This window comes from Dermacentor andersoni, chromosome 10 (assembly GCF_023375885.2).
Source record: "Dermacentor andersoni chromosome 10, qqDerAnde1_hic_scaffold, whole genome shotgun sequence".
Taxonomy (NCBI): Eukaryota; Metazoa; Arthropoda; class Arachnida; order Ixodida; family Ixodidae; genus Dermacentor; species Dermacentor andersoni.
In genome coordinates, this window is record NC_092823.1 from 109,376,859 (window position 1) to 109,519,389 (window position 142,531).

At 46.4% G+C, this 142,531-nt stretch overlaps 2 protein-coding genes, 1 long non-coding RNA gene and 22 other non-coding genes across 27 annotated transcripts; 2 read left to right on the forward strand and 23 right to left on the reverse strand.

The window, feature by feature from the left end:
- Nucleotides 1-10,611: 10,611 nt before the first annotated feature.
- Nucleotides 10,612-25,202, reverse strand: LOC140212777 (uncharacterized). Its single transcript, XM_072284825.1, has 3 exons — nt 23,557-25,202; nt 21,205-21,271; nt 10,612-12,275 (listed from the first exon to the last, which is right to left on the reverse strand). The coding sequence occupies exons 1-3, from the start codon at nt 23,764-23,766 to the stop codon at nt 11,089-11,091; spliced, it is 1,464 nt and encodes a 487-aa protein (XP_072140926.1). The 5' UTR covers nt 23,767-25,202; the 3' UTR covers nt 10,612-11,088.
- On the reverse strand, nt 15,873-15,945 carry TRNAA-AGC (transfer RNA alanine (anticodon AGC)). The gene has a single exon. It is a non-coding gene; the product is annotated as a tRNA-Ala (tRNA).
- Nucleotides 20,487-20,559, reverse strand: TRNAA-AGC (transfer RNA alanine (anticodon AGC)). The gene has a single exon. It is a non-coding gene; the product is annotated as a tRNA-Ala (tRNA).
- Nucleotides 25,067-25,159, reverse strand: TRNAY-GUA (transfer RNA tyrosine (anticodon GUA)). The gene is made up of 2 exons: nt 25,123-25,159; nt 25,067-25,102 (listed from the first exon to the last, which is right to left on the reverse strand). It is a non-coding gene; the product is annotated as a tRNA-Tyr (tRNA).
- Nucleotides 25,203-25,291: 89 nt separating the features above from the next.
- LOC129387940 (uncharacterized) lies at nt 25,292-67,930 on the reverse strand. 3 transcript variants are annotated; one of them, XR_011890626.1, is made up of 4 exons: nt 67,045-67,305; nt 65,534-65,600; nt 64,623-64,698; nt 25,292-26,765 (listed from the first exon to the last, which is right to left on the reverse strand). It is a non-coding gene; the product is annotated as an uncharacterized lncRNA (long non-coding RNA). The 3 variants fall into 3 exon arrangements; XR_011890627.1 differs by lacking the exons at nt 25,292-26,765; nt 67,045-67,305 and adding exons at nt 64,267-64,310; nt 67,864-67,930; XR_011890625.1 differs by lacking the exon at nt 25,292-26,765 and adding an exon at nt 64,267-64,310.
- Nucleotides 27,526-27,598, reverse strand: TRNAA-AGC (transfer RNA alanine (anticodon AGC)). The gene has a single exon. It is a non-coding gene; the product is annotated as a tRNA-Ala (tRNA).
- On the reverse strand, nt 30,134-30,206 carry TRNAA-AGC (transfer RNA alanine (anticodon AGC)). Its single transcript has one exon. It is a non-coding gene; the product is annotated as a tRNA-Ala (tRNA).
- Nucleotides 34,489-34,581, reverse strand: TRNAY-GUA (transfer RNA tyrosine (anticodon GUA)). The gene is made up of 2 exons: nt 34,545-34,581; nt 34,489-34,524 (listed from the first exon to the last, which is right to left on the reverse strand). It is a non-coding gene; the product is annotated as a tRNA-Tyr (tRNA).
- On the reverse strand, nt 50,735-53,832 carry LOC129387941 (uncharacterized). The gene is made up of 2 exons (XM_055077787.1): nt 52,867-53,832; nt 50,735-51,517 (listed from the first exon to the last, which is right to left on the reverse strand). The coding sequence occupies exons 1-2, from the start codon at nt 52,949-52,951 to the stop codon at nt 50,799-50,801; spliced, it is 804 nt and encodes a 267-aa protein (XP_054933762.1). The 5' UTR covers nt 52,952-53,832; the 3' UTR covers nt 50,735-50,798.
- TRNAA-AGC (transfer RNA alanine (anticodon AGC)) lies at nt 54,660-54,732 on the reverse strand. The gene has a single exon. It is a non-coding gene; the product is annotated as a tRNA-Ala (tRNA).
- On the reverse strand, nt 62,606-62,698 carry TRNAY-GUA (transfer RNA tyrosine (anticodon GUA)). The gene is made up of 2 exons: nt 62,662-62,698; nt 62,606-62,641 (listed from the first exon to the last, which is right to left on the reverse strand). It is a non-coding gene; the product is annotated as a tRNA-Tyr (tRNA).
- Nucleotides 67,931-74,573: 6,643 nt separating the features above from the next.
- Nucleotides 74,574-74,646, reverse strand: TRNAA-AGC (transfer RNA alanine (anticodon AGC)). Its single transcript has one exon. It is a non-coding gene; the product is annotated as a tRNA-Ala (tRNA).
- A 3,005-nt stretch (nt 74,647-77,651) lies between these two features.
- TRNAY-GUA (transfer RNA tyrosine (anticodon GUA)) lies at nt 77,652-77,743 on the reverse strand. The gene is given in 2 exon segments: nt 77,652-77,687; nt 77,707-77,743. It is a non-coding gene; the product is annotated as a tRNA-Tyr (tRNA).
- A 3,625-nt stretch (nt 77,744-81,368) lies between these two features.
- Nucleotides 81,369-81,441, reverse strand: TRNAA-AGC (transfer RNA alanine (anticodon AGC)). Its single transcript has one exon. It is a non-coding gene; the product is annotated as a tRNA-Ala (tRNA).
- A 2,648-nt stretch (nt 81,442-84,089) lies between these two features.
- On the reverse strand, nt 84,090-84,182 carry TRNAY-GUA (transfer RNA tyrosine (anticodon GUA)). The gene is made up of 2 exons: nt 84,146-84,182; nt 84,090-84,125 (listed from the first exon to the last, which is right to left on the reverse strand). It is a non-coding gene; the product is annotated as a tRNA-Tyr (tRNA).
- A 580-nt stretch (nt 84,183-84,762) lies between these two features.
- TRNAY-GUA (transfer RNA tyrosine (anticodon GUA)) lies at nt 84,763-84,854 on the reverse strand. Its single transcript is given in 2 exon segments — nt 84,763-84,798; nt 84,818-84,854. It is a non-coding gene; the product is annotated as a tRNA-Tyr (tRNA).
- Nucleotides 84,855-100,016: 15,162 nt separating this feature from the next.
- TRNAA-AGC (transfer RNA alanine (anticodon AGC)) lies at nt 100,017-100,089 on the reverse strand. The gene has a single exon. It is a non-coding gene; the product is annotated as a tRNA-Ala (tRNA).
- Nucleotides 100,090-102,736: 2,647 nt separating this feature from the next.
- TRNAY-GUA (transfer RNA tyrosine (anticodon GUA)) lies at nt 102,737-102,829 on the reverse strand. The gene is made up of 2 exons: nt 102,793-102,829; nt 102,737-102,772 (listed from the first exon to the last, which is right to left on the reverse strand). It is a non-coding gene; the product is annotated as a tRNA-Tyr (tRNA).
- Nucleotides 102,830-110,900: 8,071 nt separating this feature from the next.
- On the forward strand, nt 110,901-110,993 carry TRNAY-GUA (transfer RNA tyrosine (anticodon GUA)). Its single transcript has 2 exons — nt 110,901-110,937; nt 110,958-110,993. It is a non-coding gene; the product is annotated as a tRNA-Tyr (tRNA).
- A 4,696-nt stretch (nt 110,994-115,689) lies between these two features.
- TRNAA-AGC (transfer RNA alanine (anticodon AGC)) lies at nt 115,690-115,762 on the reverse strand. The gene has a single exon. It is a non-coding gene; the product is annotated as a tRNA-Ala (tRNA).
- Nucleotides 115,763-118,271: 2,509 nt separating this feature from the next.
- On the reverse strand, nt 118,272-118,364 carry TRNAY-GUA (transfer RNA tyrosine (anticodon GUA)). Its single transcript has 2 exons — nt 118,328-118,364; nt 118,272-118,307 (listed from the first exon to the last, which is right to left on the reverse strand). It is a non-coding gene; the product is annotated as a tRNA-Tyr (tRNA).
- Nucleotides 118,365-119,947: 1,583 nt separating this feature from the next.
- TRNAY-GUA (transfer RNA tyrosine (anticodon GUA)) lies at nt 119,948-120,040 on the reverse strand. Its single transcript has 2 exons — nt 120,004-120,040; nt 119,948-119,983 (listed from the first exon to the last, which is right to left on the reverse strand). It is a non-coding gene; the product is annotated as a tRNA-Tyr (tRNA).
- Nucleotides 120,041-120,659: 619 nt separating this feature from the next.
- TRNAY-GUA (transfer RNA tyrosine (anticodon GUA)) lies at nt 120,660-120,750 on the reverse strand. The gene is given in 2 exon segments: nt 120,660-120,694; nt 120,714-120,750. It is a non-coding gene; the product is annotated as a tRNA-Tyr (tRNA).
- Nucleotides 120,751-128,623: 7,873 nt separating this feature from the next.
- On the reverse strand, nt 128,624-128,715 carry TRNAY-GUA (transfer RNA tyrosine (anticodon GUA)). The gene is given in 2 exon segments: nt 128,624-128,659; nt 128,679-128,715. It is a non-coding gene; the product is annotated as a tRNA-Tyr (tRNA).
- Nucleotides 128,716-137,998: 9,283 nt separating this feature from the next.
- On the forward strand, nt 137,999-138,091 carry TRNAY-GUA (transfer RNA tyrosine (anticodon GUA)). The gene is made up of 2 exons: nt 137,999-138,035; nt 138,056-138,091. It is a non-coding gene; the product is annotated as a tRNA-Tyr (tRNA).
- Nucleotides 138,092-142,531: the final 4,440 nt, after the last annotated feature.

A 142,531-nucleotide genomic window follows, 5' to 3' on the forward strand; every position in this document is an offset into this window, starting at 1 on the left:
ACGGACTTCCAGAGCCAAAAGCCGCAGTAAGGAAATGAATGTTCAAGTCGATAACGGTTTCCACAGACCAAGCGATACTGCCGAAAAAGACTTCCAGTCACCACACCATGAGTGTTCTTCAAGGTCAAGTCTGCACACCTCCTCGCGCCAGCATCACGATTTTCGTCGGTGAAGAACCAAACGAAGACGTGGAAGTCATCGTCGAGAACGACCAACACCTGCTGCTCAACAGAAAAATCGACGTCGCAAGGAGAATCATTCAATTACGCCAAAGAAGAATCTGATGTCATGGCGGCGAACCTCAGCCAGGAATGCAAGCGCCTGAACAAGGGCACGAAAATCACAACCATGTAAGAATTTATTGCTGTCATCATCACACTTGTCCTCTTCCGCAGGCTTCTGTGAGCGCCTTTGACTCTGTAGTGCTGTCCATGCACGTCTCTCTACACCTCTCTCTCTTCTTTCTATTCCTCTTCCCCCTTCCCCCAGCGTCAGGTAGCCAATCTGACTGGTTAACATAGCTGTCTTCCTTTTGTCTCTCTTGCTCTAGCATAAAGTTCGATGTCGAGTTCAAAGGCGTGGGGAACCACCTCTCGGGCTTGGTGAAAAAACGCATTCAGCGTATAGCATACTTTCCTGTGGCAATTCAGTCAAATATCTGCAGCCGTATGGGGCGCGCGCAGCTCGGAAGCGGAGCGCGAAATCCCAGACACTCTCTTTAAAAAAAAAAAAAGGTTTCTCCTCATACTTCTCGGGCTCTATATTTCGTCATGTAGTATATTTGCATACGCGGCTGCAATTGGCCAATAGCTCACATCAGTTAAGAAGGGTGTTTGCATCAGTGCACGTCTTCCTGCTGTCACTGCTTACGTTAGTGCGCTCCTTCCTGATGTGACTGCGCATATGTATTCAAGTAGCTTATTCAGCAGGCCCAAGAAATCGAAAATCTGCTCTTGGATTCACGTTTAGATCAGTGCTCTTCTTCCTGCTGTTGCTGCTTAAGTCAGTGCGCTTTTTCCCTGATGTTACTGCGTGTATGTTATAACGCAGCTTATTAAACAGGCTGAAGTGATCGAAAATCTGCTTTCGAATTCCCGTTTAGATCAGTGCGCTTCTTCCTGCTGTTACTGTTTCAATCAGTGCACTTTTTTCCTGATGTTACTGCGTATATGTATTGACGTTGCTTATTGAACAGGCTGAAGTACTCGAAAATCTGCTTTCGAATTCCAGTTTACATCAGTGCGCTTCTTCCTACTGTTACTGCTCAAGTAAGTACGCTTCTTCCTGACGTTACTGTGCATATGTATTGACGCAGTTGTTAAACAGGTTGAAGTAATGGAAAATCGGCTTTCGTATTTCCATAAGACTTGCGTACTTCCGGAAGAAGCCGACTAACGTCTGCTGGCTCTCTGCGACGGCCGCACGCGTAGGAACTAAACTTTGGACAGACTGGTTATCAATGCCCTTACCGTCTGCAGTGGCGAAATTCGACTAGTTTCCAACACTCAACTAGCCTCCGACTGCGCGAAACATAAGATCAGACCACACACGCTCGCTTGCCAGCGCGCTCTCGCCTGACCACTCCCATCTGTTCGCCTTGGCAGACTTTGCTTCGTATAGGGCTTTTAAAAGTGCTTCAAAAAGCGCAAGTTGGATGCGGCTACTATCCTTCGGTGAAGGTGGTGCAGGACAAAGCCAGTCCACACCGCTTAGCAAGGCCAGAAAGGAGCACATGAGCGGGAGCGCGCGCTCAAGCCCTCTCGTGCATGAACAAAGCAAACGCTATGCGTAGGCACTACAGTTGCGTGTAGCTAGTCTGCTATTTAGCGTAGATGCCGCCGTCTGCGCGGTGTGCCGCGATGAGCCCGTTCGCTGATGCACTGCAGCTCGCTCAGGGCAACCGGTTTGGCTGTTTCGAAGACATCAAAATTGGAAACGGTGGCGTCTACGTCAATATAAGAAATCAAATATGAACTGAGCGCCACGATAACGCTCTGTAGGCGGAGCGTTGTTGGCACGACCCGCTCCGTCATAGCCGTCGAAGTGCAAGGCATTATTGAAGAAGGAGCTAGAGTACCGCGAAGGGAATCATAAGTCACCTTTGATTGCCTATAACTCCACTTCTGCAAAACACATTGAAGTACTTCTTACGACGAATTATTTCTGAAATAGTATCTGTTAACTTAAAAGGCAATTCTCCACTTCCGTAAAAAGTGATGTGGGCCCCTTAAGTGCGAGATATCGTAGGTCGAGGCATTTAAATAAGTGTAAATATGCTTCCAGTCGCACTCGGTTCTTCAACACTTTGATAAAGGCACTAATTACTACCAAAATCAATACCGACGCAAGCAGCATAGAGCTCTGCGCAGTGTTTGCGCAGAGACAAAGCGCAGTAGAAAGGGTTATTGCTTACTCTAGCAGGCTGCAATGGAAATCGGGAGCCTATTAGTCTACGATGCAAAAGGAGTGCCTTCCCATTATTTGAGCTACTTCAAAATTCGGTCCTTGCTTATACGGCAGGCCTTTCGAAGCGGTAAGCGACCAGCATGCATTGTGTGCTGGCTGGCCAACTGAAAGGATCCGCCGGGTTGCCTTGCATGGTGAAACCTGACTGCAAGGATCCGACCTCAGACGTGTTTTACAAGTCCGGCCGGAAACACTGTGATAACGACTGCCTGTTCCGGGTAACCATCCACCCACCGCCGCAAGACGAACAAGACGGCGACCCGTCGCTTGAAACAACAGGCGCAGATGACTTCACCGAAAAGCAATGAGTGGATACGAAACCAAAAAGCCTTCCAGTGCGCTTGAAAGACAAGTCCGACGTTGTTACGAGGGTCTTAAAGCGTGAATTGCCGTTGTTTTCGATACAAAATGAAGTCGTTGGAAAAAAGAACTCTCTAGTCCGCGGAAACCAACTCCTAGTTGTGCCTTCAAGGATGCGGCAAGATGTACTTCATGCCCTTCAGGATCATGCAACAGGAGGACACCACGACTTCTCTCGAAAGCTCGCAAGGACTCAGAATGTTATTCGCCATGCCTGAGCGCCGACGTTGTCCGTTACGTCCAGACATGCCAAGAATGTCAGCGACGTAAGAAACCACCAACAGGCCCAGCGGGATTGCTACAGCCAATTGAGCCCCCCTTGACGACCTTTGCGAGAAATCCGTAAGGGTTCATTGCGGCTATTTCTGACGTCCACACAAAGCACACAAGTGCACAAGAATAAGTGCATTGTCATGGCTACGGAATACCTTACCCGGTAGGGCAAAGTATTCGGCAATAAAAGGTGACTTGTGCTTCTCTTCGCGGCACTCCAGCTCCTTCTTCAATAATGCCTTGCACTTCGACGGCTACGACGGAGTGAGTCATGCTAGCAACGCTCCGCCAACTGGGTGTCACAAAAGCCCCACTCAAAGGTAGTGGTGCCGAAAGGGCAAAATGTTTCGTCGAAAATGTCCTCCTACGACAGGGTGCCCTGGATGACCTGATCAACGAGAGAGAAACGGATTTTACAGTGAAGCTTACCCAAGCGATTCTGCAGTACAGCCAGACAAGCCATAGTAAAACAACGGCCTATCACCTGAAAATGAATGGCTTCGCGAAAGGGCTAAAAAGACAATCGCCGGCATGTTAGCAATATATGTCGCACTCGAGCAAAAGACGTTGGATGCCGTCCTTCCGTACGCAACATTCGCTAGCAACATGGCAGTGCAAGAAACCACGCAGATACCGCCGTTCAAACTGGTTTCCCCAAGGAACCCGACGACGATGTTTGAAGGCAACCTCGACGTCGTCACCTATCCCCAGGGCAGCGAAGAAACCCAACATCTGGCATGAGTGTGCAGTAAAGATCAGCAAACGACCGATCACTGACGCTACTATTTACGAAGTGTTTACTGGGATGCCTGCCCGGCGGCCATGTTTGTGTTTCGTCCCCATATGCCAAAAAATACTCCAACATGTTAATGCACTGGGCTATTTGAGGTGACGCCCGAAATGAATACGCAATCACAGCGGCGCCGCCCATGACCGGAAGTCGTACATGTAGTGCGGTTTAAGCCGTTCTACGTGCGTTAATGTAGTGAGAAAACTTTTGTTCTTAATTTATTTGTTTCGATTATCATGTTTTTTTTTTTCGTTTACAACATAGGCACTATGCCTTTTCATAGGGGGGCGTCGACACGTATACTTTGTTTGTCTTGTTCCGGTGACCTCCTTTGATCAGCTTACAAATGGTACTCACCGTCACTCGGCGAAGTACGCTCCTGCATGTATCAGAGCAATCTAAATTATTGTCGCCGATTCTGCCTGTTGTCTTTGCTGCCGCTGAACCTTGTAATCAGATTGCATGTCCGGAGCGAACACAAGGAAGTTGAAGAAAAACTGCAGTTTTTCTTTACCTTCGTTGAGCGCATACTTGTGCACATTCTGGAAAGTAATGCTGATATCAAAGATTACGCAGGAGAATTATTGAAGAGTCATGTATAATTAGCTAATCCGTCAGACTCGTTGATTAGATTTTCGACGATCAGCCATCGTGCTCGCCGTTTCGCTGGGCTTTGAGTATCAAGCACAACGTGTTCTTTTGTGCACGGGTTCGCCGAATAAAGAATCAAATTCATCACTCCCCATTTTGGCGCTTTCGTTTTCTTCAGCGTCACGACCACGGGACACTAGTGATTGATGCGAGTTCAAAATAACTATTTGTTTACAGAGACCTGTGTGAACGTCATAGATTTTGTTGGCGTGGCTTTGGTTACGGACAACTATATGTTTGAGTACCACATATTTCTTAGATGTATTTGTTTTAATATACGCGCATAAGCATTTATGTGCCTGCACAACGGTGGAGCCCATCAGTTCGTGTGTCACGCAAAGGCTCATCAACACTATGTCAACACGACACCGATTTCTGTCTGCAGACTGTCGGCGAAACAGTTTTTTCCTTCATGTCGGTGCCTCTGTCCCACTCTGCCGACGACGACCGTCTGCGGATGGTCGGCGTTGAGCTGGACGTCGATACAGTCTGACAGAGGCACCGACACGAAGGCAAAAATGCTATCGCCGACAGTAGGCAGGCCGAAATTGGTGTCGTGTTGGCCTGGTGTGAATGAGACCTAAGACGAATCCCTATAAAGAGATAATGTAGAAGAAAGACAGAATAAATTCGACATGAAGAATGTTGGGTGCGGCGAGTCAGACACTAGAATTAGAAGCCGAGTGATTACTCACTGTGGTAAGCAACCAGGCTTGCAGAATGTTAACATATCTGAACCATATGAATCACTTCTAACGCGTGATCAAAACAAATGTCCATAGACTGTGGTGAGTTACACACTTGTCTGAGAAGCCCAGTGTCTTACTCAAAGGGCTAAACACCCACGCTTGCAGAATATAAGTATATCTGAACCACCTGAATGTCTTGTACCGGTGGTACAAAACAAATGTCTACGGAAAACACTTTCTATGAAGGCTGTCTTGAAAGATCTGGTGATGGTGGAATAAATGTCATCACTAGGACCACACGTAGAGCCAAGTTGGAGGATTGGAAACATGTCTAAAGTAAAGAATATATAAAATGAAGTGTAAGGCATATCAGTATGAGACATAGTACACGTTTTGGTCGGTGTACGGTCAGAGTGGTAGCTATAAGGGGGGTCAATGCTGTTTGTTGTGCTACTGCGCAATAAAAATGACCAAGCAGTTTTGGGACAGAAATAATCCCAGAGCCATCAATTATATGCTTTTTTGTCTAGCTTCCGTTTATTTGCCTAGCGACTCTTGAGCAATTGAGCAAGAACTATTACGGCTGCGCGAATGTTCTAAACTTAGAATACGAATTGAATAGTCTCTGCTACGCGATTCATACACGATTCGGGCATGTGTTATTCGAACTTGTCGAGTAATCGTTTCTTTGTAATATTAAGCCTCGAATGAGAGAGAACAATGACAATGAACACCGTTCTTAAGGATTCCACTATGGAATAGCTATTGTTGCTGCGCATTTACTACACGTTCAGGAACGAAAATATGAGGAAGATTACTTCAGGTCTACAATTTCGAATCGTTCAATAAGAATGCCTCATTTCTAGGCAAATTATACAGGAATTTGTTGTTTCGATGCATCATTTGACGAGTCTTAGCATACTTGCATTCCGTCACAGCCAGTAGCGTCGTAGTATATCTATTTCTGATATTTATTTATTTATTTACTTATTTATTCAATTATTTATTTATTTATTTATTTATTTATTTATTTATCAATACTGTCAGCCCTCTTCCGAGGGTCCTTACAGAGAGGGTTATGAAATATAAAAGAAAGGAACACGTGGAATAATCACAAACACAGAATACACCGGAATCAAGCGGCGCACTCGCACAGATAGTCATCCAGAGTTTGTTTGAATTGAGACAGATCAGTATGTTCCACTACATACATCGGTAACTTGTTCCACATTACAAGTACGTTGGGGAAGAAGGAATACCTGAACGTATCAGTGTGAGCGGTATAGGGTTGGATAAATCAATTATGGTTGGTTCTGGAGCGCCGTTTGCCAGGTGCCAGTATGCATGTTTCCGTCCTAATATTTGTTTGGCCTTGGAGTATTTGGAACAATAATTTCAATCGATTTTTTTGTCTCCGCGTTTCTAGCAGGTCCAGCTTAGAAAAACAGAGCATTTCTGGCAAATACTATGTACAACATGGTAAGCGCATCTTGTGAAATGTTGTTCCCGTAATTTATTCTTGTGGAGCTGCGAATAATTCAATGCCGTTTTTACTCAATTACAACCTCATTAGTGGTTCTGACGTCCATTTTCCAGTGATATTACTTAATGCAGTCAAATCACATAAATAAGCCTCATTTTATCAACAAACGGGCTACGCGAAAGTATTGTATCTCCCTTTGCTTAGAAAAAAAATATTCGGTATTCGGTTCGATTTGCGGAGGTCGTTTACGTCGAATATTCTATTCAATTAAAAATTTTATTTATTGCAACACGCCTGAAAAATATACTGTATACGCACACTGACAGCACTAATTCAATAATAAATTTAATGTGTTTTTGAAGTAACAGCTCCGGTAACAGCTGTGTGATTTTACACTTTCCATGCCACCGTACATAACATACGCGTCTAGAAACCAGCTTGAAGCCGAGTTTTCTAAAAACCGCTAATGCACAAAACAGACCGGCTAGAGTGAGCAGCTCATTGCAAGACCCGCATTTTGACTCTGTGTTTTTCAGGGCAGCCGAGCCTGAACTCTAACATGGATACAACTCATGGATACCCTTACCATTTTTTCTTCAAGAAGCTCTCCACCCAGAAAACACACATCTCCACCGTCAGCTCCAAGGACACAGCTACGGCACCTGTGCAAACGAACTGACCAGCTTGCTTGCTACAGATAGTTTTTCGCAGTTTATGAGGCCGTTCAGTATTTTGGCGATAGCCTGGAAGCACAGCGCTGCATAATGCATACCGACCACAAACCTCTCCCCTGCGCCTTCTCCCAGCACCACGATGAACTCCGCCAGTCCAACAGTGCAAATTACACTTCATTACACTGCTAACGACTAACATTTATCATGTGAGCGCGAGAGATAGTGTGGTTGCTGACACAGTCTCCGGTGTCCCTGCCATCGACACTTCGCGCGTGACTTACGATGTTACCGAACTCCATCAACTACACAAGGGTGGTTCTTCGCTCGAGCTCTAGCAAATTCTCCTGTCTGGTTCACGAACCAATGCCTACTGCTACATACACAACGGAAAACCCCTAATTGCCCTAATCGCACCCTTGTGTTCTCTTTAACTAGGTGCACGACCTCAACCATGTGGATATCCGCGCCTCCTAGCACGCTTCGTGGCTTACCTTCCATACAGCGCTACTGTCCCACCTGGGCGAACACCTGCATTCAGTGACAACGTGCCAGAAAAACCGGACATGTCATTTCGCCACTCGAATCATTCTCGCAACATTCAGGATGCTTCCAACGCGTCCATCTAGACATCATTTAGTCCTTTCCACCAGCCGAAACTTACTCTAGTCTCAACACGCATGGTAGCTGCGCGACCGCCATTACACACCATGTTGGCTCTACAATTGGCTGTCGAGAGGTCTCGTGTTTTGAAGTTTCTATGGGGAAAAGAAAGCTTTTCAAAACGCAGTTTTGCGCCTTCGTCGATATTGAAAATGTGATGCACAGCTGCAGACTATTTAAATAAAATGTTTTTTTTTTCCTTCGCAGCAATATAGCGATTTAGAATGAACGGTAGCGTGCACAAGCCCGAGCAATGCAACTGCGATTTCGCGAATACGTAGCCGCGGTCCAAAATATCCGCAATGTTAGCTTGTTGAACGGCTGAAGGAGTATCACGTGAGCAGCGTCACAAGAATGACCGATTCATTAACATCGATTTGTCTATGCATGACTTTACGATACGCCATGTATGCAGAGTGTTCCGCCATAATTTGTGGTGCGACGAGCCCCGGCTGTCATACCGGGGCTTCTGGTTGGCTTTGGAGAGCAGGCGATCAGGCGATCTGCCTGACATTGTCGGCACAAGCGATGGCATTGCATGCGTACTCGCTGGGCGGTGCTCTAGCAGCAGGACGAATGGTGTCGCGTGGTAAGAGGGGTTCATGACCGAAAAGCATGTAGAAGGGCGAATATCTTGCAGTGTCATCGCAGGATGAATTGTGAAAAAACGTCACGTAGGGTAGCACAAGGTGCCAGTCACTTTGTGTTATGAAACATATATAGAGAGAGCATATTCGTGGGGGTGAGATTTATGCGCTCTGTGATACCGCTTCTCTCAGCATGACAGGAAGTGGTCAACTTGTGCTGCATTCAGAAGGAGCGGAAGATGTCATTCATGACTCTGGACATAAAAGTGCGGCCGCGTTCCGTGAGCAGGTGGCGCCAGGCCCCATGGTGTAAAATGACATTGTGCAGGAGAAAATCGGTAATATCCGTATAGAGCTTGTGGGAAGCGCTCAAGTTCTCGCGTATCTGTGAGCATAATCTGTAGTGGTAGCGGCCCACTTGCTTCCGGACGCTGATTAGGAAAAAGACCCAGAAGGTCAAGGCCAACCCGAAAGAAATGCCCGGCCTGTATTCCCATCGCCTGAATGGGTCCAGAAGGTAGCGCGGCCGGTCGTATAGATTACATGCATGGTTCACGTCCCGAAATGAGTGCGCTCGGAAGCGTGTAGCAGCATGCCAGGACTTTTCTAACCCCGAAGCTATCAAAGGAGCGGCAGGGTTACACGAACCTAACCGAATTGTTATCGCCGTCGTCGCCCACTCGGTCTTCCGCGCCTCATCTTCAACACGGGTGCGCCGCTCGTAGCTTCGTAGCACGCTGCACGGAACTTCAAATTCTTTAGTGTGTTGGCCTCGCACGCCACAGGAGTGGGCACGCATCTGGGCGGCGTTCCTTGCTCGCACACGCGAGATTGAACCACGTTCGTTGGATTGGCGGCGGCGACAGTGACGGCGGAAATGCGCCAGGAGTGTACATATAATTAATATCGCAATAAACATACAGAAAGCAGGAAGTGTAAGCGCTGGTCAGGTATCGAACCCAGTACATCTCGCCTCTTAAGAGAGCGCTCGAGCTGCACACCGGAAGAGTGCAACTTTCGTAACAAGACTCCTGCAAGTGCGCGCCGCTCCTGGCGTGAAACGAGGGCGAACGAAGGAAAGCAAAGAAACAACCAGCTTTCGCGGGAATACTGAGTTGCACTGTATTGAAATTTCATCGGATGACGGAGACTTTCGAGCACAATTACAGCCCTGTCATCAGTCTCTTTCAAAAGAGAAATGCCAATTCTCGGAACACAAATTTTCAGACATATACTATAGAATAGTTGACAATGCACAACCGAGGAAGTAACTCGGCTCGGGCTGTGTATTCTCACTGTTCTGGGTCAGTCTATGTACAGTTTTTGCTACTACTGAAGTTTGCTGTTCCAAATCAATATCTAACCCCTGCCAAGCTTACAATAATTACCCGTTGAAGTCGCTAGCATCGTTTGTAGGTATACTAGGAATCAAGCTATTATCACACAAGGCTTGTTGAAGGCTCAACAAATCAGATGGTAATAACTAAGCATTTGCTTCGCATTCCTATTTATCCGAATGATCAGTAACTAATGCTCTGCATATACTGCCTTCGGTCGGCATGCAAGAACATCTTTATGTCTAGCCATGATATAAGCGGCGATCATGACTGCCGCAGTTACAGGAACATTCGGAACTGGTCGCTCTTGTTCAACGCATGGTTTCCGTTTTCCATCAACACATCCCTGGTTCGGAAGTGCCTTGTCTGACGGAAACATCTGTATTTGAAACCTTGGCAGGTGCAAAGGTTTCCTTGGCACCTGCTGAAAAAACGCCTATTGTATTAAAAACGATCCACAAAAGAATATTCGATGGTGCATTTCAACTGTCCTTCTCCCGGAGATTTGATTCTCCACGAAAATATTCCGCATACACCACAATCAAAAATACGAGTACACGTTTGCAGCAATGCGTCTCCCGTCTAAGAAAGTTCGGGGGCTTTTTGCATGGCTGAAGAGATAGTTTCCTTACCACATCAAATTCAATTTTTCCAAGTACACAATCATATTGATGGAGAACACCAAAAGAGAAAAGGACAATGTTGCTGATTACAGTAAGGTATGCGTTCGTTATATGTGTGACGCTTGGCCAGCGTCACGACGCGTTAAACAGTCGTTTGCCGGCACATTATTAATGTTGTCCCTATCCTATCCTATATGTCAAGCGTTCGGTGAGCCGTAATAACCGGAGCCCTGCTGCTTGTGCTTGGAGTACTCGTCCGTGACCCAGGCAATGGTTGAGTCGAAACGCCTACCGGGGCCGTGCTGCTTGTGCTTGGAGTACTCGTCCGTGACCCAGACGATGGTTGAGTTGAAACGCCTACCGGGGCCGTGCTGCTTGTGCTTGGAGTACTCGTCCGTGACCCAGACGATGGTTGAGTTGAAACGCCTACCGGGGCCCTGCTGCTTGTGCTTGGAGTACTCGTCCGTGACCCAGGCAATGGTTGAGTCGAAACGCCTACCGGGGCTTGCTGCTTGTGCTTGGAGTACTCGTCCATGACCCAGGCCATGGTTGAGTCGAAACGCCTACCGGGGCTTGCTGCTTGTGCTTGGAGTACTCGTCCATGACCCAGGCCATGGTTGAGTCGAAACGCCTACCGGGGCCCTGCTGCTTGTGCTTGGAGTACTCGTCCGTGACCCAGGCCATGATTGAGTCGAAACGCCTGCCGGGGCCCTGCTGCTTGTGCTTGGAGTACTCGTCCGTGAACCAGGCAATGGTTGAGTCGAAACGCCTACCGGGGTCCTGCTGCTTGTGCTTGGAGTACTCGTCCGTGACCCAGGCCATGGTTGAGTCGAAACGCCTACCGGGGCCCTGCTGCTTGTGCTTGGAGTACTCGTCCGTGACCCAGGCCATGGTTGAGTCGAAACGCCTGCCGGGGCCCTGCTGCTTGTGCTTAGAGTACTCGTCCGTGACCCAGGCAATGGTTGAGTCGAAACGCCTACCGGGGCCCTGCTGCTTGTGCTTGGAGTACTCGTCCGTGGCCCAGACGATGGTTGAGTCGAAACGCCTGAACATATTAGTGGCTCCGGGCCTGTTTCGAGTACCCTGTGATGAATAGGCGCCGTGGGGCGGAATGAAAAGTCCCTCGCAGTGCGTCACTTGGTTCACAAATTCTCCTTCAGACTGTCTGCACTCGCGCACCGCCTGGTGGGGTGCCGGCGAGACGGGGGAACTGAGTCGGTCCTGCTTGTCTTCCCGGCCAAGCGGCGGCGATGGCCAGGCAGAGCGCCGGGGACTCGCATGAACAGACCTGCCGTAAAGCGGGACCGACCCGTCGGAAGCCTGACTGTCGGCGGCTTCGTAGATCCCGCGGACGTCACGTGGTACGTCGTCGCGGATCCGTGGGCTCTGCGAGGCTCTGCGGTAGTCCTCCGGTGACGAGTTCCACGCTGGCGCTTTGTAACGGGAACCATTCTTGAATTCGCGCTGGGCGCTTCGATGGTTTCGCCTCCCGCATAGGTTCGCCGGTGTTTTGGCCGGTGGCGACGTGACTGGGGTTAGGGATCCTATTTTTCGAGTTTCGCGCTGCGCCGATCGGTTTTGGGAGCGCCAAGGTGAGAATTCATCGGATGGTTTACGAGCGGCGAGTGGTGACTTCTGCATCGTGCCATGGCTGCCGCCCACAGCGTTCAGCTTCATGAGACCTGCAATGTATAATAACACACAAGAAAGTTATGCAGATACAACGAACACACTCGAACTAATGTTTTGAAACGAACCGTTCGTAAAGCAGGTATTTAAATGCTGCAGAACTGTTAATACTCTCCAACAAATACTTCAGCATAGTGGATAAAAGCTTGCCTGGACAGAAAATGCCCAAAACGTGGCTGCTGCCACAACGCGATCCACGTGAATGCGTACTACGCAGTCTCAGGGTCGGCCCTCTTTGATTACACTATCTCCAGGATCATCCTGGTTTAGTTTCACTATCTTTAAGATCGGCGCGTTTTTTTTTTTTTCTTTTCTTTAGCGAGATGCAGACGGAGCAGATGGACCAAACCGTGAGTCAGGAAGTGTGCATAGAAAGCAAACCTTTATTGTAGAAATTATGTGCTTGAATGTGATTATTTGTTGCTGTGAGGATATTAGATACCGTTTGTTGTTTCAATGCCTTTTATGTTGTTTCAAAGCAAGTCAGTGTTACTTCTGTAAGGATATCGTGCAGGCAGCTAGCTACACAGGGTGTTTCACCTAACATGGGCCATAATTTTAATAAATACTGGGTTGACCACCTGGCAAGAGAAAAGGTCCACGGAACTCGCAGTGGTATAATTCGTCATTGAGAAAATTGTGGGTCTATTGAGTTTAAATCTTTGAAGGTATCCAGGCGCTCTGGTTGCGGTCAGTTGCAATTCTTTACGTAGTCAGTAAATTCTTCTGAAACATTGTGTCCTTTGCTGTTGAAAAATTCAAATTGGTTTTCAGACGGCACGCTATTAGCTTCCACAAAGCTTGTCATTGCAGAATATGAATGTGTTTAAAAGCAAGGTGGTGGAATTTCTGCAGAGGACATCTACGTATATTATCTCACGTACTTTCACCTCTTTCCTTCAGAACGGTATCCTCTGCGTGTCCTGCACTGAATACTCACGCAAAACAAAAAATCCAAATCCGGAAGGTCATTAGCAATTACCTTGCGGAGCTTAGGCACGCTATTGAATGTTCAAGTAAAGAACGGGCTAAACCTAATCTTCTAGCGTGATTGACGGCGCACCAAAATTACCTGCGATGGTATCATACATTTCAGTGATAAGACTCAAAGCCAACATGCAATTTTGTGTTGATCTTGCGTTCCATGTAGAGCATACACAAGAGAACGACACAGTAAACGACGTGCACACGCAATGTAGCCATTTCCTACCCCACGTGCAATTTCTTGCAACGTCCGCTTGCTACGTGTTATAGTATAATACAACTTAAAAGAACAGCAGTTGCTATCCAAGGCACACGGACCGCGCGGGGTTGTGTTACTCCGCTTGCCAATAACAGAATCAAACGAAGTCGCCGTCATGCGACGTTTACATAGTGGCGTCGTACTCGATTCCTCCGGAGCGCCTGCTGTTGTTGAAGAGTCTTTTCATCGAAGAATGCGATAAGGCGTGCAAAATACATGGACAAAGTGTATGGAGTCTGAACATTTCACTCTTCAACCTCTTCAAAAGTACAGGGTACAGTTCATTTCACTACTGAGTCCGTTTTACTCACGAAACTTCAATGCCAACACAAATAGAGCTTGAAAGTAAACACTTGCAGCGACGCAAGCGTTTTATTTCAGTTCAATAAAGAATTAGGCTTTCACCGTTCCACCATAATAGACAAGTGAAAAGTATAAAATTACGTGTTAATAATTTCATTCTTGTGGTTACCGCCTTATTTAGATGACAGTGAAAGTTGAAGTACGAACTATTTGCAACCTCGTGGAGGAACAGTGACTGGCAGTTATGAGGGCGTGGGCGGAGCTTCACCGCAGACTTAAGTCGAATCCGACTGTAGGCCTCGCAAACGCGCATTTGGGGCATGAACCCTCCGAAGTGCATCGGCTGCGGCGTGTTCTTGAGTCGGTCGAGCCGCCTGCCGTTCCACGCAGTCCTGGCGAGGAGCTCCTTGAACATGGTCTCTTGGTCACACGGTGCTGCATCCTTGGCCTTCGAGGAAGCCACGACGCGCTGCTGTGTATTTATTTATTTATTTATTTATTTATTTATTTATTTATTTATTTATTTGTAGGACCCGAATGCTTTACCGAATGAAGTGGTCACCGAAACAGGCGCACTAAGTGTATCGCCCTATTTTTGTACATCCGGAGACTCCACAAGGAAGTTATCTTTTGACAGCTCCTTCCTTCCTTCACATAAGAAAGTGTCTCGCCTAGCCCTTTTACATAAAACACGTCGTAACGAACGCCCCAAACACCGACTCCTCTCTTATCCACCGCAGTCATCCCTTACTCTCGAAGAGAGTTGCTGATGACTCATTCAGTTCAAAAGCATCGCAGTAATGGAGTCGCTTGCAACTCTTGATTGGCACAACTAATAATTTATTGCGCTGTCCCTAGCCGTTAACTATTCGCGTGAGTTTCTACAGTGCAACTTTATCTCTATTTATTCATTGTTCAATTGTACATTTATTGCTACTATGTTGGGCGTCGCACAGATAGCAGCGCCAGGTACACATCCCTCTTTTTCCTAAACCGCTGTCTGATCTCCGCTCAGATTTGGCAACATTGTGCATGATGTCCAGTATAATGCAAAGCTTTCGGACGCCGCTTACCAGTCTTGTGCACAATAAGTCAGAAGCGGGTGTCGTCTCAGGCGGCGCCATTAAAAAATTTTCGACGCCGCTGCAACGAAAAGGCTGTCCTGTCTATCACTGCATTGTCGCAGTTACGGCGGAAACACTGTGTTCACCGTAGCCCCTAACAGATGGCACCACTGTTCCGTTGCAGTGGAACCGACTTGTTTTGAGAGGGATTTGAAACGTTGGTGTTTTGAGACGTTCAATATGGGAAAGTTATGAAATGGGGCTGGACTGGACACCTTCCTGCATGAAGAGAGAAACTGCGAGATGCGGTAACTGCGAGGTTATCTTGCCTACACTGTGTAGGTTACCCCAGGTTTTCTGAACTACATCACATTTCCTTTTACGTCTTCCACCGTAGCTCAGCAAGACTTTTTTTCTTTGTTGGGTACCTAATGTTTGGGGCAGGCGTTTAAAAAAATACTTGCGTCAAGCGCACGCCTCTTGTGGGATACAAACGCACTTTGTTAACGATCATTTGACTTCATATGGTACGCACAAACAGTTAAAACCGCAAAGAACGACAGGCTGCATGGTGAAGCTTTTTCAGTGGGTTTGTTTCTGTCTAATTTCAGTTGCTTTAAGTATCTGTGTTGACACATTTTTTCGAAGCAAGTGCTCATTTAGCATAAGATATCTTGCGCTACAACAAGAGGGTGGCCAGAGTTGCATCGAAATTTCTTTGCTCTATCTATTTTTGCAGTTTTGCCCTGCTCCAGTTTTAAGTAACTCTTAAACTTTTGCGAGAACATCATTGGTCAACCTCGATGCAAAATTCGAAAAATCATAGAACGAGCGCTAATTCGCAAGCTTTACGAAAAACATCCGGAGAGTTGGTAAGGATGGTCTACAGTGTCGCGTTACTCTCATCTTTACATCAACAATCGTTCCTGTACAACAATATCTTGAAAAAAATATGTCTACTAAAAAAAAAAAATAGCCAGTGGAGGTGCTGGGTATCGATCCCAGTACCTCTCGCATGCTAAGCGAGCGCTCTACCATCTGAGCTACACCCCCGATGAACAACGGTTGGAACGCAACACCGTTTTACCCATGGGATATTCTACGCGAATCTGGGTCGTACGACGGCGACCGAAGAAGCCGCCGGCAACCGGATTTTCCCGACAACCTCGCCTCGCATTCTAATGAGCCTTCATTTGTGTGTGTACAGCGTATAGAGGCAGCGTAGGGCAGTTCTCGTTTCGGTTAAATCGACGCGGTCGCCTACCTTCGCGTTACTAACGGCGGAATTTGTCCGGTAATTCTATGGGCGTTGCCTCTGGACCGTCTGTGTTACATAGTTTCCCACAATTAATTATACAGACGGCGAGAGCCCCTAAAAATGCCGTTGGGTATGAGCGGCTCTCCAACTCAAAGAGAATGTTTGTACAGCAGTGAACAAAAAGACATACTGGCACGGGATCCGACAGGGCATCCGCACGGACCCCGAAACGCAATTTCGTTCGTAGTAAAAGCGCAGGAACGAGGCAGGCAGTGGAAGCCTTAGGAGGAAGCTTTAGCTAGGGTGCTCTTATCTAAATAGATGTAAAAGGAGAATTCGTTTGTCTCGGGAACCACTGCACCAAATTTGACGAGGTTTGTAGCATTTAAAAGTAAAACTTAAAATCCAGTGACCGTTGGTTTCGAATTTTCGATTTTTGTTGTCAAATGTTTATTAAAAATTGGCAAAACTCTAAAATTTTCAAAAAACGAAACTATTATGTTTACAACTCTGTAACTCAGCAACGAAAAATGATAATACAATTCTGTGAGCCGCAGTTAATAGTACCTCTAAAGCGGACAAAATTGTTATGTTACACATGAATCTCAATAAATTTAGCACTATGAAAATACCGCTTTTGCAGAACCCTAGGAAACCACGTAACAAATTGACGTAAAATATAAATTGACATATCAAATTTGTCTTTCAATGATCTAATGGGTGCCGTTTACACAACCGCGATATGTGTTATTGATCCAGCGCTATAAATTTGCAAACTTCCTGCTGCTACTGTTTTCAAACTTCCGAATTCTTGAAAATCGTTTTAACAAAATTCAGGACGTAAATCGAAATTCCGCTTCGAAAAGTCCCTAGAATTTACATTCTCTCTCAAATGCAACAAATTTCATTAAAATGGGTCCAGGGGTTATCTCAGAAAAACGTTCTTGCGTTTTACATGCTTTAAATAGGCCGCGTCGGAGTTGGTCCCGAGCTAAAGCATCAGATCGGGGCATCCTATCTAAGTGCGTGCGAAAGGACATTCTGCTTTCTGCGGTCCCTACTTCAATATTCTGATTCCTACAGTCCCTAGAATATAACTTTTCCTCTTAGCTGAACAACATTTCATTCATATCGGTCAAGGGGTTGAGTGATAAGAACGCTTATTGCGCTTTACATGTAATTGAGTAGGCGTGATTGGAGTTGGCCGCCTATTCTTTCTATATTTCTAATTTCATTGTGTAGTGCTATCTCTACCTACCCGTTTAAGAGTGTTCCATGCTGTACATGTATTTTTCTGCGAAATTGAAGTTGGCTTGTCATCCGGGCCTCACCTGACTTTTTATACATCATGTATTTGAATTCTCTATTGGTTATGAACACGTGTACTGGTCGAATGCCACCTCTTCTCTCTTCCCTCTCCCCGGTGTCCAGCAACGGAATGTAGACGAATCGACGTCAAGTTGACTTCACTGCAGTATTTACCAAAGGACTTTCACTTTCGGGGGGGATTTCTTGAAAAAAGACGTTCCGTTCGCTTTTAGTTCTGTGCTGTTCAATGGCGCCCCGATATCGCTATGCTTCCGTATATCACTTGCGTGGTTTCAGTTCGCAAAAAAAGTATTTTCTTTATGCAAGTTCCGGTGAATAAACTATTAAGAAAGCTTTGACTATGCATGTCGCTTCACACAGACAATGTCATGTAACACTTACTCTACGTAAATGTTTTTATATTCACAACTACTTTTATTTCTATCGACCTGAAAATCATAATTGGCACAAATCGTGCGCTAAACAAGCCCAATTCCTTGCTATACAATTAATACTCGGTGAAAAATAAGATACGAATCCACAAGACCATTCAAGGCCCGAGCGACAACATTTAGGCAACCCTTTATACTCGCCATCATCGCCGTACTGTCTGAACAGACACAGCTTCGACGCACGCAAACAATCTAGCGCTGGATATCCCTTTAATGTAATGTTATAGCTCTACTTCACCGTGGTATAAAAGTAACATAAACAGGGATAAAGTGCCCCAGAAAGGCTGGCCTATGTTTTGAAATGAGGGGCAATCCTTGTCAGAGGCAGCCTTGTCGTCCTCGGCAGGTTAGATTTAACGGGTTAGTATAGGTTAGCGACGCGTGCGGTCGTTGTCGGCAGCGGTCTGCTGTAAACAAAGGGACTGAAGAAAAAAATGCGCGCATTCATGTGTCATTTCCAGACCTCGTTGCGGGGAGGACGGATTTGGAAGATGAGGTGAAGAGATCGGGGAGAGGCGAGGTGGCAGGAAATGAAAAAGGACAGAGACAGCGGCCCGGTGAGGTTGCTGAGAGGAGCGAAGCGGGAGGGAGGAGATGGGAAGTCGTCAGGGAGTAGTTTCCACACAGCTGCAGAGAAAATATATACCGTATTTATTCGCGTATAACCCGCACCAAAATGTGAAAAAACGCGGTTAGAAAGTGGGGGTGCGGGTTATCTGCGAATTTTTTCCTTGGGAGGGGGGGGGGGGGGGTCGGCTTCACCGCAATGTGCGGCGGCCTCCCCGTGTAGTCCGCCATCCCCATCGTCATCGACGCTTGTCAAGCCGATGAAGGGCCAACGAAAGGCCAGCATTGTTGAGCCTCGCGTTAGGCGCTGTTTAGTGTACTTACCCCAGTTTGCACTGTTTGCCTGCTTTGTTTTGGCATCATGAGTGCGACTCGACGGCAGCGTTTCACAGCGAAAGAGAAGCTAAAGATTATAGCCGCTGCCGAAGAAATCGGCAACAGAGCTGCTGCAAGACAGCATGACGTCGACGAGTCGTGCATTCGCGACTGGAGGAAGAAAAAAGAGAGTCTCGAAGCAACGAACCGGGACAGGCGAGCGTTTCGGGGTCCGAAGACTGGCGCGTACCCCCACCTCGAGACGCAGCTTGCGAAGTTCATTGAGGAGCAGAGAAGTCGTGGCCACGCTGTTTCGACTGAGATGGCGCAAATGGAAGCCCTGAAGTTGGCCCGGGAATTGAACATTCCACGTGAGTTTCGTGCAAGCCGTGGATGGCTTCAGCGCTTCATGCGAAGACATGGATTTTCTATGCGGCGGCAAACAACCATGTGCCAGCGGCTTCCTGAAGCCTACGAGGAAAAGTTGTTGAACTTTCAACGATATGTGATCGCACTTCGCAAGACGCTACCTAGCATTCCACTGCCCCCAGGAATCGTTGTGCGTGCGGAAGAAAATTCGTGGATGAACAGTGGCCTAGTCGGTGACTGGCTTCGAGTAATCTGGGAGCGAAGACCAGTTGCCTTGCTGGCACGCCGGTCGATGCTCGTACTAGATTCCTTCAGAGGCCACTGCACTGATGCGGTGAAGGCTCGCCTTGCCGAGACCAGCACCGACCTCGTCATAATACCTGGCGGCATGACGTCCATGCTACAGCCACTCGACGTGTGCCTGAACAAGCCGTTCAAGGCACACGTGAAGCGGCTGTATGCCCAGTGGATGGCCGACGGCATTTACGCCCTCACACCGACGGGACGCGTGCGAAGGCCTGATATTCCATTGCTGTGCCAGTGGATCGTGGATGCGTGGAAAGCGATACCGGCCGATTTGGTGCGCAAAAGCTTTAAAAAATGTGCGATCAGTAATAGTTTGGATGGTGCCGAGGACGACTACGTCTTTGAGAGTGGCGATGAAGCCTCGGATGGCAGTAGTGAGAGCGGCGACGATTAAGAATCGGATAACCAGTGACGTGGTGGCGGTCGTTTGAATAAATGTTCTGAAAACGAAATGATCACTGAGTGTGAGTTGCATCTTTCAGTTGCATCTTTCTAGCGCTCATTTTTTTTTTTTCAGGTAAACGTGCGGGTTATACGCGAGTTTTTTTTTTTTTTTTCCGCCGAGTTCAAAGTTAGGGGTGCGGGTTATACGCAGGGGCGGGTTATACGCGGGTAAATACGGTATAGAAAGAGAGTTTTTTTGAACAGCGTACCGTGTTTTCAGTCTGTAACTGACAGTGGTCCCCCAATGACCTAGAAGTACAAAGCTGCAGCTTTATTTTTATTTTATTTTTCCACACTGTCACGGCACTTGCCCGAATACTCTAAGATCATGGTTTGAATTCCTGGCCAAGTCGGCCCCATTGTGTTTGGGGTTAAATACAAGAACACTCGTGGTCATAGAAAACTCAGTTATCGGAAATAATCGGGCATCATACTATGGCGTCTTTCAACGCCAATCGTCATTTTCTGAGAAACAGAACTCCGACATTTAAAATTTCGTATAGTCTGAAGAACAACCCAAGCGTTAAAAGCTTATTTAAAAAAAAAGACGGCTTCGAAAAAAAGGAAAAAATACGTGGAGGTGCTGGGTATCGATCCCAGTACCTCTCGCATGCTGAGCGAGCGCTCTACCATCTGAGCTACACCCCCGACGGGTGCACCTGGTAACAAGCCTCCTTCCTATGCGCACCGCTTCTACCGTGAGTCGAGGGGGCATGGAGGAAAGCTAAGAGGCAACCGACCGGCTGTCGTGGTGATCGGGCGTTGCACAATCAGGAAGGTCTGCTGTTGTGGCTGTCTGAAATCCCCATTTTACATTGTGTGTGCACAGAGTGCTTGGGTGAGAAACTTATAGAGCTTAGAGAACTTACATACTGTGCGTAACACAATAATAGGAAGCAAACAAAAGCAACATAAAAAAATGTCACGAGTGTAAAGACAGCACCACAAAATGATCTGCAAAGACAGGCATAAACAATCACAGCCTCATTCCGGGCAAGTCGGTAATTCATTACTGAAGTATAATTTGCGCAACAGTGCCCTTCTCATACGTCCGCGTCTTTTCTGTTGCGCAATAATACTTGAGTAATAATCAACGATGCCACGACAACAACAACAATCTACTTAGGAACTCTTACCCATAAAGAAAAAGACATATCATACCTTACGTATTTAGTAATGCAGTGATGTATTAGCAATTATGCATATGGTAATGGTGAGAGCTGAGTGAATGCATGCGTTCAAAGTTTACATGAGATGCGTGCTCTTTATAAATGGACGTTTGCACGGAAGTACCTGGAGGCTTTGGCTCGCAGGGCTCCGTTCGGACCCCGCGGTGCGCCGAGTTTACGTGGATGTGGTCCTGCGAATAAAGCGCGAAAAGATAATGCTCGTGGCATTCGCGAATGACACGGGCTGGCGCATGTTTGTCGTAGAGTGCTTCATTCTTCCTAAATACGTCGCTCTGGCCGCGTACTCGGGGCGAATCGTCAAAAACGCTTCCGCGGCTTTTACTGCGGAGCTCGAACATTAAAGAAGCGTACAAATAATTGCAAAATGTCACTGGTGACGCATGCTCGGCGAATTAGTCATTATATCGTGTCGTTTTGACCTCTTGTATCAGCATGCCTTCAGCACGGGGTTACGACCATTGCAACACGATAAATATCCGTGTGGCCCACAGTACAGCCAATCTAGGCCTTGCGCCCTCCTCAAAAACCACTCTTGAATGTAGTAACAAAAGGCTTGTTAACATAGCTGCCTGTAGCCTCTAATTAGTGTCTTATTAATGCCGTTCTTTATGCTGAGACCCCTTGAACGAATAAACTTCATTAAAAAATATAGACGGGACGGTTATTAAACGAATTCTGGAGTGGTTCGCTGCGGGGAATGCCTGGTGTGATGCACTCCAGATGCCAATTATGATAAATGAAATTATACAGTGTACGTTAGAGACGCAAATTATACACAAACTGTGCCAATACATGCAGCAAACAAATTAGGGTGTCTTATCGTGATCAGCGTCTCTCATTGATCTTAAACATGTGGTGGATTAGTGACTTAGTGGCTCAGTGGTTTCATCATTTTGCTACTGGGCCGAAAATTCGATTCACATCCTCGGTCGTTGCATTAGAATGGTGTAAGGGCAATCATGCATGTACGCTAGCTTACTAGTCATTGGGTTTACTTAGACTACCGGCGGTACGAGAATGATTTGAAAACTCTCGGCTCCGACGTCTATCGCATCCACTGTGTTGCTATGGTATGTAAATAAACCCCATCACACGACACGTTTCTTAATTCTTCAGTCCAAGTTTGGACGGAAGCCTCTACGGTCCGGATGAAACGGGGTAAAGGATAAACGCAACGATGCGGACAACGATAAGTAAAACGATAACTGAAACGGCGTATCAGCTGCCACGCCGAAGCCACGTGAGCACAAATGTGTTACGGCAAAGTGTTTGTGGCTTGGGCTTCGGGAATTCTTCCTGTCCATCAACAAATCTGTTTGAGCACGAACTATCCTCATGAGCAATGGCTCGTGCCAGTGCTCCCGCGTTCGACGAAGTCTTCCACAGCTGGCTCCGTTGCCGCTCATCATGCCAGCATTTCCGATACTGCCCCTCCCTCTGCGAAGGCGCTGACAGCACTGGCCCACTGCCAGCCGGTGCGGCGATTTCGGTCTCAAATGCTTTGCCTCAATATATCGCGAAACGAAAACACGAATCTATATAACGAATGCATAACACGAATGAAAGTGGATGTACAAAAACAGTGTGCGCACCCCTTTCGTCACGATGACAACCAATGAAGACACTAAATGTGTTCGTATACTTTCGTTCAAAATGCTGTGTCACCTCTGTGCATATATATATATATATATATATATAATATCGTGTTAACTTTCGTTGCCGGCATAACTGCATTTATATTTGATACCAAGGTTCACTTTTCAGCGAGACCATAGCAACTCTATATACTTCCATCGAAGTTAGGTTCAGCTTCCCTCTAAAATATGGCGCATGCGCAGTTTGGGAGTCAGCTATAAATTGGATAGAATTGTGAAATAGTATAGTTTTGTGTAGCCCCCCCAATGGAAGCATCAGTAAAGAAAAACAAAGAAAAAGGAAAACGGCGCAATTTACAATTTTAACAAGGAACTCGCATGGAGATTCCGCAAGTATACTGCGCTAACGTTCATGTGGTCACCATCACACCTCTTTGTTCTTAAGGACTCAAATTTGCCGTGCCCAGATGTCAAATGCCGTAACGTGGCCATTTTCAGCCAACAATAGAAATCACAGCCACCCCGTGAGCTAATCAGAGATGATAAATTGCTGACTGCGACAATACGGTCGAATATACATCTCTAGAGAGGCGATTTATGGGCGCTGTCCACTTGCAGCATGGTGTCATTCTCCGCAATGGCGGCACTTTTGAGCCGATAAGTGATGCACTAGGAGTCGTCGGGACCCATCGAAGCAGTCAAGACGGTGAATTCGACAGCATGGCGGAATATTAAAAGGTGCAGGCTGGCACGCCAGGCTACAGAATAGCATTCAATGTGAATCATCGCGTGGCCTTCGAGGCCTCAGCGGCGCCCTTTGCCAGGGTACAATCTTGGAGGCCACAATTATTGACACTCACGTCGGTCTGCATGCCTACAGCTTGCCGCGAAGCAGCAGTCGTGGCCGGCAAGAGCGGGTGCTGCTCTTCTTCCAACGATGCTGACTTTCGGGAATCATTCGTCATCACAGCTGCAAAACAAGGTGGAACACAGTTAGTATTGGACTCAAGAATGCGCTGGCGATAACACCGCGTTGTGTCGATAGCTGCATGCAAATTTTCCAGCCACATCTCGTGGTGTCACCGCCGCTGTTGCAGAGTTGCGGAAACCAAACGCAGTCAGGAAGTTACAGTGGGCATATTGGTAAACCTACGTATGATAGTTTTCGGGCGTTTCTATGGGGAATTCCTCGCAATGTTTAGTAAACGTGTATGCGTTTACAAAAAATACGGAAGCTTGTATTTCAACGTTGACGTCAAACAAAAATATGCTTCTAAGGCTCTGTTGTTGACTACAAGAGTATAAGACACGCCTTATCCCATGTACACCTTGGCGACTCCAGGAAAAAGCCCAGACGTCGGGCATGTCACCCGTCGGCTTCAACACGGCACTGCCGAGAACGGCGTCCCGGATTGGATACCCGCTGTGGGGGTCACATTCGGAAAGGAGCGGAACGAAAAACAAAAGATTTATGACATTAGCAAACTAACCCCGGGGCACAAAAATAATCCGGATCCCCGCCCCCGTAACGGCGTTTCCTGTAGCTCACTGTACAGTTTCTGCATGCGAAACCTGACGATTAACTACTAATCACCATGCAGAGCAGTATTGCAGTTGTGCACGGAGAAAAGAAACAAGATTGGAGAGGCCCTGACGTCACGTTTTTCGAAACCGGAAATGCGGCCATGTTGGTGCGCCATCTCTCTTTGCGCCTCCAATCAGCTCGCCGGAGCAGATAGTCGCGAACTTCGAACTTGCATTGCTGCGGGCCACCGGAAGTGCGTGCTGCTCACGCGCGTCAAAACAAGTCCTGCGAAACTTCTGTAACAGTTTAGGGAAGCAGCCGCGCTCCTGCAGTTTTCCGTGGCACGTTGAAGAGGACGACGAAGACCCGCGCCATCGTTGCTTGATTGTGTCGTTTGCCGGCTGACACACAAACGCACAGACTCAACACACAACTTTCAAGCTTACGCACCATGCTCCAAAGTCAGCTTTTCTCGTGAACATAATGTGCTACGGGAAAGACACCGGCCGAAAAAGAAAAACATATCTCACTTTCTAGGGCCTTAGAGCAGCAGCGAGAGCTTCAAGAGCGCGGTTGCCATGTCAACGTTGACGTTTGGGATACCATTCCCCGTGCTCCATTGCGAAAAGGAGCACGTGGCTTCCGCCGCACTTTCTCCAACACGTCCGTGCTGGCCCCGGCGGCGTCTCCTTTGCTTTCCTTCCTCCGTGCAGATGCGTTATTTTTGTTTCAGCAATGCAAAACCAACGCGAACTAAAGGAGGAATTGATTAAATCTTTATAATAAGCCAACAACGACTTGGAAAACAATATAATCTCGAAACAGCAAAAAGGAAAATAGAGTAGTCCGTCGAGCCGGATTCGAACCAGCGACCTATGGATGTCCGCTTTGGGTGCAACCTCTACAGTCCACCGCTCTACCAACTGAGCTATCGACGGCACGGGATACGCTGCCCCACCGGTTCGTCTTGAAAGTGGCCATGCACCGTGTGACCTAGTTAAGATATATCCAGGCCAGTCTCGTACGCCTTATGCCGAGCCCCTTGGGCTTCGCACCTGTTTCGTTCGAGGCAAAGAATGATCGCGCTTTGTCCGTGTCGTTGTTCATTTCTTGTCGCTGCTATTGTAGCGTCATTTACCAGCATGCGTGCGCAGCTAGCTTATGCGTGAGGCGCGTTCTTGTCTCGTCTGCCAACAAAACAAAAAACGGAAAATGTGTGAAACGGAATACAGCCTTAGATGATGCACCACTGTAGATGGTCTTCGGCTTAGTACTATTGATAAAACAAATCAGTTCCTATAGGGAAAAAAAACCGTGAGACCCATGTACCCCGTGTCCATACGTCATATATGGTCATGCGGGATTATGTATGAAAACCTGCATGTTTCCATATAAATAAATTATGACCATATAGTACCACAGCGTGGGGCTTATGGGTCTTTTTCAACCGGCTTTAGCCTAGGCATGAAAGTGTCAAAGAATGTTCAAAGCCAGCGACTGGTTTATAAGCAGATCAGCATAGGCCATATAGCTCGGATTGCACCCAAATTTCTGTTCCAATGCCTTATTAACTAACTAGTTTGTCTTTATACATAAGTTTTCACGCCCTACACCTAATCGCTCACTGCTATAATCCAGGAAATGATACGCTGCGCGAGTTCAGGGCCCTAAGGTAGTTACATTCGAGGCTGTCAGCATGGTACCGGTGTTTTCTGCATTCAAATCTTAGGTTGCCCAGTATTCGCGGCTATTTGCTGTCACAGGCCACATTTTTATCTTCCAGATTCCTGCACACCGCTTATCTGTTGTTGCATTTTTCTTCTTTTTTTCTTCTTTTTCTTTTTTTTTTGCAGCTATATTTTCTATGTACCCCTCAACAAAACGCATTCAGCCAGCTTACAGCAACCCTAATAATGCCTCCATGCAAGCTCTATAGCTTGTCTTCGGCATTATCGCTCTACACATTTCTGTCAAATAGTACGTGCTTATGAACTCTTTGCAGCCAAAACAGGCTGTTTGGAAGTCTGCGTATCAAAAAAAATGGACTACCAGCACAAAAGCGTTTCGATAACCGGCCATCGCAGCCGCATTCTTATGAAGGCGAAATTAAAAAGGCTTGTGTAATTACAGTTAGATCCCCTTTAAGGAAGCTCAAGTTGTCAAAATTATCCCAGAGCAGCCTCCTACGAAGTCCCACGTAAACCGCCGCATACAATTGCGGGACGCTACACTTTTCTTTATAATTTTTTTTATAAATTACTAGTGAACACTTGTACGTAGTAAGCTTATACAGACTTCATATTGCCTAAAGCACAAATCTATCAGGAACGCAAGACGGCTTAGAGAAAGCCTATGAAAGATAAATTCTCTCTTTAAGGTCGGTTCTGTACGTCAGTGCACTCCATGAGGTCGTCGAGGCTTCTAAAATGAAGCGAAGTGAAACTTGAAGTTAGGGTTTGAGCAAAGTCCAGCCGCAAACATTGGGTTTTCCGTCAACTTACGTCGGTCCGAAGCTCTGCTACGAGATGGCGGAAGAACCTTCGGCTGCAGTAAATGAGAAAGGGGTATACCTTCCTTCATGAAGAAAGAGACGTCGAGAAGCGGTAACAGCGAGGTTACCTCGCTTACATTGTGTAGGTTACGTTATGTTTTCTGAACTATACTATTTCTTTTTCATTCTTCCACCGCCGTTCAGCGGGACTTTATTTGGGTACCTAATGTTTGGAGCACGTGGCCTTGAGCACGAGTTTTTAAAAGAATGTTTGCCTCAAGTGCATGTCTCTTGTAGGATACATACGCACATTATCAACGATCATTTGACATAGTGTGGAGCGCACAAACAGCTAAGTTGAAACAGTAAGGAATGGCAGGCTACATTTACAATGCCTTTAGCTCATGGTGAAGCGTTTTTTAGTAGCTTTTATCTTTCTAATTTCAATTGCTTTAAGAATCTGTGAAGGTATCTTTTTTTTCCAAGCAAGTGCTCATCTAGCATAGAGCATCTTGCGCGAGAACAAAAGGGTGGCTCGAGTTCTATCGAAATTTATTTTTGCATGTATTATTGCAGTCTTGCCCTGTTCCATGTTTAACTAACTCTTAAGCTTTTGCGAGAACATGATTCGTCAACTTCGAAGCAAAATTCGTAAAATCGTAGAACGAGCGCTAATTCGTAAGCTTCGTAAGAGTTTGTAAGGATGGTCTATCGCCAGTGTCGCGTTACTCCCATCTTTCTATAAACAATCGTTCCCGTGCAACCTTTTCTAAAAAAAAAGAAATATGTCCTACTGAAAAAAAATAAAGCCAGTGGAGGTGCTGGGTATCGATCCCAGTACCTCTCGCATGCTAAGCGAGCGCTCTACCATCTGAGCTACACCCCCGACGAACAACGGGTGGAACGCAACACCGTTTTATCCACAGGACATTCGACGCGAATCTGGGTCGTACGACGGCGACCGAAGAAGCCGGCGGCAACCGGCTTTTCCCGACAACCTCGCCTCACATTCTAATGAGCCTTCACTTGTGTGCGTACAGCGTAGAGGCAGCGGAGGCTGGCTCTCGTTTCGATTAAATCGACGCCGTCACCTACCTTCGCGCTACTAACTGCGGAATTCGCTCCGGTAATTCAGTATACATTGCCTCTGGACCGTCTGTATCATCTAGTTTTCCACAATAAATGATATAGACGCCGTAAACCTATTAAATTACATTGCAAACAAGGCGCTTTCCAACTCAAAGACAATGTGTATACAGTGGTGAACAATTAGATATACGAACAAGTGATCCGACAAGGCATCCGTACGGATCCCGAAACGCAATTTTGTTCCTAGTAAAAACGCAAGAACGAGAATCGGGCAGTGGAAGGGAAGCACGCCTTAAGAGGAAGCAATAGATCGTGACATCCTATGTAAGTGCCTGCGAAAGGACGTTCTGCTTTCTGCAGTTGCTAATTCAATATTCTGCTTCCTATGGTCACTAGAATGTAACTTTTCCTCTTAACTGAAACACATTCCATTCAAATCGATAAAGGGGTTGACTCACAACAGCGTTTATGCGCTTTACATGTAATTGAGTAAGCGGCATCGGAGTTGGCCGCCTATTCTTGCTGTATTTCTATATTCATCGTGTAGTGCTATCTCCGCGTTCCCCTTAAGAGTGTTCCATGCTGTACAACTTTATTTGCGAATTTAAAGCTGGCTTGTCATCCGATCCTTACCTGCCTTTTTATGCAGCATGTGTTTGAATTCTCTGTAGGTTATGAATACGTACACCGGTCGAGTGATCCGCCTCTTCCCTCTCCCCGGTGTCCAGCAAAGGAATGCAGACGAATCGACATCAAGCTGACTTCTCTACAGTGCTTATCGAAGAACTTTCAACTTTCGGGGAGGATTTCTTGAAGAAGGACGTTGCGTTTGCTTTTAGTTCTGTGCTGTTCAATGGCGTCCCGATATCCCTATGCTTCCTTACATCCCTTGCGTGGTTCCAGTTCGCAAAATAAGTATATTTATTATGCGAGTCCCAGTGAATAAATTATTGAGAAAGTTTCGACTATGCATGTCGCTTGACACAGACAGTGGCGTGTAACACTGACTGTACGTAAACGTTTTTATATTTACAACAATTACTTTTATTTCTATTGATTAGAAAATCATAATTGGTACAAATCATACGCTAAACAAGCCTAATTGCTTGCCCTACAAATAATACTCGGTGAAAAGTAAGATACGAATCCACCAGACCATTCAAGGCCAGAGCGACAACATTTAGGCAAACCTTTACACTCGCCAACATCACTGTACTGTCTGAAGACGTACTGTACAACATCACTCTACTGGTTCGACGCGCGCAAACAATCTAGCGTTGGATATCCCTTTAACGAAACGCTATAGCTCTACTGCACCGCGGTATAAAAGTGACAAACAGGGATAAAGTGCCTCAGAAAGACTGGCCTATGTTTCGAGAGGTGGGCATATCTCTGTCAGAGGTGGTCTCGTCATCCTCGGCAGGTTAGTTTTAACGGTTTAGTATACGCTAACATCACGTGCAGTGGTTTTCGGCTGCAGTTGGCTGTAAAAGAGGGGACTGAAGAAAAAAACGAGCGCTGTCATGTGAAGTTTCTAGGAGTCGTTGCGAGGAGGCCGGGTTCGGAAGACGAGGTGAAGAGATCAGGATAGAGAGGAGGTGGCAGGAAAAAAAGAAAAAAAAATACGCCAGAGAGAGCAACCCAGTGAGGTTACCGGGAGGACGGGAGAGGAAGGGAAGAGATGGGAAGTCTTCAGAGAGTAGTTTGCACACTGTTCCAGAAAAAGAGTTTTTCTGAACAGCGTACCGATGTTTTCAGTCTATCACTGACAGCGGTCCCCAATGTCCTAGAAGTAAAAAACTCCAACTTTTATTTTTATTTTATTTTTCTACACTCTCACAGCAACTTGCATGAATACATTAAGATCATGGTTTCGACTCCTGGCCGCGTCGGCCCCATTCTCATTGGTGTTCCAGCATTCCGGGCAAGTTGGTATTCCATTACTGAAGTATTATTGCGCAACAGTGCTCTTCTTCTCTTACGTCCGTGTCTTTTCTGTTGCGCAATAATACTTCAGTAATAATCAATGACGCCACGACAACAACAATTAGCCATGTAAGAACTCTCCCCCATAAAAATGACAGGTCATCGCTTATGTATTTAGTAATGCAATGAAGTAATACAAGAACCCTGGTTTACAGTCCTTAAGGAGTCATAAAAAAATTGAGTCATCAAAAATAATCTGGGCATCATACTACGGAGCCTTTCACCGCCAAGCCCGTCATTTTCTGTGAAACAAAAATCCGACATTTAAAAATTTCGTATAGTCTGAAGAACGCCCCAAGCATTAGAAGCTTACTTAAAATACGGTTTCGATAAAAAAAAAAAATCGTGGAGGTGCTGGGTATCGATCCCAGTACCTCTCGCATGCTAAGCGAGTGCTCTACCATCTGAGCTACACCCCCGACACGGTGCCACTGGTAACAAGGCTCCTTCGAATGCGCACCGCTTCTGGCGTGAAACTAGGTCGAATGGAGGAAAGGCGAAGAAGTAACCGACCGGTTGTCGCGGTTATCTGGCGTTGCCCAATAAGGAATATCTGCTGTTGGATTAACACTTTTGGCAGACTGCAATGCTTATTTCAAATCGTGTGTGCACAGAGTGCTTGCTTGAGAAACTTACAGAGCTTAACGAACACACAGTGCGTGACACAATAATAAAAAGAAAACAAAAGCAACAGAAGAAAAATGTCACGAGTGTACATATAAAGACAGCACCACAAAAAGATATGCAATGACAGGCATAAATAATGATAGCAGCATTCCAGGCAAGTTGGTATTCCATTAGAGAAGTATTATTGCGCTACAGTATTCTTCTTCTCTTACGTCCATGTCTTTTCTGTTGCGCAATAATACTTCACTAATAATCAGTGATGCCACGACAACAACAATTAGCCACGCAAGAACTCTCCCCCATAAAAAATGCCACGTCATCTCTTACGTTATTTAGTAATGCAATGAAGCATTAGCAGTTATGCATATGGTAATGATGAGAGCTGAGTGAATGCACGCGTTCAAGTTTTACACGAGATGTGTGCTCATTATAAATGGACGTATGCACGAAAGTACCTGGAGGTTTTGGCTCGCAGGGCTCCGTTTGGACCCCGCGGTGCGCAGAGTCTACGTGGAAGTGGTCCTGCGAATAATGCGCGAAAGAAATCATGCGCGTGGCATTCGCGAATGACACGCGGAGGCACATGCTTGTCGTAGAGTGCTTCATTCTTCCTAAATACGTCGCTCTGGCCCTGTGCTCGGGACGAATCACTAAACATACGTGCCACGGCTTTCACTATGGAGCTCCAACACTAAAGAGGCGTACGAATAATTACAAAATATCAACGGTGACGCTTGCCCGGCGAATTAGTTATTGTATTGTGTCGTTTTGACCTCTCGCAAATATCAGAATGCCTAATTAGCACGGGGTTACGGCCATTGCGAGACGAAAAATATCCGTGTGGCCCACAGTATAGCCTATCTAGGCCTTGCGCCCTCGTCAAAAACCACTCTTGAATGAGGTAAAAAAAAAGGTTATTCATCATAGCTGCCTGTAGCCTCCAATTAGTGTCATAGTAATGTCGTTCTTTATGCTGAGTCCCTTTGAACCAATAAACTTCATTAAGAAATATAGGCGGGAGGGTTATTTAACGAATCTTGGAGTGGTTCGCTGCGGGGAATGCCTAGTATGACACACTCCAGATGCCAATTATGATAAATGAAATCATACAGTGCACGTTCGAGACGCAAATAATACGCAAACTGAGCCAAACCATGCAGCAAACAAATTAGGGTATCTTATGGCGATCAGCGTCTCTCAATGAGTTTAAACATGTGGTGGATTAGTGGCTTAGTGGCTCAGTGGTTTCAGCATTCTGCTACTCGGCGCAAGAACTGGGGTTCGATTCCCATCCTTGGTCGTTGCATCACAATGGTGTGAGTACAATAATGCATGTACGCTAACTTACTAGCCATTCGGCTGACTTGGACTACCGGTGGTGCGAAAATTATTTGAAAACTTTCGGCTCCGACGTCTATCGCATCCACTGTGTTGCTATGGGATGTTAAGCCCCATCATTCCCCACGTTTTTTGACTCTTCAGTCTTGGTCTTGAGATGAAACGGGGCAAAGGATATATGCAACGATGCCGACTAGGATAAGTAAAAGGACAACTGAAACGACGTATCACCTGCCACGCCGAAGCCACGTGAGCACAAATGTGTAACAGCAAACCTGTTTATTGCTAGGGAGGGTACCGTGCATTTTTTGTGTGCGTCAACAAATTTGTGTGAGCAAGAACTATCCTCATCCGCAATGGTTCGTGCCACTGGTCCCGCGTTAGTGGTCGTCTTCTTCCAGAGCTGGCTCCGTTGCCGCTCACAATGCCAGCATTTCCCATACTGCCCCTCCCTCTGCGAAGGCGCTGAAAGCACTGGCCCAGTGCCAGTCGGTGCGGCGATTTCGGTCTCAAATGCTTTGCCTCAATATATCGCGAAGCGAAAACACGAATCTATATAACGAATGCATAACACGAATGGACGCGGATGTGCAAAACTAAATGTGTGCGCGCACCTTTCGTCACGATGACCATCGATCAAGACACTAAATGTGTTCGAATGCTTTTTTTTTCAAAATTCTAGGTCACGTCTCTTCGTGTGCTGCACCGCTGCGCTGGCCATCCACCTTCACAGGGTGGAATGGCTCATATATATATATATATATATATATATATATATATATATATATATATATATATATATCGTGTTAACTTTCGTTGCCAGCAAAACTGCATTTATGTTTTATACAATGGTTATACTCCCACCCAAGTTAGGTTCAGCTTCCCTCTAAAATATGGCGAATGCGATAATACCGTCGTATATAGTATACACCTCCCGAGAGGCGATTTATGGACGCTGTTCAATTGTCAGCACATTGTCATACTACGCGATGGCGGCACTTTTGAGCCAATCAGTGATGCAGAAGCAATCAACTGGACCCGTCGAAGCTGTAAAGACAGTGAATTCGGCAGTACGACGGAATATTAAAATGTGCAGGCTGGCACCTCAGGCTACAGAATAGCATTAAATCTGAATCATCGCGTGGCCTCCGAGACCGCAGCGGCGCACATTGCCAGGGTACAATCTTGGAGGCCACAATTATCGACACTCACGTCGGTCTGAGTGCCTACAGCTTGCCGCGAAGCACCCGTCGGGGCCGCCAAGAGCGGCTGCTGCTCTTCTTGCAACGACGCCAACTTTCGGGAATCATTCGTCATCGGCGCTGCAAAACAAGGTAGAATACAATTGGCGTTGGACTCAAGAATGCGCTGGCGATGACACCGCGTTATATCGATAGCTGCATGCAAATTTTGCAGCCCCATTCCACGCTGTCACCGCTGCTGTTGTAGAGTTCCGGAAACCAGACGCATTCAGGAAGTTACACTGGGCACATTATTTCTGGTAAACTTACGTATGATTGTTTTCGGGCGTTTCATTGTGGAATTCCTCGCAATGCTTTTGTAAACGTGTATACCTTTACAAAAATACGGAAGCTTGTATTTCAACGTAGGTGTCAAATAAGAAAAGTTTCTACGGCCCTATTGTTGATTACAACAGTATAAGACACGACTTATCCCATATACGCGTTGACGACTCCAGGAAAAACCCAGACGTCGGGCATGTCACCCGTCGGCTATAACATTGAGCTGCTGAGCGCGGCGTCCCGTGTTGGATGCGCACCGTGGCTGTCGCTTTCGGATAAGATCGGAACGAAAAACAAAATATTTATAACATTAGCAAGCTAACCCCGGTACACAAAATTAATCTGCATCCACCAGCCCCGCAACGGCGTTCCTTATAGCTCGCTGTACAGTTTCTGCACGCGAAACCTGACAATTTCTAATCACCATGCAGAGCAGCATTGCAGTTGTGCATTGAGGAAAGAAACAAAATAGGAGAGACGCTGACGTCACGTTTTTGAAACCGGAAATTCATGCAATGTTGGGGCGCCATCTGTCTTTGGGCCTCCGATGAGCTCGCCGGAGCAGACAGTCGTGAGATTCGAGCTTGCATTGCTGCGAGCCACCGGAAGTGCGTGTTCCTCACGTGCGTCAGTACAAAGCATGTGAAACTTCTGTAACTGTTTTTATGGAAGCAGCCGCGCTCCTGTGTTTTTCAGTGACACGTTGAAACAGACGACGAAGACCCGCGCCATCATTGCTTGGTTGTGCGTGTTGCCGGCTGACACACACACGCACACAAACCCAAACACACAACTTTCAAGCTTACACACCACGCTCCAAAGTCAGCTTGTCTCGAGAACATAGTTTGTTGCGAGGAAGACACTGGCTGAAAAAGCTTATCTCGCTTTCCAGAGGCTTACAGCAGCAGCGAGAGCTTCAAGAGTGCGGTTGCCATGACAACGTCGACGTCTGCGGCACCATTCTCAGTGCTCCTTTGCGAAAAACAGCACGTGACTTCCGCCGCCCTTTCTCCAACGCGTCCGGGCTGTCCCGGGCTTCTCCTACGCTTTCCTTCCTCCATGCAGATGCGTTATTTTTGTCTCAGCAATGCAAAACCAACACGAACTAATGGAAGAATTAGTGAACTCTTTATAATAAGCAAACAGCCACTTGGGGGAAAAATCAATCTCGAAACTTGCGAAAGAGCAAAAAAAAAAAATAATAATAAAGCAGTCCGTCGAGCCGGATTCGAACCAGCGACCTATGGATGTCCGCATTGGGCGCAACCTCTACAGTCCACCGCTCTACCAACTGAGCTATCGACGGCACGGGATACACTGGCCCAGCGGTTGGTCTTGAATGTGGCCATGCACCGCGTGACCTAGTTATGATAAATCGAGGCCAGTCTCGTACGCCTTATGCGGAGCCCCTTGGGCTTCGCACCTGTTTCGTTCGTGGCAAAGAATGATCGCGCTTTGTCCGTGTCGTTGTTCGTTTCTTGTCGCTGCTATTGTCGTGTCATTCAAAAGCTCGCATGCGCAGCTAGCTTATGCGTCTGTCACGTTCTTGCCTCGTGTACAAAAAAAAAGCGGAAAATGTGTGAAACAGAATACAGCCTAACATAATGCACCACTGTAGATGACAGTCTTCGGCTTGATACAATTAACGATAGAAATAAATTCCATTTAAATAAAGAACTGCGAAACCCATGCACCCCGTGTCCACATGTCATATATGGTGATGAGGGATTCTGTATGGAAACCTGCACGTATCCATATAAATCAATTATGACCATATAGTATCATAGCGTGGGGCTCATGAGTCATTTGCAACCAGCTTAAGCCTAGGCATCAAAATGTCAAAGAATGGTCAAAGGCAGCGACTGGTTTATAAGTAGATCAGCAGGGACCATATAGCTCGGATGGCACCCAAATTTCTGTGCGAAGACCTTATTAACAAACTAGGTTGTATTTATACATAAATTTTTACATGCTACCGCTAATCGCTCAGTGCTAAAACACCGGAAATTACACGCTTCACGAGTTCAGTGTCTTAAGGTAGTTACATTCGTAGCTGTCCGCACTGTACCAGTGTTTCCTGCATTCGAATTTGTAGGTTGCCCGGTATTCACTGCTATTGGCTCACGCAGTCAGCATCTTTAACTTTCAGATTCTTGGATAACGGTTATCTGTTGTTGCGTTTTTTTTTTTCAGCAATGTTCTTCATGTAACCCTCAACAAAACGCATTCAGCCAGCTTACAAAAAACCTTATAAAGCCTCCATGCAAGCTATATAAGCTGTCTGTGTAGTCTTTGGCATTATCGCTCTACACGTTTCTATCAACTGGTACGTGTTTATGAACTCTTTGCAGCTAAAACAGGCTGTTTGGAAGTCTGCGGATCAAAATAAATTGACTTCCAGCCCAAGTTAAGCGGTTCGATTACTGGCCACCGCAGCCGCATTTTTATGAAGGCGCAATTAAAATGGCTTGTGTAATTACATTTAGGTGCACGTTAAAGAAGCTCGAGTGGCGAAAATTATACGAGAGCGGCCCCCTACGGCGTGCCACGTAAACCGCAGCATGCAATTGTGGGACGTTCCGCACCTTAAAAATTGAGTCGTGAACAGTTGTACGTAGCGAGCTTATACAGACTACATATTGCCAAAAGCACACATCTATAATAAAGCAAGACTGTTTAGAGGAAACCTACAAAAGATAGTCTTCCTAAATTTGGTTTTGTAAGTCGGTGCACTCCATGTGGCCGTCGAGGCTTCTAAAATGAAACGAAGTGAAAATTGAAGTTAGGATTTTAGCAATGTCCAGTCGCGCCAAGATTAGGTTTGCGTCCACTTACGTCGGCCCGAAGCTCTGCTGCGAGTTGGCGGAAGAACCTTGGGCTGCAATAACGAGAAAGGGGCATTTATGTATTTCTATACTATTCCAAACGCTACTCCGAATAAATGGCCTGAACAGTGGTCTCATTCCAAGAAAACTAAGCTCATTACGATGCTGAAGAATAAATGTGCCCACATATAAGTCGCTACGTAATGTACATTAACGAATACAAAAGGTGTATAAGTATGAATATCGAATATGGTGGCCACGTCTGGATATTCGTCTTCTTATTTAACAGTGAACTCGAGTTTCAGAGAATGCCAACTAAGCGAACAACAAGTACTTCTGATTAGAATGCGGTGCCTCCCTGCTTACCTGAAAGCAGCGTGAAAGCTTGTCCTCCATGATAATGGTCCTAACCCTCCGTTCGGATGACCAGGCTTGTGACACCCTGGTTTAAAGAGCGACAACGTATTCATCCAGAAAAGTTACAAAATTTTGGCGCGTAAGACCTCCAACCTTCGGCTAGAGCAATATCGTTTTGCGACAGTTCGGAAGTCTCTCAAGAAAGCGGCTTTCTTATTTTTTTGTTTTGTATTGCCTTCTTTCCTGAGTTTTTATTTTAATCATGTTCAACCAGTGCTTCCTTTATTGTGCGAGATCTGCAAGTTCGTAGCCGAAACGAAGCGACCGCTTAAGAGTAAGCTAATTCAAATGACCTTGATTTCAGTCATGCGTTGACGTGTCGCGTCGCGGATGCAGAATATAGAAAAGATATAGAACATGCAGGTTATAGTAAAGATCACCCTGCCTGTTTCGGTGGATTGCCTGAAAACGCGTAAAGTACTTCCACAACAAATGCAATATCCAGGTAATCAATCTAAAAAATGCACAATGAAAGTTTGTAAATTAGATGCGTATATCCGTAGGCGGCCGAGTATGGTAGTTGTTCATGATAATTCAAAGCTTTAATATGCTACTCAATGGAATAGTATAAGCTATTTCTGATTTTCAATGCTTGTTCTCTGATGGCACTGGGAAAGACCGTTTCACACATTTGTTTTGGTAAAATACTCGAAGATCATGTGTCGCAATGTCTAGTCAGCAAAGCGGCGCTTACCATACAATAGGACCAGCGATGTCAGGGTCGTTATTCCAAACAGGAAAGCATAGATCGCCCAGGAAACTGGAAAATACGTCGGAGCAGTCCTTGTAAAACGCCACATTTTTTTGTACCGACACGACTGCTTAAATAAACAAAAATGCTGGCTCTCCCGTAATCGAGAGTAGATGTAAGCATGAAATGGCAACCGGCAAAGCAGATTGGTTGGAGATGGTAATCTTAAAATAATCTTAAAATGGCTGTAGTGCATGTTGGCAACAGCACATCTCACCACACCGCACCACGCCATACCGTGCACAGGACCATAATGTAGCTGACCAGCTAGAAGAGGAAAATCGGCTGAAGGACGCGCGACAGGCTGCGAAAGGCGACAGAGCGAACTGCCTAACTAGAAGAGCAATGAATTGAATCTGGGTTTTACTTGCCAAAACCACAAATTGACTATGAGGCACATCGTAGAGGGGAACTCCCGATTAATTTTGATGACCACGGGTTCTTCAACGTGCCTCCAGTGCACGGGATACGGGCGTTTTCGCATTTTGCATCCATCAAAATGTTCATCCCGCGACCTCGTTCTTAGCAGTGCAACACCACAACCGCTAAGCCACCGCGGCGGGTAGAAGGGCATGAAGCAGGCGCTACGCAGCGTGGCGCCATCTCACGAGGTGACGCAGAACTGCTGCCGCGAAACTCATGGACCACTGGCGTTCAGCTCTAAATGCCAGAAGATGACAATGAAGTGTATGGTGCCCTGTCTCTGCCTTTTAAACGTTGCTATCGGAAATAACAAATAAAACTGATGTGCTAGAAGTTAGTTTGAGTGATATTGTGAACAAACAGGAAGAACTCAGAAGCAATATTTTTTGTAACTTGTTTGGGCAGTAACTAACGTATGTAATGTGGTACTGTACAAAGGCTTTGGGGCCAGAGACCGAATTTTTTCAAGTTTTGACTGGTTGCCCGGATAATCTTGTTTTGTTCTCGCAACTTGCCTGGATGTTCTCGTTGCAGCGCTACTGGACGTTCGAGGCACTTTGCGTGTGTTCCCAGGCTTCTTTCACGCTTGGGAAAACACATTTATGAAGCACATACTGAGCTACAGAAGCCTGTATCAGTCGTTTTTATGCTGCTCTGCAATTTCTCACTGACACTTTTCATCTAATTATGATATTTGAGAATTTGAATAATTAAGACTAATTATGCAATTAGGCGGAATGCGAAAAATAATCAGCCTATCTCCAAGCGTTGGCAAACGACATTACCTTGGTTCTGTCCAAGGCAATGTGGCATTCGCATAACTATAACTTTAAATCTCGGTGCAGAACAGTTGGGAGAACCTGTACATGCAGGCTAGTTATGAAGTTTATGCACCTTCCTCCCTAGGTGCTCAATTTCGTAGCAGGCCGTATATGACGGCCTACTAGTATGCGCTCCAGTCTGCAACAATACCCAGCTCTAAACTCAGGCTAATCACGACGCATAACGGATTTCTGCACCTTCGCAATCATTGGGCGAGGTGCTTCCCTGCCGATAGGTGGACTTGCCCGGTGGACACCAAAGGCAGAAGGGGGAGCCGTGCTGCTCGGTGTAGAAGCCGAAGTCGCAGGGGATGCAGTTGCGGAACACGCCGCCAGGGCTGAAGGACCCGGGCAGGCAGACGTCTGCAAGACGTAGCAATGCTAGAGTGATCGGTTCTTCTTACTTTTAGCACATCGCGGACTCGTCGGTTGTCTGCTTTAAAACCTTGCGGGCCTTCATGCTTCTTTCAAAAAAGAAAGAAAAGAAAAATGGTCGTTTGGCGCACATTCTCGCTTTATACAGACATTGACTGGAGTTTTGCGTAAGCGGGACGCAACTGGGCAACTGAGGACACACACAGCCTCTACTTGTGCTTTGTTCCTTCCTCCCCGTTTTCGCAATGCTCCAGATAAAGGTACACGAAAGTCTGTTCCAGACCTTCACACTTTCCACGTATCTTCACGCTTGGACGGTGACGTTGCTTACACTCCCGCACGGACTTTCTTGGTGCCTTTCGGAAAACCTCATAGGGGGAAATTATTCCGTAGGCTACTGCTCTGAGAAATAATAACGAATCTATCATCTTCCCGCAATTAGCAAAGGGGGAGTACATGTGTTGCACTACATGAGCCTCAACGATAGCAGCGATTAAACACGTTACACTAACGTAGACGGATCGTCAACGGTTACAGCCTCCCGGAGCACTGCCGCCCCATTTTTCAGTTTCTGTGGCTTTCAGTCCGAGTGTGGGACGACAGGCGAGTTTACTCACAGCAGCGCCGGTCGCTGACGACATATCCCACGCGGCATCCGGTTCCGTTCTTGTCGCTCTCGAACACTGTAAGACAGATCGAAAACCTTTTCTGGCCATTCATTTTACAAGGGATTTCTGCCCACGTAAAGCACAAAGTATGAGATGCAGGTGAATGCACCGAGAAGTCTCAAGCTAATCCTCGTAAGTGTTATGTGTGGTCTTGGCATTACACTTAAAAGGGCCCTGAACCACCCCTCGGTATTGGTTAAATAACATAGTCCGCGGGTAGCATACGCTGTTCTGAACATCTCAGCCAAATTCGGCTGTCGTACGCGGTCCGTGGAGCTCGCAAGCGGACCGCGAAGTCACCTTTTTCTCAAACGCTCCAGTTTCAAAAACCCCATGATCCTGGCTCTTTTCTGTGCGCTTTATTTCGTCATAAAGCACACTCCAATACGCCGCTGCTATTGGTTGCTGCGCTCGGCTACACCACGGCCGCCGCGAGGTGCCGCCACGAGTCCAGTGGCTGAGCGTACTGCGGCTCTCTGAAGACAGCCGCGTTTGGCTTAAGTTTAGCGCGACATAGGCACCAAATCGGAAACTTGAACTGCGCGCCACGGCGACGTCTCCAGCGTAGCCATCGTAGTGCAAGGCATTGGAGGAGGCAGGGGAGCACAGCTGAGGCCGTGTTTGATTGCCGATAACTCCGCTTCTGCTGAAGGTATTTAAGTACTTGACAAAGCGGCAAAGTGGTTCTGAAATAGCCTATCTTCAAATGTCTTTCTCCACTTCGATAAAAAGTGGTTCAGGGCACCTTTAAGTACACTTTCATTCGTGTTTTTTTTTTCATATTCAAGGACGTTAAGTCTAATATAACCATCCATTTATCTAGGGCGAATGCCCGCATTCTTAAATGAATCGGAACTATCCAGTACATTATTAACTGCACTGTTAAACTGTTCAAAGTTCTCTCCAACGATAACATTGGTCGTTAAGTTTATGATCGCACATGATCGTTGCACATGTCTGTTTGTGTTCCCGTGCATGCGTCTGCGTTTCCGTGCGTTTGTTATTATTTTTGCGTAAGAGTGCAGGTCCGTGGTCTATCTCCGTGTGCGCACAATTTGGACATGTGTGTGTGTGTGTGTGTGTGTGTGTGTGTGTGTGTGTGTGTGTGTGTGTGTGTGTGTGTGTGTGTGTGTGTGTGTGCGTGTGTGTGTGTGTGTGTGTGTGTGTGCGCGCGCGTGTGCGTGTGCGTGTGCGTGTGCATGCGTGTGCGAACCTCACAACCTTGTGATGTTCGAATGTAGTCTCGTGCCAGAAAAAAAAGTGTCGCAATTAGGTGGTGATTGTTACGGAAATGCAATGCGCATTGTCACCGACCCCCACCTTGGATCTCGTGACGAACTTTGATGATCACCTCGCGCCGTGGCAGCCGGACGTATCCCGAGCACTCGTACTGGCCGCTCAGCACGGCCGTGACCTTGGGAAACCGGAGGCGACCCGTGCTGCTTGACGAGACGGGACGCGGCTATGGTTACGCCGATTGCACTCAGCATTTCCTGCACTTCGTATCTGCCAACCGCCTCTTGTTTGTACTCCGAGTTGCTTCCATGCTCCCCCCCCTCCCCGCCCCTCATGGATTTTATCAACGCATATCAAAACTACAAAATGGTAGCGCCGGCACTGTCGTCCGTTCCGGAGCAGAATAACTGCACCAAGCTAATGCGACGATACAAGGGTGGTGGTTCCGAATCCAGGTGCGATTCAAAAAATAGTGAGAATTGCGCGAAACGCATGTGACAGAAAAAAGAGGACACACGAGCACAACTAGTAACCGAAGGTTTAAAAGCCTTAGAACGACAGAAAGCTGAGCTAATTGGTAAAGATTCATTATGCAATAAAGAGGGGAGGCGTGCAGTCGGGACACAAGAGTAGAGAAGTGGACAACACGAACGCCGTTGGTAAGGATTCATTATGCAAAAAAGAGGTGAGGTGTGCAGACAGGACACAAGAGAGTTCGACGTTCGTGTTGTCCACTTCTCTACTCTTGTGTCCTGCCTGCACACCTCACCACTTTATTTGCATAATGAATCCTTACCAACTAGCTCAGCTTTCTGTCGTTCTAAGCTTCATTTCTAGTACTCTGAGCCCTTTTGAATGTTCCCCTACTTATCTGCGCAATCCTGCTTCGTTAGCTTCCTTAATTGCGATATGTATGTTCCGTGCTAGAACCATGTCGTGGTTTAGTCGTAACTGCGTTCGTGTTGTCCACTTCTCTACTCTTGTGTCCTGTCTGCGCGCCTCACCTCTTTTTGCCGCTAAAAGCCATCTCACCATGGTGGATCGTGGCGCATGCATAAGGCCAGCCAGACCCACGCCACATGCGATCAGTATTCATGGGGATATTATTCTGTATACTCCCCTGTGAAACGGGGATGGCTGTCACTACCTCGACACAAGGAAACACACCCTACTTATATAATCATTATATCCCATATCCCATCTATATTTCAATATATCAATGTGTCCATCTATTCTCTCTGAATCTGCCCACACACACACACACACACATACGCACATATATGTATAATATGTCGCCGTTGTTCACTAGGCCCATTCGTCCCAACAGTGGGAGGCGCTAAATTGTATTTAGCACGAACGACGCTAGAAGTATCGTTTTAACGCGATAAAATTATGGGCCGCGTGTCGCAAAACATCCAGTGTAGCCGTTCCGCGACGGCGTGCCCATGAGCTAAACTTCCCTTACATATTTACGTATATATTTACCTATATGCTTCGCTATATTACATGCGGTATCTGTGGGTAATATTGCCACACCATTCTTTCATTAAAGTTGCTCATACCTTGTCTTCCATCCTTGACAAATTTATTCCACGGAATTTCGAGAATGACAGCCCACAAACACGTCATGAAACAAAGCCCCGACAGCGCATGCCTTTTGCGTTAAGTCTTCTCAGACTGAAATATTAAAAGTGCGAAACTAGCAAACCTCAAAGTGATGCAATCTTTCTTTTGGCGCGCTGTGCAATACCTCCGGGATCGGCCCACGCGAGAGGCCGCGTTTCTACCAGAAAACTTCCCTTCGAGCATAGCGTTCGCCGCCAGCGTTTCGCGGTATACATTAACGTTACGTAAGCTGCAGTTGCCGGGAAGCGTGAGAAGCAGTCAGGTATCTTGAAATGCTATCGGGCGTTCCACTCTCAAAGACGAAGCTTAAGCCTCCTCCAATTTTTTCCCCAGTTATATGCACAAGCTCAATTTTTTACTTGAATCCATGTCGTTGATCGAAAATTTTCACGTATCATTTCTATCGCTTTACCATTCAATCTTAACTTGTTTTCACTGTATATATTCCTTATCCGTCCTGCGTGGACCATGTGTCCCCAGCATTTCATAAATCAAAATAAAGATTATATTTCCTTCTATACACACGTCTCTACAATTTATTGCTCCATCTGTTTTAGCTATCATCTGTCCATTCATCAGCCAATCTACCACAGACCACGTGCCTCACCTGTCTGACAGCAGCGCCTGGCTGAGCCACGCCGTGCCGCCAGCCTGGTCACTCCAGCGACCCTGCGTAAAGATTACACCTTCATTGGCCGAGCAAGGCATCACCAGGGAATCGTGCAGTCTGACACGATGCACCTGGAGTCTCTTGACGACAAGTTTGGTGCTTCTACAGCAGCGAAAAGCCAAAAACACCAGGAGAAGCAAGAGGCTGGAGGCCCGGAGCATCACTTCATCTTCTTCTTCGTCTTCGCCCCTATTTTTTTACACGAGGCGTACTACAAAAAGATAGCAAAAAGCGTCCTTTAAATGCATGCCTCCCTGTTTGATGCAGGTACTACAGCAATGAACTGGAGCACTTGTTCTCGGTTATCCGATGGGTAAAGTCATATGGGGCATTCGGCTTTAGTTTGGCCTCCCTACGGATCTTGCGCCTAATGTCCTTAGTGCCAGGACACAGCCACAAAACAGGGCCGACTGTCCGCTCTAGACACGGGTGCCGGGCGCTTAGGACACGTTTTAGAGCAGTCATTTCGAGATCCCCAGGTGTAGGTGAAAACTGGTGCCAGTGCCGAAGACTCCGAAGACAATCTTCCTCCGCCCGGGAAAAGTCGGAGGGAAGAGAGAAGACACCTAGGGGAGGAAGACGCACGACACAACACTGACTTATCATTTTTGTGACCCAGCTTTTGCGCAAAGTTGTCTCCTTGCCTTGCCGTCATTTCTCCTTTGGTGGACTGAAACACTTTCCACACGTGCGATAGCAAGGCCTTGTCCGGTTCGAGCGCATTGATTGCTGAAGAAACTGGTGTCAGAAAGTCCAAACGACTGCGCATGTTTATTATTTTCAAAGCTAAACTTTGTCCGAGACTGCTTGTAGTGCAGATTTGTTGACCCCAATATCTTCAATGATTACTCCCTCTTGGAGTACTTCCTGCTGTTTAGGAGGATTTGTTGCATCTAGTCTTGCTGAGCAAGCTGACCGTTGAGAAATTTTCTTTGCCGTATGCAATGCAGCAACAAAAAATGGGAGTGTGCTTCACGTATTTCATCAACTGTTTTGACCTCTCCTAAATCTATCCCTTTTTTGAGGTCAAAGAACAGACGTTTGAGCCGATGCGCTTGCGCACTCCATGGAATTGCTATGTGCGCAAATTTTCACAAGCAATCTGGCATGCTGATTGAATTTTTCTCAATCTTCCCTTAATAAGGCAAGTACTTTGTGTGGTTTCATGGATTCAATGACATCCAAGGTATCGCTGTTGATGCAGGTCGCAGTGTGCAGATGCCTATCTGTTTCAACCGACTTGTAGAATATAGTTTGTCGTTTAGCTAACAGCATGTTCACTATTGACGCTCTTGGAATGTCTTTCCTCCAATGAGAAAACACTATAAGGCGCGTCTCGTTTGTCAGATTCTCCTCCACGTCAAATATTGCTAGCTCCTATTCCGCGTCAAGAAGCCGGCCACTCAAAAGGTACCGGCCGGGTGTTGTGAGCGAAAGCCGAAGCATCTTGAAAACATCAGACCAGTGCTCAATTTCCGATTAGCAAGGTCGACGCACTTCGATGCATACGGTGCCCTGTCCAAGGGTTTGTCAATGTTCCGTTGTGCTTGAGGCGTGACGCTAACGACAAAAACCGCGAGATTTTGAGGTCATTTATTGTGTGTGTGTGTGTGTGTGTGTGTGTGTGTGTGTGTGTGTGTGTGTGTGTGTGTGTGTGTGTGTGTGTGTGTGTGTGTGTGTGTGTGTGTGTGTGTGTGTGTGTGTGTGTGTGTGTGTGTGTGTGTGTGTGTGTGTGTGTGTGTGTGTGTGTGTGTGTGTGTGTGTGTGTGTGTGTGTGTGTGTGTGTGTGTGTGTGTGTGTGTGTGTGTGTGTGTGTGTGTGTGTGTGTGTGTGTGTGTGTGTGTGTGTGTGTGTGTGTGTGTGTGTGTGTGTGTGTGTGTGTGTGTGTGTGTGTGTGTGTGTGTGTGTGTGTGTGTGTGTGTGTGTGTGTGTGTGCGTGTGTGCGTGTGTGCGTGTGTGCGTGTGTGTGTGTGCGTGTGTGCGTGTGTGTGGGGGGGGGGAAGCCGGCCACGTGGCAGATGTACAGAGGGGATGGGGAGCTGACAGTGTGTGTCAGAAATAGGAGTAAAGAGATAATAAATTACTGGAAATGAATGCGGATGCAAAATTAACATGCTGCAACAAGTGGGGAACAATCTTACGTCTTCGCATTACGCGTGCGATGCTCTATGTTGTCCTTGGTGTGAATGTTTGTTGGCTTCGTATGATTGATTAATAAAATCGCACCCCCTTCCTTCTCGTGTAAATATATATATATATATATATATATATATATATATATATATATATATATATATATATATATATATATATATATATATATATATATATATATATATATATATATAATATATATATATATATATTGTCGAGTGATATCCTGAACTAAACTTTGCAATTTGGTGAACTTGGTTTAAATCATGAATCTGGGAGCTCAGAGGTGCAATGTAGCCCTAACGCCTTTCTCTTGCATTTGCCGCTGACTCGCCACGGCCTTTTATTCCTCAAATGCTCCCACTGAGACACCGTTGCTCTGGCCCTTACTTGATGAGTCCGTCTATGAGCTCCCACAACTTTCGTTTTTCAGGCGCATAGCCATATCTGTCGTTCACTTCTTTTGGGCACATTATGCAGGAAAATAGAGGCCGTTTAAGTCATGTGGCGTTGACGAAGCTCTGCTGCGCACTTCAGTTTTTGCAGAACGCTTGCAGCTTCTTGCTCGCAGTTGGGGCGTGGCACAGGTTAAATCTTTCCATACGTGCGATATTGTACGAAGCATAGAGAGAGTTTCGATGATCATGCTATGGTGACGCATTGTTCAGCTATTTTCCCGCTAAATAATTTGAGAGATATTAAACGGGAAAAGCACGACGACTCACTTGAAAGTCAAAACTGGAATCCCTCGGCGGTGTTTTGAGCTATAGGCGCAATATCATGAAGAGAAATCGAAACGAGATCTTTACGCGAATGACGGTATAGCGTATAATTATACTGGGAACATTCGATGTTTTCTTTTGCAACTTAAGCCGACTAAAAAGCGAGAAAAAAATTTTTCTTTCATTTTGGAGCGCTTGTTTTGTTTTGTTTTTGTACCTTTTTCGACCACTGTCATCTTTAATTTCCACCACTACCTTTTCGTACCATCTAAAACAAAATACACTTGAGCAGCAAACAAATTAAAGGCATATTTGCCTCGCTTTCAACACGTTCTCTTAAACGAACTGGGGTAGTGTTAAAGAGCACTATCATTCAATGTTTATGTTAAAGTAGCCCATAATGCTAACGAGATATCAAAACAAAATTTGCACTCTACCCAGAGAAAGCTCGAAGGTTGTTAGAGATAGCGTATGGTAACTGCGCCTGCATACATTGGCTACATTTTCACTGGTTACTACTTTTCTTTGTGTAAGCGCGCCCTGTCGGCCCGCTCCTGCGTGTCACCAAGGCTGGGGTGGGCGAATACTTGAAACCTTTCGAACACCGAATCGAATGATCGATCACTGTTAGTAAACGCGAATAATTTTCGAACACTTTCAAATATTTCAGAAAGTCAACTAAACGTAAAACTGCAGCAAAAGTGCGGTAAATGTTCACCCCAGCGGACCCCCATAGACATAAAACATGAGAACCTGCGCAATGAAAGCAGGCTACGTCACTTAGGTAACCATACTTTACAGGCTACACAGCGATCATTCGCACACCCTGAAGAGTCCTAACTGTGCGCGCGAAAAAACTACTTGCTTGCTTCTAAGGCTCCGTTTGTGCTTTTAATAAAAAAGTCGCCATCTCAGCCTTGCGAAAGTGAATTTCTAGCTAAGCTTTTATAAACTATCACTACAACTGCTGAGGGGGTATGCAAAGCTTTATAGTTATAGAGTAATGGTAGCAGTGCTATTTTAGAGTAATGGTAGCAATGACAGTAATTTTGGCAGCACGCCGCCGCCCTTAGCGTTGCTGCAACAACATTGAAATCAGTTGCTAGGCTCGTTATTTTGTATACGAAAGCCTACAGACGTCACACTCCACGTCTCAAGCTGACGTCGCCGCGTCAGTTTGCACAACAGTAATCTTTAGCGGGAAATGCACGCAAGGGAGTGCTACGTACTTCGCATGGCTATCACGAGTGCGTTATCATCAATTATGCTGTCCGGAGGCTTGTTTTGAGCTTGGTCTTTATTGTAACGTATGCTTTTCTGTATGTTGTATGCGTGATTCCAAAGAATAAATGCTCTGTTCGCTTCACTTAGCTGAGTGCATATAGCCGCTGCCTTGCGGAGGTATCAGCCATTGATGGTGATATATTTGTCGACATACAGCTTCGCAGTAGTAACGCTTCATAACGTATTATATAGTGACAGAAGCGGGCTAACCTTAAGAATACTAGGATGTGAACATCGTTTTTTTATGAATTGTGATAACCGTTCATTATTCTAACATTACCAACCGTAGTTGCTTAGTGGCTATGGTGTTGGGTTGCTAAGCACGAAGTCGCGGGATCGAATCTCGGCCACGGCAACCGCATTTCGATGGGGGTGAAGCGCGAAAACACCCGAGCATTTCGATTTCGGTTCACGTTAACGAACCCCAGGTGGCCCACATTTCCGGAGTTCCTCACTACGGCGTGCCTCATAATCAGACCGTGGTTTCGGCGCGTCAAACCTGTAGTGAATGCTCCTTTTTGTTCCGTGCTTCAGCTTCAGGCTTGACACGAAGGGTCCCTGCCACGGCACTTCCCACTTCCACATTCTTGGCTATTTGTGTATATGTACACGGTCATATCATGGGTGTGCTGCTCATGGCCATGTCGGCGGATGTGGCGTCTCGTAGTACCTGAACGCTAGGGAGCAGTCAGCAGGAATTTCGCAACATGTAGTGAAGACTTTTGTAAGTACTTGTATAGACTTAGGGTAGTGGCAAACGGAACGCTTAGGGAGTGGCGAAGAGCCAGAAGATGCGCTTGTAGAGTTTCGTTGTCTTTGACGTGTTGCTCAATTTGACATACAACCACTGATGTTTTACGGTTTTATTGCTTTATTACTATAGCGTCAGGAATCTTATGCGGTCACCAAACAAAATGGTTATGTGACCCATTTTTCAGATTCTTGCTCAAATAGGAGAGCCAGGTAAATATGACTCTTCCTGCGAAATTGATGGCCAAGACGCCTAAGACACACACACAGAGCGAGAGAGAGAGAGAGAAAGTTTTAGTCAACAACAAAGCCCGGAGTTAGCGTCGCCAGAGGCGATGCCAATGAGAATTCTTTTTATTCTGCCGCCACGTTAAGGTGACGCCGCGGCCCACGTTACTACGGGGGTCACGACTACTGTGAAAACACGGTGTCCACCCCTGCCATGATATATGCCACTAGTGTCCTGTTTCAGCGCAATTGATTTTTTCTTCAGCGGCATCGACACAGAAAACAGAAAATACCCACTTTGAATTTATCACGGATGAAATTAGTAAGTAATGCATGTAAGCATGGTAGTAATCTCAACATGATGCAAAATGGCAATCGCCGAGCGGTTTTCCAGGATGAGCTATGTGCACCTGACGCTTCTGTATGCGTAACACTCAGTATAATGCAATACATTTAGATATGAGCAATTAATAAATTCCAAAGGTTTTGCTAAAGACACGCATACCAGTTAATATTGGCTGACCTTGGCGCACTAAGTTATTAGTTGTGGCCATGAAGAGAACCAAGTTATTACATTACTACAACGGCCATGAAAAAAAATAATGAGCCAGCCAACTTGGCATGAAAAAGCAATACGCAATAAGTTGTCCGTGGTGAATTAGAGATGAGTTGGTGTTTGAAAGTTCAATGTGATATAGCCTATGACATAGGACTAGGCGAGACACTTTCCTCGACGAAGACTGGAAAAAACAGATACTTTCCTTGTGAAGATGCTTGTTTCCATTTACGTTCACGCCTCCTCTTTGCTCAGTGGGACCTTAATGGATGCTTATTCGGTGTTTGGATCACTTTCTTCTTAAGCGCCTGGGTACCATCGATGGCACTGATAATCCGAAAATTTCCCGAAACCCGAGAAAAAAGAAGGCCAGGCTGTAACAAAAAAAAGTAATATATATATATATATATATATATAGGTAACCACCAAAGCAGGGATAAGGAGTTCGCGTGGTCAATGCCGTAGCAGAGGCACCCTAGCAGCCGCCAGAGAAGGACGCCCCTTCTCCCACGCCTAACCACGCTGCCTCGCGCGCCACAAGAGAGGGCGCGTATCTGGGCGGCGTTCCTCGCTCGAGCGCGCGAGAATGAACCGCGTTCGCTGGCTCACCCTCCCATCTTTCACTCATACGGAACCTCACGGCGACGGCGACGGCGCCGCCGACAGCGAAGGCGGAAATGAGCCTGAAGTGTCCATATAATTGCTGTCGCAATAAAAATACGGAAAGCAGCAAGTCTAAGCGCTTGCCGGGTATCGAACCCAGTACCTCTCGCCTCCTAAGAGAGCGCTCGAGCTACACCCCCGACGAGTGTAACTTTCGTAACAAGACTTTTGCGAACGCGCGCCGCTCCTGGCCTCAAACGAGGGAGAACGAAGGAAAGCGAAGCAGCATTCCGCTTTCGTGGGAATCCCGAGTTGCACTGTGTTGAAATTGTATCTAGGAACGGAGACTTTCGAGCACAATTATGGGCCTGTCATCGCTCTTTCAAAAGAGGCACGCCAATGCTCGGAGCACGAACTCTCAGACACACACTTTAAAATGGTGGACATTGCGCAAGCCAGGAAGAAGCTCGACTCAGACTGCGTATCCTCACAGTTATGAATCAGTTTCTGCACAGTTTTTGTTATTACTGAGGGTTGCGGTTACAAATCAATATCCAACCGCTTCCAAGCATACAATAATTACCCGCTGAGTTCGCTAGCATTGTCAGTATACTAGAAAGCAACCTCTTATCACACAAGGATTGTTCAAGGCTCAACAAATCGGACGGCGTTAGTTTTATTTTTTCAGTTTTTCAATTTATTGATGCTGTTGACATGTTTTACAGAAAAAGTAACTCTAAGAGGTCCCATAGAGAAAAACTGGGGAGGGACCTCCAAAAGACCTCCAAAAATCTAAGCAACTAAGCATTTGCTTCGCATGATGTCATTGATCCGAATGCTCAGCAACTAATGCTCAGCAACTAATGCTCTGCATATAGTGCCTTCGGTCGGCATGCAAGAACACCTTATTGTGGAGCCATGATATAAGCGGCGGTCATGACTGCTGCAGTTATGGAACCTCGGAAGTGGTCCCTCTTGCTTAACGCATGGTTTCTGTGTTCCCTCAACACGTCCCTGGTTCGGAAGTGCCTTGTGTGACGGAAACATATTTATTGACTCGAAGGTTTCCTTTGTACCTGCTGAAAAACGCCTATTGTATTAAAAACGATCCAGAAAATACTATTTGATGCATTTGAACTGCCCTTCTCCCGGATATTTGATTCTTCAGGAAAATATTCGGCATACACCACAATGAAAGATGCGAAAACACGTGTGAAGCAATACGACTGCCGTGTGAGAAAGTTCGGGGGCTTTCTGCATCGCTAAAGAGATGTAGTTTCCTTACCTCATGAACTTCAATTTTGCAAGTACACAATAATATTGATAGAGAACACCAAAAGACAAAAGTGCGTCTATGTTGCTAATGGTAAAGTATGCGAGTGGTATGCGTTCGTATTATGTGTCCAGCGTTCGGCTAGCCGTAATAACCGGGACCCTGCTGCTTGTGCTTGGAGTATTCATCCGCGACCCAGGCCATGGTCGAGCCGAAACGCCTGAACATGTTAGCAGCTCCGGGCCTGTTTCGAGTGCCCGGTGATGAATAGGCGCCGCGGGGCGGAATGAAAAGTCCTTCGTCGTGTGACACTTCGTTCACAAACTGTCTCTCAGAGTGTCTGCACTTGCGCGCCGCCTGGTAGCGGCGGGGTGCCGGCGAGACGGCGGAACTGAGTTGGTCATGCCTGTCTTCCCGGCCCAGCGGCGAGGGCCAGGCAGAGTGCCGGGGACTCACGCGACCAGACCTGCCGTAAAGAGGGACCGACCCGTCGGAAGCGCCATTGTCGGAGGCTTCGTAGATCCCGCGGACGTAACGTGGTACGTCGTCGCGGATCCGTGGGCTCTGCGGGGCTCTGCGGTAGTCCTCCGGTGACGAGTTCCACGCCGGCGCTTTGTAACGGGAACCATTCTCGAATTCGCGCTGGGCGCTTCGACGGTTTGGCCTCCCGCATAGGTTCGCCGGTGTTTTAGCCGGTGGCGACGCGACAGGGGCTAGGGCTCCTGTTTTTCGGGTTTTGCGCTGCGCCGATCGCTTTTGGGAGCGCCAAGATGAGAATTCATCGGATGGTTTACGAGCGGTGAGGGGCGACTTCTGCGTCGTGCCATGGCTACCGCTGACAGCGTTCAGCTTCATGAGACCTGCAACGTGTTATAACACACACAAGAAAAGGTTATGCAGATCCAATGCACCCCCTGCAACTAACGCATTGAAACGAGCCACTCGTAAAGCAGGTATTTAAGTGGTACAGAACTGTTAATCATCTGTAGCACAAATTGCAGCATTGCGGATAAAAGCTTGCCTGCCCAGAAAATCGTTAAAGCGTGCCTGCCGGCACAACGCGACCGAAGTGAGTGCGGAGTACGTAGTCTCAGGGTCAGCCCTCTTTGATTACACGTTCTCCAGGATCAGCCTAGTTTACAATTTCACTATCTTCAGGGTCGGCCCCTTTCCTTCGGTGAGATGCAGACCGAGCAGTTGCAACAAACCGTCGGGCATGAGGCTGGCATACACAGCATCGCTTCATCGTAGAAATTATGCACCCGAACGCGATTATTTGTTGCTGTGAGGATATTTAGATAACGTTTGTTGTTTTAATGCCTTTCAGTGGTGTTTCAAAGCAAGCCATTGGTACAACTGTAAGGATATTATACAGGCAGCTGGCTACACAGGGTGTCCCACCAAGCATGTGCCAAAATTTAGAAAAATACGGGATTGACTAACCAGGGAGAGAAAAGGTCCACGGAACCCGCAGTGCTATAATTCTTCAGCGACAAAATTGTCGGTCTATTGGATATAAATATTTGAAGGTATCCAGGCGTTTTGGTTGCGGTCAGTTGCAATTGTTTACGTAATCACTAAATTCTTCTAAAGCGTTCCGTGTCCTCTGATTTTGAAGAATTGAAACTGGTTTTCAGACGGCACACTATTAGCTTCCCCAAAGCTTGTTATTACCGAATATAAATGTATTTAAAAGCAAGGCGGTGGAATTTCTGAGGAGAATGTGAGGTGGAACGCACATTCTCCTTCCTTCAGAACAGTATCCCCTTAATGTACTGCACTGAGCACTCATACAAAAACAAAACAAAAAAAAGCAAATCCGGAACGCCATCAGCAATTACATTGCGGAGCATAGGCACGCTATGGAGTGTTCAAGTAAAGAACATGTTAAACTTATCCTTCTAGCGTGATTGACGCCACACCAAATTATCTGCGATAACATCATACGTTTCAGCGATAACCCTCAGAACCAACATGCAAGTTTGCGTCGATCTTTCGTTGTTTATGGAACGTACACAAGAGAACGACACAGTAAACGACGTGCACATGGCACGTCGTTCACTCGGCACATCGCACATCACACGTCGTTGCACGCCATGTGCACGTGCACATGGCACCTCGCACTGCATTTCCGACTGCACGTGCAATTTCACGCAACGTCCGCTTGCTTGTTAGGCCTCGTAAACGCGCATTTGTGGCAAGAACTCACCGAAGTGCCTCGGCTGCGGGGTGTTCTTGCGTCTGTCGAGCCGCCTCGCGTTCCGTGCAGTCCTGGCTAGGAGCTCCTTGAACATGGTCTCTTGATCACGTGGTGCTGCATCCTTGGCCTTCGAGGAAGCCAGGACGCGCTTCTCGAGGAATGCAGACGACGCTGCTGCGTATTTATTTATTTATTTATTTATTTATTTATTCATTTATTTATTTATTTGTTTATTTATTTTTTATTTATTTATTTCAAGGATCCGAATGCTTTACCGAATGATGTGGTTGCAGAAACAGGCAAACCAAGTGTATCACCCTATTTTCGTATCCGGGGGCTCCACAAGGAAGTTATCTTTTGACAGCTGCTTCCTTCATTCATGGAAGAAAGTATCTTGCGTAGCCCTTTTACATAAAACGCGTCGTAACGAGCGTCTCAAACACCATTTCCTCTCTTATTCACCGAAGTCATACCTCACTCTCGAGCTAAGTTGCTAATGACTCATTAAATTCAATAGCATCGGAGTAACGGAATCGCTTGCAACTCTTGATCGGCACAAGTAATAATTTATTGCACTGCCATTAGCAGTTAAGAATTCGCATGAGTTTCTGAAGTGCAACTTCTTCTGCATTTCTTCATTGTTCAATTCTACATTCATAACTCCTATGCTGAGCGTCGCATAAATGGCAACGTCAGCGTCACATCCCTCTTCCTAAACCACTGGGTTGTCTCCACTCAGATTTGGCAGCATCGTGCATGTTGTATTGCCAAGCTTTCGGACGCCGCTTGCCAGTCTTCTGCACAATAAGTCAGAAGCGTGTGTCGTCTGAGGCGACGCCATTTAAATGTTTTCGACGCCGCTGCAACGAAACGGTATTCCTTTCTATCACTGCATTGTCGCAGCTACGGCGAAAACACTGGCTTCACCGTAGCCATGACAGATGGCGTAACTGTTGCGTTGCAGTGGAACTGACTTCTTTTGAGCGGGATTTGAAACGTTATTGTTGTAAGACGTTCAATATGGTAAAGTTATGAAATGGGGCTGGACTGGACACCTTCCTGCATGAAGAAAGAGACGTCCAGAAGCGGTAACTGCGAGGTTACCTAGCTTACATTGTGTAGGTTGCGTTATGTTTTCTGAACTATATTATTTCTTTTTATATCTTTCACTGCAGTTCAGCAGAATTTTATTTGGGTACCTAATGTTTGGAGCACATCGCCTTGAGCGTCTGCAGCACGAGTTCTTAAAAAAATATTTGGCTGAAGTGCATGTCTCTTGTAGGATACATACGCACATTATTAACGATCATTTTACTTCATGTGGAGCGCAAAAACACCTAAGTTGAAACAGTAAAGAATGACAGGTTACATATACAATGCTTTTAGCTCATGGTGAAGCTTTTTTAGTAGCTTTTATCTTTCTAATTTCAATTGCTTTAAGAATCTGTGAAGATAATTTTTTTCGAAGCACGTGCTCATCTAGCATAGAGCATCCTACGCTAGAACAAAAGGGTGGCTCGAGTTCCATCTAAATTTATTTTTGCATGAATTATTACAGCTTTCCCCTGCTCCATGTTTAAATAACTCTTCAGCTTTTGCGAGAACATAATCCGTCAACTTCGATGCAAAATTCGTAAAATCTTAGAACGAGCGCTAATTCGTAAGCTTTACGAAAAACATCCCGAGAGTTCGTAAGCATGGTCTAGAGTCTCACGTTACTCTCATGTTTCCGTAAACCATCTTACCCGTACAACATTTTCTACAAAAAGAAATATGTCCTACTGAAAAAAAAAAATAGCCAGTGGAGGTGCTGGGTATCGATCCCAGTACCTCTCGCATGCTAAGCGAGCGCTCTACCATCTGAGCTACACCCCCGACGAACAACGGGTGGAACGCAACACCGTTTTACCCATGGGATATTCTACGCGAATCTGGTTCGTACGAGTCGCCGTAAGAAGTCCCCGTACCCCCGAGTCCCCGTATCTGGGTCGTAAGAAGCCGCCGGCAATCGGATTTTCCCGACAACCTCGCCTCACATTCTAATGAGCCTTCACTTGTGTGCGTACAGCTAGAGGCAGCGGAGGGTGGCTCTCTCAACGGAGGGAGGGTAACCTTCGCGTTACTGACTGCGGAATTCGTCCGGTAGTTCTGTCGACATTGTCTCTGGACCGTCTGTATCACATAGTTTCCCACAATGAATGATATAGACGGCGACATATTATAAAGGTGCCGCTGCGTATGAGCGGCTCTACAACTCAAAGAGAATGTTTGTACAGCAGTGAACGAATAGATATGCCGACAAGGTATCCGACAAGGCATCCGTACGAATTCCGAAACTCAATTTGGTCGTAGTAATAGCGCAAGAATGAGACTCAGGCCGTGGAAGCGAAGCACCCCTTAAGAGGAAGCTTTAGCTATAGTGCAACTCTGCGTTCCCCCGTTCCCCTCCATGCTGTACATGGTTGTATTTTTTGTTAATTTGAAGTTGGCTCGTCATCCGAGCTTTGCCTGATTTCTTATACAGCATGTGTTTGAATTTTGTATAGGTTATGAATGCGTGCACTGGTCGAGTGATCTGCCTCTTCCCTCTCACCGGTGTCCAGCAACGGAATGTAGACGAATTCACATCAATTTGAATTCTCTGCAGTCAGAAGCGTGGCAGTTTGGGCGAGTTGGTATGTCATGACTGCTTTTGGCTTGTAGCGCAGCTTAGGACAAGCAAAAAAGGAAGGAGGTAGGGGTAATCAAAGGGAACGGAAAACAGAGTGAGCGCTCACTCTGTTTTCCGTTCCCTTTAATTGCCCCTACCTCCTTCCTTTTTTGCTCGTCCTGAGCTACGCTACAAGCCTAAAACATCCTCTGCAGTACGTACCAAAAGGCTTTCACTTTCGGGGAGGATTTCTTGAAAAAGTACGTTCCGTTGGCTATTAGTTCTGTGCTGTGCAATGGCGCCCCGATATCGCTATGCTTCCTTATATCACTTGCGTGGTTTCAGTTCGCAAAATAAGTATTTTCACTATGCAAGTTTCAGTGAATAAATTGAGACAGCTTCGACTATGCATGCCGCTTCACAAAGACAATCTCGTGTAACACTGACAATGCGTAAATATTTTTGTATTCAGAACAATTACTTTTATTTCTAACGTTATGATAATCCTAATTGGCACAAATCATGCGCTAAACAAGTCAAATTCTTTGCTATACAATTAATACTCGGTGAAAAATAAGATACGAATCCACAAGAGCATTCAAGGCCTGAGCGACAACATTTAGGCGACCCTTTATACTCGCCATCAACGCTGTATTGTCTGAACAGACACTGGTTCGACGCACGCAAACAATCTAGCGCTGGATACACCTTTAATAAAACGCTATAGCTCTACTGCACCGTGGTATAAAAATTACATAAACAGGGATAAAGTGCCTCAGAAAAACTGGTCTATGTTTCGATAGGTGGGCATATCATTGTCAGAAGCGGTCTCGTCATCCTAGGCAAATTAATTTTAACAGTATAGTATGGGGTAACGTCACGTGCAGTTGTCGGCAGCGGTGAAGAGGTCGGCGGAGAGGGGAAGTGGAAGGAAAAAAAGAAAGAGAGGCCAGAAACAGAGGCCTGGTGAGGTTGTTGGGAGGAGGGGAGAGGGAGGGAGGAGATGGGAAGTCTTCAGAGAGTAGTTTCCACACTACTCCAGAAAGAGAGTTTTTTAGAACCACGTACCGTGTTTTCAATCACTGACAGCGATCCCCCAACGACCTAGAAGTGCAAAACCTTTATTTTATCCTTCCACAGTGTCACGGCACTTGCCTGAATACCCTAAGATCATGGTTTGGACTCCTGGCCGCGTCGGCCTCATTCTGATTGGAGTTAAATACAAGAGCACTCGTGTACAGTCCTTAGGGGGGCCATAGAAAACTAAGTCAGAAGAAATGATCAGGCCATCATACTACGGCGTCTTTCAACGCCAATCGTCATTTTTTCAGAAACAAAACTCCGACATTTGAAAATTTCCTATAGTCTGAAGAACGCGCTAAGCATCAAAAGCTTATTTAAATAACGTTTCGATAAAAAGAAAAATACGTGGAGGTACTGGGTATCGATCCCAGTACCTCTCGCATGCTAAGCGAGGGCTCCACCATCTGAGGTACACCCCCGACGGGTGCAACTGGTAAAAAGGCTCCTTCGAATGCGCACCGCTTCTGGCGTGAAACTAGGTCGAATGGAGGAAAGGCGAAGAAGCAACTGACCAGTTGTCGCGGCGATCTTCCGTTGCACAATAAGCAACGTCTGCTGTTAGAATAACACTTGTGGCCGACTGCAATCCCCATTTTAAATTGTGTGTGCACACAATGCTTGCGTGAGAAACTTACAGAGCTTACAGAACTTACAGTGCGTGACACAATAATAAAAAGAAAACAAAAGCAACAGAAAATAAATGTCATGACTGTAAAGACAGGACCACAAAAAGAGCTGCAAAGACAGGCATAATCAATGATAGCAGCATTCCGGGCAAGTTGGTGATCCATTCGTGAAGTGTTATTGCACATCAGTGTTGTTCTTCTCTTACGTCCGTGTCTTTTCTGTTGTGCAATAATACTTCAGTAGTAATCAATGATGCCACGACAACAACAATTAGCTACGCGAAAGCTCTCGCCCATAAAAAAAAGACAGATCATACCTTATATGTACTTAGTAACGCAGAGAAGTATTACCAATTATGTATATGGGAATAGTGAGAGCTGGAGTGAATGCATGCGTTCAAACTTTACATGAGATGCGTGCTCATTATAAATTGACGTTTGCATGAAAGCACCTGGAGGCTTTGGCTCGTAGGATTCCGTCTGGACCCCGCGGTGCGCAGAGTCCACGTGTAAGTGGTCCTGCGAAAAAAGCGCGAAAATATAATGCGCGTGGCATTCTCGAATGACACGCTGAGGTGTACGCTTGTCGTAGAGTGCTTCATTCTTGCTAAACACGTCGCTCTGGCCCCGTACATGGGACGAGTCGCTAAACACGCCCCCCACGACATTCACTGTGGAGCTCCGACAATAAAGAGGCATGCAAAGAATTACAAAATGTCACTGGGGATGCATTCTCGCCGAATTAGTTATTATATCCTGTCGTTTTGACCTCTTGTTTATATCAGATTGCCTTTAGCACGGCGTTAAGACCATTGCGACACGATAGATATCCGTGTGGTCCACAGTACAGCCTATCTAGGCCTTGCGTCCGCACCAAAAGCGACTCTTGAATGCGGTGAAAAAAAAAAGCAGGCTATTTAACATAGCTGCCTGTAGCCTCCAATTAGTGTCATAGTAATGTCGTTCCTTATGCTGATACCCCTTGAACCAGTAAACTTTATTAAGAAATATAGGAGGGAGGGTTATTTAACGAATCCTAGAGTGGTTCGCTGCGGGGAATGTCTAGTATGATACACTTCAGATGCTAATTATGATAAATGAAATTATGCAGTGCACGTTAGAGACGCAAATAATACACAAAGTGAGCCAGAACCTGCAGCAAATTAAGTTAAGTTATCTTATCGCGTTCACCGACTCTCACTGAGTTTAAACATGCGGTGCATTTGTGGCTTAGGGGCTGAGTGGTTTCAGCATATTGCTACTCAGCGTAAGACGTGGGGTTCGATTCCAATGCTTGGTCGTTGCATCACAATGGCTTAAGTGCAATGATCCATGTACGCTAGCTTATTAGTCGTTCGGTTTACGTGGCCTACCGGTGATACCAAAATTATTTGAAAACTTTCGGCTCCGATGTCTATCGCATCCACTGTGTTGCTATGGGGATGTTCATTAAGCCCCATCATACCACACGTTTGTTGAGTCTTGAGTCCAATTTCGACGGAAGCCCCTACGGTCGGGATGAAACGGGGTAAAGGATAAACGCAGCGATGCAGACTAGGAAAAGTAAAACGACAACTGCAACGACGTTTCAGTTGACACACCAAAGCCACGTGAGCACAAATGTGTCACGGTGAAGCTGTTGTTGGCTAGAATTCCGTGAATCTTTCGTGTCGGCGTCAACAAATCTGTGTGAGCAACTATCATCATCAGCAATGGCTCGCGCCAGTGCTCCCGCGTTCGTCGAAGTCTTCTTCCACAGCTGGCTCCGTTGTCGCTCATCATGCCGGCATTTCCCATACTGCCCCTCCCTCTGCGAAGGCGCTGACGGCACTGGCCCACTGCCAGTCGGTGCGGCGATTTCGGTCTCAAATTCTTTGCCTCAATATATCGCGAAATGAAGACACGAATGTATGTAACGAATGCCTAACACGAATGAACGCGGATGTGCAAAAATTAATGTGTGCAGTACCTTTCGTCACAATGTTCACCGATCAAGACACTAAATGCGTTCGTATACCCTTGTTCAAATTTCTGTGTCCCTTCTTTTTCGTGTACTCCACCGCTCCGTTGGCCTTCCACCTTCACAGAGTGGAATGGCTCGGGATCTTTGTTTAATTGTCCGACAGGTTCAATGCAAGAGTCGAAGCATCGATATATATACCAAGGTTGAGCTTGCAGCGATACTATAGGAACTATATATATTGCCACCGAGGTTAGGTTAGGTTATGAAGGTTATAGGAATAGGTTATATGTTATAGGTTAAGTTAGGTTACATATATACTCCTACCGAAGTTAGGTTCAGCTTCCCTCTAAAATATGGCTCATACATGGTTGGGGAGGGAGCTGGAAATCAGGTAGAATTGTAAAATGGTACTTAGTTGCGTCTAGAAAGCAAAGGAAGCATCAGGCGAAAGAAACAAAGAAAAGGGAAAATTCCAGAGTTAAGAACTTTATCAAGAAAATCACATTGATACAAATGGAGATTCCCCAAATGTACTGTACTGACATTCATATGGCCACCGACATACCTCTCTGTTCTTAAGGAGCACTCAAATTTGGCCTGCCTTGATGTTAAATTCCGTAACGTGGCCGTTTTCAGCCAACCACAGCCGCCCCGTGAGCCAATCAGAGATGATGAAATGGCAACGGCGCCAATAGGGCCGTAGATAGTATACATTTCCAGAGAGGCGATTTATGGACACTGTCCAATTGTCAGCATATTGTCATAGTCCGCGATGGCGCCACTTTTGAGCAAATCAGCGATGCAGCAGCAATCATCTGGACTCCTCGAAGCTGTCAAGATGGTGAATTCGACAGTACGGCGCAATATTAAAACGTGCAAGCTAGCACCCCGGGCTATAGAATAGCATTCAATGTGAATCGTCGCGTGGCCTCCGAGACCGCAGCGGCGCACACTACCAAGGTACAATCTTGGAGGCCACAATTATTGACACTCACGTCGGTCTGAGTGCCTACAGCTTGCCGCGAAGCAGCCGTCGTAGCCGCCAAGAGCGGCTGCTGCTCTTCTTGCAACGCCACCGACTTTCGGGAACCACTCGTCATCACAGCTGCAAAACAGGGTGAACACAATCGGGGTTGGATTCAAGAATGCTCTGGCGATGACACCGCGTAAATATTGATAGCTGCATGCAAATTTTTCAGCCACATTTCGTGGTGTCACCGCCGCTGTTGCAGAGTTCCGGAAACCAAACGCAGTCAGCAAGTTACAGGGGGGCACATTATTTCTGGTAAACTTTCGTATGATTGTTCGCGGGCGTTTCATTGTGGAATTCCTCGCAATATTTTTTGTAAACGTGGGGCGCTATAACGTAAAGCTATTCCAAACTTTTCTATTCCAATTCTGCTATCAGCCCTCCACGATTGGTCAAAAACATTTTTCGACCACCCCCATTTCACCTGTCTGTCACGCGACGTCACGAAAACCGCGATACCTCCCCATCTGATATGATGTGTACACACTGATTATGCATGATTTGACAGAAGAAAGAAAAACAGTGATTTCTTATTCGACCTCTTTTCGCCATTAGCCCTCAGCTATTGGTAAAAAGTTTTCGGGCTGCACCCACTTCACCTGCCTGTCACGCGACGTTACAAAACCGCAAGAACTCGCCGCGTCAAAGTGACGTGTATGCGATAAAGATGTATTAATATGCCTAACAAAACTGAATTTTCTTCGGAATAGCCGCAGGCTGCCCCGTTCCGAAAGGAATAGAAGACGGCTGCCGCGGATCGCTCAGACGCTGGCTACTCGCACCTGCCGGAGAGCATGGGTGTATTTGCGTATAATAAAACTTCTTGCGTGGCCGTGTAACGTTTTCGAGCATTTTCGGCACGTTTACCCCCTCATTCTGCCAACTCTTATTTGCTGAGGGTCCGTTTTAGCGTCATTCTTGAGCTTCCGTTGCATGCCGCCGCGATTTTCGACCAGCCACCACAAGCTAAGTAAAGGAAAGCCGACCAATCGTAACCGCCGGCACCACCCTCTTCATCTGGTTATCGACTTTCAGTGCAGTGGCTCAGCCCCATCGAATCCCTCTCCACTTGAGCGTTCTCCTCGCCTCTTGTCAGCCAATTAGATACGACAAGCCGCTCAGTGTAGGCAATGTTATTCGTTTTTCAAGCAAACAAAAGTGACCTCCTATGAACGAGGAGAGCGTTTGATTGGTCTGTTCAGACAACCCTGTGGGTGACCGCCCGGTGCTTGCGTCGGTGGTTACGCAAATTTGACGTCAGAAAATTGGAATAGAAACATATTGGAATAGTTTTACGTTATAGGGCCCGTGTATACGTTTATGGTTTATATGTGAACGTTTATAACGTTAACGTTTTAACGTTAACTGTTTTATGTTTGTAACGTTTATACTTTGTTTATACGTAAACGTGTAGAGGTGTATACGAGTGCGGCATCCCCGGTTGGATGCGCGACGTGGCGATCAATTTCGGATAGGAGCGGAACGAAAAACAAAAGATTTATGACATTAGCAAAGTAACCCCGGAGCACAAAATTAATCCGGATCCCCGACAACGGCGTTCCTTTTAGCTCACTGTGCAGTTTCTGCACGCGAACAATGAGAATTTCTAATCATCATGCAGAGCAGTATTGCGGTTGTGCATGGAGGAAAGAAACAAGATAGGGGAGGCCCTGACGTCACGTTTTTTGAAGCCGGAAATGCAGCCAAGTTGGTGTGCCATCTCTCTTTGCGCCTCCAATCAGCTCGCCGGAGAAGACAGGTGCGAGCTTCGAACTTTCATTGCTACTAGCCTCTGGAAGTGCGTGTTGCTCACGCGCGACAAAACAAAGCCTGCGAAACTTCTGTAACAGTTTTTATGGAAGCAGCCGCGCTCCTGTGTTTTTCCGTGGCGCGTCAACGACGACGAATACCCTCGCCATCGTTGCTTGACTGTGTCTGTTGCCGGCTGACACACACACGCACACAGACCCAAACACACAGTTTTCAAACTTACACACCACGCTCCAAAGTCAGCTTGTCTCGGGAACATAATTTGCTGCGAGAAATGCACTGGCTGAAAAAGCTTATCTCGGTTTCCAGAGCCTTAGAGCAGCAACGAGAGCTTCAAGAGCGTGGTTGCCATGTCAACGTTGACGTTTGCGGCACCATTCTCAGTGCTCCTTAGCGAAAAACAGCGGGTGACTTCCGTCACGCTTTCTCCAACACGTCCGTGCTGGCCCGGGCCTCTCCTACGCTTTCGTTCCTCCTTGCAGTTGCGTTATTTTTGTTTCAGCAATAAAAAACAACATGAACTAAAGGAAGAATGACTGAAATGTTAATAATAAGCAAACAGCAACTTGGAAAAAAATATATATTCTCAGAACTTACTAAACAGCAAAAAAAAAGAAAAAGAACAGTCTGTCGAGCCGGATTCGAACCAGCGACCTATGGATGTCCGCATTCGGTGCAACCTCTACAGTCCACCGCTCTACCAACTGAGCTATCGACGGAACGGGATACGCTGCCCCACCGGTTGGTCTTGAAAGTGGCCACGCGCCGAGTGACCTCGTTAAGATAAACCGAGGCGTTTCTCCTACGCCTTAAGCGGAGCCACTCCGGCTTTGCGCCTCTTTCGTTCGTGGCAAAGAATGATCGCGATTTGTACGTGTCGTTGTTCGTTTCTTGTGGCTGCTATTGTCGCGTCATTTAACAGCACGCATGCACAGTTACCTTATGTGTGAGGCGCGTTCTTGCCTCGTGTGCAGGCAAAAAAATGGAAAATATGGGAAACAGAATACAGCCTTAGATAATGCACCACTGTAGATGACAGTCTTCTGCTTAGTGCAATTAATGAAACAAATCAGTTCCTATTGCAACAAGAACCGGGAGACTCATGTACCCCGTGTCCATACGTCACGTATGGTCATACGAGATTCTGCACGAAAACCTGCATGCTTCCATAAAAATCAGTTATGACCATATAGTATCATAGCGTGAGGCCTATGGGTCTTTTTCAACCGGTTTAAGCCTAGGTATCCAAATGTCCAAGAATGTTCAAAGGCCGCGACTGGTTATACGTAGATCAGCAGGGGCCTTATAGCTTGAATGGCACCCAAATTTCTTTTACAAGGCTTTATTAACTAACAAGTTTGTATTTATACATAAATTTGTACGCCCTACAGCTAATCGCTCAGTGTTATAATGCTGGAAATGACACGCTGCACGAGTTCAATGCCCTCAGGTAGTTACATTCCGGGCTGTCCGCATTGTACCAGTGTTTTCTCCATTTCTGCATTTGTAGGTGTCCCAGTAGTCACGGCTATTTGCTCACACAGTCTACATTTTTAGCTTCCAGATTCCTACATAACGCTTATCTGTTGTTGCATTTTTTTTTGTTTTTGTTTTCTTTTTTGCTGCAGCCATACATTTCATGTAACCCTCAATAAAACGCATTCAGCCAGCTTACAGAAAACTTAATAAAGCCTCCATGCAAGCTATGTAGCTTGTCTGTGTAGCCCTTGGCATTGTCGTTCTACACATTTCTGTCAACTAGTACATGCTTATGAACTTTCTGCAGCCATAACAGGCTGTTTGGAAGTCTGCGGATCAAAACAAAATGGACTTCTAGCAAAAGGTATTTAAGCAGTTTGATAATCGGCCACGGCAGCCACATCCTTATGCAAGCGAAATTAAAAGGTTTGCGTAAATACATTTAGGTGCACGTTACAGAAGCTCGAGTTGTCAAAGTTATGCGAGAGCAGCCCCATACGGCGTCCCACGTAAACCGCCGTATACAATTAAGGGAGGCTACACTCCATAAAAAATGTACTAGTGAACAGTTGCTGTACGTAGTCAGCTTATACAGACTTCATATTGCCAAAAGCACAATTCTATCAGGAAAGCAGGACGGCTTTGAGGAACCCTATGAAAACAAAGTGGACTTTCTAAATTTGGTTCTGTGTTTGATTCGGTGCACTCCATGAGGCCGTCGAGGCTTCTAAAATGAAGCGAAGTGAAACTTGAAGTTGGAATTTGAGCAACACCCAGTTGCACAAACATTGGGTTTTGCGTCTGCTTACGTCGGTCCGAACCTCTGCTACGAGATGGCGGGAGAACCTTGGGCTGCAGTAAGGAGAAAGCGGCGTTTATGTATTTCTATAATATTCCAAACTTTACTGCGATCAAATGGCCTAAGCAGTAACGTCATTCCAAGGAAACTAAGCTCACTGCGATACTGAAGGATAAATGTGCCCACATATATATCGCTACGTAATGTACATTAACGAATACTAAAAGCGTATAAGTATGAATATCGAAGATGGTTGCCACGTCTGGATATTCGTCTACTTTTCATCAGTGAACTCGAATTTCAGAGAATGCCAACTCGGTGAACAACAAGTACTTCTTACTGGTATGCGGTATCTCCCTGCTTACCTGAAAGCAGCGTGAGAGCTTGTCCTCGATGATGATGGTCCTAACCCTCCGTTCGGATGACCAGGCTTGTGACACCCTGGTTTCAAGAGCGACAACGTGTTCACCCAGAAAAGTCACATTTTTTTGGCGTGTGAGTAAGACCTCCAACCTTCGGCTAGAGCGATACCGTTTTGCGACAGTTCGGAAGTCTCTCAAGAAAGCAGCTTTCTTATTCCTTTTTTTATATTGCCTTGTTTCTCGACTTTTCATTTTAATCATGTTCAGCCAGCGCTTCCTTTATTGTGCGAAGTCTGTAAGTTCGTAGCCGAACCGTAGCGACCGCTTAAAAATAAGCTAATTCAAATGATCTTGATTTCAGTAATACGCTGTCGTGTCGCGCCGCGTTAATGTTCAAGACGACATAGGAACGCCACGCGTGGCAGTGAACAGTGCTTAACGGACATCAACTTTAATGCAAGATAGGTGATAGTTTAAGCTTACTTGACTCCTAATTTACGCACACACTGCAAATGGTATCAGGAATACAGACAAAAAGCCTTGCATATTGGTTCGAATAACATACAAAACAATATGAACTGGGTTACTTCTTTCTTATTCAAACTGTTTCGGTGGATCGCCTGAAAACGCATAAATTACTTCCACAACAAATTGCAATATCCAGGAGACCAATTTAAAAAATGCACAACGAAAGTTTGTAAATTAGATGCGTATATCCGTAGGCGGCCGAGTATGCTATTTGTTCATGATAATTCAAAAGCTTTAGGATGCTACTCAATGGAATACTATAAGCTATTTCTTATCTTCAAGGCTTGTTCTCTGATGGGACTAGGAAAAACCGTTTCACATATTTGTTATGGTAAAATCCTCGAAGACTATGTGTCACAATGTCTAGTCAGTAAAGTGGCACTTACCATACAAATAGGACCAGCGATGTCAGGGTCGTTATTCCAAACAGGAAAGCATAGATCACCCAGGAAACTGAAAAATATTTCAGAGCAGTCCTAGTAAAACGCCACATCTTTTGTACTAAAACGAATGCTTCAATGAACAAAAATGCTGCCTCTCCCGTAATCGAGAGTAGATGTAAGCATGAAATGGTAACCGGCAAAGCAGATTGGGTGGAGATCATACTAGCAACAATCTTAAAATGGCTGTAGTACATGTTCGCAACAGCACACCTCACAACACCGCACCGCACCACACCGCACCACGCCATACTGTGCACAGGACCATAATGTAGCTGACCAGCTAGAAGAAGTAATCCGGCTGAAGGCCGCACTACAGGTAGCGAAAGACGCCAGTAAGACAGAGCGCACTGCCTAGCTAGATGAGGAATGAATCGAATCTGGGGTTTTAGGTGCCGAAACCACAATGTGACTATGAGGCACGCCGTAGAGGGGAACTCCGAATTATTTTGACAACCAGGGGGTCTACAACGTGCCTCCAGTGCACGGGGTACAGGCGTTTTTTCATTTCGCCTCCACCGAAATTTCGATCGCGCCACCCCGTTATTAGCAGCGCAACACCACAACCGCTAAGCCACCGTGGCGGGTAAAAGCGCCTGAAGGAGACACCACGCAGCGTGGCGCCATCTCACGAGACGACGCAAAACCCGTGCCGTGGAACTCACGGACCGCAGGCGTTCAGCGCTCAGCGCCAAGACATTACAATGAAGTGTGTGGTGCCCTGTCTCTGCGTTTTGAACGTTGCTATTGGGTATGACAAATAAACCTTCGGCGTGTTAGAAGTTGCAGCTTGAGTGATATTGTGAACAAACGTTAGGAAAAACTCGGAAGCAATTTTTTTTTGTAACTTCCTTGGGCAGTAACTAGCGTATGTAATGTGGTCCTGTACAAAGGTTTCGGGGCCAGAGACCACATTTTTTTTTAAGTTTTGACTTGTTACCCGGATGATCTCGTTTTGTTCTCGCAACTTGCCCGGGTGTTCTCGTTGCCGGACGACTAGCCGCTCGATACACTTTGCGTGTGTTCGCGGGCTTTTTTCACTCTCGGCAAAATGCTTTATTAAGCACGTATTGAGCTACAGAAACCTGTGTCGGGCGGGAATTTTTCATGACGCTCTGCAATTTTCTCATTGACACTTTTAATCTACGATATTTGAGAAGTTCATTATTTAGACTAATTATGTGATAAGGGAGAATTCAAAAGCTAATCTGATTATCTTCAAGCGACGGCAAACAACATTACCTTAGTTCTGTTCAGCTACGTGGCTTTGCGTTTCTTTAAATCTCGGTGCATGACACCCTGCACATGCAGGCAACTTATGAACGTTATGCACCTTCCTCGCTAGGTGCTCAATCCCGTAGGAGGCCCTATGTGACGCCCTACTAGTATGCGCTCAGTCCGCAACAATACCCAGCTCTAAACTCAGACTAACCACGACGCATAACGGATTTCTGCACCTTCGCAATCATTGGGCGAGGTGCTTCCCTGCCGATAGGTGGACTTGCCCGGTGGACACCAGAGGCAGAAGGGGGAGCCGTGCTGCTCGGTGTAGGAGCCGAAGTCGCAGGGGATGCAGCTGCGGAACTCGCCGCCAGGGCTGAAGGAGCCGGGCCGGCAGACGTCTGCAAGACGTAGCAATGCTTGAATGATCGGTTCCTCTTGCTGTTAGCACATCGCGGACTAATCGGTTGTCTGTTTTGAAAGCTTGCGGGCCTTGATGCTTCTTTCCAAAAAAAAACGAAAGAAAAATGGCCATTTGGGGCACGTTCTCGCTTTCTACAGACATTGACTGGAGTTTTGCGTAAGCGGGACGCAAGTGGGCAACTGAGAACACAGACAGCCGCTACTTGTGCTTTGTTCCTTCCTCCCTGTTTCCGCAATGCCCCAGTAAAGGTACACGACCGTCTGCCCCAGACCATCAAACTTTCCACCTATCTTTACGCTTGGACGGTGCTTACACGCCCGCACGATGGACTTTATTGGTACCTTTCGGAAAACCTCGTAGGGGGAAATTTTTCCGTAGCATACGCTACCCGCCCCGTCGTAGGTACAAGTACCGCTCTGAGACATAATCACAAATCTATCGTCTTCCCGCAATCAGCAAAGGACGAGCGTATGTGTTCCACTAAACGGGCCTCAACGATAGGTGCGATGAAACACGTTACACAAACGTTGACGGCTCGTCAACGGTTCCTGCCTCCCGGAGCATTGCCGATTCCTTTGCCAGTTTCTGTGACTTTCGCTCCGAGCCTGTGACGACATGCGAGTTTACTCACAGCAGCGCCGGTCGTTCATGACATATCCCACGCGACATCCGGTTCCGTTCCTGTCGCTCTCGAACACTGGAAGACAGAACGAAAACTTTTTATGACCACTCATTTTTAAGTGCATTTGTGCACACGTAAAGTACAAAGTATGGGATACAGGTGAATGCACCGAGAAGTCTCAAACTGAACCTCGGCAGTGTTATGCGTGGTCTCGCCAATGCACTTAAGTGCACTTTCATTCGTGTTGTTGGTATTAAAGGACATTAAGTCTGATATCACCATTCATTCATCTAGTGCGAATGCTCGCAATCCTATACCGATCGAAACTCTCCCGTACATTCCTAACTGCACTGTTAAAGACAACTGTTCAAAATTCTCGACAACGATAACATCGGTCATTAAGTTTATGATCGCACATGGTGTTTACACATGTATGTTTGTGTTCACGTGCATGCGTGTGCGTTTATGTGCGTGTGTTATTAGTTGTGCGCAAGCGTGCACGTCCGTCGTCTATTTGCGTGTGCGCGCAATTTGGACATGCATGCGTTTGCGTGCGTGTGCGAACCACACATGCTTGGGACGTTCGAATGCACTCTCGCACGAGAAAGAAATGAAGGTGGTATTTGTTACGGAAATGCAATGCGCGTTATCACCGACCCCCACCTTGGATCTCGTGACGAGCTATGATGAACACCTCGCGACGTGGCAGCCGGACGTACCCCGAGCACTCGTAGTGGCCGCTCAGCACGGCCGTGACCTTGGGAAACCGGAGGCGACCCGTGCTGCTTGACGAGACGAGACGTGGCCATGATTACGGCGACTGCACTCAGCATTTTCTGCACTTCGTATCTGCCAACCGACTCTTGTTTGTACTTTGAGTTGCTTCGACGCTTTAATAAATTAAAATAGCGAAATGTATATCTGTATACATACATCTCTCCAGTTTATTCCTCCGTCTGTTTTATCTGTCATCTGTCCGTTCATCAGCCAATCTACCCCATACCCCGTGCCTCACCTGTCTGACAGCAGCGCCTGGCTGAGCCATGCCGTGCCGCCAGCCTGGTCCCTCCAGCGAGCCCGTCTAACCATTACGCCGTCCTTGGCCGCGCAAGGCATCACCAGAGAGTCGTGCAGTCTGACGCGGTGCACCTGAAGTCTCTTGGCGACCAGTTTTGTGCTTCTACAGCAGCGAAAAGCGGATAACACCAGGAGAAGCAAGAGGCTGGAGGCCCGGAGCATCACTTGATCTTCTTCTTCATCGTCGCCCCAAATTTTTACACGAGGCGTACTACAAAAAGACAGCAAAAAGCGTCCTTTAAAAGCATGCCTCCCTGTTTGATGCAGGTACTACAGCAATGGATTACAGCACTTTTGGGCGGTTATTCAGCTTATAAAGTCATCTGGGACATTCTCATTTAGTCTGACTTACCTAAACATCTTGCGCGTAATGTCCTTAGTACCAGGACACAGCCACAACACAAGGTGACTGCCCGCTGTAGACACGGGTAACGGGCGCTTACGACATGTTTCAGAGCAGTCATTTCGAAATCCCCAGGTGTAGGTTACAACTGGTGTCAGTGCCGAAGACTACGAAGACAATCTTCCTCCGCCCGGGAAAGGTCGGAGCGAGGAAAGCAGACACCAGGGGGAGGAAGACTCACGACATACCGCTGACCTATCAACTTAATATTTTAAAACATGTTTACCATAACAATTTTCAACCGAGAGCTGTTCTGCTTGTTTGGATTAACGCGAGCAGTCAAACGCGACCGCAAGCAGCTCGCCACCGACGTTATTGCAGCGGTTCCTTTTGTTCTACGAGATTAGCAGCGAGATGAATTAGTCGCAGAAAGTACTCTTCGCACCCGCTCATCGCATATATCTTTTTTAGCCTGCTTTTGCGCAAAGTTGTCCCATAGCCTTGCCGTCATTTCTTACTTTGTTGGACTGAAAGACTTTCCACACTTGCGATAGCAAGGCCTTGTCCGGTTCAAGCGCAGTGATTGCTGAAGAAACTGGTGTCAGCAGGTCCAAACAACTGCGCATGCCATTTTTTAAAGGTAAACTTTGTCCGAGACTGCTTGTAGTGTATATTTGTTGACCCCAAGATCTCCCATCAATAGTACCTCTTGGAGTATTTTCTGGTTGTTGAGGAGGCTTTGTTGCATCTTGTCTTGCTGGGCGAGCTCAGCGTTGATAAATTTTCCTTGCCGTATGCAATGCAGCAAGAAAAAATGGGAGTGTGCTTCACGTACTTGACCAACTGTTTTGACCTCTCCTAAATCTATATCCCCATTTTTCGTCGCATGGCGTCAAAGAACAGAAGTTTGAGCCGATGCGCTTGCGTACTCCATGGAATTGCTAAGTGCGCAAAATTTTCACAAGCAATCTGGCATGCTGCTTGTATTTTACTCGATCTTCCCTTAATAAAGCAGCTACTTTGTGCGGTTCCATGGATTCAATGACATTCGTGGTCTCGCTGTTGATTTAGGTCGCAGTGTGCAGATGCATACCTGTTTCAAATGGCGTCCAGAAAACAGTTTGTCGTTTAGCTACCACTTTGTTCACTATTAACACTGTTGGAATGCTTTCCTCCAGTCAGAAAACACTCCAAGGCGCGTCTAGTTTGTCAGAGTCTCCTCCACGTTAAATATTATTGGCTTCTATTACGCGTCAAGCAGCCGGACACTCAAAACGTACCGGCTCGGTGCTATGAGCGAAGGCCGAAGTATCTTGAATGCATCAAGCCAGTGTTCATATTCCGATAAACAAGGTCGTCGCACTTTGATGTATACGGAGCCATGCCCAAGGCTTTATCAGTGTTCCGTTGTGCTTCAGGCGTGATGCTGTCGGCAAAAACCGCGACATTTTGAGGACATTTAATGCGCTTGCATTGTGACTGTCAAAATTGAAAAAGAAAGTATGTGTTTGTGTGTGCGCGCTCGCGTGCGTGTGTGCCTGTGGGGGTAAAGTGTGGGTAGCATGCCACGTGGCAGATGTACAGAGGGGATGGGAGAGCTTACAAGATCGCTGTATATATATATATATATATATATATACATATATATATAAACGAGAAGAGAGGGGGTTAACGGAGGGTCCCGATTTTTATTAGTCATAACATGAGAAGCCAACAAACACTGACACCAAGGACAACACAGGGGAAATTACTTGTGCCTAAAGAATGAAATTCTGGTGCCAGTGTTTGTTGGCTTCTCATGGTATATATATATATGTAAGTATATATATATATATATATATATATATATATATATATATATATATATATAATCATACCACTAGAGTCCAACAAACATTGGCACCTTGCACAACATAGGGGAAATTGCTTCTACTAACTAAATGGAGTAAAGAAATTATAAATTAATCGAAATCAAAGTGGATGAAAAAACAACATGCCGTAGGTGGGGAACGATCCCAACGTCTTAGCATTACGCGTGTGATGCTCTATGTTGTTCTTGGTGTCAATGTTTGTTGGTTCCTTATGATAGCAATAACAAAAAAAGTGAACGTGGTTTCATTCGCGAATCTGGGAGCTCAATGAGATGCAACGTAGCGCTATCGCGTTTGTCTATCATTTACCGCTAACTCGCCGCATTTTTTTTTTTTTTGCTCAAATACTCTCACTGAGAGTTTTTGAGTACCTAGTCTTGCCTAGTTGTGCCTTAGCCCTTACTTGATGAGTCCGCCGATGAGCTCCCACATCGTTCGTTCTTCAGGCGCATAGCCATATCTGTCGATTACATTTTTCGGGGCACATTATGCAGGACAAGAGAGGCCATGTCAGGGATGTGGCGTCGACGAAGCTGCGCAACGCACCTCAGTTCTTGCAGAACGCTTGCAGCTTCTTGCTCGCAGTCGGCGCGTCGCACAGGTTAAATGTTTCCCTACGTGCGGCATTGGACGAACCATAGCGAGAGTTTCGATGATCGTACTACGGAGACGTATTGTTCCCCTACTTTCCGGGTAAATAATTTGAGAGACATTGAAACGGGAGAAGCCCAACGATCAACTTGAAAGTGAAAACTGAAGTCCCTCGGCGGAGTTTTGAGCTAGGCTTAATATCACGACGAGAAATCGAAACGAGAAGTTTACGCGAATGACGGGATAGCGTATAATTCTATCCGGAACATTTGATATTTTATTTTGCAATTTAACCCTAATAAAAAGCGATAAAAGAAATGGTTCTTAGATTTTGCAATACTTGTTTTGTTTCATTTTTGTTCTTTTTTTTCGACCACTGTCATCATTTATTCCCACCACCGCGTTTTCGTACCATTTAAAAAAGTACAGTTGAGCAGCATATAAATTTCAGGCATTTTTGCCTCGCTTTCAAGATGTCCTATTAAAGGAAGTGGGGTAGTGTTCAGGAGCGTTATCATTTAATGTTTATGTTAGAGTGGCCCTTAATGCTGTTTAGATATAAAAAGAAAATTTACACTCTACCCAGAGAAAGCTCAAAGGCTGTTAGAGATAGCGTATGGTAACTGCGCCTGCATACGTTTGGCTACATTAGCACCGGTCACTGTCTGCATCTTCGACTATCTAAGCATATTGCTAGCACGCGCCGTAGGTCTCCTGTGTGTCACCAAGGTAGAAGTGTGCGCATACATGAAACTTTCGAATACCGAATGGAATAGTCCCTGTTCGTAAAGGCGAATATCTTCCGAATACTTTTGCATATTTCAGAAATTCAATTAAACGTAAAACTGGACCAAAAGTGCGGTAAATTTTAACCCCAGTGGACACACTATAGACATAAAGCATGAGAACCTGCGTAATGGAAGCAGGCTGTGTCGCTTAGGTAACCGTACTTTACATGCTATACAGCGATCATTCGCACACCCTAATGAGTCCTAACTGTGTGTGTGAAGAAACTACTTGTTTGCTCCTAAGGCTCCGTTGGTGCTTTTAATAAAAAAGTCGCCATCTCGGCCTTGCGAAAGTGAATTTCTAGCGAAGCGGTTGTAAACTGCCACTACAACGGCTGTGGGGGTATGCAAAGCTTTATAGCTATAGAGTAGTGGTAGCAGTGCTATTTTAGAGTAATGGTAGCGATGACAGTAATTTTGATAGCAACAACACTGAATTAGTTGCTAGGCTGGTTATCTTGTACACGAAAGCCCAGAGACGTCGCACTCCACGTCGCAAGCTGACGTCGCCGCGTCAGTTTGCGCAACAGTAATCTTTAACGGGAAATGCACGCAGGCAATACGTACTTCGCATTGCTATCACGAGCGCCTTATCATCAATTGTGTGGTTCGGAGACTCGTTTTGAGCCTGGTCTTTACTGAAACGAATGCTTTTCTGTATGTTGTGAGCGTGATTCCAAAGAATAAATGCCCTGTTCGCCTCACTTGGCTCAGTGCTTGTAGCCTCTGCCTTGCGGAGGCATAAGCCGTTGCATTTTTTTGCTTTCTTACCAGAATAAGAGTGCTTTCGGGGTTATGAGCCATTGATGATGATAGTTTTTTGTCGACAGAAGCGAAAGAATCCCGGGATCCCAGCCATAAACAACTTCGCTGTAATAACGCTTTATAACGTACTATATAATGACAAAAACTGGCTCTTCATTACTCTTCATTATTCTAAAATTAGCAGCCGTGGTAGCTCAATGTCTATGGTGTTGGGTTGCTAAGAACGAGGTTGCGGGATCGAATCTCGGCGGCTGCATTTCGATGAGGGCGAAATGCGAAAGCACCCGTGTACTTGGATTTCGGTGCACGTTGACGAACCGCAGCTGGCCCCAATTTCCGATGTTTACATAGCTTATATATATATATATATATATATAAGCTATGTGATTCGGCATTGCCTTTTCGTCCTTTAGAGCCATAATATATGAGAGGGATCGCATGAAAAAGATGCGATGGCTATCTTTGAGGACACAATTTCCGTAATACGCGCGAGTGCTTAGTAGAGAACAGAACGAACACAACCGAAAAGAAAAGTTCGGTTATCATCCTCTTTCTCGAAAAAGAAGGAGAAAACAGGCTAACGCCGCAATACGAGCTCGTGGAAGTAAGAGATGAGTTGATGTTTGAAAGTTCAATGTGATATATCCCATGACACAGGACTAGGCCAGACACTTTCCTCGATGAAGACAGGAAAGAGATAAACAGATACTTTCGTTGTGAAGATGGTTATTTCCATTTAGGTTAACGCCTCCTCTTTGCTCAGTGGGACCTTAAAAGATGCTTAATCCCTGTTTGGATCACTTTCTCAGTGAGCGCCTGTGTACCACCGATGCTCCTGATAAGCGAAAAATTTCCCTAATCCCGAGAAAAAACAAGTTCAATGTGTAACAATAAAAATAATACGCATAGGTATCCACCAAAGCACGGAGAAGGAGTACCTCGCTTCACAGCCAGCTCACACAGCTCACGCGAACTGTTCGGGCAGTCCAACACACTTGCTGTTCTTGGCTTATATCCACGTATCATATATAGCCCAGTCTACATGAAAAAGTACCGTTACATATTTTATTAGTTTGCTGCTTCTTCTTGTTCCTTGTGTACTAGTGTTTTTATATTCGCTAAAAGAAAAAAAAAGAGAGAAATTTCAGCGGAGCACGGCTACTCAGCTTGCTTCGTTTCACTGCGTCTTCTGTATCGCGCTACTCCCAGTCTTGCTATGAAATATCGTTCCTGAACAGTCGAGCCTATTAAAAAAGAAAAAAAGGCCTGAAAAAATTTGTTTAGTGGAGGTGCTGGGTATCGATCCCAGTACCTCTCGCATGCTAAGCGAGCGCTCTACCATCTGAGCTACACCCCCGACGGAGAACCAGCGCATCAGAACTCCATTTCATCCGTAGGCATTCGACGTGAAACTAGGCCGTACGACGGGACCGAAGATTCCGGCGGTAACCGGTTGCTCTGGCAACCTTCCCTCGCATTCTAACGAGCCAGCGTCAGCCAGTGTACAATGCCTAGGCTGGAGAGTAAGGTTTTCGTTTCGATTAAATCAGCGCTGTTGCCTCTTCGCGCTTCCATCTGGGTATTCGTCTGTTAATTAAGTCGACATGACTGGACCTTCAGGGTCACATTATTTCGCACTACAATATTGGCGGTGGCAACCTATAGAATGTAGTCCCAAGTACACCGTTGTCCAACTCAATGACTATTTGTATACAGAAATGGACAAAAAGATACATTTTGCATTTTGGGTCTTGCGAGCCAAACTACTGTCAGTTCGCGCTGCTTAATACAATAACGCTAGGCTCGCACACTGATGAGCCATTCGCACCGCGTAGCCTACCCGGCTTACACACTAATCGGGTATTTCCAAAAGGTTCCACAAGGATACCATTCCTCCTCTGTCCCTAAGTAGCCACTCGGGTACCTTGCCTCTAGTCAGTTTCAGTATTAACTCAAAAGTTATTACCTAACGTATTCATCTCGTATATAAAGTCAAATACATTGGAAACTCTATAGAAGCGGTTTAGGTGCATTATTGCCGTAAATCTTTCGTGAAAATTTCCGCTGATTTAGCGTCGACCATAGTGCCATCACAGACGATGAATAGCAGCGACGGGTTTCATATAGCGATGATAGTTTCCTGCGCATAGGCGCAGAGGCTGCCTTCATCATCTAACCGAGGTACTTGAAGAACATGTATTTTCAGGTTCGTCACGTACCAGTCGCTGTATGCTGTCGGCAAGGTAGTTAAAAACCACGAACATGAAGTCTACTGACTCGATTTATTCCTCCACCCACACGCTGTCTGGCAAAGCATGTGTGTGCCATACGCAAGCACAATATTCGTGTCTGATTTTCCTCCAGTATGAAACACTGACCAGCGCCAATAGTCAGTAACGCTGAAAATCAGACAGCGTTTGCTTTACGACACCCGTCGTTTGTTGTCTCTTTGTTCTAAACATTACAGAGGAGGTTTGCGAGATTCAAAGCAAAACTATAGAAAAACAACTTATAGAGGTGCAGCATATCAATCGCAGTATACCTCTCGCGTACAAAGGGATTCCATCTGAGTTACCTCCCCGCCGAGGGCGACTTGTTACAGGATTCCTCAAATAGTGCACCACGTTTAATGTGAAACCCGGACGAAGAAAGGAGAGGGAAACAGCAGCAAAAACCGGTTGTCGCTGCTGTTTCTCTTTTCCTTTGTTTCTTCTCATTTCACGCTAAAAGGGATGCAATCTGGCTGTCGCGAGGATCAATGAAGTTTCGTCAATTGAATTAAACAAGCGAAACTCTTAACTCTCCGTTTTACATTGCGTTTCCGCAATCCACGACACAACGTTCTCCGCTGGCGCTAACAAGAATAAACAGAGCAAAACGTATTCTAGCTTTAGTAACTTTGGCAAACAGCTTCAGTTATACTATTACCTTCGCTTACATGAACTCGACGCGAGCTGGTCGCGTTTCGGAATTCGACTACACCGGAGCCGATCCGACAGTGTCCTCAGGCTGCATGCCAAGCTGGTTGAATGAGTCAGTCCACCACTTGGAAGCGGCTTGACCAAGCTCGCCTCGACATTTGGAGGGCGGCGAAATGCAAAAAGACGCCCGCGTACCGTAAATAACGTGCGCGTTTAAGAAGCCCCACGTGGTCAAAATTGAATCCTGAGTCCACCACTACGGCGTGTCTTATAATCATCACCGTTTTGGCACGTAACACCCCAAAATTCAATTTTGTGTTAACCACCGTGCAGTTTATTGAAGTCTAAAATGCGTTAGTAGGATCTTGATGAGGGCTAGTTGGTTCATATTTTGAACTGAGAATAAACAGCCCGAATTCGAACAGCGCGTTTTATTCGCGCTGTTTAACCTCAGTTCTAAAATACGATTCGTTGAGCCGCCTCCCATGATAATACACGTCATGGTGACATGAGAAAATTGTTTTGCTGGGCATGCCACCCGTCAACGTGAGATTTCTAGGTGTTGCTTTGTTGTTGTTTTCGGCTCGTATTTTTTTTCTTCGCATGAGTGTAGAAATACAAAACGCAAAGAAAGAAACGCTAACGTTTCGGCCAGAGCAAGGTGAAAATTACGCGCGCGCTCTGAAACCTTGCACATGACCACTGATGCTGAACGTGCATACGATACACGTAGCCAACACAACCTTTAAAAGAAATCCTAGCCCTGATGCGATAAAGGGGCACCCTCCGTCCAGCCGAACTGGGTGCAACCTCTACTACAGGTGCAACGTCTACAGTCCACCGCTCTACCAAATGAGCTATCGACGGAACAAGGAGGCCGTCAATGCAGAATTGTCCTGGCGGTACACTCCCGTAATATGTCACTTCAGGCGCGAAGGCAAAGCGTGTTTTCCAACAGTCGTGAATTCCCATAAGTTGTAAGACGCTGAGGTTGAATGCAACCTTATAAGACAACCTTACTTCATGCGGTGACTACAGAAAACAACCACTTCGGTAACGGAAATGTCACACGTCGGCTATCGCATGAGGCTGCTCGGCCTCAGGTTGTGGGTTGGATACCTATCAACGGCGCTTGCGAAGACTGAGTTGCATGTTAAGGTAGAGTGAATCCAGTGTTATTTTGACCACCCGGGTGGGATCAAAATAATACTGGATTCGTTTTTCAACTTAGGCAATTCAATTCCCCACAGATAGTTTCTTTAGAAACCCTTTGGCGCAAAACTGCTGCTATATGTTACGTTTCTTTTAGCTGCACTATGCCAATGCGAAATAAAGAAAAAGTTACAGAACATATCCTCATACTGAAGCAACGCAAAGACGAAAAATGTACATATATTACCTCCTAATTGCTTGTTTTGATTTTGCAGAAAAAAAATAACAGTCCGTCGAGCCGGATTCGAACCAGCGACCTATGGATGTCAGCTTAGGTGAAACCTCTACAGTCCACCGCTCTACCAACTGAGCTATCGACGGAACGGGAAACGCACGCCTATCGGTTTGTCTTGACAACGGACCCGCACAGTGTGACCCAGTTAAGATAGCCGACGCCCGTCTCGCACACCTTACACGGAGGAGCCGTTTCTGCTTCGCACCTTTTTTCGTTGACCAGCATGACTGATCGCGCTTTGTCCACGTCGCTGTGCCTTTCTTTTTGCTACTATTGTGGCGTCAATAACAGAACGCCTGCGCAACCCGCCCCACATGAGCCGCGTTCTTACGACGTATTTTGCGCTGTGCACACATGCTGATATTGAATCACCAACTTTCCCAAGCTCACACCTTATGAAACTATATTTAAGGACTTTTAATGGGTTATCATTAGTAGTGTCAAAATTGGAAAAAGTGTACGTGTGTGAAGTGTGCGAAGCCAGTCACGTGGCAGAGATTGAGGGGGATAGAGAGTATGCCGCAAGTTGCACTTCGCTCCTCAAAGAGGTAGCACGTGCATCCAATGAGCTCCTGAATTGCTATTCGAGGAAAGCCGTTTAAACCATAGATCCGGGAGCTAAAATAAATGTGACGTATTAACCCATTTCTTTCGCATTTACCACTAATTCGCCCCTTCTTTTGCTCAGATGCTCCAACTGAGAAGCCGGTGCTTTAACCCTTACTTGATGAGTCCGCCGATAAGTCGTGTGGCATTGACGAAGCTGTGCAACGCACTTTAGTTCTTGCAGATCGCTTTTGGCTTTTTGCCAGAAAGTGGCGGAGAGGAAAAGACACACGTAGACCGCAACGTTTGATCGCACATCGCGGTGGCCCCAATTCCCAAAAACATGCACCCCAAGTACCATACCGGACGACGCAGAGCGAGGGCACAGACTCTTCGCGAACGTTTTGGCATGGGACCGGGAGTGTACTATACGGATGCCAGTCGAACCAGCTCAGACAGCTTCACCATAGTCTCTGCATGTAAGAACAACATAACAACGGCATCCTTCAAAACCACCTCAGCATGCGTGGCAGAGGCTGCAGCCATCGCCTTGGCCATTCAGGACGCCGAGCGCCAAACCAATTCGGCTGTCATATTATCCGACTCACGAGCGGTTTGCCGCCTGTTTCTACGTGAAATGGCACCCCAGTCAATGCTCAAAATTTTAGGCAATCAACTATAAGGGCACCACACTATCATATGGTGTCCGGCACACGAAGGACTGGCAGGAAACCCGAGGGCAGACCGTATTGCTCGAGGAATAAGCGTCCGAGCAACGGCATGGCCTAGCGGCGACCTTCCACCGAATTCTCCTGACAGCCTCCTACATCAAAGGCAGGAGCGGAGACGTTTTGGACATCCTAACTACGATTCGAACTGCCAGCAGGGAGGGACTGGCGTCGTATTCAGACGAATACATACCCTACACAGAATACACCCCACGAGGTTCACTGACGAGTGCCCGTGGTGCACAGACACACCCACACTAAAACACATCACATGGGAGTTCCCCGGGAGGCTTCCGCCCATAGACAGCCCCATATTACACCAACATCCACTAATGAGGAATAGACAGTGGAAGGCATGGCTTTCGGATGAGGGTGGGGAGAGCCAATTGGCCCTTCTGGACCAAGCCCATCGAGCCGCTCGTGTCAGTGGGGCCCTGCAATAGGGGCCCCAATCATCGTGCCTTAGTTTATATGTATTGAATAAATTTTTTACTTACTCACTCACTGGCGCGACGCGCAGGTTAACTGTTTTCATACGTGCGACCTTGGACGGACCACAGCCAGAGTTTTAGATAATCAGGCTACGGTCACGCTTTGTTCAGCTATTTTCTCAGTAAATAATTTCAGAGAGATTGAAACTGCAAGAAAAGCACAGCATTCTACGTGAAAGTGGACACTGGAATCCCTCGGCGGTGTTTCGAGCTCGGCACAATATCACGAATAGAAAGCGAAACGAAACATTTACGTGAGTGACAAGAAATTCTACCCCGAACATTTGATCGTTTTTTGAAAGTTTAGCTTAATAAAAAGCGAATAACGAAAACGCTCTTTGATTTTGTAGCGCTTGTTGTGTTTTGTTCTTTTACATTTTTTAACTACTCTCATCTTTCATTCACGCCAAATCTTTTTCGTATATAACACGAAAAAAAATTCACCTGAACAGCATATAAACTTCGGGCATGTTTGCCGCGCTTTTAAACGTATTTTATTAAAGAAAATGAAGCAGTCTTAAAAAGGATTAACAAATATTGGTTATGCTAAAGTTGAGCAAAATGCTAATTAGATATCACAACAAAATTTGCACTCTACCTAGGACAAGTACGAAGGCTCTTATATATAGCGTATGGTAACTGCGCATGCATACATTTGGCTACATTGGAACCGGTCACTGCTGTGCGTTCGAAGTTATCGTCCCGGTGGAATTGTGCCGTGATTATGACTCGGTGTTCGTATCGTCTCTTGTCGAAATAAACTTTTTCTAAACAGAGAACTGCTACTCCGTGGGTCTATGTTATATGTTAGTGACACCACTTTGAGAACGTGCCAAGTATACATTGCTTCGCTTGTTGCATATGTTATCGTCTTTGTGGAATAGTGCCGTGATTGTGAGTCACTGTTCGTATCGACTCTTGATGAAATGAACTTTTTATAAACACAAGAGAACAGTTGTTCAAACTCGATGAAGCCTATGTACCTATTGTTGGAACCTCAGTGCTGACGCCCGTTATTGCAAATGGGTCGCAAGCCCCAAGGGTAGCGTTGGCCTGGCGGCCTGGGGCACTGGAAGCATCCGAAGGTCCCGGCAAAGCATGAGTCGACTGGTAACAGAACAACTTGTTTATTCTAACATCGCAAAAGAGCGGCCGGTCAGGTCGACCGAAGTGGAGAGACGGGAGTGCACGTTACTCAACAGAAGAAATCGGAGCCTCTCTCTTGGCGTCCGGGGGCAGCTGCTCTTATACTCTCGGCGTCGCGGGCAAGAAGGAAGGTCACGGGTTGAGACCACGTGACGGCGGAGCACGGACGAGCTGAGAGACATGTTGAGACGAGTGTAGTGACTCAACCGCCGAGCAGACGCCGATCAGACCTCCTCGCTTCACACTTGGGGAGCTCCTCTCCCCGGCTGCCGCGCTTTGACAAGCGTGGGCACACACACACACACGCACACACGAAGACACGTGGCACTGAAACACGCCTGGACGCGCTTGGCGGGGAGGCTTTGCGGCAGCTCCGAACGGGCCAAAATGTCCGCCGCTTTGAACGAAGCCCCGGCGTGCGTTGCATCCGCGCCGGCTATACCGCGCGTCGTAGGCGAAACGTAACACTATGCACATAGGCCTCATGTCCATCTATCATCTATAGTCCGTCTATCATGGCCTATGTACGTCTACCATGCAGAGTCCGGTATGCATGAAACACTGCTGTTAGACATTTTATTTAGTTGCTGCTCTTCTTTATTTCTTGTGCACGAGTGTTTTTCAATCGCTAAAAGAAGATACATAAAATTCAGTCGAGCATGGCTAATTCGCTTGCATCGTTGTAATCGTTTCACTGCGTCTTCGGTGTCGCGTTATTGCCAGTCTTCCTATAAATTATCGTTCCTGAACAGCCGTGTCAAGTGAAAAAGAAAGAAGACCCGAAAAAAAAAAATTGCCAGTGGAGGTGCTGGGTATCGATCCCAGTACCTCTCGCATGCTAAGCGAGCGCTCTACCATCTGAGCTACACCCCTTTTTTTTTTTTTTTTTTATTGCCAACTTGGCACAATACAGTGAAAAACAGCATCACAACATCACATTAAAAATGCTAGCTTGTGTCTGGCTAGCATAAGTGGGTAAAAAAACGCTTCACGGTCAGGAGTTCGTCCAGATAAACACACCAATCTGGCTTTTCTTCCTTCTGTTTGTACACATCTCGTAAATATGCAATGCTTTCGTTGAAGTTGTCCCGGGCTGACCTCGCGTTGACGTCCGCATTACGCACTGACATTCTGGTTTTCCAAACACTGTGCATTACTAGAATCATTAGCATATCGTACGGCACACCTTCGCTTTCGATGGGAAGAAATCGAATGCCGTAGGGTGTAAGCGGCAGTTCCTTTTTCAGGGTTCTTTGCAAGATGTTCCATAAGAATATCTGAGCTACACCCCCGACGGGCAGTCAACGCAGTAGAGCGCCACTTCATCCCTAGGCATTCGACGCGAAACTAGGCCGTGCGACGGGACCGAACGTTCCGGCAGCAACCGGCTGCTCCGACAACCTCACCTCGCATTCTAACGAGCCAGCGTAAATCAGTGCACAGCGCAGAGGCTCAATAGTGGCGTTCTCGTTTCGAATAAATTGGTGTTGTTGCCTGTTCGTGCTTCCAACTGCGGTATTCGTCTGTTAATTGAGTCGACATTGACGCTGGACCGTGTGGGTCACGTTATTTCACACTAGGACATTGACGGTGGCTACCTACAGAATGCAGTCGCAAATACACCGCTGTCCAACTCAAAGACAATTCGTTTACAGAAGCGGACAAACAGATATATTTTGCATTCTGAGTTGGCGCTGCTTATAGAACAATATCGATAGGCTCTGGCCATCGCCCCTTGACAGTGAGGTGCTATTCACACCACGTGGCCTACCCGTCTTACCCACGACTCACATATTTCCAAATAATTCCACAAGGAAACCATATCTTCATCTGTTCTAAGTAGCCACTCGGCTACCTTCAATAGTTTCAACGTTAGTTTCAATAGTAGTTTCAGTATTAACTCACGAGTTATTACCTAACGTATTCATCTCGTATATAAAGCCAAATACATTGGAAACTGTATGGAAGTGGATTGGGTGCATTATTTCCACAAATGTTTGCTCAAATTCCGCGCTGATTTGCCGTCACCATTGTGTCATCACAGACGATGAATAGCAGCGACGGGTTTTATATAGCGATGATAGTTTTCTGCACATAGGCGCAGATGCTGCCTTGAGCACCTAACCGGGGTACTTGAAGCAAATGTATTTTCAGGTTTGTCACGTACCAGTCGGTATATGCTGTCCGCAAGGTAGTTAAAAAACCATGAGCACGAAGTCTATTGATTCCATTGCCCACCAATCACACGCTGTCTGGGCAAGCATGCGGGTGCCATACGCAAGCAAAATATTCGTGTCTCATACTGGAGGAAAATCAGACACTGACCTGCGCCAAGAGTCAGCGACGCAGAAAACCAGACAGCGTTTCCTTTATGACATACGTCGCTTGTCCACTCTTTGTTCTGAACATTAGAGAAGAGGCTTGCGAGATGCAAAGCAAAATTCTATAGAAAAATAAATTGTAGACGTGCTGCATATCAATCGCAGTATTCCTCTCGCATTCCGAGGGATTCCATATGAGTTACATGCCCGCCGAGGGCGACATGTTACACGTTTCCTCAAACTGCACACCACGCTTAGTCTGAAACCCGGACGACGACAGGAGAGGCTAACAGCAACAGAAACCGGTTGTCGCTGCTGTTTCTCTTTTCCTTTGTTTGTTCTCATTTCACACTCGAAGGGGTGCGATCTGGTTGTCGCGAGGATAAAAGAGGTTTCGTCTGTCGAATGAGACTAGAGATGCTCCTAACTCTCAGTTTTCTATTGTGTTTCCGCAATCCTTGCAACAACGTTCTCCGCTGGCGGTAACAAGAAAAAAACAGAGCAAAGCGTGTTCTAGCTTTAGTAACTTTATCAATCAGCTTGAGTTGTTCTATTACCTTCGCTTACAGGAATTCGACTCGAGTGGGTTGAGTTTCAGAATTCGGCTTCACCGAACCCGATCCGACAGTGTCCCCAGGCAGTGTCCCCAAGCTGGTTGAATGAGTCAGTCCACCTCTTGGAGGCGTCTTGACCAAGTTCGCCTCGACATTTATATGACCACGAAATGCAAAAAGGCGCCCGCGTACCGCGAGTAAAGCGCACGTTTAAGAAGCCCCAGCTGGTCAAAATTAACCCTGAGTCCACCACTTCGGCGTGCCTAATCATCATATCACGGTTTTGGCACGTAACACCCCAAAATTTAATTGTGTTTCAACCGCCTTGCATTTTAGTGAAGTCTAAAATGCGATTCGTTTAGCCACCTCCCATGATACACGTCATGGTGGCATGAGAAAATTGTTATTGTTGGGTACGTCACCCGCCCGTCAATGTGAGATCGCTACGTGTCGTTTTGTTGTTGTTTTCCGCTCTTTTGTTTTTACTCTTCGCGTGGCTGTAGAAACACAAAAGCGAGGTGAAAACTACGCGCGTAATTTGAACCCCGACACATAGCCACTGATTTTGAATGTGCATACGATACACGTAGCCAACACCAACTTGACAATAAAAAACATTGCCCTGACGGGGAAGAAAAGAATACCGTCCGTCGAGCCGGATTCGAACCAGCGACCTATGGATGTCCGCATTGGGCGCAACCTCTACAGTCCACCGCTCTACCAACTGAGCTATCGACGGAACAAGGACAGCCCCGTAATGTGTCACCTCAGGTGCGAAGACAGAAGCGTGCCTTCCAACAGTCGTGTTCTAACAACAGGTTTTTAGCCGCTCAGATTGAATACGACCTTACAAGACACGCTTTAGCACCTACGGCATGTGGTGACTACAGAAAACAAACGCCTCTGGAAAAGGAACTTCACATGTCGGCTATCGCATTGCGCTGCTCCCCCTCAGGTTGCGGGTTGGATACCCGGTGACGGCGCTCGCGAAGGTATGGGAGGGGATTATAGAAAAAAAATCATTTAGTTCCATGTTAAAGTCCAGCGGATCCAGTATTATTTTGACCACCCGGGTGTGATCAAAATACTACCGGATTCATTTTTTAGCTTAGGAACTTCGATCTCCCACAAATAGTTTCTTTAGTAACCCTTTGGATCTAAACCGCTGCTATATGTTACGTTTATTTTAGGCGCAATATGGCAACGCGAACTAAAGAGTTAAGAGAACATAGCCTCATATTAAAGCAACAGAAACATGAAAAATATACATATATTACCTCCCAACTGCCTTTTTTTTATTAGCAGAAAAAAAAGTACACTCCGTCGAGCCGGATTCGAACCAGCGACCTATGGATGTCCGCTTTGATGAAACCTCTACAGTCCACCGCTCTACCAACTGAGCTATCGACGGAACGGGAGACGCCGCGCCTATTGGTTTGTCTTGAAAGCGGCCCCGCACGGTGTGACCCAGTTAAGATAGCCCAGGCCCGTCTCGCACACCTTACACGGAGGAGCCGTTTCTGCTTCGCACCTTTTTTCGGGCCAGAATGACTGATTGCGCTTTGTCCGCGTCGCTGTGCCTTTCTTTTCGCTGCTGTTGTGGTGTCATTAACACTACGCATACGCAACCCACTTCCCGTGAGGCGCGTTCTTACCTCACGTGGAAACAAAAGAAGATTGTGGGGAAAACAATTCACCGATGATTACGACACTCCTTAATGCGAATTTTGAGCGCAGCTGTTTAGGTGTTTTTATTTCGCGATATACTGGCTGGCGCGTACCAACCGTTTCCTGTCAGCCGCCGTGCTTGCTTAGTTGCTATGGTTTTGGGCTGCTAAACACAATGTCCCGGGATCGGATCCCGGCCACGGCGGCCGCATTTCGATGGCGACGGAATGCTGGAGCACTCGTGTATTTAGATTTAGGTGCACGTTAAGGAACCCCAGCTGATCCAAATTTCCGCAGTCTCCCACTAAGGCGTGCCTCATAACCAGATCGTGGTTTAGGTACGTAAACCAGCCACAGAACATCTGTTTCATGCGGCACTTCCAAACGAAGCGAAGCGTGGCGCGACTGCCTCGCTAATCGGGAGATCGCGGGAGGCCGGGCGTGGCTGACACGTGGCCGTGATTCACAGCTGGCGCCGCAGACGGACCGCCACTCATGCAGCGCTTTCGTGAACAGACGCAGCTTTTGGGCACGCGCCCCTGCGAACGGAGCGGAGGTGAGCGAGCGAATCGAGACACCCTGACGACGCGCACTACTATGGTGCCATCTCGTAGCCATCGTCGGCCATAGTCCGTCTTGCCCGGCACGTCGCTTTCCTTCTCACGCTTTCGCCATACCTTCCTCCTCCGCTTTCCTCCTCGCGTTATCTTTGCTCTCGCCGTCTTTCATCGACCGCTACGCTCCGCGTTCGCTTTGATCTTTCGCTTTGTTCGTTCCATCGATTACGAGGTACTAAGCCGACGGTCGCCGAAGGAACGGACGCCTAAAAGCTGCGCTCCAAATACAATCTAGCCCTAAGTAATGCACCACGACGAACGAGAACGTTCTCTTTAATTAACAAATTATAGCCTTATTGAAATAACCTTTTTCAACTTTTGTGCATAATCGTGTATGGTGATATTGTAGCCCCATGGCCCTAGGAAATGACTAGTTTGTATTCTTCCCCATAAGTTACGCCTTTAGTGCTATCCACGCATATCCACGTACAGTGCAGAAAATTAACCGCTGCACATGCTCAATGTCCCAAGGCAGCTTTCGTCCGAGGCCGCAATCAGTGGCTTACGCCACTGTTCACATTATACCAACGGTTTATTTTTGTTTTGTTGAATTGGTAGTTTGCGTAGTATCCTTTTTTCGTCTACCACTGCCGCTTGACCTCACAGGCGCCATATTGAAATATTAGACTCCGGCATAATGCGTCTTTCTCTCTCTCTCTCCATTTTCTTCTTTTCTTGCAACAGCCGCGCCGCACATGTAACCCTCACTCAAAACAATCAGTCAGTCTATAATAAAGTTAACAAAGCGTCCCTGCAACTTCTATAGGTAGTCTATAGAGAGCCTTTGCAATTATGGCTCTGCACCTTTTTGTCGACTAGTACGTGCCCCTTTGCAACAGACTCCTTGCAAACAGCCTATTCGTAAATCTATGGACAGCAATTCGACTGCTCGTGATACCTATGGTCAAGCAATATAAATACCTTGGTGCATTTACACAGGTACCTGCAGCAAACTAACTTTGCGTAACCCATCAATCCGCAAACGGTTTGCGGACAAGCTAAAACTATCTGATATCCCTTCACGTGGCTGCTCGAGGAGACGCGGCAATTTCCCCTTCCGCTCATGCGACGTGGGTGGCGTGTAGGCAGTGGATTTCTATTTCTCCGCTGTACGTTCCCTCTCCAATATCGGACTACGATGGTATATCCAAATCCGTAGTCATCCGGCAACACTGGCGGCGTCCACCGTCTTTTGGCAGCGTAGTTCTGCGAGGTCGCCTGTATGTTTCGGGGTTGGACCATCGTCACCGTGCATCTATTTAGGACTCTAAGCTGCAAGAAGTACGCTCATAGAGCAGAGATAAATTAACATCCCGGTGCATAGTGCTGCCGCGAATTAACGAAGCCACGCCAGCGGGATTTAGCATCCGTCGATATCCTTCCGGACGGCATTCACAAAAAACGCGCTCCTTTGAAATGAAAACGTGGACCTTGTTCGTTTTCCGCTGCGGCGTGAGCTTCGAACCCTAGCTCAAACGCCTGAAGAAATTGCCCGTTCGCTCTCAATGTTTATCAAGTCTCTAACCTTGCTGTGCGACTTTGCTCTGCAATGCGATGCCCCAGACTATAGTTACATCCGAAAGAGAACGTCTTTCATATATATATCTCAAGTTTCCATATTATTCTCCATCGTTGGAGCTGATAAATTGGACAAAGGTTAGCGGCAAGTTGAAAGTCTGGTCTTAATTCAGTGCTCTGTTTTGATCCGTTCGCCGCCACACATATGAAGTTGTCACTTGATAGGTCGTCTCACGGGTTTTCTCTCTTTCTTTCTCTGTGCTTTGCTTAATGCTCGTACTGATTTTGCGCCTAAGCCGTCCGTATATTGAGTACTATACACTCTTCACAGACATTCCGGTTGCAAGTACAGCTCAACAGAATTAAAAACCTTGAAAACGCGCGGCTATGCTGTAAAATAATTTACGCCCTTAACTGTGAACAAGGCTTTAAATCTGTTTATAACTCGCGTCCTTACGCCAAAAAACCTACATCCGTACAACCAAAAAGGGTGTAAGGGTTTGAGTTACTGGCTAATTTACACCCTTATTCATTTCTAAGGGAGTAATTTATTTTACAGTGCCGCCACACGTTTTTACGGTTCCTCATCCTAACACAGAAGACAAAAACCACCCTTGAAATGCCTTTCAAATACAACGAGTTGACACAAAAATCCGGGCTCCGGGCTCAGCATGTCAACCTACAACGTGAGGTTACATCGTCGCCACAGTGTTTAGGCAAGTAAAAAAGAACGGTTTTTGCGACAAGTATCAACGGGTGACCAAATTTTCTCAGCACAGAAGCGGATGCTGCCTTCAGCATCCAACCGGGGTACTTAAAAACACTGGATTTTCACGTTCGTAACATACCTGTCTATTTATGCTCTCCACAAGGTAGTTAAGAACCATGACCACGAAGTACCCAATGGGCCATGAATGTCCACTGGATATCCAGCGGACAATAATCAGTGGACATTTGGATGTCTTGCGGATATCCGCACATATCCTCCGGATGTACTATGGACATCCGTTGGAGCTTAAGGCGCAACCAAGATGGCCATCCAGTGAATGGCCCATGGACGTCAAAGCCGGATATGTGGATGTCCCAGGGACATTTACAGAAGGCTATTTGCTCTATTTGCTCTATTTGCACGCAAGAACATTATCTAGTGAGGCGAGTCTAGCAGTGCTATTGGAAGAATTAGAGGGCAGTAAATGGGATATAATAGGGCTCAGTGAAGTTAGGAGGCCAAAAGAAGCATATACAGTGTTAAGGAGCGGGCACGTCCTGTGCTACCGGGGCTTAGCGGAGAGACGAGAACTAGGAGTCGGATTCCTGATTAATAAGAATATAGCTGGTAACATACAGGAATTCTATAGCATTAACGAGAGGGTGGCATGTCTTGTTGTGAAACTTAATAAGAGGTACAAAATGAAGGTTGTACAGGTCTACGCCCCTACATCCAGTCATGATGACCAGGAAGTCGAAAGCTTCTACGAAGACGTGGAATCGGCGATGGGTAGAGTGAAAACAAAATACACTATACTGATGGGCGATTTCAATGCCAAGGTAGGCAAGAAGCATGCTGGAGACAAGGCAGTGGGGGAATATGGCATAGGCACTAGGAATAGCAGGGGGGAGGCATTAGTAGAGTTTGCAGAACAGAATAATATGAGGATAATGAATACCTTCTTCCGCAAGCGGAATAACCGAAAGTGGACATGGAGGAGCCCGAACGGCGAGACTAGAAATGAAATAGATTTCATACTCTGCGCTAGCCCTGGCATCATACAAGATGTGGACGTGCTCGGTAAGGTGCGCTGCAGTGACCACAGGATGGTAAGAACTCGAATTAGCCTAGACCTGAGGAGGAACGGAGGAAACTGGTACATAAGAAGCCGATCAATGAGTTAGCGCTAAAAGGGAAAATAGAGGAATTCCAGATCAAGCTACAGAACAGGTATTCGGCTTTAAGTCACGAAGAGGACCTTAGTGTTGAAGCAATGAACGACAATCTTGTGGGCATCATTAAGGAGTGTGCAATAGAAGTCGGTGGTAACTCCGTTAGACAGGATACCAGCAAGCTATCGCAGGAGACGAAAGATCTGATCAAGAAACGCCAATGTATGAAAGCCTCTAACCCTACAGCTAGAATAGAACTGGCAGAACTTTCGAAGTTAATCAACAAGCGTAAGACAGCTGACATAAGGAAGTATAACATGGATAGAATTGAACAAGCTCTCAGGAACGGAGGAAGCCTAAAAGCAGTGAAGAAGAAACTAGGAATTGGCAAGAATCAGATGTACGCGCTAAGAGACAAAGCCGGCAATATCATTACTAATATGGATGAGATAGTTCAAGTGGCTGAGGAGTTCTATAGAGATTTATACAGTACGAGTGGCACCCACGATGATAATGGAAGAGAGAATAATCTAGAGGAATTCGATATCCCAGAAGTAACGCCGGAAGAAGTAAAGAAAGCCTTGGGAGCTATACAAAGGGGGAAGGCAGCTGGGGAGGATCAGGTAACAGGAGATTTGCTGAAGGATGGTGGGCAGATTGTTCTAGAAAAACTGGCCACCCTGTATACACAATGCCTCAAGACCTCGAGCGTACCGGAATCTTGGAAGAACGCTAACATAATCCTAATCCATAAGAAAGGCGACGCCAAAGACTTGAAAAATTATAGACCGATCAGCTTACTGTCCGTTGCCTACAAAGTATTTACTAAGGTAATTGCAAATAGAATCAGGAACACCTTAGACTTCCGTCAACCAAAGGACCAGGCAGGATTCCGTAAAGGCTACTCAACAATAGATCATATTCACACTATCAATCAGGTGATAGAGAAATGTGCGGAATATAACCAACCATTATATATAGCTTTCATTGATTACGAGAAAGCGTTTGATTCAGTCGAAACCTCAGCAGTCATGGAGGCATTGCGGAATCAGGGTGTAGACGAGCCGTATGTAAAAATACTGAAGGATATCTATAGCGGCTCCACAGCCACTGTACTCCTCCATAAAGAAAGCAACAAAATCCCAATAAAGAAAGGCGTCAGGCAGGGAGATACGATCTCTCCAATGCTATTCACAGCGTGTTTACAGGAGGTATTCAGAGACCTGGATTGGGAAGAATTGGGGATAAGAGTAAATGGAGAATACCTTAGTAACTTGCGCTTCGCTGATGATATTGCCTTGCTTAGTAACTCAGGGGACCAACTGCAATGCATGCTCACTGATCTGGAGAGGCAGAGCAGAAGGGTGGGACTAAAAATGAATCTGCAGAAAACTAAAGTAATGTTTAACAGTCTCGGAAGGGAACAGCAGTTTACGATAGGTAGCGAGGAACTGGAAGTGGTAAGAGAATACATCTACTTAGGACAGGTAGTGACTGCTGATCCAGATCATGAGAGTGAAGTAATCAGAAGAATAAGAATGGGCTGGGGTGCGTTTGGCAGGCATTCGCAGATCATGAACAGCAGGTTGCCATTATCCCTCAAGAGAAAAGTGTATAACAGCTGTGTCTTACCAGTACTCACGTACGGGGCAGAAACCTGGAGGCTTACGAAAAGGGTTCTACTTAAATTGAGGACGACGCAACGAGCTATGGAAAGAAGAATGATAGGTGTAACGTTAAGGGATAAGAAAAGAGCAGATTGGGTGAGGGAACAAACGCGCGTTAATGACATCTTAGTTGAAATCAAGAAAAAGAAATGGGCATGGGCAGGACATGTAATGAGGAGGGAAGATAACCGATGGTCATTAAGGGTTACGGACTGGATTCCGAGGGAAGGGAAGCGTAGCAGGGGGCGACAGAAAGTTAGGTGGGCAGATGAGATTAGGAAGTTTGGAGGGTCAACATGGCCACAATTAGTACATGACCGGGGTAGTTGGAGAAGTATGGGAGAGGCCTTTGCGCTGCAGTGGGCGTAATCAGGCTGATGATGATGATGATGATGATGATGATTTGCTCTTTGAGGATGTCCACGGGACATCCGTTGGATACATATCTTGCTAATATGGCATGTCCGAGGGATATCAATTTTTTAAATTTGATTGGACGTACCATGCTGGCACCAGATGTGGTCTTCAACCTCTTGGGTCAGTGCCATATCCAATGTTGTTGCAGCATTTATATGCGTTTTTACTACAATATTTATTAAATGCTGCAACACACAAAGAATTAAGGCATTGATCCTGAAAGAGACCCGTCATACTGGTGCACAGCTAGGAAAAGACAATGTTACAGCTTTCATTTTTATTCACAGTAAAGCAAAAACAAGCGAAAAACAGTGGGCTTTGGTCTTGTGTTATCACAGTAGAAGAACTTCTGCATCCAGAGAACAAGCACTGCAAAGCCTATCTCCAATGCTTAAGCCAAATAGCCTGCAAGTGGATGTAGTGTCACCAGCTCTAGTGCATCAGAAAAAATCTAGAAATGTCGGGGGGGATCAGCAGGTCAACTCAAAACTTTACACATTTTCTAGGAAACTATACTTTAGTAAACCTAACACAAAGACAACACCAAGCACTAAAAGTATGCAACTGCAAAGCACGATATGTTGAGACTTGTCTCTTGCCACCAGAAACAATAAATATGGGCACTTTCATTCGCAGAAACACATAGCCATGAATCTGTCACAGCCGTTATTCTCGTCAAGCACAATATCCGTACAAATGGACATGGTTAACGTTCAATAGTTTCTACATATGCAAATAAACCTCTAAAGCAACTTTATTAAAAGATCAGTGCATGAGACACATCTAAAAACATTTAAAGACATTAAATTCCAACATAAACACAATGAGCCCTGTTGCATCAATCCAGTTGCAAAGTGAGGGCATAAAACATATCTAAAAGTTCAGTTTTATGTTCACAAATTAAAAACCACCAAGGAAAACAAGCATAGCTGGGACATGTGGTACAAGCCTACCATTAGCTTACAGGTTCTGACTCGTATACGGCACAACACTTCGCCTTCCGGGGGAGTTTGTCACTGACAGTGAAAACTCAAACGCGCAGGCCAGCAACGATTACGCCCTGCGACTGCGGGACATATGAACCAGCTACGCGCTGTCCCTCCACGTCTGCCGGCACCACGGCTTGTGCAAGTCCACAGTGATCTCTCCTCCTGCTGCCACGTGTTTGTAAGGCACGATGCCGTACAGCGTCCACTCCAGCCCCCGTATGATGGGCCGTTCAAGGTGGTGAAACGAAGAGAAAAGCACATCACGATCGACCGAGGTGGCCGTCACGACGTGGTTTCGCTTGACCGCGTAAAACCAGCGCACGTGGACAGCAACAGTGAAGTGCGTGCATCATCTCCAGTTCCACAGCCACCAGGACTACCAGCAGACCAGACTGAACCGGCCCAACCAGTCGTCGAAAGGTTCACACGGAGTGGACGGCACACAAGACCTCTGTTGCGAATGAACTTATGAACCACAGCTCATTGTTGACCCATTCACTAGGGGGGGGGGTACTAAGGGGGGAGTCCGTGCGCAATGCCAAGAGCGCATGCACGACGAACAACGTAACTTTTCTTCCTAAGCTTCGGAGTGAATAAAGGTTCAGTAGTTTGGGACGCGTGGTTGCTTATACTCGCTTAGCCTAGCAGCACGTTCCAACATTCCAACAGGCTTTTGATGGATTAGCATTAGGAGTGTCGAAATCGGAAGAAGTGTATGTGTGTGAAACGTAGGAAGCCGGTCACGTGGCAGAGGTAGAGGGGGACAGAGAGAACTGCATGTCGCAAGTTGAGGTTCGCTCTTCGAACGGGCAGGACGGGCGTCCAATGAACTCCTGAATGGCGATTTGGCGAAAGCCGTTTAAATCATGGATCCGGGAGCCCAAATGGGTGCGACGCATTGCCCCATTTCTTTCGCATGCACTTACTCCTAACGCGCCCCTTTTTTATTCAGAGGCTCCCACTGAGACGCCGGTGCTTTAACGCTTACGTGATGAGTCCGCCGATAAGTCGTGCGGCATTGACGAAGCTGCGAAACTTACCTCATTTCTTGCAGAACGCGTATAGCTTTTCCTCCGCAGTTGGCGTGTCACACAGGCTAAATCTTTCCATACGTGTGACCTTGGACGGACCACAGCTAGATTTTTCGATGCTCATACTAGGGTGAAGCATTGTTCAGAAATTTCACCGCTAAGATAACTTTTAGAGAAATTAAGACGGCAATAGCACAAAGATCCACATGAATGTGAAGACGGGAATCCCTCGGCCGTGTTTCGAGTTAGGCGCAATATAAGGAAGAGAAAGCGAAACGACAACTTAACTTAAATGACGAGAAATTCTATCCCGAACATTTGATACTCTTTTTCATTTTAGCCTAATAAAGAGCGAAAAAAAAGCTTTCATTAATTTTTTAGTGTTTGTTGTGTTGTGTTCTTTTTCTTTTTGCAGCACACTCGCCTTTTATTCACGTCAAATCCATTTCGTATCACTTGGGGAAAAAAATGCACATGAACAGCATACAAATTTCAGGCGTATTTGCCTGGTTTTGAAGATGTTTAATTAAAGAAAAGAAAGCAGTTCTAAAGAGAATTAACATTTATTGCTTACGTTAAAGTTGCCCAAAATGCTATTTAGATATCAAATGAAAATTTGCACTCTACCCAGGACAAGCACGAAGGCTCTAGAGATAGCGTATGGTAACTGCGCAAGCATACATTTGGCTACATTGGCACCGGTCACTGCTTTGCGCTCGAACTTTCCGTGGGGATACGTGTTTATATGTTGGTGTGTGAGGACTCGGACATTACTTACGTTGAAAACGTGCTGTGTTTCGTTTCTTACATGTTATCGGCCCGGTGGAATTGTGCTGTCATTATGACTCAGTGTTCGTATCGTCTCTTGTCGAAATAGACTTTTTCTAAACAAGAGAATCGTCCCTTGGTTAAATAAACTTTTTTTCTAAACACACGAGAACTGTAGTTTGAACTCTGTGAAGCCAAGTTTATTCGCCGCTGGTCTACGCGGTACCTAACCGTCTCCCGAGGCAAGGCCTTCCTATAGCCAGAATGATGCTCAAATTCTGCTTGCCTTAGTTGACACTTGTATATGTATGTGCCCCGGATGTCATTCATGAATTCGAAGCTAACCATATTGCTTTTGCATGGACTCTCTAGTTTGTTGTTGTTGTTGTGTCCGGCAAAACCAGTGTCAAGCAGACGCCATTTACTATTCTATTTGCTCATCTGTTTCTTTTATATCAAGTATCATGTATTACATGAGCTATACCTTATATTGTACTTAACGTTCATATCGCAGATGTAAGCGTGCCTATGGGCGAATAAATTTCCTTGTTAACTCTACTTTGAGTTACTGTGCATTTTGTCATAGGAGTTGTTCTTTCTTGGCGAAGACGAGTTCCTTCGACAGCGGTCATGCCGTTTCCTGTCAGTTGGTGATGTTCGCGTATGGCTTAATTTTCAACCAGCCTGGTTCTTCTAACCATGCAATCAAATGTATTCATTGAATATATATGTACCTAGGCGCCAGTGATTTCACTATGCTCTCGTATGCATAATCATATTTGTATGTACAGATCTCATAGAATCACTACAAAACTCACATCATCTACAAACTACAAAAGCCACATCATCATTCTACATAAGCATTGTGTACACTGTATATACTGAACATCACTTTGTGCAATGTTACAATTAGTTTATGTGTAACTGTGCGTTTCCGTGGGCCTATATGGTTATATGCTAGCAAGTTTAGACTCGGACACTTCTTTTAAAACGTCTCGTGCATACAATGCTTCGTACTTTTTATATGTTCTCGTCTTGCTGGAATTGTGCCGTGATTGGGACTCAGTGTTTGTATCGTCCCTTGTGGAAATAATCTTTTTCCAAAGTTGGTATAAACAAATTACTAGCGCGTCCTGCAGAACTTCTCCAGCGTATAACCATGGCAGGGGTGTGCGAATATCTGAAACTTTCGAATAACGAATCTTATAGCCGCTATTTGTAGATGATAACATCTTTCGAACGCTTTTGAACATTTCAGAATATCAACTGCGCCCAACTAAACATAAAATTGCAGCAAATGTGCGGTAAATTTTCACCCCAGCGGACCCCCTATAGACATAAAACATGAGAACCTGCGTAATCCAAGCAGGCTACATCGCTTAGGTAGCCATACTTTACAGGCTATACAGCGATCATTCGCACTCTTTGGAGAGTCATAGCTGTGCATGCGCAGAAGCTACTTGTTTGCTCGTAAGGCTTCATTTAGGCTTTTAATAAAAAAAAAACTCGCCATCCCGGCCCTGCGAAAGTGGATGCCTCACCAAGCTGTTGAAACCAACCACAACAACTTCTGAGGGGGTAGCAATGTTTTATCGCTTTAGGTAAATGATAGCAGTGCTATTTTAGATTATTGGTAAGAATGGGAGTAATGGTAATTTTGACAGCACGCCATCGCCCATAGCGGTGCTGCAACAACATCGAAATCATTTGCTGGGCTGGTTACTTTATATACGAAATGCTGGGGACGTCACAGCCCACGTCGCAAGTTGGCGTCGCTGTGACAGCTTGCGCAACAGTAATCTTTACCGGGAATTGTATGCGGGCAGAGCTACGTGCTTCGAATTGCTATCACGAGCGCCTTATCGTCAATTATTTGGCTCGAAGCCTGTTTTTCGCTTGGTCTTTATTGAAACGTATGCTGCTCAGTATGTTGTATGCGTGATTCCAAAGAATGCATGCACTGTTCGCTTCACTTTGTCGAGGGATTGTAGCCTCTGCCTTACAGGGGTATGAGCCATTGCATATTTAGAGTGAAAGCTCTACTCCGCCATGACTCCCAAGCTTATTCATCGCGTCGCAATGACCTCGAGCCTCCGGAGCGCAAGTGCGGCCGGTGTGACGTCACGCCACGCGATGCGCTGCAGAGAGGCGTCGCTGCTGCGCTCGCTCAGAGCCTCGCCGCTGCGGTGTCACGTGACTAGGCGAGGGTTCAAGGGCTAAATATATTCCGACGTAGCATGAGCGCGCTTACACGTTACATCACGTTTGCGAGAACAGCGTGCATAGATCGACCCATGGTTCGACGCACAGGCGCAGCCAACGTAACCGCGGACGCGACCAGCGCGCTCCGACGCGCCTGGCGTCGAGCGACGCTTGCCCGCGCGCCGATAACGTAGGACTACAAACGCGCGTATACGCAGTTTCACATGACGCGATTTTCGGTTAGCAACACAGCGAATTCCTTCGCTCAGCGGCCGCCGCGACGTCGTGGCCTCTGCGCGACTGGATTCCAACTTGGTCGCGCCGTCGCTGAGTCGCAGCGATCGGCGCGATGTGGGAGGGGCAATGTATGACGAAACAAAGCGCCGTCAAAATAGGCGCTTTCCTGTTTTACCGCGCGTTGTTAGTTCTGTGGAGCAATTTCGCCTGCCAGGTTTAGTTATGTTTTTATAGGGTGTACTCACAAGCGCCTGCAGCTAATGAGCTTCATAAACAGTTTTCTTTTTTTCCGCTTACAGAATTTGTTTAGAACGAGACGCTGCACGCTATCCAGATCGGGAGAAAGACGCCGCTTCAACATAAGGCACGTAACCACTGGATCGCCACCATCGTCAACCGCTTTATCGCTACCAATTTGCCAGCCGCTTACACATGCCGACTGAATAGTAGCTTGTTCTTCTGCAAAAGCAAATACTGTTCCAGGAAAAAAGTGGCTTCCATAGTAGCAACGAAAGTAGAGTGTCATAAACGGAACCACTCTACCGACACCGCACAAGCCACTCGCTCATACTTGCAGTGCTGTGCAGCGTCTCACTCACGGCATCTGCCAGCTGTCGTAAAGTCTCAACGCTTTTAAACGTTAAAAATGGTATATTTATTCTATTATCGAATAATAATAGAAAAATTCGAATGTTTGACTAGTTTCCATGTTGTTCTTATTTGACGATGCAGGCATGGATACTTCGTGAGCAGTGTGCAACCATGCGCATCGCTGCGACGGAAATCGCGCTGCCGCAAACGCGCGTGAAAGCTGTCGGCGAAACTCGCTCTGCGACGTGCGCGGCAGAACGATTTTTGCCGCCCCAATCGCGCCATGTGAAACAGCCTTATAACGGCTACTTCGCCGGCGCTTGGTCGCTCAGTCTTGCCATGGATGGTGCGCCGGCTGGGTCGTCTGTGCGTGCGATTCAGCGCAAGCGACAGTCGGAATCCAATCATCCAGTAGATATTTCTAGACGGCAGGATGCGAAATCTCAAGCACAGGCAACGTTGCCTGCTGAAACATCGGAGAAAAGGGAGGCAGCATTAGCATGTATAAAGAAGCTTACCAAGCGCGTAATCGTGCCAAGATCGATGGCACTGCAACCATCGATCTTGCAGTCATCTTGCAGCAAAGCAAGATGACTTGCTTTTGTCGAAAGCTGGATACAAAGATAGTTCAACACTCGTCAGCCCTCAGACCTGCCTAATTTCTCATAGCACACCTCATCATAGCACACCTCAGTCTCTCCTCGCACAATACTGACCCTGAAAGCCACCATGCGAGTTGTTCTTGATCCGGCGTTATAATTGGAGCATGCATAAGACGAGGACACTGTGAAATCACATACGCATAGCAGGTAGCCATTTCCTATACAACACCCAAAGCCGCCTCCATCTACTCGCCACCACCGCTTTTGCTAAGTCACACCACAGTTCCCCGATTCGTCGCTAAAACCAGTTCCGATTCCACCAAATCCCCTTGCTTGTATTTTCCTCTTCCGGCAGTTCCGATTATGGAATTTCCTGTTCCTGAATATTCGCTTGTTGAACGCTCGCGCCTCTATGCAGCAGTTACGTCGCTTCCGCTTGAAACCAGAAGCTGAGACTGCCCAGTTCCGCTTGACGTAAAAAGCTAAGGAGGTGAGCGAGGGAGGAACGCGGAGGAGGAGAGTAGCTGGCGTTATTTAACCTCGTCGGCGAAAACGTGTACGGAGGGGCTTTCACCACGCCTACCATTTCAGGCAACATCCGCCTGCTTCGTGGTTGGGCGCGTAAAGGCCAGTTGGAGCAAGAGCTCACCGTAATGCCTTGAGTGCAGGGTGTTCTTGTTAGTTAATGCGTGTGTCGAGCCGACTGGCCTTCAACTCTTGGCTAAGAGCTCCTTGAACATGGTTTGTTGCTCGGTGGTTGCTGCAACCTTCACCTTAGACAAAGCCGCGACGTGCTTCCCGAGGAGGAAGCATTCTTCTTTCTTTTTTTTTGTTCTTTTTTTTGCAGGGAGGTTTGTGCGGTCAAGGAAATCTGCGGACTTTTCGCTGGGGAATCTTGTTTTTAAATGCGCTTTTGCCTAGGTACCACATTGCTACGGACGAGCACGCGCTTTGCTTTTTGTCCCTAGCCGTGCTGCACTACGCAACAGCGGATAACGACTCTGGAATACATTCTTGAAAAAGATTACGCCCTTTGGGGCTTATCTTGTCCCACAACGATAATCGTCATCTGTCTTGCACACGTTTCATTTCTTTAACGCAGGGACCTTACTTATTACTTACTCAAGGGGTGGGGGGGGCATTAATTACTCGCCCCCCTTGCCCCCGGTCAGTTCACAATAAGTGAAGTGAGTGTCGCTAGCGGCGATGCCAATAATAAATTTTTTATTCGGCGGCAACGGTAAGGTGGCGCCATCCGTGATGGCATGGCCACGGCCAACGTTACCACGGTGCTCACGGCTACTGCGAGAACACGTTGGCCACCGGAGCCGTCATATATGGCACTGCCGTTCTGATGCAGCACAATTGATTTCTTTTTTTTTCAAGAAGCCTCGCACTTCGAATTTATCTTGGATGACCTTGTAAGTAGTCCCTGACAATGTGGCAGTAAACTGAACTTCATGCAAAATGGCAATCAGTGAGCAGTTCTGCAGGATGATTTATGTAGACCTGGCGCTCCTATATGTACAGCACTCAGTATAACATCAATAAATTTAGATATGGACAATGAATAAATACAAAAGATTTTGCCCAAGAAGCGCAAACGAGTTAATAATGGCTGATCTCGGCGCAGTAAATTATTAGTGCTGGTGACGAAGAGAAGCACGTTATTAGATTACTTCAACGTCCTCGGGAAAAAAAACGAGTCAGCTAACTTGGCATGAGAAGAAAAAGAACATGCAATGAAGAAGCCCGTGGCGAATAAGAGATCAGATGATGTTTCAAAGTTCAGTGTGATATATCCTATCGCATAGGACTAGGCGAGACACTTTAGTCGATGCAGAGAGGAAGGAGGTAAACTAACGGTTTTGTGAACACGTTTGTTTTCATCTATGTTTACACCTCTTCTTAGCTCCGTGGGACTTTATTGGATGCTTAAGCGATGTTTGAGTCACTTTCTTACTGGGCGCCTGTGTAGCGTCGTTTCTTCCGATCCTTTATCCCGTCTCTATAGCGCAATATTCTCGCGCTTGAGTTGAACACTGAAAAAGGAGCAGCTCAAACACAAACACTACATAAGACAAGAGTCTGCAATTCACGTTATGCGGTGCGTATGTATCTTAAAATCATGCTATAGAGTGCAAGGACTGATGTCTGTTTGACCGCCGTGGTGTTGTAAAACTTACGAAGCGCTGTGTCCTAACGAGCATAGTTCCTACGATGCTGCTGATCAGCTGAAAATTTACTCGCATCAAAGCTTGCATCGTTGTACTCGTTTCACTGCGTCTTCGGTGTCGCGTTATTGCCAGTCTTGCTATAAATTATCGTCCCTGAACAGCCGTGTCAAGTGAAAAAGAAGTAAGGCCTGGGAAAAAAAATAGCCAGTGGAGGTGCTGGGTATCGATCCCAGTACCTCTCGCATGCTAAGCGAGCGCTCTACCATCTGAGCTACACCCCCGACGGAGAACCAGCGCAACGGAACGCCATTTCATCCGTAGGCATTCGACGCGAAACTAGGCCGTACGGCGGGACCGAAGATGCCGGCGGCAACCGACTGCTCCCGCAACACCGCCTCGCATTCTAACGAGCGAGCGTCAGTCAGTGTACACTGCCTAGGCTGGAGAGTGAGGTTCTCGTTTCGATTAAATCGGCGCTGTTGCCTCTTCGCGCTTCCATCTGGGTATTCGTCTGTTAATTCAGTCGACATGACTCTGGACCATCTGGGTCACATTATTTCCCACTACAATATTGGCGGTGACAACCTATAGAATGTAGTCCCAAGTACACCGCTGTCCAACTCAAAGACAATTCGTTTACAGTGGTGGACAAAGATATATTTTACATTTTGGGTCTTCCGAGCTAAACTGCTCTGAGTTGGCACTGCTTATAAAACAATGCCACTAGGCTCGGACAGTTGCCTCTTGGCATTGAGATGCCATTCACACTGCGTAGCCTACCCGTCTTACACATGACTCGCATACTTCCAAAAAGTTTCAAAGGGAAGCCATATCCTCCTCTGCCCCTAAGTAGCCAATCGAATACATTGCTTTTAGTGAGTTTGGTATTAACTAACTAGTTATTACGTAACGTATTAATCCCGTATATGAAGTCAACTGCATTGGAAACTGCATGGCGTTGGTTTAGGTGCGTTATTGACGTAAATGTTTTGTGAAAATTCCTACCAATTTGGTGTAGACCACGGTGTCGTTACGGACGACGAAAGCACCCTTCAGGTATTTTTCGAATACCGCGAGTTCAGACTAAAATGCAGGAACCAGGCTAAGCACGTCAACCTACCACGTGATGTTACATCTTCACTACTGTGTTCAGTCTTAAAAAAAAAACTGTTTTTGTGACAAGCCGATGCTTGTCACAAAATGCTTGGTGATAATTTCTCTTGGTGATAAAATGCTTGGTGGTGATAATTTTCTCCAAACAGAGGCGGATGCTGCCTTCAGCCTCTAACCGGGGTAAAGAGATTGTATTTTCACCTTGGTAACATACCAGTCGGTACGCTATTCCCAAGGTAGTTAAAAACCACGACCACGAACTATAGGCAACTCCATTATAGCCCATCAATACTAGGCTGTCTGGGCAGACATAGGGGGGTCTTACGCAAGCACTGTATCAGTGCCTGATTTTCCTCCAGTCTGACTGACCTGCGTCAAGAAACAATGAACGCCGAAAAGCAGACAGCGCTTCTTTTTCGACATCCCTTGTTTGTTGTCTCTTTATTCTGAACATTACAGAAGAGGTTTGCGAGATTCAAAGCAAAACTATAGAAAAAATATTATAGATATGCTGCGTATCCAACGCAGCATGCCTCTCGAATTTAAAGAGATTCCATTTGAGTTACATCCTCGACGAGGGCGACCGGTTACAGGACTCCTTAAATAGCCCACCGCGTTTGATGTGAAACCCGGACGAAGAAAGGAGAGCGGAACAGCAGCAGAAAGGCGGTGGTCGCTGCTGTTTCTCTTTTCCTTTGTTTGTTCTAATTTCACCCTAAAAGGGATGTGATCCAGTTATCGCGAGGATAAATGAAGTTTCGTCAATCGAATGAAACTAGAGACACGCTTAACTCTCCGTTTTCCACTGTGGTTCCGAGATCTATGCAACAACGTTCTCCGCTGGCGGTAACAAGAATAAACAGAGCAACGCGTATTCTGTGTTTAGTAACTTTGGCAAACAGCTTCAGTTATACTATTACCTTCGCTTGCATGAACTCGTCTCGAGCGGGTCGAGTGTCAGAATTAGACTACGCCCGATCCGACAGTGTCCCCAGGCTGCATGCCAAGCCGGTTGAATGAGTCACTCCACCTCCTAGAGGCGGCTTGACCGAGCTCGCCTCGATGATTGCTTGGCCCGACCTGCTAGCGCTTACACGAACCCGACGGCTGGTTTTCAGCCCAACAAACGAATTCGAAATCCCTCTGTCGGGTTCATACAAACGTGAGTCCGTTTGGGTCAGCAGTGTGCTAATTTTGGCCGGCTTGGTACACACGCTTGCAACGGAGCAGCGCTTAATAACGGGGCTGTTAATAACGATTGCTGTTTTACGAGGGCATACACCCTTTCGGTGTATTGATCACCGGCTGATCTATCGAGGCGGCACCGACGTCATCGCTGTCGGCTCGTTTGTGCAGTACATCCACGCACTGTCTGATCCAATTACGAGGATCGAATCACGCATCTCAACAGCTGTGCTACCCGCTCGGTTGGAACAGTGGCTTTGGTGTTGCGCCGCTAAGCTCGGAGGCGCAGGGGATTCAAATCCCGTCCGCGGCGGCCGCATTTCGATAGGGCTAAATGAAAAAGCGCTCGTGTATCGTGCCATGCGTGCACGTTTAATGAGCCCCAGGTGGTGAAAATTAATTCAGAGTCCACTACTTCGTCGTGCCTCATAATCACATCGCGGATTTCACGCGTAAGACCCCAAAATTTAGTTGTTTTAACAGCCAGGTGCATTTTACTCAAGTCTAAAATGCGATTGGTTTAGTCACTTCCCGTGATACACGTCGTAGTGACCTGAGAAAATTTTTATGTTGGGCACCTCACCCATCAATTCCGATCTGTTCGTTTTACTCTTCACCGAAAAAAAATTGTCCGTCGAGCCGGATTCGAACCAGCGACCTATGGATGTCCGCATTGGGTGCAACCTCTACAGTCCACCGCTCTACCAACTGAGCTATCGACGGAACGGGATACGCTACCCCACCGGTTTGTCTTGAAAGGGGCCCCGCACAATTCAGATAAACTGAGGCGTGTCTCGCACGCCTTATGCGGAGCCACTTCGGCTTCGCACCTGTTTTGTTCGCGGCAAAGAATGATCGCGCTTTGCCCGTGTCGTTTGTGCCTTTGTTGTCACTGTTATTGTCACGTCGTTAACGCAACGCATACGCAACTCCCTTCGCCGTGACGCGCGCTGTTAGCTCGCATTAAAACAAAAGAAGGATGTGGGAAAGAAATCACCGATGATTACGGTACACCCTAAAGCGAAATTTCAGCGCTGCTCTGCACGCGTTTTTCTTTTGCTATGTATCGGCTGGCGCGCACAATCTGTCTCTGGTGGCACGTTCCAAACGGAGTGAAGTGTGGCGCGACTGCCTTGCTAATCGGCAGATCGCGAGAGGCAGCGCGTGAATGACTCATCGGCGTGATTCACAGCAGGCGCCGCAGACAGACCTCCACTCATGCAGAGCTTTGGTGAACAGACGCAGCTTATAGGCGCGCGCCCCTGCGAACAGAGGAGAGATGAGCGAGGAGCGCATCGAGGCACCCTAGCGACTCGCACTACTCTGGCGCCATCTCATACCCATCGTCGGCATAGTTCGTTTTGCTCGGCAATGCGCTTTTCTTCTCCCGTTTTCGCCATGCCCTCCTCCTCCGCTTTCCTCCTCGCGTCATCTTTGCTCTCGTCCTGTTTCATCGACCGGTACGCTCCGCATTCGCTACCATCTTTCGCTGTGCTCGTTCACTCGTTTACGAGGTACGAAGCCGACGGTCGCCGCAGGGACGGGCGCCTATAAGATGCGCTCTAAAGAAAATATAGCCTTAATTAATGCACCAGGATGAATGAGGCCGTTCTCGGAGGGGCGAAGCAGCACAGGTTTAGTTTCCGGCTGCTTCAGAGACGCTAACCTCCTCGTGGTGCCCCCTGGATATCCAGGCGTCCGCTTGGTGAACTAAGTAGCGTCTCATTGGCCCAAGATGGCCGCGCGGGTGTAACTTGTTGACCTCTCTCTGAATAAAGGGCCTTAAGCTATCAGGCTTTCAGTCCCTCCACCCACGGGAGCAACACGGACTCCTCCCAACATTGTCTTAAGCGGCCTTGGTCGCCAGCGGCTTCGGTCGCATCTTGCTGAAGCCACGTGCTTCTCTTAACGAATTTCTAAGGGGCTTTCTTCACTCTACTCCCCTAGGTCTACCACTCGTTTGTTCTTACGGTCAGCTGCGCCGTCTGATCCAGTAAAAGCAGCTTTAGCTTCGGTTACCTGTACCAGCAGTTGCAAAACAGGGTTGGGTTTCAGGTTACTGCACCTGCTGATTCAGCAAAACAGACTTAGCTTCTGCTAAACTGCACCAGCTAACCAAAGCGAAGCAGTACAGGGCTCTTGGTTGACTGCACCAGCTGAACAGCGAAGCAGAACAGGTCTGTGGTACAGAGAGTGGTTCCTACTTTTCCAGGAAAAAGCACGCCCTTCGCTCGCCAAGGAAGGGGAGTTCGCCTCCTAAAGCGGGATCGTGCCACCCGTCGAAAAGCACGCCCTTAATTTTCCAAGGAAGGGGAGTTCATCTCCTAGAGCGGGATCGTGCCCCCCATTCAAAAGCCCACCCTTGGTTTTCCAAGGAAGGGGAGTTCATCTCCTAGAGCGGGATCGTGCCCCCCGTTCAAAAGCACACCCTTGGTTTTCCAAGGAAGAGGAGTTCGCCTCCTAAAGTGGGTCCGTACATCCCACCCAAAAGCACGCCCTTGGCTTGCCAAGGAATGGGAGCTTGTTCCTAGCAGGATCTTCTCTGGATCCAACTTGATCTTGTGCAACGCTTGAAGTTGTCTGAAATTACGACTGCATTATTTTACGGTTAGCTGCACCGTCTGATCCAGTAAGGCAGCCCTAGCTTCGTTTACCTGTACCAGCAGTTGCAAAACAGGGTTAGGTTTAAGGTTGCTGCACCTGTTGTTTCAACAAAGCAGCAACAGTCTGAGGGGCTGAATGTGTCTCGCCTACTGAGCTAGGTTTTTCTGTTTGCTCCGTCCAACTTTAATCACCACTGTCCACCTAATGGGCTCTGAAATTGTCTCGTACTTTGTACTTCGGCTTGTATTGCATATCTTTTTTTTTGCCCTGGGTGACGTAGTTCTTTGTAACCGTCGCGGCTGACGTATAATCCTTGAAATGGAACACACATCTCCTATAATATCGACGTCTACATTTGTCACATCTGTGATGGTCGCTTGACTTCGCGAGTCAAATTCCAACCGCATTACTCTTCTCAATGCTATGTACTTGTTGTGGCAGTGTCCTTACTATATTCTTAATAAACTACCGTCTAGTCAAAACATGTCTTCACATGTTTCTAAATGCAAACGAGCTTATCTTTTACAGTTGCAGTCTCAACCTGGTGGACAGTCCATTCCAGAGGTGGGCACTGAGCTTGACCCTCCTGTATCAAGTGTCAGTCCGGAATCAGTGGGCATTCCGGCTTCTCTGATGACTACTGATGGGGGCGAGAGCCTCGGTGATTAGACTCACAGTATTTATGAACATTGTCCTGGTATTTCTATGCCCAACTCTGCACATGTTTCTTCCGGCGCGGGTGACGCCCAAACGGTTTTGCCCCCGCCTGGTTCTTCGACGAGTCGGAATGTTACCTTCACTAGAGGTCAATGGACCCCAGCTGAGTTGGAAGCTGCTGCTTATGCAAAACTAGGTTTGGGTGAAGTCTACTCAGTGATGGACGTATTAATCACTAAGTTTCCCCACCGGTCTAAAGACTCCATCGAAAAGATACGCAAGCAATCGAGGTACAAAGAAATTCTATCTAAACTTAGGGCGACACACACTGGCTTAGGAGAAGTCCATATTTTAGATCGTCCTACGTACTCACACTGCCGATGGTCTGATTCTGAACTTATAGCTTTGGCTAAGCGTGCAATAGATATAGGTTTTCATAAAAGAATTATTGAGGCACTTCATCGGATTTTCAATAGCCGAACCATCTCGTCGATTTCTCAACTTTGGCGTACAAGTCGTTATTAGGACATACTTCAGCTTTTGAAATCTGAAACTTTTGTCCCACCCCCTGCTCTTCCGTCGTTTTCTGGTGAAATAACTCCTCCTTTAGAACTTTATTCTGCGGATGTGCGCCTCGCGCTCTCTGAGGTTGGCATTACGGACGGGGCTATTGTCTGTTGTCTTGTAGCACGTCCTATTTCTATGGATTAACTTCGGACCATCCATAAAGCATTCAGTGTAAAGCAGAAAACGAAAAGTAAAAACAGTAAGAACTGCAATCGTCACATTCAGCAAGCTCAAAATCGAAGTCAACGTAAGTGGTCACGTTACGTTGAACATCAAAGGCTTTATCATTTAGGTCCGAAAGTTCTGGCTGATCACTTTCTTATGGGTGATTCTTCAGCTGCACGCTCCTTACAAGATTTACACAGAGTTTGATCCCATTTTAATGCTTATTCTACACCACTGTCTTCTCCACTTGAAGCGTCGATAGCGCTAGAGGTTGACGAATCTTTGTTTACGCAGGGTGAAGCTGCTGTCGCAGTCAGATTGCTCTCTTCAAAGTCCTCGCCGGGACCAGACAATGTCTCAACTACTGAACTCTTAAAGATACCACCGAGTATCTTAACTCATATTTTCAATAATTGGTTAGCTTTTGGCCTAGTTCTGTTGGAAATGAAGCAAAGCAGGGCGGTATTTAGACCGAAGAAATCCAAACCGGGTGTTCCAGGCGATTTTAGGCCGATTTCTGTTTCCCCCGTTCTTTTCAAGTTATTTTCCAAACTCTTGCTGTGTAGGTTGAGTGCCACCAACCATTTTCATAAGTATCAGCCGGGTTTCGTCGAAAATTGTAGTACTTCGTCCAATTTACTTGTCTTGCAAGCATTATTAGGATGCTTAAACTTAAACGTAAACTTTTCTTTGCTTTAAGACTTGACCTGCGCAAGGCTTTTGATTCAGTTTCTCACTCTGCTATTTTCAGTACCCTAGATGCACGTAATGTCCCTTTGCGTATTCTTAACTTAATCATTCATATGTCCATTGCACCACCACAGACACTTGTGGTGGTATCTCAGATAACGTCAGAGCACTACTAAGAAGAGGTATCAAACAAGGTGACCCTCTAAAAAATGTTAACATTTGAGCATAAATGATCCTCTAATATACCGCCTAAATGAGTTAGGTGTGGGTGTGTCATTGCTTGACAGTTCAATGTCTGCTATGGCGTTTGCTGATGATCTGCTTTGGATGTCTAATACTCTTCAGGTACTTCAACACCTCGTAGATGAAATAGTTTCCTTTCTTAAGAATGCTGACTTGCAAATAAATTTTTCAAAGTTTCAATATTTCGGTTGGCGTTCCAATCACACTAGTAAGGGTTTTGACTGCAACGTTCCTACACTGTCTATCTTAGGGCACGATATCAAACCAAAATGTAGAGATGAACCGATTAGATATCTAGGATCAGATATCTTCACAAATAAAAATCCAACCATCAATTCTGAAAAAGCTATGAAATTTCTTTATCTACTTGCGAAGGTCTCGCTAAAGTCATTTTAATAGGTAAATTGCCTAAGACAACTGGTTATCTCAGTATTCTTGTACAGTACGTGGTTTGACGCTCTTGAGGTTTCTAGAGGGTCCTGCAGGCTGGACGGGCTCATTCGCAAGTGGATCAAGAAAGTTCTTCATTTACCTCCAGGTTTCGCCAATATCCACTACTGGCTTCCGTCAAAGAATGGGGGGTTTGGCATCATTTAGCTGCAGAGGGTTGCTCAGGCGGTTCAGTTTAAGAGCCTCGCGCGGTTACGTAGACTAGGGGATACGTTTGTAGATGGTTTTGATAGTATCCTGGATAAGAATTTTCGAAGAATTGCTGAACATTTCCCAATCCCTTCTGGAATAACCTCTCTGAAGGCGATTGAGAGAGCATTAATTAGAGGATCCCAAAAATGGTGGTCCGATCTAAAGTTAAAATACACCAACAAGGACCTCTTGGCACACCAAGGCCAGATCGTGGCTAACACTTGGTTGAATCATGATGTCAAGTTGTTGAAGGAATGGGATCGTCTAAGGCTTTGCGCCTTATGAATAATCTGTACCCATCCAGGTCTCTCCCTAACAAACAAAGCAGCGATCCGACGTCACGGCTGTGCCGTCGTTGTCATGAAAAGCCGGAAACTACATTCCACATTTTGCAGGAGTGTGAGTCTGTGCACCTGGCGCGTACTGAGCGACACAACCTCGTGGTGAAACAGGTTGCCCGTATATTGTAGGAAAAGAGTCCGAGCGTTACGGTTCAAAAAGAACCTCGTTTAACGACTCGAGAGGGCAGTAGGCTGAAGCCTGACATAGTCATCGAGACTGTGGACGAAGTGTTGGTGGTCGACTTGGCTGTCGTATGGGATGCCAATGTAGGGGTGCTTAAAGACAAGGTACGTGAGAAGGCAGCAAAGTATGCTCCTTTACTGAGCTGCTTCAATCCATAGAAGAAATTCTCCACTTATAGTTTAGTTTTCGGAGCTAGAAGCACGACCTGTCGGGAGACTTTGGAGTTAGGTAAGACCTTGGGCCTGTCTCGTTCGGATCTGGCTTGGTTGAGTGCCTGCGTCCTTCGCGGTAGCTTAATTTGTCTCAATAGATTCAGGAAAAGAGTGTAGATGTTCCTTAAAGGTTCGTCACGAGTTCGTTAACATTTCTAGTTATCCGTTGTGGTTTAACAATTTTCATTCTTTTCTTTTTTCTCTTTTTTTTCTGCACTGTTTTGACAACCATTTTTTCTCCCTATGATGTAGTTAGTTGAGGTAGGCTACAGCTATAAAAGATAAGTATTACAAAGACGCAATAACAACTGACGTCTTGGGGAGGCCAGTGCTGGACAGCGAAGGCCGACATGAGGTGGGGTTTCCCCTCCCGTGCTGGTCCTTCCCAAACGTCCGGCACAATAAATCTAGCTGTGGCGACTGGCACAACAAATCTGTGGTAATGAATGTTAAAAAAAACATAGCCTTATTAAAAGAACCTCCTTCAACTTTTGCACATGATCCTATATGATCATATCTTAATCTCATGGGCCTAGCTAATGACTAGTTCGTATTCTTGCCCGTAAGTTAAGCCTTTAGTGCTATCCACGCATATTAATGTGCAGTGCAGGAAATGAACCGCTGCACATGCTCATTGTCCTAAGGTAGAAGAACTTCAGTTTGGCCTAGTTGGTGTTTACTGCATATCATACTGACCGCAAATAAAGACGGGGACAGCGGAAGAGAACACAAAAGCAACACGGGCGGTAACTTTCAACTGGTTTATTCACGGCAACCCGTGGGCATATATGGGCAAATAGAACATGCGCAGAACGCAGCAAACAAGAACACGCATCAGCCTAGCGGGGCAACCAATTATCAAAAAAATCTATCCCCGATAGAAACAACCTAATGGAAGTGTAACTAACACAGTCTTGGCCTTTCGTTTTTATCCATCAGTTCCGTGCAGTCTCCATCAGTTCGCGTGCAGTCTGGTCCTAGCTTCTCCTCAGAATATTTATCTCCTTAAAAAATGGAGCACTGGGGCAGGCATTGCAGTGCGCCAGCAAGTGCACCAATTCATCTTTCGTTAACGTTGGTTCATGTTCTCTGGCTCCATAATTCAGGAATCGTCCTGTCTGCCCTATGTAGGACTTGCCACACGCCTGGGGGATTTCGTACACAACTCCTACATTGCATTTTGCATACAGCTTTATAGGTTCTTGCCAAAGCCTTGCCTTCCTTTAGGATCACGGGAGGTACGAGGGCAGAGCCGCGTCACCTTAACCGGAGTTGAAAAGACAACGGGGACTCCAAACTTGTCTGCCACCTTCCTTAGGTTGTGAGTGACCTTGTAAATATACGGTACCACTTCAGGTCTTACGGCCATAGTAGTCGTCCTCACCCTTGCTTTGCTCATAGATCATTTTACCTTCTGCAGGAGGGTTTCCACCACTGGCGTTACCATCGAGTCAGGGAACCCTGCCGTATTAATACGGGTAATCTGATCGTCAAAGGTAAGCTGCATCTTGTGGACACACGATTTGCGGTGAGCCGATTTTAAGCAGAGCATCGCTACTCCTCGTTTAACAATCTTTGACTGGGAGGAGTCATATGGCACCCAACCCTTCTGTACCCGAGGGAAGTACTGCCAGCACGCGTGGCCTTTAGCAAAAAAAAATGCGTGGGTCTAAAAAAGGCAGAGAATTGTCGAGTGGAATTTCGTGAGTAAAAGAAAGCCCTTTACCAAGTTGTTTAAAAATTGCTAGAATGCTGTCGCAAGAAGTTAAACTTCCTTGCCCGTTAAAACAATTAAAAAATCATCCATATATCTAAAAACATTTAAAATGTTTAAACAACCCCCCCCCCCCCCCCTAACGCTTGATCAAGCGCTTTGTCTATGGTAGCTAAAAAAATGTTGCACAAACGCGGCTCAATGCACGAGCCGGTGCAGATTCCACCTTTCTGTAGGAAGAAGAGTTCGTCAAAACTGATAAAAGTGCTATTGAGGTAGGTTTCTAAAAACGTTAAAAAATCTTCTACTGAGATACCAGCTGCGGCCGGGATTTGATCGCGCTACCTTTTGCTTAGCAGCCCAACACCATAGCCACAAAGCAAGCATGGCTGCTAAAACGAAACTAGTGGTGCGCGCCAGCCAATATATTGCGAAATAAAAACACACAGACAGCTGCGCTCAATATTCACCTTAGGCAGTGTCGTAATCATCGGTGAATTTTCCCCCACATCTTTGTTTTGTTTTCACGTGAGCTAGGAATGCACCGCACGTGAAGTAGGTTGCGTATACGTTGCGTTAATGACGCCACAATAGGAGCGGAAAGAAAGCCACAACGACGCGCACAAAGCACGATCATTCATTCTGGCCAACGAAAAAGGGTGCGGAGCAGAAACGGCTGCGTGTAAGGTGTGCGCGACCGGCGTCGGCTATCTTAATTGGGTCACATCGTGCGAGGCCGCTTTCAAGACAAACCGGTAGGCGCGCGTTTCCCGTTCCGTCGATAGCTCAGTTGGTAGAGCGGTGGACTGTAGAGGTTTCACCCATTGCGGACATCCATAGGTCGCTGGTTCGAATCCGGCTCGACGGACTGTTCCTTCTTTTTACTGCAAATCAAGAAAGCAATTAGGAGATAATATATGTACATTTTTCATCTTTGCGTTGCTTCAATATGAGGATATGTTCTGTAACTTTTTCTTTAGTTAGCGTTGGCATAGTGCAGCTAAAGGAAACGTAGCAGCAGTTTTACGCCAGAGGGTTACTAAAGAAACTATTTGTGGGGAATTGAATTGCCTAAGTTGAAAAACGAATCCAGTATTATTTTGATCCCACCCGGGCGGTCAAAATAATACTGGATTCACTCTACCTTAACATGCAACTTATCTTAGATATATGAACATGCAACTTAGATATATGATATGTTCTGTAACTCATTCTTTATTTCGCGTTGGCATAGTGCAGCTGAAAGAAACGTAACATATAGCAGCAGTTTTGTTCCAAAGGGTTACTAAATAAATTATTTGTGAGGGATTGAAGTGCCCAAGCTGGAAAATGAATCCAGTATTATATTGATCAAAATAATACTGGATCCACTCTGTTTGACATGCAATTAAATGTTTTTTTTTCTACATTCCGCTCCCATATCATTGCGAGCGCCCTTGCCGAGTATCCAACCCGCAACCTGAGGCTGAGCAGCGCCATGCGATAGCCGACGTGTGAGGTTCCCTTTCCCGAGGTGTTTGGTGGATCAGTCTCGCCATGGATGGTACACCGGCTGGACCGTCTATGCATGCGTTCAGCGCAAACGACAGAATAAATCCAGTCATCCAATAGATATGTCTAGACGGCAGGATGCGAAATCTCAAACAAAGGCAACGCTACCTGCTGAAACAGCGGAGAAAAGGGAGGCAAGAATAGCACTTTACGAAGATGCTTACCAAGCGCGGAACCGTTCTAAGATGCAATGCTAGTGCAACCACCACCGTCAACCAGCAACAGCCGTGGATACAAGCAACGGCACCCACAGCAAGCGTTTGACGGATCGCACCCTTGGGCTTGCGTCAAGCTGGACTGTGACGGCCAGGTCTCACCGCGACTTCACGGACAACCTATTCGGCAGCGTGTGTAACGTGCGTGAAAGGCCGCGGCCTAACTTTAATGAAACTGTGTGTATTTGCAAAAAAAACTGCGGTTTTGCAAACAGTCTTAGCAAAACTCAACCAAACTACCCTTTTGCCCGTGATAACTAGGTGTACAAGAGTTAAGCATCAACCACTTTTTTTTCTTGCTTACGGGGGTATGAGCCCTTGAACATGATAATTTTCGACACGCTGTTTGTTCTTGGTGTTCATAGTTTTCGGCGGAGTGTTCTGTATGTTGTATGTGTGATTCCAAAGAATTTAAGCACTGTTCATTTCACTTTGCTGAGTGTTTGTAGCCTTTGCCTTACGGGGCTATGAGTCATTGCATTGTTTCCTTGCTTACTGGGCTGCGAAGGGCTATGAGTGTTTACGGGGGTATGAGCCACTGATGATGATATTTTTTTTGTCGATGGACGGGAAAAATTCCCGAGATCCTAACCATAGACAGCTTCGCTGTAACAATGCTTCAGAACGTACAATATAATGACAGAAACTTGCTAAGAATAAAAATACTAGGATGTAAACATCGTTTTATAAGAATTGTGATAACGACTGTTCATTATTCGAGAACAATTTTATGTTTGATTCGCTTCTGGCACTATTCGGTTCGTATTCAATTCAGTCTGAAAATCACTATTCGCACGCCCCTACAGCAAGGCTTGATGGCGCCTTGGTTATCCGCAGGCTGTTTGGAGATTATTAATGAGACATATGTACCCCGTATGTCATCCGGGTTCTCGACCTTCACCCAGAATAGCTGACATCGTACCTGGGCAAGATGCTAGAACACACCGGCCCCGAACGACTTCAACAATATATCGAGGAGAACCAGCTCTTCCCAGATGCCATGTTTGGCTTCAGCCCAGTCCTCTCAGTGCGAGACGTGCTTCTCCAGTTCAAGGAAAACGTTATAGATCATGTCTCCCATAGCAGTGCCCACGAGATTCTCGCTGTCGATCTAAAAGCTCACTTCGACAACAGCACACATTACTCCATCCTGGAGAACTCGGACCAAATCCAATTGCAAACAACCCCCGTAAAACCATATCGGACTTTCCCTCAGTATAACAATGCAGACATTATAACCATGTGTGATCTGTGCGCATCAGTCATCTCCCCCTCCCCTACATGGGAACACATCAAGGCGCACTACTTCTCCCCTAAGCTTTTCGACATCGCCATCACGAAACTCCCTCAACAACTACGAGCCATTCTCAACATCCTACATGCTTTCTTCGCTGATGCCACAAGGAATCGGGACAACGGGTGGATCTGTTTGCAAACAGCAAAATGCTTCTAAACGTGCCGTCAACAAGACTTTCCTACGCAACCCGCAGCTGACTTTAATATGCACCTGAGAAGTCGACGGTTTTCATCCCGGCTCGCAAGCCGAGAGGAATAGTAGATCTGAGACACAGACCTCCAAATGGGTTCAAGCAGCATCCCTCGGGTAAAGAAAATACCCTTGGCATCCTCGGCCTGCATATGCAAGCCGATGGTTGCGGTGTCTATGCCTCCAACGGCTGCAAAGCTCCAGCACGCAAGTCCTTCGCTTGGTCAGTTCGTATTAGAAACAGAAAGCATGGCCTCAGAAAAGATGACTGATGGGGACTCACACAAGTCCTCATGATCGGTTCGCGTAGCTTACGCGGCCCCGCACATCCCTCTTCGTTCGGCGGATTTGGACTTGCAGGCCAGCTTATACGTAAGGCGTACGAACAGACGCCAGAGCTCCCACCCGGGATATATGTCATATATGTGTGAAGACCCCCCTATTTCCGCCGGCTTGACTAGGCGTAAATGGTAAAGAATGCTCCAGTAACCCGCAGCCATAGGTCATGTACCCGATGTACCAGACGTGTTGTGTCGCATAATTGTCGGTTGCAGCTTTATCAACATCCTACGTGGTAACTGCACGAATGTGCGGGCTAAAAAATTTAATTCGCTAAATGGTTTCGGTGTCGTCAGTACGTACGTACAGTGTTCCATCTATCAGCTTTGTATCGTGTATATTACCTTTTTATCACTTTCGCGGTGTTCAATAAAAACACAGCCTTCTAGTCCTACCTAACCATCTCTTCATCATTTTGTTGTTGTGTGACTTCATCTCACAAATGCAGTGTGTTGTTTCAGCTGCACGGAATTTTATGAAAAGCTGAATTTTATGTTATTTTCTGATATTCTTTCAGGCTAGGTGTCTTTGTGACCACTAAGAATTAGGTATCGTGCAAAATATGGCACATAATTAATGAGGATATCTTAAATACCAGATTAATTGGCAATTACAGAGCAAACACTGCAATTCGGGAATTTAGGACCCAAATTCATATGATTAACTCAACAAAAACTTCTTCTCTAAACAATATTGTCTCGGGTGCTATAGAGCCTGGAATACTTTCACATTGCGGGCGGTCCAGTATGGCGCTATCAAAAGAAATATGGAATATAGCACCAGTTGCGTGGATATCTCCATCCTCTCTATTGAATACCAACAGCAGCACAAGCTTCCGCTGGCACGGGCTTCATCGCGACCTTCTCTTTCTTTTGCATGGTGACGCCAGTTATCGACGGGGTGGGGTGGGATAGGGGGAAGGGGGAGGGAGCATGCTCTGTTCCGTTCCCAATCCTGTTGAGGTGCCGCAGCTCGGATAACCACGTTTGCGAACAGCAGCAAATAAAAAAAAAGGTTATGCGGATCAGAATGAAGAGAACTTGTAAGTGTGATAGCATTAGCACCCGCGCAACACTGAAGCAGATGGCCTTTTCTATAGGGTGGAGAGATCAGCGTCGCTGACACGCTATTTAATTTTCGTTTGGGTTCAGGGCTGCCGGCAGCCCAAAATACTGCACACCGTAGTAACTACGACGATTTTTGTAAAGTTGTTGGACAACACATGACTGTCGGGCTTCAATTCCGCAAATGCAATATGGCCTCCTTAATCGCTAATTAAAATTGTATTAAAATAATTTTGTTACTTGTGAGCCATATTTCCCACGATGCTGCATCTGTATTGGCTGCCAAGTTTACAGTCTGACAACAGATGTGCCAACTCCCTTACCGCAAGTTGAAGCACCCTGTGTTATTTGGTGCAGAAAATAAGACAGCGTGCTTACATGCTACGTTCGCAATCTCTGGGAACAAAAGCGAGAGGGTGTGCCCTAGGGTACATGTGCGGTATCCAAGGCGACTGTGCTGGTGCTGAAACATCAACCCCCCCCCCCCCCTCCCCACCTTCCCGGATATTTTCGATACGCTCACCTTCCTGGCTACACCAGGGTGGGTGGGGGGTGACAGAAGACTTATGGGCCCTGGGTGCCAGACTGCCTATCGCTACGCCACTGGGCACTCCTACACATGTTATGTGCTTGGCCTATATACGTCTATCATACATAGTCGGGTCTACATTAAACACTGCTATTGTACGTTTTATTTAGCTGCTGCGCTAATTTCTTGTGCACAGGTGTTTTTCCATCGCTAAATGAAAAGAAATAAAATTCAGTAGAGTATGGCTAATTCTCTGGCATCGTTCTACTCGTTTCACAGTGTCTTCGGTGTCGCGTTATGGCCATTCTTGCTATAAATTATCGTTCCTGAACAGTCATGTCAAATGAAAAAGGAGTAAGACCTGGAAAAAAAATAATCAGTGGAGGTGCTGGGTATCGATCCCAGTACCTCTCGCATGCTAAGCGAGCGCTCTACCATCTGAGCTACACCCCCGACGGAGAACCAGCGCATCAGAACTCCATTTCATCCGTAGGCATTCGACGCGAAACTAGGCCGTACGACGGGACCGGAGATTCCGGCGGCAACCGGCTGCTCCGGCAACCTCGCCTCGCATTCTAACGAGCCAGCGTCAGTCAGTGTAAAGTGCGGATGCGGAACAGAGACGTTCTCGTTTCGATTAAATCGGCGCAGTTGTCTTACTTACAACTGCGGTATTCGTCTGCTAATTGAGTAGACATTGTCTCTGTACCGTCTTGGTCACATTATTTCACACTTCATTATTGACGGTGACAGCCTATAGAATGCAGTCGCAAATACACCGCTGTTCAACCCCAAGACAATTAGTTTACAGAAGTGGACAGACAGGTATGTTTTGCATTCTGGGTGTTCCGAGCTAAACTGCTCTGAGTTGGTGCTGCTTAAAAAACAATACCACTAGGTTCCGACAATTGCCTCTTGACACTGAGGTGCATTCACATCGCGTAGCCTACCCGTCTTACACACGACTCGCGTATTTCCAAGAAGTTCCACGATGAAACCACATCCTATTCTATCCCTAAGCAGCCAACCGGGTATCTTGTTTTTAGTCATTTTTGATATTACCTCACAAGTTATTAACTAACGTATTCATCTCGTAATAAAGTCAAAAATATTGGAAACTGTATGGAAGTGGTTTGGGTGCATTATTGCCGTAAATGTTTCCTCAAAAATTCCCACTAATTTGGCGTCGACCGTTGTGTCATCATAGATGACGAGTAGCAGCGACGGGTTTTATATAGCGATGATAGTTTTCTGCAGATAGACGCAGATGCTGCCTTCGGCATCTAATCGCGCTACCTGAAGAAAATGTATTTTCAGGTTCGTCACGTACCAGTCGTCATATCTGTCCGTAAGGCAGTTAAAAACCCTGAGCACGAATGTATTGATTCCATTTATTGCTCACCAATCTCACGCTGTCTGGGAAAACATGTGGGTGCCATACGCAACCACAATATTCGTGTCTGATTTTCCTCCAGTAAGAAACACTGAACTGCGCCAAGGGTCATCAATGCCGAAAAGCCGACATTGTTTGCTTTACGACACCCGTCGTTTGTTGTATCTATCTTCTGAACACTACAGAAAAGGTTTGCGAGATTCAAAACAAAACAATAGAAAAACAAATTGTAGAGGTGCTGCGTATCAATCGCAGTGTAGCTCTCGCCTTAAGAGGGATTCCATCTGAGTTACATACCCGCCGAGGGCGACTTGTTACAAGATTTTTCAAACAGCACAGCACGCTTAGTCTGACACCCGGACGAAGAAAGGAGACGGAAACTGCAGCAGAAACCGGTTGTCGCGGCTGTTTCTCTTTTCCTCTGTTTGTTCTCATTTCACACTAAAAGAGGTTCGGTCTGGCTGTCGTGAAGATAAATGAAGTTTCGTCAATCTAATGACACTAGAGACACTCTTAACTCTCCGTTTTCAACTGTGTTTCCGCAGTCCACGCAAAAACGCTCTCCACTGGCGGTAACAAGAAAAAACAAAGCAAAGCGTAATATAACTTTAGTATTTTTGGCAAACAGCTTCAGTTATAATATTACCTTCGCTTACATGAACTTAACGCGAGCTGGTTGAGTTTCTGAATTCGATTAGACCGAGCCCGATCCGACAGTGTCCCCAAGCAGCTGGTTGCTAAGTTGCTAAGCTGGTTGAATGAGTCACTCCATCTCCTAGAGGCGGCTTGACCTAGCTCGCCTCGACGATCGCTTGGCGCGACCTACTAGCGCTTACTCGGACCCGACGGCTGGTTTTCAGCCCAACAAGCCAATTCGACATCCCTCTGTCGGGTTCATGCAAACGTGGGTCCCTTGGCTCAGGAGCGTGCTAATTTTCACCGGCTTGTTACGCACGCTTGCAAAGGATCAGCGCTTAATAACGGGGCACAGGACACGACATGCATAACTGCTGCTTCACGAGGCCACACACCCTTTCGGTGCATTGATCACCGGCTGATCTATCAACGGGTCGTTGATGTCGTTGCTGTCGGCTTGTCTGAGCAGTACATCCACGCACTGTCTGATCCACTTACGACGGTCAAATCATGCATTTCAACAGCCGTGCTACTCGCCGGGTTGGAATAGTGGCTTTGGCGTTGCCCCGCTAAGACCATGGGCGCAGCAGATTCATATCCCGGCCACGGCGGCCGCATTTCGATGCAGGCGAAATGCAAAAAGTGCCCGCGTACACTGAATTTCGTGCATGTTTAGGAACCCCCAGGTGGTCAAAATTAATTTGGAGTCCACTATACTTGGTCGTGCCTCATTATCACATAGCGGTTTTCAGAAGTAAGACGACAAAATTTAATTGTTTTATCAGCCACGTGCATTTTACTGAAGTCTAAAAGGCGATTGGTTTAGTCACCTCCCATGATACACGTCGCGTTGAAGCGAGAAAATCTTTATGTTGGGCACCTCAACCGTCAATTCCAAGCTTTTTTTTTTACTCTGCAAAAAAAGGAACACAATCCGTCGAGCCGGATCCGAACCAGCGACCTATGGATGTCCGCTTCGGGTAAAACCTCTACAGTCCACCGCTCTACCAACTGAGCTATCGACGGAACGGGAAACGCTACCCTGCCGGTTTGTCTTGAAAGCGGCCCGCGCAGTGAAGATGGACTGAGGCGTGTCTCGCGTGCCTTATGCGGAGCCACTTCGGCTTCGCACGTGTTTCGTTCGTGAAAAAAGAACGATGGCACTTTGTCCGTGTCGTTTGTGACTTTGTTACTGTTATTGTCACATCATTAACGCAACGCATACGCAACTCGCTTCACGTGACACGCGCTGTTAGCTCACATGAAAACAAAAGAAACATGTGGGAAAGAAATCACCGATGATTACCATACACCCTAAAGCGGAATTTGAGCACAGCTCTATACGCGTTCTTATTTGCGATATATTGGCTGGCGTGCACAATATGTCTCGGGCGGCACGTTCCAAACGGAGTGAAGTGTGGCTGACTACCGCGCTGATCGGTAGCTCGCGAGCGGCAGCGTGTGTCTGACGCATCGGCGTGATTCACCGATGGCGCCGCAGACAGACCTCCACTCATGCAGCGCTTGGTGAACAGACGCTGCTCATAGTCGCGCGCCACTGAGAACGGAGTGGAGGTGAGCGAGCGCATTGGAGGCACCCTAACGACGCGCGCTACTCTGGCGCCATCTCGTAGCCATCGTCGCCATAGCCCGACTTGTGCGACACTGCGCTTTTCGTCTCACGCTTTCGCCATGCCCCCCTTCTCCACTTTCCTCCTCGCGTCATCTTCGCTCTCGCCGTTTTTCATCGACCGATACGCTACGCGTTCACTCTTTCGTTGTGCTCGTTCCATTTGTCACGAGGTACGATGCCGACGGTCGCCACAAGAACGGACGGCGAATAGCTGCGCTATAAAGAAAATCTAGCCTTAGGTAATGCACCACGACGGATGGTGCCTTTTTCTGTAGAAAAAAAAAACTAGCTTTATTGGTCTTCAACGTTTGTACATAATCCTATAAGGTCATAATTTAGTCCCATGGCCCTAGCAAATGACTAGTCTGTATTCAAACCGTAAGCTAAGCCTTTAGCGCTATCCACGCATATTCACGTAGAGTGCACCAAATGAACCGCTGCACGTGCTCAATGTCCTATGGTAGCTATCGTTCGATGCGGAAATCAGTGGCTTATACCACTGTTCGGGCATTGTACCAAATTATAATTAATTTTTTTTTCTTAAATTTGTAGTCTGCGCAGTATCCTTCTTCGTCTACCACTGCTGTTTGACCTCACATGCACAATTTTGGACGTTCAGACATAAAAAATTATTTTGTTTCAATAGCCGTGCATTTTACAGGTCTAAAATCCGAATTGGTTAGTCACCTCCCGTGATACACGTCAGGGCGACACGAGAAAATTGTTTATGTTGGGAACGTCACCGTGAATGCGAGATTGCTAAGCGCTGTTTTCTTGTTGCTCTTGCTGTTTACGCTTCGCCTCACTGTACCAATACAAAACACAAAAAACGCAAAAGTTTTGGCTAGAGCAAGCTGAAAACTATGCGCGTACTCTGAAACGCGACACGCAGTCCCTGATTCTGAACGTGCATACGATACACGTAGTCAACAAACTTGCAAAAGAAAAATCTTGCTCTAACGGGCAAAAAGAAATCTCCGTCGAGCCGGATTCGAACCAGCGACCTATGGATGTCCGCATTGGGTGCAACCTCTACAGTCCACCGCTCTACCAACTGAGCTATCGACGGAACGATGGCAACGTCAATATAGACTTGTCTGGGCCGTACAGTCCCGTAGTATGAGACCCACGTGCGAAGGCCGAAGCGTGCCTTCCAAAAATCGGGTTCTCACAGCAGGGTATGAGCCGCTCAGCTTGAATACAACGTTATAAGCAACGCCTCAGCGCCTACGCCATGCGGTGACTACGAAAAACGAACACCTCGGTAACGGGAACGTCACACATCGGCTATCGCATGGCGCTGTTCAGCCTCAGGTTGCGCGTTGGATACCCGGCGACGGCGCTCGCGACGGTATGGGAGCGGAATGTAGAAAAAAAAAAAAAGATTTAGTTGCACGTTAAAGTAAAGTGGATCCAGTATTATATTGACCACCCGAGTGTGATCAAAATAATACTGGATTCATTTATCAGCTTAGGGACTTCGATTACCCACACATAGTTCCTTTTTTTAGTAATTCTTTGGAGCAATACCGGTGCTATACGTTACGTTTGCTTTCGCTGCACTACGCCAAGGCGAACTTAAGAAAAAGTTGCAGAACATGTCATTGTACAAGACAACACAAACATGAGAAACGTACATATCTTATCTCCGAATTGTTTTTTTAATGTGCAGAAAAACAAAGGAACAGTCCGTCGAGCCGGATTCGAACCATCACCTATGGATGTCCGCTTAGGTGAAACCTCTACAGTCCACCGCTCTACCAACTGAGCTATCGACGGAACGGGATGTGCTACCCCACCGGTTTGTGTAGAAAGAGGCCCCGTACGGTGCGACCCTGTTAAGATTACCGAGACCCGTCTCGCACACCTTAGACGGAGCCGTTTCTGCTTCGCACCTTTTTTCGTCGGCCCGAATGAATGATCGCGCTTTGTCCGTGTCGTTGTGCCTTTGTCGTCACTGCTATTGTCGCGTCAGTAACGGAACGCATACGCAAGTCGCTTCGCGCGAGGCGCATTGTTACCTCACGTGAAGACAAAGGAAAGGTGTGGAAAAAAAACATTCACTGACAAACATGACACTCCCTATTGCAAATCTTGAGGGCAGCTGTTTAGGTGTTTTGAATTCGCGATATATTGCGGCAAATAATCTGATTGTGATCGACAGGAGTCCTCTTGGCGGCGGCGGGGAGCCTCTGCTCGAGCAGCTCGTTTAGCAGCAGCGGCAGACGAAGCATTTCCACCGGTTGCGTAGCTCATTGTTCATAAAGGAAGCGTGAACACGGCATTGCGTGGCTCGTGCAGAGTGCATTCTCTAGCGGCAGCGGCGGCGCAGGGAAAGTAGCGCATGCGTAGGGGTTCCGAAGCCCACGCCAGTGCTTGGTTTCCATATATGGTATCTTTGGACGCGCTCGCCGCATGCCCGCTCGCCGCCGCGGAGCACGTATCGCGTGCCACTCCGCTTTCCTTCTTAGCCTTTCGCCGTACTCTCCTCCTCCGCTTTCCTGCTGATACTTCATCTGCACCATCCTCCTCCGCTTTTCTCCTCGCACTCTATTCCTTCACGCTGTCTTTCATCCCTCGCTACGCTCCGCGTTCCCTCTCTAATCCTCCGCTGTGCTCGTTCGCACGGTTACGGCGAGGGACGCCTACGCTCAATGCAGGAAGAGGCGCCTAAGATCTGCGCTTTAAAGAATCTTGCCTTAGGTAATGCACCACGACGGATGATACCGGTCTCTTTTGTTAAAAAAGAAAACAACCTAGGCTCAGTGAATGAACCCATATCAACTTTTGCCCATCATCTTATATGGTCATGTGTTATCCCCAGGTCCCTAGCAAATAACTAGTGCGTATTCTTCCACGTAAGTTAAGCCTTTAGTGCTGTCCACGCTGTGGTATAGTGCAGGCAATTAACCCCTGCGCGTGCTCAACGTTCTAAGGTTGCTTTCGTTCGAGACAGGAATCAATGGTTTATGCCACTTTTCGTTGTACTGAGTGTTTATTTCAAAGTGCGTTTTTATAAAACAGCGTGCAACCATCACGTAAAAAAAGAAAAAGATACTTATGTTCATAGGCTAAACATACATTCTAAAACAATTTGTCGTGCGGAAGCTAGCGTTTCCTTCAGCGATCACTTAAACAAATCTTACGCAGGGAAAAATACTACAGAATATTTTTCTTGATCCCGAAGGGGTGTGTGGGTTGTACTATACCAGTCTCAGTAAAGACACGAAGTAACGAGGTGTAAGTTACATGCTACTGTTACATGCTGACGTCAGTAGCCGGTTCGCCGGATCCTTTCGCCGAATTTTTCGTTCGCCGATCGCTGCGAACAGCAGTAAGAGCACACGACAAAACAAGGTTAAAATTTGGAGCTTAAGCTTCGCCTTTAAGAGCGGAACGCGAAATCGTTCAAAGACGCCCTACTGCTTTTCATGCTTTCCGGCAACTGCAGCTTATGTAATCGTAACGTTTCCCGAGAAACGCTGGCTGCGAATGCTATGCACGAAAGGCAAGCTTTGGTAGAAAGCTTGCTTCCGGAACATTTAATATTTCAGTCTCAGAAGAGCTAAATTAAACGACATGCACTGTCGGTGTCCTTTTTCTTTTCATTAGATTTGTTCCTGGGCTGCCGTTGTCGAAATTCCGACGAATAACTTTGTAAGGAATGAAACACAAAGTATGAGCAACTTCGGTGGTATAGGAGTGGTTGGGTATGCGTGGTTCGAGATTCTTTTTGCCGTAACGACGTCCAACGCCGGTGCGGTGTGCCGACGCCTGATTTTATGCGACGCAGGCTTCTTAACGCTATCGCGTTAAAAGCAACCCGCTATACGTGCAGTCATACTGTCGAGCGGGCAGTTTCGTTTGGCCGTGTCTTCACCAAAATGATGAATGACGCTTCGCTGCAAGTTGATAGATGGTGATGGACATTTTGACTTTCCAATGGTGCGCATGCGCGCGAGGTCACGTGGTTTAGCGCCTAGTGAGAGGAACCGATTTTGTGGCTTCTCGTGCCCGGGTCTGCACAGATTGCTGAAAAAAGAGAATATCGACTACCGCAATATGATTGTGGTAAACGCCCGTCGAGAGCAGGCAATCCCCGTTATTCGTTTGCTCAAATTATTCACGTAATTAATTTCTGCATTAATTGTTTATTTCGTGGTAACATTCTTTTTTTCCTTAATTTTTAAGACCAATATTGTACCGTGACAAATGTGCAAATTAGAACCGAGATTAAGCTGGACAGGGGCCAGCCTGGCACTGCCTAGAGTAATGGCGGTTAAAGAAGCAATGTAACTGGAAGAACATAATTTATATATATCGACGGAACAGTGGCACCATTAATATAAGCTTGTCTGACCGTACAATCCCGTAGTGTGTAACGCACTCGTGTTCTAACAACATATTTTTAGCCGCTCAGCTTGAATACAGCATTATAAGACACACCTTAGCACCTATGCCATGTGGTGACTGCAGAAAACAAACACCTTGGGAACGGGAACGCCACACGTCGGCTATCGCATTGCGCTGCCCAGCCTCAGGTTGTGTGTTGGATACCCGGCGACGGCGCTCGCGATGGTATTGGAGCGGAATGAAACAAAAAAAGATTTAGTTGCATGTTAAAGTACAGTGGATTCAGTATTATATTAACCGCCCGGGTGTGATCAAACTACAGGTTTTCCCGCTCAATTTAATCCAAGCGCCAGTCAATTTAATCCGAGCGCCAGTCAATTTAATCTAAGCGCCAGTGAATTTAATCCAAGTGCCAGTGATTTTAATCCGAGCGCCACTCAATTTAATCCAAACGCCACTCAATTTAATCCAAACGCCAGCCGAAATAATCCAAACGCCAGTGAATTTAATCCAGGCACAACGGAATTCAAGAGCCTTTGGATTTCAAAAATTCTCAAAATTTGCGAACATATTATGAGTTAACACCTTGAACTTGAAAGAGCAGGGAAGTAGACCAGTAGCTATCCTGCCACGGGACTAACGACAACTTTTGGAGGTTTTGAAGCGAAATGTTTCGCTACGCTAGTCAACACCGTGCATGGAGCGAGCCGGCGTATGTCGGAATTGGCTCCGTAAGCATGTTCGGAGTCGAATTGGCTCCGTGAGCGTGTTCGGAGTCGAATTGGCTCCGTGAGCGTGTTCGGAGTCGAATTGGCTCCGTGAGCGTGTTCAGAGTCGGCGCAGGTGGCCACTGCCGCGCGCCATGCGTCATCGTTTCAGTTCGCCGCAAGCGCGTGTTTATCGCAGAGGCCGACTATATAACCGCTTGCCAGAGAATAGGCGTGCGCATTCAACATGGAAGAAGACGAGAGTGATACTACCGATACAGAGAGCTGTGTTTATGGCTGTACAGAAATCGCAAGAGACTGTGCCCAGCAATGATGAATAAAGAAGTTTAATAATCCTGCATAACTTATGGTATATATCATTGATAAGCAATTTGCATAACTACACAAGGCACACGTGTAGCATAATCATAAGCTAACCAAAGCATATCCATAAGTGAAACCGTAAGCATAACCATAGGCTAAATCATAGAGCTTAACCATAAGCTGAACCCCATGCATATCCATAACTTAAACCATAAGCATATCCATAAGTAAAACCGTAACCATATCCATAGGCTAAATCATAAAGCATAACCATAAGCTAAATCTTAGAGCATAACCATAAGCTAAAGCATGAGCATCACCGAACCTTTTCGATTCGATATATCCAGGCTTAACCTTAGCTAAGCCCCAGGCAATTTTCTTATTTTCTACTTCGTTATGAGAGCGACACAGAAGATGAACATTCTCCAAATTGAGAGGAAACGTCAGCATGAGTACGTCGAGTTAATGGTACGCATGCGATTCGGTCATGGGTATCATACGAAAGAATAAAGGTTGATTCAATGATAATCACTGGGCCCTCGCCGGGAGGCTTCGGTCGCTAGCGAATACTATTCACTATTCTACTGCGATATCCGCAGCCTCCAATCAAACACCTTGTCATCGGTACCGCTAAAACAGTCATGAATACCATTTAATTGCATAACTGATAAGGTCGAGTCACTAGTGATCACAAGTGAAATACAATTCGCAGTTCGGGGTTCTTGGTGTTTTGCGCAACATAACGTCATATGCATTGAATGAAATATGATGAAACGAGTGGCCCACTATGCCTACTATAAACTCGTATACTTAAGTCATTGGCCAATATTATTCACCTATTTTACTATCCCTGAGGCAGCTTTCCTTCGTGAGTGCCGTCAGTAGTATCAATGAAGTTGTAGCACGATGGAGCACTTTTGCGTTACCACTGCCAACTGATACCGCCGAGTTTTTAGCCATCACTAGTGATACGCTCACTGCGATGTTCTCGAATTTTCATGCAGAATAGCGTCATATATATGAAATTAAATGTAATTCAGACGGCTATTCACTAACTATAATTTGATAACTATAGGAAATACCAAGATTGATTCACTCTAGTGATGAAGAATCACTTTGTGTAGTTTGATGGTCACAGCCATCATTCATGCACGCCGTCAATGGTATAAATGAAAGTGTCAAGAAATGAGAGTTTTAATCAATCAACATTGCTAATTGACATCGCAGAGCCATTAATGGTCACTAGCCATAAGCTCTGTTCGGTGTTCTTGCACTTTTATGCTGCATAGCGTCAGGCATGTCAAATGGTAAGTAATTCAAACGATGATTCAAGATTAATAACCTGGAGATGATAAGAATTAGGCACTAGTAATCACGAATCACTTTGTTATGACAGCGGTAGCCACCATTCGTTCATTTTGCCACAGGTATTGAATGTGTTTCCCTAATTACTTTCCTCTGAGATTTCTGATGTGATCGAATTACTGGGGTCATTGGTGACTACGTCCACTTTAATTTTCTCGACTGCTCAACAATCACAGCTTCATGGACATAAAATGAAAAGTTTCTCAAAAGGTGATTAAGTTATCACAATTATGAAATGAGAAGATTGGGCTAGTAGTAAATATCAATAATTTTTTACCATTACAGCGTCTACTTGTACGCGCTGCAATTGAGTAAAGTTTCAATAAACCAGCAATATTTCGAAGAATGGAAAGAACATCAGCGAGTCATTAGCAATAAATAGTAATTTTGCACAGTTCTGTTTGCCGGGTATATACAATTCTTCACTGTAACGGCATCTCAAGAAAAGTCATTAGCAGCGTAATTAGATTATACTGTGTAGGATCTCATATGGTTTAGTCCCTGGAGATGACAGATCACATCACATTTCCCGTACGTCGCATATATATAAACTTCGGTTATACGCTATGAAGTGAACAGGGCGTTCACGGTGCTTTACAATGCGTATGGTAGCTGTGATGCGTACAGAGCGTTTTCGCAGGTGTGATACGTTCAGAGAAAGGCGGCTTATTTGACGGTTTGCTGTTCTAACAAATTCCTTGAAAAGGCGAATGATGTGAATTAGTAAAAAGGGCGGCAACAAACGACGAAACGCCCAAAAGGACTGGAATGGACACATAATTGCTCAAAATGCAATCTGCAAGAACGGCTTTACAATAATTTAAAAGAAAGCATCAAGCCTCTTGCGAAGCAAGCGTACCTGCCTGCACTACAATTTGTGTTTTGTTTTCCTTCACTTAAAGAGGGCCGTACTAATAACAGGGTAAATGATAAATGCCTAGAACGGTTGCATTTGTTTTGCTTCGACGTGTTTCAGTGTACATTATTCCTTTCAGGGAGAGCTTAATTTGTATATATGGCCTTGCTTATCGTCATATCTCTCAGTCATTGCTTGTGGACATTAGTCAGGTCCATCGTAGGGGATGCTTTCTTCTTGCCAATATTCCTGTATAATTCTGTTCACTGTGTGCGTCCGCTGGATGCGCGCTTGTGAAGCAAAGGCCAGGCGTTCCTGAGCTTCATCGATGGCTGACAAAAGTGGCGAATCTTGAACTGCGGGAAAGCTTACTCTCGCGACCGCCATAACCCAGCCACTTTCGTGTTTCGACTTTAAGAAGCCCTTCGAATGGCCACAATGAATTTTCCCGTTAGTATCACAGTTTCGCTCCCGGTCTTTGCCATATGCTACTGGCTAGGCAGAAGTAAGACCATGCCTATATACTATGGGCTCGCAAGAAGCTAGGAGGGTTTTGGAAAAGCTAGACTTCCGAGCATCAAAGTACTTTGATGTCGTAGAGAAAAAGTTCAAAGTAATTTTTATTCATCAGTCTAATAATTTGTGCTAACGCGTCAAGTGATTCTCATCGAATCAACCTTTATTCTTTCGTTTGATAGTCATGACCAAATTGCATGTGTACCATTAACTCGACGTACTCATGCTGACGTTTCCTCTCAATTAATTTGGAGGATGTTCATCTTCTGTGTGGCTCTCATAACGAAGTAGAAAATAAGAAAATTGGCTGGGGCTTAGCTAAGGTTAAGCCTGGATATCTCGAATCGAAAAGGTTCGGTGATGCTTATGGTTTAGCTTATGGTTATGCTTTAAGATTTAGCTTATGGTTATGCTTTATGATTTAGCCTATGGATATGCTTACGGTTTCACTTATGTATATGCTTTAGTTAGCTTATGGTTATGCTACAGGTGTGCTATGTGCAGTTATGCAAATTGCTTATCAATGATATATACCATAAGTTATGCAGGATTATTAAACTTCTGTATTGATCATTGTTGGGCACAGTGTCTTGCGATTTCTGTACAGCCATAAACACAGCTCTCTGTATCGGTAGTATCACTCTCTTCTCCTTCCATGTTGAATACGCACGCCTATTCTCTGGCAAGCGGTTATATAGTCGGCCTCTACGATAAACACGCGCTTGCGGCGAACGCGAAACGATGACGCATAGCGCGCGGCAGTGGCCACCTGCGCCGACTCCGAACACGCTCACGGAGCCAATTCGACTCCGAACACGCTCACGGAGCCAATTTGACTCCGAACACGCTCACGGAGCCAATTCGACTCCGAACATGCTTACGGAGCCAATTTCGACATACGCCGGCTCGCTCCATGCACGGTGTTGACTAGCGTAGCGAAACTTTTCGCTTCAAAACCTCCAAAAGTTGTCGTTATTACCGTGGCAGGATAGCTACTGGTCTTCTTCCCTGCTCTTTCAAGTTCAAGGTGTTAACTCATAATATGTTCGCGAATTTTCAGAAGTCTTGAAATCCAAAGGTTCTTGAATTCCGTTGTGCCGGGATTAAATTCACTGGCGTTTGGATTATTTCGGCTGGCGTTTGGATTAAATTGAGTGGCGTTTGGATTAAATTGAGTGGCGCTCGGATTAAAATCACTGGCACTTGGATTAAATTGACTGGCGCTTAGATTAAATTGACTGGCGCTCGGATTAAATTGACTGGCGCTTGGATTAAATTGAGCGGGAAAACCTGTAATACTGGATTCATTTTCAGCTTGGGGCTTTGATCCCCCACAAGCAGCTTTTTTTAGTAAGCCTTTGGAGCAATACAGCTGACATATGTTACATTTATTTTAGCTCTACTATGCCAACGCGTACTTAAGAGTCACAGAACATATCCGTATAGAGGACTACACAAACATGAAAAAAAAAAATACATATACGACCTCCGAATTCCTTTTTTTTTTATTTGCAGAAAAAAATAGGAACAGTCCGTCGAGCCGGATTCGAACCAGCGACCTATGGATGTCCGCTTAGGTGAAACCTCTACAGTCCACCGCTCTACCAACTGAGCTATCGACGGAACGAGCAATGCTGCGCCTACCGGTTTTTCTTGAAAGAGGCCCCGTACGGTGTAACCCAGTTAAGATAGCCGAGGCCCGTGTCGCACACCTTACACGGAGCCGTTTTTCCTTCGCACCTTCTTTCGTTGGCCAGAATGACTGACCGCACTTTGTCCGTGTCATTGTGCTTTTGTTGTCACTGCTATTGTCGCTTCATTAGGCAGTTTTAGTTGGGCGTCCGTAACCACCCACGTACGCAGCACGGGAGCTTCTGCGCGCGTAGCGAAGTGCGCGTGCGCACGACACGGCAACAGTTGTCCGGACGCAAAAGTGGGGAAAGGGACTGCTGACTTGCACGGGTAGGAACCAGTAGGGTGCTATTCAGCACCGCCATATGCCACCTTCTGAAGCTGTGTAGCCAGTACCAGCCGCCACGAAGTCAAACCACAAGCCGGGGTCATATCTTCGGCAAGAGCGAAATCGAAAAATGCGCTCTCGTGGACACGCGACAACACGCGATAACGTCCCGCGAAGCCCGCTGATCCCACAGCGGACGCCACGCAGCTTTTGAAAAGCTGCGGGCGCCCGCAAGATACCGTGCGTGCTCCTGCGTACTGCGCATGCGCACTGACGCCTCCGCGGGTTTGCTGCGTACGCAGAGGTGCTGTGGACACCCAACTAATATTGTCTTAAACGAACGCATACGCAAGTCGCTTCGCATGAGGCGTTCTTACCTCACGTGAATACAAAATAAAGGTGTCGAAAAAAACATTCAACGACGATCACGGCACTCCCTAATGCAAATTTTGAGGACAGCTGTTTAGGTGTTTTCAATTCGCCATATATTGCGGCAATGAATTTGATTGTGAACGACAGGGTTTCCTCCTTGGCGGCGGCGGTGAGACCCTGCTCGGGCAGCTCGTCTAGCAACAGCGGCAGACCAAGCATTCCCAGCAGTGTCGTCGCTCATTGTTCATAAATAGATTTAGGTGCACGTTAAAAAACACCAGGTGGTCGAAATTTCCGGAGCCCTCCACTACGGCGTGCGTCATAATCAGAAAGTGGTTTTGGCACGTTAAACCCCATAATTTTTTTTTGTTCATAAAGGAAGCGTGAACACGGGAATGTCTGGCTCGCGCGGAACGCATTCCCTAGCGGCGGCGGCGCAGGGGAACTAGCGTATGCGCAGAAGTCCCGAAGCCCACGTCAGTGCTTCGTTTCCATATAGGGTATCGGTGGACGCGCTCGCCGCATGCCCGGTCGCCGCCGCGAAGCACGTATCGTGTGCCACTCCGCTTTCCTTCTTACCCTTTCGCCGTACTCTCCTCCTCCGATTTCCTGCTGATACTTCATCTGCACCATCCTCCTCCGCTTTTCTCCTCGCACTCTATTCCTTCACGCTGTCTTTCATCCCTCGCTGCGCTCCGCGTTCGCTCTTTCATCCTCCACTGTGCTCGTTCGCACGGTTACGTCGAGGGACGCCGACGTTCAATGCAGGAATAGGCGCCTAAGATCTGCGCTTTAAAATATCTTGCCTTAGGTAATGCACCGCGACGGATGATACCATTCTCTTTAGTTTAAAAAACAACCTAGCCTTGTTGAAAGAACCCATATCAACTTCTGTCCATAGTCTTATATGGTCATGCTTTAGCCCCAGGTACCTAGCAAATGACCAGTGTGTATTCTTCCGCGTAAGTTAAGGCTTTAGTACTGTCCACGCTGTGGTAAAGTGCAGGCAGTTAGCCCCTGCGCGTGCTCAAAGTTCTAAGGTAGCTTTCGTTGAAGACGGAAATCAATGGTTTATGTCACTGTTCGCATTGTTCTATATGTGTTTATTTCAAAGAGCGTTTTTATAAAACAACGTGCACCTTCGCATAAAAAAGAAAAAGGCACTCATGGTAATGGGCTAAACAGACATTTTAAAACAACTTTTCGTGCGGAAGCTAGCGTTCCCTTCAGCGAACACTTAAGCGAAGCTTATACGTGGATAAATATATAACAGAATATTTTTCTTGATCCCGCTGGAGTGTTTGGGTTGTTCTATACTAGTCTCATTAGACACGATGGAACGGGGTGAGAGTTACATGCCACTGTTGCGTGCTAACGTCAGCAGCCGGTTCGCCGATTCCTTTCGCCGGATCCCGTCGTTCGCCGATCGCTGCGAACAGCAGTACAAATACACCGCAAAACAAGGGTAAAATCTGGAGCTTAAGCTTCGCCTTTAAGAGCGGAACGCGATCGCATTCACAGACGCCTTACTGCTGTTCATGCTTCCCGGCAACTGTAGCTTACGTAACGGTAACGTTTACCGGGAAACGCTGGCTGCGAATGCTATGCACGAAGGCGAGCTTTCTGGTCGAAAGCTTGCCTCTGGGAATTTTAATATTTCAGTCTGAGAATACCTAAGATATAGGACATGCGCTGTTGGCGTTTTTTCCCATTACATCTGTTCGTGGACTGCCGTTCTCAAAATTCTGAGGAATAACTTTGTAAAGAATGACAGACAAGGTATGAGCAACTTTGATGGTAGAGGAGTGGTTGCGTATGCGTGGTTCAAAATTTCGTTCGAAATTCTTTTCGCCGTAACAAGGTCCAACGCCGACGCCGGGTTTTCTACGAAGCGGGCTCCTTGACGCTGGCGCGTTAAAAGCTGGTGTCTTCACCAAAATGATGAATGACGTTTTGCTGCAAGTTGATAGATGGCGCTGGACTCCTTGACTATCTTCTAATGGTGCGCAAGTGCGCGAGTTCATGTGGTTTAGCGCCTAGGGAGAGGAAGCGATTTTGTGACTTCTCGTGCCCGGGTCTGCACAGATTGCTGAAGAAAGAGAAATACCGCAAAATGATTGTGGTAAACGCCCGTCGAAGGCAGGCATTCCCCGTTATTCAACTGCTCAAGTTATTAACTTTATTAATTTCCGCATTGATTGTTTATATCGTGGTAAACGTTTATTCGTTTTTCCTTAATTTTGTCAGACCAAAATTGCACTGCGATAAACGTACTAATTGGAACCGAGATTAAGCTGGACAGGGGCCAGCCTGGTACTGCCTGCAGTAATGGCGATTAAGAAAGCAATGTAATTAGAGGAACGTAATCTATTGCTGGTATCTTTTTAAGTCTCGCAAGACGCTTTCGAAAATAATCACACCACGAATCCAACTCAAGCTCCGCACACAACCGCGTGTTGTGTAAAAAGGGTCAGCGTATTAATCGTTTTCGCCACCGGGCGCTTGTAACAACCATGGAACAATGATAAGCAAAATCGTCCCATTGTTCCTGCCTTTACTATCGTGTGCAATAGGAGCGGGAACACAGGAGCGCGTGTCAGATAGCCTCGAACCCTGCTATGAGCGATATGCTGCAGCCGCCATCGGAAACGAAGTGGAAAGGAGGTCGCTGTTCTAATCGCTGTTGGCACACCCGCCAAGCGTCCATTTATACAAAGTGCGCAATTTCGCATTGCCAGCGCACCTTGATAAAGGTGTTCGATATTGCGGTTACTGATAACTTCGTGCACGGAAAGGCCAATAGCAGCAGTGTTTTGAAGCGCAAACGTTCCCTGGGAAATCTGTCCGTCTCTCTGGAACACGTGACACGATGTGCTGCATAAGATATACAGGAGGTCCTCTGGCGGTATATATGAAACTACCATACACAAAGCAGGAACAGGCGCCCAAGACATGCGCTCTAAAAAAGAAAGCACGACTGAAAAAAAAAATTACTCGTTGTAAGTCACCGTGCACGTAAGCGTCTTACCGGCTACCGGCGGCCGCTGAAATGCCGTGAGCTGCCGTTTTCGACAAACGTAGTCGTTGGTGGGAGTGCCAACAGTTAGCGGAAGAGCTCCCCCCCTTTCCCCTCTGTTTTCGACAGCGCCAACCGCGTATCGCACTCACTCGGCTTCGAGGCTATTTGCCACGCGTTCGCGTGTTCCCGCTCATATTGTTCACGATAGTGCGTATACGTACTATTGTTGCATCACGGTACATAAATAATGGACGTCTTACTGCCCCATTTGCGTTTGTAACCAGTACGCTGACTACTGTCGCCAACACTTAGAGTACAACGATTGCACCAGAACTTTTATTAAATTTTCCTTCGAAACAGTCGCACCACCTTATATCAAACTGTCAGCTGCTTTACTTGCTTGATTTATTAATTGTTTGACTGCCCGTTTAATTAATTATTGAACTTATTTATTTATTTGCTTATTTACTTATTTATTTATTTATTTATTTATTCGTGGATCGCTTGCTTTGGGTCCCTAACCCGCAAGTGCCGAAGGCTCGTGCTCTCACGGTACCGAGTTGCAGTACACGTTCGACGTGAAACGCTCTTTTGAGGGCAACTGCGGCGATCTTATTTTTACTACCGCAGGGTAACGGTAATTTCATTTTTCTGAAACCCTCCTGCAACGTATGACGCATCAGACAGTGGAATTTCTCGGCAAATTCGAAACTAATTTTAAATAAGCAAAACAGCGCCACAACAAAATTTATATCTGGCCGGGCAGTCGAGCGAACCCCTTCGTGTGACGTAAATGCCGGTCAACGAAAACGGCGAAGGGCAGAGACGCTCAGCCGATTCGTGACCGTGCCGGACCATTGCCACAAAGTCTGCGGGGGCCAATGTCAGCCGCACCCGCTTTTCGGAGCTGTCGAATAGTGACAGCTCCGATTCCAGTCAATCCAATAGCCGTGAATCGTCGTTCGCCCTTCGACATGCCGCCAGACCGCCAGCGCCAAGCGCAGTGCACCGCACCGCGATGCAACACAAGGACCTAGGGTAAGCCCTAACCACTGATTTGATACGGGCTGCTTGCTATATTAAGTGCGAAATGCGAAAACACCCGTGTACTTAGATCTAGGTGCACGTTAAAGAACCCCAGGTGGTCGAAATTTCCGGAGTCCTCCACTACGGCGTGCCTCATAATCAGAAAGTGGTTTTGGCACGTAAAATCCCATAATTTTTTTTGCTATATAAGTGTTTTACCCCCTTCGTGGTGTCCGAAGATTTAGGTGCCAGGCTTCCCCTTGGCGGATTCGCGTTTCTGCATGGCCTGGGCTAGAATGCACTAGAAAATATTGGGATAGTGGCGAAATCGGCGCGCGAATATATGGACAGAGCAGACATGGAAAAGGCTTACGACACCACGTGGCGGTATGGAATTCTACGTGACTTATCAGAGTTGGGCATCCGCGGAAAAATGCTTAATGTAATCGAAAGCTATTTATCTAATCGCACATTCCGTGTCAGAATTGGTAATGTCCTCTCGAGACCATTTCTACAGGAAACTGGGGTACCGCAGGGTGGCGTGCTTAGCTGCACACTTTTTATCATAAAAATGAATTCCTTGCGCTCATCAATACCGCGTAGTATATTTTATTCAGTATATGTTGATGACGTTCAGATTGGATTTAAGTCATGTAATCTCGCTATCTGCGAGCGACAAGTACAGCTTTGTTTAAACAAGGTGTCTAAGTGGGCTGATGAAAATGGCTTTACGCTCAATGTCAGCAAGAGTACCTGTCTTCTTTTCACTCAAAAAAGAGGTCTCATAGCAAATCCTGAAGTCGAACTTCAGGGACAGCACATACCTGTGAGTACAGAACACAAATTTCTAGGCGTTATTTTAGACACGAAATTAACCTTTATTTCACACCTGAAGCACCTCAGAAACAAATGCCTAAAAACCATGAACATTCTTAAAATTTTGTCACACACAACGTGGGGTAGTGATAAGAAATGCATCCTGAACCTTTACAAGAGTCTCATTCGAACACGCTTAGATTATGGGGCAATAGTTTATCATTCGGCTAGCCCTAGTGCATTGAAGATGCTGGATCCTGTCCATCACCAAGGTATCCGCCTGGCGACCGGTGCCTTCAGGACAAGTCCTGTGGAGAGTCTTTACGTTGAAGCTAATGAGTGGTCGCTTCATCTTCAGAGGTCGTACTCAAGTTTTATGTATTTTCTGAAAGTAAATGCAAACCGTGAGCATCCCTCTTACGCAAGCGTAAACAACATGACATCTGCAACTTTATTTAATAATCGACCGGCAGTTAGAGAACCATTCTCACTGCGTGTACGGAAACTCAGTCAAGAAATGGATGTTCCACTTTTTGAAAATCCTCTTATGGCTCCTGTCATGCTATGTCCGCCGTGGCAATGGCAGCTCATTGAGTGCGATACTTCGTTCGTTGAAATAACAAAGAACGCTCCCCAGGTACACATTGAAATGCACTTTCTTGAACTTCAGTCGAAGTACTCTTGCCAGGAATTTTACACAGATGCCTCAAAGTCGCATGCCGGCGTTTCGTATGCAGCCATCGGTCCATCATTTTCAGACTCCAACGTCCTGCACCCAGAAACAAGCATATTCACTGCTGAGGCATATGCAGTACTGACAGCTGTTAAACATATCAAGAAAATGAAATTGCAAAAGGCTATTATATTCACAGACTCCCTTAGTGTCGTAAAATCTCTAATGTCACTCCAGAAACGCAACAGTCCTGTACTCAATGAGTTATATTCGCTCCTGTGCACAGCATATACATCTAATCAGCACGTCATAATATGTTGGGTACCTGGGCACAGAGGCATTAAGGGCAACATGCTTGCAGATGAAATTGCCACATCCATTGCAACGAAAGCTGGCAGCTGTTCCGTAGGTATCCCTGCCTCAGACTTAAAGCCATTTCTGCGCAAAAAACTTCGAAGGCATTGGCAACACAAGTGGGACACAGAAACCTCGAATAAACTCCATTTGATCGAGCCACAATTACGAAATTTCCCACCGATAACAAAAATACGGCGAATCGAGGTCCTTTTCTGCCGCCTTCGGATAGGTCATACGTATGGCACGCACTCTTATCTCTTGACCGGTAGCGAACCTCCCATATGCTGTAGATGTGGCAAGACACTAACCGTCCTCCATGTCTTGCTGGAGTGTAGAGAAATGGAAACTGAAAGGAAAAAACACTTCCCTCTAGCCTACCGACAAAACATTCCTTTTCATCCTGCAATGTTGCTTGGTGCTGACCCATTTCTTCACAGAAAGTCAGTTTTTAACTTTCTGGAAGATGTTAATTCTTTGCAAGTTATAGGCCGAAGAGATTCGTAGCACAGCATCTTACCAGACGCTGCTGCTGCGATAGTAGCAATTTGTAGAGCACGTGCCTACAGGCCCTTGCACCTAAGGGCCTCTTGAGGCAATAGTGCTATTGGCATTAACATATTTTATTCCATCCCTCCATGAGAACATATCTTTTAAATTCATAGTACACCTTAAAAGTCACTGTGACAATTTTAATAGATATATATTAATTTTACTATTGTTTTGAGGCCCCTATACAGCCAGGTTCCATTATTATAGCCAACCACGACGCCATTGATCATTACTTGCATCACTGACTCCATTAAAACATTGCCTGGCGCTCTTTGGCCATGAGTGGCCCTTGCGCCATAAAACCCCACATATCATCATATGGACAGAGCGTGAAGCCTTTGCTGCGAGCAGCCGCCGGGGGCTCTTTTTTGGTGAACCCGCACCCGCCGTGGTTGCTTACTGGCTATGGTGTTGGACTGCTAAGCACCAGGTCACGGGATCGAATCCCGGCCACGGGGGCCACATTTCGATGGGGGCGAAATTCGAAAACAACCGCGTACTTAGATTTAAGTGCACGTTAAAGAACCCCGGGTGGTCGAAGTCCTCCACTACGGCGTGCCTCCTGATCAGAAAGTGGTTTTAGCACGTAAAACCCCATAATTGAATTGGTGAACCCGTGGGCTTTCTCCCATCGAAAGAGCGGCGGGCATCTAACACACATGTGCTCTAGCCATTAACACGATAACGCGTGATGTTAAATTGTGCGACACTGCGAAATAATCTTGGAGCGACTACCCGCACGAAAGTACGCGTTTGTGTCTTACGTGATGATTTTTATCTTTCCCTTCCACGAGTGCCACTTTCCCACCGCATTGGTCGTGTTGCGACTCACCATTCTGAAAGCGCCGATTCATTGTGCCACGTGACTCGTTTCTCGCGAATTCACGAGCGACCTGATGGCGCTAGCCCTGCCAGCTCCAACTGCGGTATGGGTTTCCACGAGACGTGGGTCTACTTTGTTTTGTGTGTCGTGTTGCGTGGTTGTTCGACGCTTAAGTAAATGCCTCGCCCACCTGTGAAATACATATCGAGTGTACCATCGCCAGGAAGGACGGGCTACCTGTCGACAAGTCCGTTTTTGGGGGTAGGCAGGGAAAACGAGACGGAAATTGAGTACGCCCCTTTCGGGCCACAAAGAATGGACAAGAAGCGTAATTGCGAGTCAGCCTAGTTGGAATAGATTCATTTTTAAACAACTTTTTGAGCGCAATACAAACAGGGACACAGAAAAGGAGCAACACAAGGACGAGCGCTTTCACCGGACCGCGATAATAGGCACTACTACTACTGGGTTGTTTAAGCCATAGTTGGGACAAGTAGAAAGAGGGCCGGAAGAACTAGAAATGAACTGGAGCATAACTGCGAGTCGCCTTAGTTAAAAATGAATCTGTTCCAACTCAGAAAGATAGCCATGTTCCACACTGCTGAAAATTGTACACGCCTACTGCTTTGGAGGAATGTGTTCTTTTTTCTGCGGCTACTTCCCCGAGGAGGCCCACGTAATAGCATCAAAGCCTCATGGAGACACAACAATACATATACTTCACTGCAAGCACCGGCCGGAAAGGTACGGTGCTTCTACGGGGGGTATGCTCTCTGCAGAACAGGACCCCAGTCTTCGAGGACCGCATGGATGCACGAGGGCTGTGCAATGTCAACTTGTGCTTGTTAGAGAACAGGGTCTGTTTTGTATGTCTCCACGTAAAGTGTCTCTGCTACACCCTTAGCGTATCCTGGTCAACCTAGGTGACACCCTCACTCAGTCCCACTGAAAAGTAAAAAAAAAAAAGATTCTTCGTTTCGTTGGGAGAACAGCATTTTCCTGCCAGCTCGTTTGCCATATTTTGAATAAAATTAAGATTTACTCGAAAAAATACATTTCTGCGCATGAAAGAGTTAATCATGCGGGCTTCGTAGTTGGCGACAGAAAGCTCGATTACAAAAAAAAAAAAAAAAAAAAACAAAGACGCATAGAAAGTGCGCAATCGCTTTTTTCTACGCAATGACAAACGCTGCGACTCAGGAGAAACCGTCGCCCTGCGTTCCACGTGCCAGGCCTCAATTATCCGGTTACTCGGCCACGTTGCGTGCTTCTGTGCAATCCAGACAAGCCGGTAGACGCGCCGACATCGTGCCGTCGATAGCTCAGTTGGTAGAGCGGTGGACTGTAGATGTTTCATCCAAAGCGGAAATCCATAGGTCGCTGGTTCGAATCCGGCTCGACGGACTGAATGTTTTCTTTTTCCCTCTTAGTAGTCTTGGAGACTTCTCTTTAACGTTATGTAACCATCAAAATCAAACATATATTTTTGTCCAACACACGCAAGCACTTTGAGCAGAAATGCAGTTGGCTGTTATATATTAAACCAGATTGGCGTCAAGGAAAAGGAAAGACAACCGTGGACTGCAGAGGATTGCATAGCAATGAAGTTCATAAAACAGCAAGGACATGGAAAGCTGGGAAACCCGCCATGGTTGCTCAGTGGCTATGGTGTTGGGCTGCTGAGCACGAGGTCGCGGGATCGAATCCCGGCCATGGCGGCCGCATTTCGATGGGGGCGAAATGCTAAGACACCCGTGTGCTTAGATTCAGGTGCACGTTAAAGAACCCCAGGTGGTCAAAATTTCCGGAGCCCTCCGCTACGGCGTGCCTCATAATCAGAAAGTGGTTTTGGCACGTAAAACCCCATAATGTAATTTTTTTTAAAGCTGGGAAACGCTATCGGTGGATATCGGAAAGGATATCGCTGGGAAAGGCTTTGTCTTTGTGAACATAACATAAACACCTCTAATACAACGTGCAACGCTAGCAAATCTTAGAGGAAATGTATTCGAGGCCTTGGGTGGGTCGATAGCAGTATAATGCAATCGTGTTGCAGTCGTTCAGGTGAAGCATGCTAACCTACTTGCTAACTTACTCCGTGATTGGCTTTGATGATCTCGTAGAGCATACAAAGCTGAGCAGAGGGAAGGGGGGGGGGCTCACGAAGAGCTGAGTTGTGAAGAGGAGATCCATGAAGAACTGCTATGACGTCATACGTTTACGGCGGCGAGGAGCTTGGAGAAAAACCGCAACCCAGGTGGCGCCGGTTAATTCTCCAGAAATGGCGTTCGCATTGTGCAGTGAGACAGTTAAGCACGGTTTACGATGCCTTCGTGCGGAGTAACAAGGGGTCATTGAATGTCAATTAAGGAGGGACAATCGCTCACTTTTTTTCAAGGAGCATGATAATTAACCTCATTCATCCTCGCGCATTTCTTCAACACGAGCAAAGTCATCACAGGCATAGCCATCAAGACTGCATATAAAGGAAAAAAGAACATCGCTTCTACACAACGTAACGTAGTATATACGTCACTCTAACGTCACATAGCGTCAACACATTCAGCATGAATGCAAGTGCCCAGGCCATCACATCGCGCCCACGGCGGCCGCATTTCGATGGCAGCGAAATACAAAAACGCCCGTGTACCGTGCAGAGGGTGTGTTTTAAAGAACTGCAGCTGTTCAAAATTAATCCTGAGCCCCCCACAACAACGTCCCTCATAATCAAGTTGAGGATTTGGCAGGTTAAACCCCATACTTTAATTTAAGTGTCCCGGTAAAAAAAAAAGAAAGATTCGCATCCACAGAGTGCCAGGATACGTGGGATCCGCATAACGTTTTTTGCATACTTCTGCGACGAAGTATGACGAACGTATCGCAACATCGTAGCCTGCACACGAGGAGGTTTAAAACTGCGGACAACATATTTTCACAACCGAATTAACTCGATTGGGGTTCGTTGAGTGCCCTTCACCTGCTTGACCCTGAGTGCCGTGCACTACCAATATCACCTGGTGCGCCGCCTTCAGTTATCATAATCATCAGCCTGGCTATGACCACTGCAGGGCAAAGGCCTCTCCCATACTTCTCCAACTACCCCGGTCATGTGCTAACTGTGACCATGTTGTCCCTGCAAACTTCTTAATCTCATTCGCCCACCTAACTTTCTGCCGCCCCCTGGTACGCTTCCCTTCTCTTGGAATCCAGTCCGTAACCCTTAATGACCATCGGTTATATTCCCTCCTCATTACATGCCCATGCCCATTCCTTTTTTTTTATTTCAACTAAAATGTCATTAACTCGTGTTTGTACCCTCACCCAATCTGCTCTCTTCTTATCCTTTAACGTTACACCCATCATTCCTCTTTCCATAGCTCGTTGCCTCGTCCTATATTTAAATAGAACCCTTTTCGTAAGCCTTCAGGTTTCTGCCCCGTAGGTGAGCACTGGTAAGACACAGCTGCCATACACCTTGAGGGATAATGGCAACCTGATCTTCATGATCTGATAATGCCTGCCAACCGCACCCCAGCCCCATTCTTATTGTCCTGATTATTTCAGTCTCATGATCCGGATCAGCAGTCACTATCTGCCATGTATTCCCTTACCACTTCCAGAGCCTCGCCACCTATCGTAAACTGCTCTTCTCTTCCGACACTGTTAAACATTACTTTAGTTTTGTGCTGATTAATTTTTAGACCCACCCTTCTGCTTTGCCTCTCCAAGTCAATAAGCATGCATTGCAATTGGTCCACTGAATACCTAAGCAAGGCAATATGATCAGTGAATCGCATGTTACTAAGGTATTCTCCATTAACTGTTATCCCCGATTCTTCCCAATTCAGGTCTCTGAATAGATCAAGGCCCAGGACAGCCACTTGAACTATCTTATCCATACTAGTAATGATATCGCCGGCATTCTCTCTTAACGCATGCATCTGATTCTTGCCTCTTCCTAGTCTCATCTTCACTGCTTTTAGGGTTCCTCCATTCCTGAGAGCATGTTCGATTCTATCCATATTATACTTCCTTATGTAAGTTATCTTACGCTTGTTGAATTACTTGGAAAGTTCCGCCAGTGCTATTCTAGCTGTAAGGCTAGAGACTTTCAGACATTGGCGTTTCTTAATCAGATCTTTCGTTACTTGCGATAGCTTACCGGTATACTGTCTAACGAAGTTACCACTGACTTCAATGGCACACTCCCCAATAATGCCCATAAGATTATCGTTCATTGCGTCCATACTAAGGTCCTCTTCGTGAGTTAAAGCCGAATACCTGTTCTCTAGCCCGATCCGGAATTCCTCTATTTTCCTTCTTACCGCTAGCTCATTGATCGGCTTCTTATGTACCAGTTTCTTCCGTTCCCGCCTTTGAGTCTAGGCTAATTCGAGATCTTACCATCCTATCGTCACTGCAGCGCACCTTGCCGAGCACGTCCATATCTTGTATGATGCCAGCATTAGCGCAGAGTATGAAGTCTATTTCATTTCTTCGCCATTCGGGCTCTTCCACGTCCACTCTCGCTTATCCCGCTTGCAGAAGATATTTATTATCCGCAAATTATTCCGTTCTGCGAATTCTACTAATAACTCTCCCCTGCTATTCCTAGAACCTATGCCATATTCCCCCACTGACTTGTCTCCAGCCTGCTTCTTGCCTACCCTGGCATAGAAGTCGCCCATCATCATAATAATAATAATAATAATAATAATAATAATAATATTAATCATTATCATCAGCCTGGTTGCGCCCACTGCAGGGCAATGACCTCTCCCATACTTCTCCAACTACCCCGGTCATGGCTAATCGTGGCCATGCTGTCCCTGCAAACTTAGTCTCATCCGTCCACCTAACTTTCTGCCGCATTCTGCTACGCTTCCATTATCTTGGAATCCCATCCGTAACCCTTAATGACCACCGGTTAACTTCCTCCTCATTACATGCCCTGCCCATGCCCATTTCTTTTTCTTGATTTCAAATAAGAAGTCATTAACTCGCGTTTGTTCCCTCACCGAATCCGCTTTCTTCTTATCCCTTAAACTTACACCCATCATTCTTCTTTCCATATATCGTTGTGTCGTCCTCAATTTAAGTAGAACCCTCTTCGTAAGCCTCCAGGTTTCTTCTCCGTAGGTGAGTAGGTGAACCCATCAGTACTTTACCCATCGCAGATTCCACGTCTTCATAGAAGCTTTCGACTTCCTGGTCACCTTGAGTGGATGTAGGCGCATAGACCTATACGACCTTCAATTTGTACCTCTGATTAAATTTCATAACAAGATCCGCTACCCTCTCATTAGTGCTATAGAATTCCTGTCTGTTACCAGCTATATCCTTATTATTCAGGAATCCCACTCCTAGTTCTCGTCTCTCCGCTAAGGCGTGGTAGCAGAGGACGGGCCCGCTTTTTAGCACTGTATACGCTTCATTTGTCCTCCTAACCTCACTGAGCCCTATTATTTCCCATTTAATGCCCGCTAATTCCTCCAATAGCACTGCTTGACTCGCCTCACGAGATAATGTTCGAGCGTTAAGCGCTGCCAGGTTCAGGATCCAAGGCCTTCAGGATAAGGCCAGTGCATTGTTCGAATGTGGTAGCGCATTCAAGCCGTGTTGAAACTAATTTTAGATTGCAGGTATGTGATCCCGGTGAAAACCTTCCATAAAACTACTGTGTCTTTCCCAGCTTAAAAGTATTAAAAGAGAATTTCTGACATACGCGAGAATGAAGGCAGAGCAGCAATTGCGGCCTTAATATTATTGTTTGACCCTTGCGTTCTTTACAAAGCCGTTCTATGGTTATTCCACTGAATGCTGCGAACGACCGCCACCGAAAAA

Bases quoted from the DNA above. Each gene is read 5' to 3' on its own strand.
- LOC129387941 (XM_055077787.1), bottom strand. From the start codon at position 52,951: ATGTTCAAGGAGCTCCTAGCCAGGACTGCACGGAACGCGAGGCGGCTC. The intron at 51,518-52,866 runs GTGAGTTCTTGC...AACACGTTGCAG, and splicing joins CCCGCAGCCGAGGCACTTCG to GTCTCATGAAGCTGAACGCT.
- LOC140212777 (XM_072284825.1), bottom strand. From the start codon at position 23,766: ATGTGGCTGGAAAATTTGCATGCAGCTATCGACACAACGCGGTGTTAT. The intron at 21,272-23,556 runs GTGAGTGTCAAT...CTTTATTCGCAG, and splicing joins CTGTAGGCATGCAGACCGAC to GACCACATCCACGTAAACTC. The intron at 12,276-21,204 runs GTACTTCCGTGC...TATACATTGCAG, and splicing joins CTGCGAGCCAAAGCCTCCAG to GTCTCATGAAGCTGAACGCT.